The 115,584-nt window shown below is 37.4% G+C and overlaps 2 protein-coding genes and 2 pseudogenes across 4 annotated transcripts in view; 2 read left to right on the top strand and 2 right to left on the bottom strand.

The window, feature by feature from the left end:
• Positions 1–4,095: 4,095 nt before the first annotated feature.
• On the bottom strand, positions 4,096–57,122 carry LOC129236121 (uncharacterized). Of its 3 annotated transcripts, none has more exons than XM_054870337.1 (5): positions 56,269–57,122; positions 31,232–31,522; positions 30,801–31,146; positions 17,851–18,051; positions 4,096–4,444 (listed from the first exon to the last, which is right to left on the bottom strand). In XM_054870337.1, the coding sequence occupies exons 1-5, from the start codon at positions 56,272–56,274 to the stop codon at positions 4,428–4,430; spliced, it is 861 nt and encodes a 286-aa protein (XP_054726312.1). In that variant the 5' UTR covers positions 56,275–57,122; the 3' UTR covers positions 4,096–4,427. The 3 variants fall into 3 exon arrangements, with proteins under 3 accessions (XP_054726312.1, XP_054726311.1, XP_054726313.1); XM_054870336.1 differs by lacking the exon at positions 4,096–4,444 and adding an exon at positions 4,887–6,029; XM_054870338.1 differs by lacking the exon at positions 4,096–4,444 and adding an exon at positions 12,036–12,101.
• A 9,977-nt stretch (positions 57,123–67,099) lies between these two features.
• LOC129236537 (U2 spliceosomal RNA) lies at positions 67,100–67,283 on the top strand (annotated as a pseudogene).
• Positions 67,284–67,521: 238 nt separating this feature from the next.
• LOC129236667 (U2 spliceosomal RNA) lies at positions 67,522–67,707 on the top strand (annotated as a pseudogene).
• A 36,421-nt stretch (positions 67,708–104,128) lies between these two features.
• LOC129250355 (protein Skeletor, isoforms B/C) overlaps positions 104,129–115,584 on the bottom strand; it is a 20,976-nt gene continuing 9,520 nt past the window's right edge. The window contains exons 4-9 of the mRNA XM_054889987.1: positions 115,285–115,584; positions 112,514–112,931; positions 112,309–112,444; positions 108,107–108,329; positions 105,134–105,290; positions 104,129–104,934 (exon numbers count right to left, since the gene is read on the bottom strand). The exon at positions 115,285–115,584 is cut by the window's right edge and continues 48 nt beyond it. Of these exons, the coding sequence (XP_054745962.1) occupies positions 104,431–104,934; positions 105,134–105,290; positions 108,107–108,329; positions 112,309–112,444; positions 112,514–112,931; positions 115,285–115,584 (1,738 nt within the window). The 3' untranslated portion in view covers positions 104,129–104,430. The remainder of the gene's footprint in view (positions 104,935–105,133; positions 105,291–108,106; positions 108,330–112,308; positions 112,445–112,513; positions 112,932–115,284) is intronic.

Raw genomic sequence — 115,584 nt, 5'->3', positions numbered from 1 at the left:
ATAATGGCATAGCACCCATGCTCAAAATAGTTGCTATGAAAGCAAGAAATTCTTCTTTGCCGGCATATTTCCTCGTACTCCACAGAGATCTTTTAGATAATACATTCGCACTTATTTTATTATTTGCATAGTCTTTGCTTCCTTTATTATATTGTTTATTAGCTCATCGGTAAAAAATAACTGAAAAAAGAGGTTGTCTGTAAAGTCGGTTTACTGACGATAGTTTAACGTGATAACGTCATAAGAAAATACTGGTTGAATGGTTGCATTTTTCAAAAGAAAATTTTAATTTTATTTGTTTGATAGATATTTTGTATGGATATAGAGAATAACCAGGAATCCAAAAAGTCATTCAATGAATTAAAATTCCTAGCCAGCAATCGGAATATGTGGAAATCTTTTGTAGATAGACTAAGTTCTTAGTACATATACCTATATGTATTGTAACACCTGAACATGTCAATAGAGAATGAGGTAACATTAACATAACATAACATAACATAACATAACATAACATAACATAACATAACATAACATAACATAACATAACATAACATAACATAACATAACATAACATAACATAACATAACATAACATAACATAACATAACATAACATAACATAACATAACATAACATAACATAACATAACATAACATAACATAACATAACATAACATAACATAACATAACATAACATAACATAACATAACATAACATAACATAACATAACATAACATAACATAACATAACATAACATAACATAACATAACATAACATAACATAACATAACATAACATAACATAACATAACATAACATAACATAACATAACATAACATAACATAACATAACATAACATAACATAACATAACATAACATAACATAACATAACATAACATAACATAACATAACATAACATAACATAACATAACATAACATAACATAACATAACATAACATAACATAACATAACATAACATAACATAACATAACATAACATAACATAACATAACATAACATAACATAACATAACATAACATAACATAACATAACATAACATAACATAACATAACATAACATAACATAACATAACATAACATAACATAACATAACATAACATAACATAACATAACATAACATAACATAACATAACATAACATAACATAACATAACATAACATAACATAACATAACTTAACATAACATAACATAACATAACATAACATAACTTAACATAACATGCTGTTCAAGCAAGGTAACGACGCATTTTTTGGTGCGTGCAGCCGGCTACATAGAATTATAAGACGTTATCACGTCAAAAAATAATAATAACATTAAAACAACAGGTATTATTAACAAACTTGGTTTTATTTTAAATTCTTCAAGTAAATCAAATTAATAATAATCAATAAGAAGGCATATGCATATACAAATACGTGAATTTATATATGTATATATGCGCATATACATACATATATACGCTCACTAACGTTGCCGTTCGTTTGCTTTGTTTGCTTTGTCGTTCGTTCCGCGCTTTCGCTTGCAGTTCATTCAAGGTAACGGCAATGAGCAAGGTAACGACAAATGAGCAAGGTAACGGCAATGAGCAAGGTAACACTAATGAGCAAGGTAACGACACATTTTTTCGCGCGTGCAGCCTGTTAAATCGAATTATAAGACGTTATCACGTCAAAATGTAATGGTTCTGTTACCGCTTGGTGAATTTGGAGCCTGGTATCTTAGGATATGTTGCGAAAGGTATTTTAGTTGTGTTGGGGTAATTTTCTGTAACATCCACCCAATCGTTACCATCCTGACTGAGATCTTCATTGGAAATATTTTTGGTTACTTCACTGCTACTTGAAAGGCATCGAACTTTTTTCCTTTTATCTTGCACCACATCACTATCAGAACTGCTATTATCATCGGAGCTGTATTCACATTGAGGAAATTCTTCGCAAACACTTTTCATATCTATATTTCGTAAATCAAACATCCACTCATCTTCACTACTGTTATTTTCATAACCTTCGTCTTTATGTATTTGCTCCATGATATATTATTTGAAATTTTTATTCTGTTTATTTATTTTTAAAATAAAAATAAACTAAACCTTATTATAAAGGGTTTTCCAATAAGAGGTTTTATTTTGATATAATATTAATGGTTTCGTTGCTTGTGTGGCACGTAACGCCGTCTTGTTAAACATTTTCCAATTCTGGCCATAAAAAATCGTTAAGGGGACAGATACCCGTAAAATTTCGAAAATTTGTTTTTTATGAAATGTTAATATAATCCTTTAAGAATATGTGAAAAAATTTGTGGAATGTAGTTTTAAGTGTTTCTTATATTATAGATCGTCAACCGTCACGACTCTATTTTTTGCGTTCGAGCGCTGGGAGAGGTATAGTTACGTTGCCGACTTTAGACGCGTTTTTCTCAAACTATAATATATTATTGACCGATCTCCCTGAAATTTTGCACACATTTTTTCTATGATATTACTATCTAAAATTTTTCGAAAAAATTGTTTTTTCGAAGCTAAAATAGTAGGAAAATTCGCGACAAAATTCATTTTTTTTTAAGCATTTTATTCCGCGATTTTTTTTTACCTTTTTTGTTTAATTCATATGAAATTATAGAAATTATGATATTAATAAACAAAAAAATTTTTGGTCTTTCGAATTGAGGTCACTGACGCCGATGCTACAATGCTCGCCGATTGAGAAGCCCCGCTGCGACCATCTTGGAAGAATTGAGTGTACATCCGCCATTTTAAATTATTAAACTAAAAAAAAAAATGTATATAACATATTTTAATGTATAAATAAACTGTCTGCCAATTTGGAAAAAAATATATTGGCTTCTTCATTTTAAATAATTTGAATGAAAATCAAGGAAAATATGGCCCTTACTCATCTCTCGATAGCGCAATCCATTAACCGTAACTGTTGCTCCAGCTTTATTTTCGAAAAAGTAAGGTCCAATGACTCCTTCGGACCATAAACCGCGCCAAACAGCCACTCGTTGAGAATAGAGAGGCTTTTCAACAATAACTCTTGGATTTTCTGAGCCCCAGATCCGACAATTTTGCTGGACAAACTTGGGTTTTCCTCAACACTTTCGGCTACAACAGCAATATTTTCGATTTTCGGTTGTTCTTGAGCGACGTGCACGGGTTTTATTCTTCACATCACTAAACTCGAATTTTTTCACCAATTACTGTATTGCGGTCCGACAAGGAGCTTCACCAAGCTGACCCAAAAATGTTCAAGTTTTACGAACCATCTCTGCCAAACTTTCACCATTTTTATAGTAAATTTTAATAATTTCATTGCGTTGTTTAAGCGTGTATCGTTCCATTTTTATTAATAGCGTAGTTTCTACTTGTCAAATATCAAAAAATGACAAATCAAAATAACGCCTGTTATTGGAAAACCCTTTAAGAGAAATACTCCAAAGTTGGAACACGCCAAAAAATATTATATTTGCACGCTGTAAGCTTCTAAATCGCAAACTACACTGAATATCAATGCGACAGATCTGTTGTGAATATTCCACAATATTTACGCCTTAAAACGTTATATTAGGGTAAGTATTTCTTTTCAGTGTATGATCAACAAACCAGGGATGTACAAAGTTGCAATATTTGTTAAAGAAAACTGCAGCGATGATAAATAAATAAAATGAAAACTGAATTCTTTTCACCACCCCGTAGCGGGGTTTTTCGACCGTTAAAGGTTAATCTTGATGTTATTAACACGTGAAGTTTCATAGCACCAATTTTTCAGCTCGATTGGGCTAAGCGCTTAGAAGATATTAAAATTTTACCTCATCGCTTTGAAGCCACTGTGCGCCAACGCAAAATCTTGACGTACACCAAATACAAGGCCCTTCAAACTTTTTTGGTTCCTCTTTTCATCAACGCACTGTATGGTGCAGCACCAATACGTTGCCTACTTTTAGGCTGTACAACAATAAGCAAACAAAAAACAGCACACATCTTATGGTATATACAAATCATATCATTTATTGTACAATATTTACGAACAATTAAGCATCAATAAATGTATTCATTCTTTTATACAGAACAGCGCAATATTCAAATAATAAATACTTAACCAATATATTTGCAAACAAAGTAGATGTAGATAACCAGCATTAAAAATCATAGGTGAAAATAGAGTGAAATAGCAGTGAGAGCCACTTGCGATCGGGCGAGCGAGAAGAGCAGAGGAGATTAAACATCAGGCTGCTGCAGTCAAGAGTACATATTTATGTATGTATGTAGGTGTATGTGAGTTAAGAGAAAGTCGCGTGCAATCGTAGGCACGACATCCTTGTGCTACCCTTGGTTCCAGCAACTTTTTTATGTATTTTCAAAAACTGTTCGTAGTATTTGCAGGCGCATGAAATGGAGGTCGCACACAACTACTGATAGTAGAACTCTGGAAAGAAGATGGCATTTTAAATGGTATTGAAAGTATGGTAATAAATGTGTTTGATAATTTGGGAAGAACGATTAAAGCATACTTTGGAGGTTGTGCAGGAGAAGGGAGCAACAACTAAGCCCAGTGCAAGGGAGATGTAAAGAAAATTTAGAAATGTGAGAAAATGTGAGAAAGTGCAGAGTTAACGCAGGTGGGGAGGTGAGTAAAATAAATTCCAACCATTAGATTTAGCAACTTTTGATATTTTTTGCTTTTGTTTTTGTTTTCATATAATTCCTTCCAATTTAACACATACATATATAATTAAATTTTATTAATTTTGTTTTGTGTTTTTAGAAAATGTTTCGTTTGTTTTTTCGCTGTCTCTTCAGACTTACAACTAATGACTGACTTTTCGAATTTACAATAAAATTTTTTTTTTCGATTATTTTCCCGATTTACAATACATAAAAAGTCACGCACTGACTTCGATTACCAGTTGCTAGTTACTAACACAAGTACAGTTAATCGAAAATAAATAAATAGTAGATATATAAATGCAAACTGCAATTCGTTGCACTCCCCCAACCCCTGTGATGGGCCAATCACTTCGCTCAGAACGACAGCATGCGATTGAACATGAGCGGGTCGTGAATCTCATAGTCGAGGTGCTTGAAGTAGGGCCCCGTCTTGGTTTGCACTTTGAGCGCCGTAACCGAACTGCCTGGCACTTGACGGCGCACCTTGTAAGCGTTGGAGGCACCAGCTGGCGGTTGTTGGACGGAGTGCGGCGCTGCCTGTTGAGCAGCATAGGTGACAGAGTGTTGTGTGGCGTACGTGTGTGCCGGTGGTGCTTTCGCTGCTGATGGCACCGATGGTGGCGGTGGCACATACGTTGGCTGATACTCATTGTCCGATTTGCTCTGCGCCGGATCGAAGTAGATGTGCTTTGTTTTTTGCACCGACGGTGGCAAATACTTGAATTGACTGTTCGTCTTCGCAGCCGATTGCGGCGCTACTTTGTAAACACTTTTCTCCACAGCAAAATGTTTACTCACACCATTTTGCGTGGCGCCCCGCCGCTTGGCCACCTCGAGTGCTGCTATGATGGGTGTCAAATCCTTTAGCGCGTTGCTTGTTGTATGATAATTGTTGTATTTGTAACCGCCATTTTGGTCATCGTTGCCAGTTGTTGCCGGTGGACTTGTGGGCCGATAATCATAGCCCTCGTTCGGGTGCTTCTGTATGTAAATCTCCTCCGCCGTTTGTTTCTTAGCCATTTGGCGATAAATATCGGCGGGGTTCTCTGGCACATGACCCGGTCGTTGACCGTAGGCGGCCGTTATGGATTCAGTGTGCGATAGCGATTCTAGCGGCCCCAAATCATTTGGCAGTCCGTAAGTGTGCAAATCGGCGCTCTCACCGGGACCGGTGTGTGGCGCATGGCCGGTGTGTGTATCCAGTACGACTGTTTTCGAGGCTGTGAATTCCGTTTTGCCATCCGGTAGTAGGCTGAGAATTTCTTGCAGTTGAGCGGCAGCTTTACGTGTATCCTTGTCGCTGAGTTTCTGATGGCGTCCGTAGATGTTGAATTCATCGTGTCCTGTAGTTGTGTGCACACAGATGAGAGTAGGTGCGTGGAGCGTGTAAATGAATGCGTTGCCATGCATGGACGTGATGTTGTGGGTGTATTGTTTGTTTGTTTGTTTGTGTGATGATATGGAAAACGAAAATCATTAAATTCAAATTCATATGTATGTAAGTTGGTATGTAAGTTGTATGTTTGTTGGTATGCTATGAATGAGTTTGTATTTGAACTTTTTATATGTATAATGAGGCGCTTACACACAGATGGCTGTCAATGGACAATGGAATATTTGTAATGATGGGAAAGTGAGCAGAGTTTTAGAACATTTTGAATATTTTGTACAATGTTTGTAATGAAAGTTATGATTTTGGGTGGTAGGTGGTGGTTTGTACATGTTTATGCGTGATTTTTTTTTATATTTTTTAAGTTCGAGTTGAATGTGAAATTGCAGTTTATGTACAATACATTACAATTTTTGTGTCGGTCTGATGAAAAGTCACGGTCAGTTACACATTTTTTAAATGTGTTGCTTATTATTGAATTATACATATTTTACACTGTACACAGATTAGTTAAAACGTAAACAGAAATTAGTTCAACTCGCAGTTGTTATTTAAGTACGAGCTAAGTATCTTAATTTGCTATATAATTAAAAATCAGTAAAATTAAGCTAATTTAATACTCTAATAACACAATAAACAATTTAATAGCATATAATACAAAAAAAGTACAAAATTGCTTTCCTTAGCTTATAATTTCTTGTCCTTCGCTTCGAGTGCCAAATGGGACGTTGCAGTAAATATGTAAATAAAATAAAAGGAAAATTGGGATATCACAAATTCTGTGTCAAAAGTCACTATTTATTTACGAAGCTTGATAACCGGAATTTGAAAATCAATAGGGCTGTTTACATAATTATGATCTGGCAAGGCAACAACTAAATGTATATATGCTAGCTCATTTTTCACAAATAAAAACTTTTTTTACCAAAATTTTTCAACACAAAAATAATTTCCAAATTTAAAAAAAAAAAAATTTTTTTAAAGCATATTTTACAAAACAAAAAACAATGTTATGAATTTGTTAAGAAACTGAATATACAGGGTCCGACACTTGAAGGGTAACCAATTAAAATGGTCATAAATTTAGTTTGGAAAATTTGAGAACCATTGTGGTGACGTTATGTCGGTCCGAACGTTGTTTTTTAGACATTCTTGGTTCACTCGAGCTTTGTGAGATGGTGCCGAGTCGATATGTTTGTCTGCCCACGGCTTCAAAGCAACCTACTTTCCCGATAATATTTCGAATTTATCTTGACGCCAGACTCGATGAAAACGATTAGAGAGCGCCCATCTGCGGTTACAGCGGCCAAAACCATTACCTGTGGCGGGTGCTGCCTCCTGGTGGCCAATCGATGACTCAAATGCTCGTATGAACGATCGGTCAAATAAACCCTATCGTTTTGGGAGTTAACGAATTGCTCAATTTGAACAATTTTCTCGTCAGAAAACACAATTTTCAGAAATGGAAGCCTTTCGGCCGAGCGAAGCAACTTCTTCGCTCTCTCAAGTCTGACCTGCTGCTGCTTTGGTATGAGGTCATGCGCCTTTTGGATCTTGTAAGGCTTGACTTTGAGATCATTTTTCAATATGCGACTGATGCTACGGTCAGATATTTTCAGTTCTTTCGCCATTTGATTGGCACTTCGTCCGGGATACGGGCTGAAGTCGCTTCTTCACTTTTTGAACCATTTCACGTGACGTTGCAGTCTTTTAATGATCACCTCCATTCCATTTCGCGATGCTGCCAGTATCATTGTAACGAGTAATGGTGCGATAAACTAAAACTTTATTTTCCAACCAAATATAATGCAATCACACTATTACGTTTGAAATCCATTACAATGTTTCTTTCTTCGCGTTTACTGTCGGCAAAATGCTTCCGCGCGCTTATAAACAATACTCTGGACTGCCATTAAGCCAACTAACAGATGCACCTGTGCGAGCGGTCTGAAGTTGGCTACACTTCAAGAGTAAAGTTTTCAACATCGATTTTTTTTTTCAAACTTATTAAATCTTTTTGGTCACAAAGTGGAGGTTAGGGTTAAAAAATCATGTCGCTTAGTATAATTACTATTTGTAGCGTGAGCGATTCCATGTCAAGTGATCCAAGTATTTTGGTCATAGCTTTAACCTTTTCTGAAAATATATGTACTTAGTCTTGCCATAAATTCTGTGACACATTTTACATGGCCTTCGCCGAGAACGAATTCGCAGAAGAAAGTTACGTTTGCTTTGGCTCGTATGCGTTGTATACTCATAAATTATACTCAGCTTCATGGCAAATTTCGCTTGTTAACAATGGAGTGGGGAGCTAAGGAAGACCGCACTGCGGGGATTGCATTACAAAAGTGTGGTAGAAGTGCACGCGAAATTTACGCATTGCTGAAAAAACTTAGTATTTCGAGACAGTTTGTTCCCCGCACGATTAATCGTTTTTTCCAAACGTCTGAAATGACAGACAGAAAAAGACAGTGCAGCTATAAAAGTCGTTCGAGAAAGAGTTCGCAGAAACCCCCTTAGAAAGCAGAAATTCATGTCCATGGAAATGAATGTATCGGCCGGAGCCATGTCAAGACTAATTAGAGATGATCTCCACACGAAAGCCTTCCGTCACTCAACTAGTTATCTTTTGAAGAAAATTTTTCCGTGGCATGCAGTCAACGGGCATGAAAACATTCTTTTCACAGATGAAAAATGTTTCTCTGTTGAAGAAGTTTTTAATAAGCAAAACCACAAAATCCATGCTAAAACGTCTAAAGACGCAAAAAATGCTGTTCAAAGGGTTCAGCGTGGCCATCATCCAGCCTCCGTAATGGTTTGCTGGAGAGTGTCGTGTAAAGGCGTTACATCTCTTCATTTCAGCGAAAAAGGAGTTAAGACTGGGGCGAAAGTGTGCCAGGAGGATGTCTTCGAAGGCTTGGTGAAGCAGTACTCTCTTCAATGTAGAACATTGTATCTTCCAGCGAGACTCTGCTCCAGCCCTTAAGGCGAAAACCACCCAGCAATGGATAAAAACAATATTCTTTGGTTCATAGTCGCAGAAGTTTGGTCGTCTGGAAGTCCAGATCTGAATCCATTGGACTACAATTTGTGGTCAAAATTGTGGTCAAACATGGCTTGTCGAAAACCTCACAGAAATTTGGAAAATCTTAAACAATCTTTGGTTCAATCAGCGACGTCAATATGCATGGAAACCATGCGTGTCTCAATAGCTGAATGGCCCCATCGTTTGAAGGCTTCAGTAAAAGCAAATGGTGACCAATTCGAATGAAAGTTTAATTTTTTTTTTTTTACTTTTGACATGATTAAATAAAACTAACTTCATTACAAAAGCATTATAATTTTATATATCAGACTTAGCTTGTAACAGAACTTATGGCAGGCATAAGTACATAAGCTCGCAATTTAACCTGCAGGAGGCGCGCTGCGAGCAGACTGGCTCACGAAATTTTAAAATGGTCTGATTTTCAATGTTTACTGTTAACTGTAGAATAACGGCTCTGAGTGCCTTTAAATATGATACATGCTTTTTCTGTGTGGCAACAAACATTCTAAGCTGATAGTGTGCGAGTAGATATTAAATAAAGTGGTTTATCTTATCTAACATATCTGGCATTTTTCTTATTAGTTTATATATTATTTTATATATTTATTACTATTTATATTTATTTTTTCATATTATAATAGAAGTCGCCCTCTTCATAATTTACGTGATGGCGGAAATTTCGAATGACGAGGGCGAGGTGGAAGAAGATTTTGATGAAAGCGTGCCAGTGTGTACAAAAATTAGAGGACAAGTTGCGCTTATTCTCTCTTCATACAGACGACGAGGTAGATGATGAAACGGGTGACGGTTCAAGTCAAACCCGAATCGACGACTTGATGGAAACATACTCGGTCTGAAGCACTACTCGCAGGTGGCCCATGCGATTTTTTTTTAATTATTAGTATTTTATAGTTTATTATAGTTAAATATAGTTTATTTATAAATCTAATACCCAATGCAATTGGGAGCTCATAAAACCTCAACCAAATTACAATGGAGCTTATAAAACCTCATATTTTACGTGGCTGGACCATTAAAACCGTGCGAAATAATAGTCTCGAAAATTGCCAAAAAAGGAACCATTAGCATCCTTTAACACGCTCTCGCCGGCATGTACCACTAGTGGTGCATTGAGACCTGTCCCATTGGACGGCGTGTACCATTTATGGTATCGGTCAGTCCATAAGTTCGAGCGCATTTTACCCATAATTTCACTTTTGTACGATTTTTGCATACAAAAAATTATTCCCGAAATATAACGGAACTATTTATATTTTCTTTGATATATTGTGTATTCAACAAGTGATTTTAATTGCGGATAGAAGCACGTGTTGTTAAAAAATAAAATGGAATCTTCGAACGCGTATAAGAGGCATATTTTGTATTTTTTTTATAAAAGTGGTAAAAATGCAACAACTGCTGCTGCAGAAATAAACACTGTTCACGGAGAGGATACCGTGAGTGTAAGGACTGCGCAAAAGTGGTTTTAAAAATTCAGAGGTGGTAACTGCGACGTGGAGGATGCCTCGCGCGCTGGTCGCCCAGAAGTCTTTAACTCCGACGCTTTGCTCGAACTCGTGGAAGCTGAGCCAAATTTGATAGTCGATATGACAGCTCAGAGGTTAAATTCATCGTATGGAACAGTTCACAGGTGATTTCCATCAGCTATCAAACCTGAATGACGCTCTTAAAAGAAATCGACCGTCTTTAGTGAATATACGCAAAGTTTTGTTACACCACGACAACGCAAGACCTCATACCGCAAGGCAAACATTGGGCAAGCTGAACGAGCTCGGATGGGAGCTTATGCCGCATCCACCATACTCTCCGGATATTGCACCTTGTGATTATCACCTTTTCCGTGGACTTCAATCCCATATGAGTGACAAGAACTGCTCCTCAAAAGAAGCTATAAAATGGGATATCAAAGCTTATTTTGGCTCCAAGAACAAAAAAATTGTTGAGCAGGAATTAAAAATTTGGGTAGACATTGTAAATAATGAAGGAAAATATATTACAGATGAATAAATACTTTAAACATCTTTTTTCATTAATTTTAAAACCACCTTTAAAAAAGCACTTAAGGACTGATCTGTTTATACCCAATTGTCTCATCTGAACTTATGGACTGACCTGTCTATACCCAATTGTCTCATCGGGCGGTTTTCTGAAAATGCTAGTAACGGTTTTCTGAGCAAAAAGGAGAGAAATAGTTTACATCTAACGCAGGCAGCTCTCACTGAGCGCTATGCAATTACGGTTACAACAGCGCCGCCCGATGAAAAAATCTTGGAGTTACAGAGCCACCAGATACCGAGAACAACAAATTTGGTCGCCGACGGAAACGTGCTAAACATAAGACAGGAAAATAGACGCACCAAAAAGCATGAGCATGCAAGTAATTTATGTTCAACTTCCACAAGAATCCCGTCCAATACTGTGATATTATTTAATTATTATTACTATTATTTTGTACAACTTGTTTTTTTAATAAATAAATTTATCAAACTTTTTTATGCCATGCCAAAATAAATTATTAAAATTTGAAAGTCCTTAATAAATTAATATTTTAGAAAATTAACCATAGGCAATACTTGACTTATTTTATTTTCTTTAATAGAGGATTCACTTCGAATGATTACAAAAGAAATTAATAAATATATACAATAATAATTTTTTCATTAATGAAATATTTGTACAGTAATATTTGTTTAAAATAATAATTTTTTTTTTCTACAAAAAACTTTCTACATAAATAAATAATTAAATAAATAAAAAATAAATAATAAATAAATAAATAATACTATGAAATATTACATAAAAATTTACACTCGCTATAAAAGCGACGCAGCAATTAATGTTAATGACACTCAAAATGGAAGCTCGAATGTTGTCGCCTTTTTACATTTTTTCTTACAAAACCTTGCGTAATATCAAATTGCAATGCCGTCACCGGAATTATGCGTCATTATTGCAAAGCTGAAGAAAGAAAAGCGCAACGCTCATTTGAATACATAAAATTTACATAGAAATAACGGGCGTAAAGAAAACAAAAGGCAAAGGGATAAGCAAACGCAAAACAAACTGGTACAAATAAAATTGTAATTTAGAAAAAAGTGGACGCGTCAGTTGCGATAAAGCCAAAGAGGCGAGTGTGTATTTGCAATGTATGTATGTATATATGTATGTGTGCATATATAGTTAACTATGTTTGTATACGTCCGAATGGGCATATAAAAAGAATTGATTTTTCTACAATCATTGAAAATTTTATAGATTTCCTCCAATTGACGTCAAAACTTCGGGAAGCTTGCACGCTTAGCATCTTCGCGTTGATATTTGTGCGTAAATATGAATCGATCAACAATTAGAGGTATTACTAAGAATCAACTAAGGAGTGCCGTTAGAGATTTGCAAAGTACTACTAAGATACTTTTCGATTGATTTCAGCTTACCTCGAAACTGAATTGGAGCTAAGAACGTTTAAATTACGTTTAAATTCAAATCAGATGCGTGCATATTAAAAAAAGGTGGATATGTTTGTATGCGGATATATAGAATTGTTGGAACGTTGCACTGAACTAACTATACCACTCGGTGAGTTAAATGACTACAGCAGTAGGACTTTTTGACAACTTTTGAACTTTTTTTATTAAATTTTAGTAGACGTATTTTTATCTTTCACAATTGAGAAAAATTGAAGAATTAAGCCAAAATTGCCTGTACCATTACTTTGTAGTCGTATTTCGTTGGAGCTTTGAGTTATGCAGTTTCTTTTTTTCAATTTGAAAAAAAAAATACAGTTCCGATAAGTTTTTGTAGATCCTTTCAATTCCATGTAGAAATATTCTAATAGGTTTCGTTCACTCCAGCGGCAACAATTTTGAAAGTAAATACATTTTATTGGTATTGGGGTACCAAGCATTATGTTTTTTCTTTCAGATCGACTTGTTGGGAATAAATGTGTATTAGTATAATGTATATATGTATAATTAGCACGTACACCCTTTTTCGGTATTTGGCCAGCTCCTCCTCCTATTTGTGGCGTGCGTCTTGATTTTGTTCCACAAATGGAGGGACCTACAGTTTCAAGCCGACTCCGAACGGCAAATATTTTTTATGAGTAGTTTTTTCATGTCAGAAATGCACCCGGAGATTTGCCATTGCCTGCCGAGGGGCGACCGCTATTTTCTCTGAATTCCGAATGGTACCCGACTACGGTGGTGGCCGTCTTTAAATATATTACATACAAATAATTTTTTTCGTAATAAATGTGAACTAAATCACATTTGAATATTACTTGTTATTTCCCCATCTATGCATGAGATGTGTAGTTGTGTACAGTAAAACATATTGAAGGTGCATTGAGAGCACGTACATTTACACACATAACAATACATTAATAAAGGTATGCAAAGTTGCGAGTGTGAAATACTCAGCTCTCATTGCTCTACAGATTTGTCACTCAGATACTTTCACTTTTATTTTGAATATCAGCACGACTTTTGAATGATTTGTTTTTGCGTATTCTGTTTGCGTAGTAGTAATTATGTTGTAGTTGCATTTTTATTTAACAATTCATTAATCTTCAGCGCGGTTATGCCGAAAGGGTGAAGATTTTGTTGAAGTAATTGTATAATATTAAAGGGTGGTTAAATTTCAAGGGTCGATGTTGAGTGTAAATCACATCTATACATCAAGTTTTTTTTCCAGTTTTTTTCTACATTTTATTTGACATTTTTCAATTTCAGATTAACTCAATTCGAACCATGGAAAGATACACAATCGAGCAATGCGTTAAAGTTATTCAGGCTTATTATGAAAACCACCCTTTATTTTCGCTAAACAGCAATTTCGTTTTCTGTTAAAAATAAATGTTAACACATTAGTGAATTAGTGTTTTGTGCTAAGTGTCTTCGTGAATTTACGCTCGACCAAAGATGATTTTTTATTTTATTTTTAATGATTTGATGCCGATGACCGGCCTAGCAGTGGAAGATAGAAAATTATCAGAAACTCAGAGTTCAGGGTATTACTTGATGAGGAATCAAAGAGAACCGACAGAATTATTATGAATAGTTCAACTCATCAATTCATTTTGAAATATCTCACAGCTTTGAAAATGGTTCAGAAACAAGAACAATTAATACCGCGTAAATTGAAGCCGAGAGTGGTTAAAATGAGATTATTTACTTTAACGTTAACAAAAACAAAATATTTTTACTCGTCGTATAGTAACTGACGACGAGAAATGGGTTCACTACGATAATTCTCAATCCTGAAAAAAAGGGGAAAGCTTAATCGTGCCTCCGATGGTTAATCCAATTGCTCACAAAGACTCTGTCTTTTCCTGGAATGAACTACACAACCAACCCGTTGTGATATATTATGAACTATTAAAATCGAGGGAAACCCTTACGAGTGACGAGGACTGAACTACAAACGACTTCAGTATAAAAAGAGATACAAAGAGAGATAAGCTTGACAATGTCTGGCTTCATGTACACAGCTACACTGATATGGGCGGCTTTATCTCACCCGGCGTACTCTCTAGACGTTGTTTTTTTATCATTCGTTTCGATCATTGTCACGTGCTCTGGCTATATTTTTGCTCTTATGAAGAGAATTGTTTGATGGAGGCTAGAAAATCTTCCATTGTAAAATTCGTGGGGACGGATGGGGAAATTTAGTGACAAAGCAGGGACAGTATTTTGAAACGTAAATATGCAGTCACATTTTCAAATCAAATTTTATGAAAATGGAGTGTGGGGCAAATTTACATGTCTTATATTATGCATTAATTCCGAAACGAAAAAGATCTACTGTATACAAAAATGAGAGTACATATCTGTTTTTCTCTAACGCAAGTAGCGTATGTTTTTAGGTTTGTAATTCTTTAATTTTTAATTTGATATTATATTATTTAAAATTTTAGGTTTCTAATTCTAGTGCGCGAAGCAAATTGTTTTTGCTTTTAATTTTTAGTTATTAGTTTCGGCCGGCCGCCATACCTGGATGGGTTTATGCGTGACTACCATTCATAACTCAGAGAAAACGTAGGTTCGAATCTCGGTGAAACACCAAAATGCAGAAAAACATTTTTCTAATAGCGGTCACCCCTCGGCAGGCAATGGTAAACCTCCGAGTATATTTCTGCCATGAAAAAGCTGCTCATAAAAAATGTCTGCCATTCCGAATCGGCTTGACTCGGTATGATCCTCCATTTGGGAAACAACATCAAGACGCACGCCACAAATAGGAGGAGGAGCTCGACCAAATACACAAAAATGGTATAAGCGCGAATTATATATATAAATAGGTACTAATATATAGATCTACTGTATATAAATATATATAATTTTTGGACCAAAATATGATGCATCTGAACAATAATGAAGCGGGAAGCTTAATTTACGTTTTTCGTTCGCCACATGAACTATCCCGTGTTTAAACAAATTATGCTGCCTCTGCGAGAATATCGTTTGATATTTATTTTAATTGAAAGCAAATATAAAAAAGTTCCATGATTTCCTTATTTTCCACACTCTGCACATTTCAAAAAATTTCCGTAATGAGGTCAGACGAAAATGTATTCATTTGAGGAACAACATTAAGACGGACACCACAAATAGGGGGAGGAGCTCGGCTAAATACCTAACGGAAGTGTACGCACCAAATATTTATTTTATTTTTAAAGAGATAAACTATGCAACTGGAAGATAAAGGAGAAGATTGGAGTACACCACGCGACAAAATGATAGCACATCAATACTTCGACTTTAGATTAGATTCCCTATGAGGTTTGCGATTCGATCGCATGGGCTTTTGTGCCCTCATACTTCGATTTATTTTTTTCTAAATATTTTTCTTGTTTTTTTCTTGCTTGAAATTTTAATTTATATGGAAACGTAGTTCATTGTATAACAAAAGCTACATATATCAATTCACTTTTCTAACTTTATATCGTGCGTTTTTTTAGCTGCATGCGAACTATCGATATCGATAACTATGGTTTGACAGCTGAGAGTGGCAAACTGTATTAATATTTCTGTTCTGGTTTGTCAAGTCATCATGAATCGTTAAATGCCAGAAAAAATAAAAATAAATAACAAAAACAAAAAAATGTATGCATAAAAAAAATATTTAAAAAAATCTGTTCGCGAAGTCCACACAGCGAAGTGTTGAAGAAGACGCCGAGATTTCAATTCGCCACCATTTTCGACGTTTTACATGGATAATTTTATGCAATGATCTTGGCTTGCGCCACTATAAAATAAAACTCGTGCATGAATTGAAGCCAAAATACCATCATTCAGATTTATTGGAAAAATTAGTCAATATTCGAATGGATCAAGTAATTCTTAGCCGCTGTGGTAGCATATGGAAAAAATAAAAGTCATGAAATTATCTACCAGATTTATAATAGAAAAAAATCATTCCAATATTTCTTTTTTGTTTTGTGATTTTAAGTTCTCATGCTCGTAAAACAACACTCATTAGAAATATTCCACAAATTTTTCATCTCAATTCCCGGTTTTTAATTATAATTTCTAGAAATATTTTAGATATGCAATTTTATATTTTTATATTTTATTTATTTCATTAAAATGTAAGTTTTAAATTGCTAAAAAATACCGTTGATTTTTTATAATTCTTCTTCCTCCAATTTATTTTGCTTTGAACTAATTAACTGAATCGAAAATATTACCTGCTGTTAATTGATAAAACGAAAAATATTTACATGCTTATATGTAGGATACATGCATATATATATATGAGTGAACAAGGAGAAAAAACATGCTTTTCAAGTGTTTGACCGAGCACCTACTCCAACTTGTGGTGCGCGTCTTGATGTTGTTCCACAAATGGAAGGACGTACAGTTTTAAGCCGACTCCGAACGGCAGATATTTTTGTTTTTGTATACATATCTATACATATGCAAATAATTTTAACATTCATTACATCCCAAACTAAAGTGCTCACTACGTTGACCGGTCATTGAATCAAAATCATCGTAATCGAAAATCACTTCCTTCCGCACGGGAGTGCCAGATTGAGTATTCGTTATATTATTTGTTGTACGCCGGCAATTTACTCGTGCTTACACACGGCTGACAAGTTAAATATTAAAAAATAAAAACAAAATACTAACAAATTGTAAAGGTGGAACGAGATGTGAGCATGTCCAAACAACAACTACTTACTAACTATTACCACCACAAAAAGTTAAAAACTCTTTTTCCCCAATTGCGCTGGGGCGTATGATGAACATTTGCATGTGTGCCTAACATTTTTTCTCTTATTACATATCAACAACAATGCACTCCACTTTGTGCATAGATTATTGGAGTGCGTTAGTAGGAGCGGAGAAATAAATATAAAAATAAGTGTAGTAAAAAAAAATAAAACTATAAAGCGAGTTAGTAGTTTGATACTTGTTTATAAAGATTTCCGTTTTGTGGAAAAACCCAAAATCCGCATATTAACCAACACCAACAAATAAGCAATGCAATGTGTACGTAAGCTTTGACTACCGTATTTGCTGGAAGTGCATCACCAAGCAACAAGCGCTAGCCAGAGACGACTCATGCAACTACTCATGCAAATGTGGCAGCGTATCTTATGCGCTTAGATTTTGCATTTGCCATTTATATACACCTACATACGAGTATAGTATTTAATATATATATTTAAATGTATTGCTTGTTTGCAACTACGGGTACGCACCGTCATGGGCATAGGCGGTTGGCAGGTAATTGCTGGCGGGTGCTTCAAATGCCGCATGTCCGCTGCTAAACGGTGCTCCGCCGCCACTGTAGCCGCCCGTCGCTGGTGGCAAGTATTGATGCGTTGCTGAGCTGTAAGTTGGTGGCTTAGAGGGAGGGCCATAGTTGCTGTGGCCGGGTGGTATTTCGTATGTTGTGATGCCTGCAAAAACACAAAAACAAAAATGAAAAATAAAATAAATGAAAAAATATTGAAATAGGAAAGGAAAATAAAATGTGAAATAAATATAAAAATATTATAATTAAATTGTCAGCCGGTCAATTTGACATGTTTCTGCACAAAAAACCTTTGACAACTAGTAAGAAATGCGTATGTGTGTGTATGCAAAAGACTTTGAGCGATTGTTATGCAATTTTCATCTGCGGCTTTGGTGGCGCCACTGCATAATACGGCAACTAACCTAAAATGTATAATTTGCTGCCATCGAATCAGCATTAGTTATGGTTTTTTGAACTATTGCAACTGAACAACGAAGATTGAATTGAAGTTAATAAGAAAATGTATTGCATTTTTATTGCATTTTTTTGCGTTTCATTTTTTTATTTTGCTGAATTACTCCGTATTAATAATTGTTGCTGTGTAATGGTGCGTTTAACTGTTTTTAACTTAGAAATACCGTACGCTAACTATTATCATGCAATTTTCGATCTTTTCCAATGTAAAGTCTTCTGTGGCAGCCATGGCATCCGCTCCTTTATGCGCATAATTTGAATTTTTTTTAATGTTATATTTTCCCATATTTATGAGTACTAACACTAATTGCGCGCGGTTAATTGCTTGCATTATTTCCCATAAAATGTTTCAGGTGCCAAAGTAAGTGCCGATATTTATCGTAAAACTTTGATTGGCCTTTAAGTGCTTATCGTCAATAGCTACACTTTTTCGGTTTCCACTGATATATCACTAAATGCCAAATAACTTTCGCAACTACGCGGCTGGACACTTTCAACTATTTTCCATATTATTTCCTGTACTATTTGTTTTTAAGTGAGAGACAGGGTTGCCAGTTTGGGTATTTTACTGATACTGAAATTTTCAGGATTCTATTTTTTAAGTCCGGGATACCGGGGTAGTCCCGAAATTTAAGAAGCGTATTATGTATTACGTTTAAAATATAACAAAGATTTTTTTAATTGAATTACTATTTGTTTTGATAAAAGTGAGGCCCTCCCTCACCTCATTTGAAATGCTATTTTGTTTGGTGTTTCTTTAAAACCGTATAAAACGGAAACGAATAAAGATTTTTTATTTTTGTTTTAAATGTTCTATTGGAGGTTGAATTAGTTTTAAAGGTTTTTTTCGAAGGTTTGGGGCTTTATTGTGAAAAAACGGTACAAAATATTTTATTCGAAGTATTGGCCATCGCTAGCTACAACTTTCGCCCATCTTTCGGGCAATTTCCGGATGCCGTTTCTCCAAAATTCTGGCCGCTGCTTGGCTATCCATGACTCAACCCATATTTTGGTAGCCTCGTACGAGGAGAACCGCTGGTCCGCCAAATCGAGACTCATATGCCGGAACAAATGATAATCGGAGGGAGCTATGTCTGAACTATACGGCGGGTGGGGTAACACTTCCCAGCCAAGCGTTCCAAGGTATTTTTTGACAGGTTGAGCAACATGCGGCCGAGCGTTGTCATGTTGCAAAATAACCTTGTCGTGCCTTTTTACCGTTTCCGGCCGTTTTTCTTTCAATGCCCGGCTTAAACGCATCGATTGCAGTCGGTAACGATCCTCCGTGATTGTTTCGCCCGGTTGGAGCAGCTCAAAATATACGACGCCGACCTGATCCCACCAAATGCAGAGCATGATTTTCTTGCCGTGAATATTCTGCTTGGCCGTCGACGTTGATGCGTGGCCGGGCAAACCCCATGATTTTTTGCGTTTTGGTTATCGTAGTGGATCCATTTTTCGTCGCCAGTCACCACCCGATGCAAAAAACCCTTCCGATTTTGTGCTCGATCAGCAATTCGCACGTAAAAAATCGCCGTTCGACGTCGCGCAGCTTCAACTCGTACGGGACCCAATGTCCTTGCTTTTGGATCATTCCCATCGCTTTTAGACGCTTGCAAACGGTTGATTTATCAACGCCCAATGATTCAGCAAGCTCTTCTTGGGTTTGGCACGAGTCCTCGTTTACCAATTCCCCTAATTCCGCGTCCTCGAACTTTTTGGGCTGGCCAAGACGCTCCTTGTCTTCAGTGTGAAAATCACCACTTTTGAATCGTCGAAACCAGTACTCACATGTTGAAATCGACGGAGTATGGTCTGGGTAGGCCTCCTGCAGCAATTCACGGGCTTGGGCTGTATTTTTTTTCAAATTGAAGCAGAAAAGCAAAGCTTCCCGCAAATTGCGTTTCGACGGCACGAAAGTTGACATACTCGGAGCACGAAAACACTGCGTTGTTTATACTTCAGCGAAATGACAGATACTGATAAACAAAGCCTAGGGATGAGGCTTTGTCATGAATATATATTCAGTATTGCCAACGCGATAAAGTGATAAATAGAGCCATCTGTGTGTCACCTTTAAAACTAATTCAACCTCCATTGATCCATTATTACAAAATGAAAATTTTTTTTTAGCTATACGAGGTGCGGTCAAAAAATTGTTAGCCTTCAAAAATGGTCTTCACATGGACAATGGACACAGATGTAGCCGGTTCTACTGAACCGGTTTTGTTGAACTAAAATTTAAAAGGCGTAGAATTGATGGGGTTACCGTTCGAAGTACCATAATTTGAAAAACAAATTTTTAAGTATTTTTTTCGGACCTTGAAAAGGGGGGACCTTAAAAAGGGGTAAAAAACGGAGTTTCATCTTTGAACGTCCGCCATTCTATCAAATCGTAGTTCACACGATAACGACAAGAACTATTTTGTCTTCTTTATTTCAGATACCCGTGAGTTCCGGAATATGTGTCGCCAGCAACATACCTTTTTTTGGAAGACCGGCCGTAACGAAGAAAAGCCGTTTGGTGTTTCACCGAGATTTAAACCTATGTTCTCTCAGTGAATTCGGAATTGTAGTCACGCCCCAACCCATTCGGCTACGGTGGCCGCCGTATAGTTTTTTTTTCTACGTCTCTATACTTTTTTTTACATTTATTTTAAGGTCTACGCCTTATGGCTGTAGAGTAATAAGTTGCCAGATATATTGGGAGGGCCTGAAATAATTTCGCCATTAAGTACTTCAAATATGTCTTTCTAATAAGTGAACACAAAACAAAAAAAAGATGGGTAAGCGACAATTCGCTGGTATACGGAACAAAGTTACGCGCTCATCAGTCCTTTCCTTCTTTTCTTTTCTGTGTAAATGTTGACCTCATCTATTCGCCACTGCTCTGCTCGCTATCTCTCTGCTCGGCTCACTTGATGAAAAATTTGCACGTGAAAGCAACGAGTATTTTTATAAGTCTATTCTATTCGCCATCTACACCGCTCGCTATCTTTATGCTCGATTAGTTCAACGAAAAATTTGCATGCGAAAGCAATAACAAAGTTATCGAGCAAAGTTAGTCGATAGCGAGTGTGGTTATTCCTCATAAAACTGGTATAACTCAACTTATACAAACAAATGTAATTTTCAGCAGCTCTATGGAACAAAAAAATACATTCAAGTGTGACTTTCTCAGTAATGTTTAGAGACTTTTCGAAAAGATAAAGTGGATTTTGTGCATCAATTCATCACTATGGGTGAGACTTGGGTCTATCACCATGATCCTAATTAAAAAAAAGGAAGGCTAAAGAGTGGTGTGAACATGGTTCTTCGGCTCCGAAACGCGTTCGTGACCAGAAATCGGCCAAGAAGGTGTTAGCATCAGATTTTTGAGATGCAAAAGGACTTTAGTTTGTGAATTACTTGGAAACAATAGATTTTGAATATTATTGTAACTCTTTACCAGGAAAAAATTCGTGAAGAAATTCCTGAGGAAAAAGAACTCTGTCCGTTTTTTCGTTTGCAAACAAAAATCTTTTTTAATCAGGACAATGCACCGTGTCACTAAAGCATTTTGACAATAGCTAAAATCCATGAATTAAAGTTCGAATTGTTGGAGCATAAACCGTATTCACCAGATGTGGCACGTAATTACTTCCATATGTTTCTAGACCTAAAAAAATCAAGCGTCAAATGCTGAGGTGATAACAGCTGCGGAAGTGTATTTCGCAGCTTTTCTAGATTCTCACTTCAGGGATGGAGACTATACTGAATAAAAAAAAAAAAAAGAGGTTGTCTGTAAAGTCGGTTTACTGACGATAGTTTAACGTGATAACGTCATAAGAAAATACTGATTGAACGGTAGCATTTTTCAAAAGAAAATTTTAATTTTATTTGTTTGATAGATATTTTGAATGGATATAGAGAATGAGTTAACATTAACATAACATAATATACTTTAACATAACATAACATAACATAACATAACATAACATAACATAACATAACATAACATAACATAACATAACATAACATAACATAACATAACATAACATAACATAACATAACATAACATAACATAACATAACATAACATAACATAACATAACATAACATAACATAACATAACATAACATAACATAACATAACATAACATAACATAACATAACATAACATAACATAACATAACATAACATAACATAACATAACATAACATAACATAACATAACATAACATAACATAACATAACATAACATAACATAACATAACATAACATAACATAACATAACATAACATAACATAACATAACATAACATAACATAACATAACATAACATAACATAACATAACATAACATAACATAACATAACATAACATAACATAACATAACATAACATAACATAACATAACATAACATAACATAACATAACATAACATAACATAACATAACATAACATAACATAACATAACATAACATAACATAACATAACATAACATAACATAACATAACATAACATAACATAACATAACATAACATAACATAACATAACATAACATAACATAACATAACATAACATAACATAACATAACATAACATAACATAACATAACATAACATAACATAACATAACATAACATAACATAACATAACATAACATAACATAACATAACATAACATAACATAACATAACATAACATATCATTAAGCACTCACCAACAGCTTTCATTTGATACCCATATTGTACATACACGTCCGAAGGTTACCCGGGTCCACGTTTTGACCTATATCTCGAGACCCTATCTACCAATAGGTATTCAAACTATACGGAAATCATCTTCAATACCTACTTAACAATGTGTGTAAGTTTGGTTTAATTCGGTTCAAAGACACGGCGGGTCCACGTTTTGGCATATATTTCGAGACCCTAGTCATCAATAGGTATGAAAATTACCCCGTATTAAAGCACTTATCAACAGCTTTCATTTGATATCCATATTGTACAAACACATTCTAGGGTCCACGTTTTGGTCTCTATCTCGAGACCCTAGTCACGGAGCAGATGGAAATACTCTGAACTAAAGCATTCACCAACAGCTTCCATTTGATACCCATATTGTACATACACATCCGAAGGTTACCCGGGTCCACGTTTTGACCTATATCTCGAGACCCTATCTACCAATAGGTATTCAAACTATACGGAAATCATCTTCAATACCTACTTAACAATGTGTGTAAGTTTGGTTTAATTCGGTGCAAAGACACGGCGGGTCCACGTTTTGGCATATATTTCCAGACCCTAGTCATCAATAGGTATGAAAATTACCCCGTATTAAAGCACTTATCAACAGCTTTCATTTGATACCCATATTGTACATACACATCCGAAGGTTACCCGGGTCCACGTTTTGACCTATATCTCGAGGCCTATTTCCAAAATAAAATATAATCCATGTTACTCGTTATGTAGCTTTCGAATGGTGAAAGAATTTTTAAAATCGGTCCAGTAGTTTTTGAGCCTATTCATTACAACCAAACAAACAAAGTTTTCCTCTTTATAATATTAGTATAGATATGGTAAATATTACCATACATTTTTTCCTTCAGATATAATAAAAAAATAATAATATATTAATAACATTAAAACAACAGGTATTATTAACAAACTTGTTTTTATTTGAAATTCTTCAAGTAAATCAAAATAATAATAATCAATAAGAAGGCATATGCCAATACAAATACGTGAATTTATATATGTACATATGCGCATATACATACATACATATATACGCTCACTTAAGTAGGGGAGAGCAAGATGTCGAACGTTGCCGTTCGTTTGCTTTGTTTGCTTTGTCGTTCCTTCCGCTCTTTCGCTTGCAGTTCATTCAATGCAATGAGCAAGGTAACTACATATGAGCAAGGTAACACTAATATGAGCAAGGTAACACTAATATGAGCAAGGTAACTACATATGAGCAAGGTAACACTAATATGAGCAAGGTAACTACATATGAGCAAGGTAACTACATATGAGCAAGGTAACTACATATGAGCAAGGTAACTACATATGAGCAAGGTAACACTAATATGAGCAAGGTAACACTAATATGAGCAAGGTAACACTAATATGAGCAAGGTAACTACATATGAGCAAGGTAACACTAATATGAGCAAGGTAACTACATATGAGCAAGGTAACTACATATGAGCAAGGTAACACTAATATGAGCAAGGTAACTACATATGAGCAAGGTAACTACATATGAGCAAGGTAACTACATATGAGCAAGGTAACTACATATGAACAGTAATGAGCAAGGTAACACTAATATGAGCAAGGTAACTACATATGAGCAAGGTAACTACATATGAGCAAGGTAACTACATATGAGCAAGATAACACTAATATGAGCAAGGTAACTACATATGAGCAAGGTAACTACATATGAGCAAGGTAACTACATATGAGCAAGGTAACTACATATGAGCAAGGTAACTACATATGAACAGTAATGAGCAAGGTAACACTAATATGAGCAAGGTAACGGCAATGAGCAAGGTAACTACATATGAACAGTAATGAGCAAGGTAACTACATATGAACAGTAATGAGCAAGGTAACGACACATTTTTTCGTGCGTGCAGCCTGTTAAATCGAATTATAAGACGTTATCACGTCAAAAATGTATTTCAAACCATAAAAACTTTTTGAACAACCAGTAGAATGGGAGACAAAGGCCTTTTAAAATCGCTTGATCTACATAGTTTTGACCTTTAGATCATATTTGCTCTATTTCTGAGAAAAGCAGCAAACTACTAACACTTTCTACTGCATTGTGGTGTAAAATTAACTACTTGCTTGTATGGATGAGAGAAGGACCGCGGATTAGGTTAGTTTGAGTTCCAATGGTTTCCACTCCCCATAAGGGGGTAGAGAGTACCACTTAGGCCTGGAGACCCATTTTAATACCACTGGTTTGGGTTCAAGTTCTCCCTTTAATTCCCAGTGTTGTGAAACCACTTCGTCTCTCTAGCAAGCGGACCAGACATGGTTCAAAATTCACTAGACGCGCACACCAGTTCGGTTCTAGCATATTTCTCTGCAGGGTATATGTATGCGTGTTTAATTACTTTAGTATGCGTGCGTGCTTGAAATCCGTATGATGCTGCAAAATGCGTAACCACAAATGGGCACAGCTGGGCGACATGCAATGTAAAGGGGTCTATGGCCATGCGACAGCGATGGCATAAAAACTAATTAGGAAACTAGTTGCTCTCGCTCCAATTGAATGCAATACAAGAGTTTTTAAGTTTACAAATTTTTGTTTTTTCTGTGTTTTTGTAATGTGCTAACAACATATTCAACAACTGTGCAGTATACATACATACATACATATGTATGTCTGTATGGACTTGCTTGAGTTTTATGGCACCTTAACAACTGCGAGCAATCCACATGAAAATGAAAGTTGACGCCAAAGGAAAGCATTCAAAAAACAAGAGTGAATGAAGCAGAGCAACTAAAAAACATAACAATAACAACAATAATAACAATAACCAAAGAAAATATTAACCATTTTGCACAATCATCCAAGCGAACAGATCACTTGTCGTTAGTTGGCCTGTCCGTAGCGGCCCTGTGACGCTGCCGCTCTCGTTTAGTATCAAACTGTGTTGGGTCAATACTCGACTAAGAGTTCGAAGTTTGTATGCAACTCGTGTTCGTTGGATATGTTCAAGTATTCAGCTACACACACACATGTATATAAGGACTTGTTGTACAAATAAACACACAAATGACGCTATAGGTTATGAAGTGAATGCAGTGCAGCTGTGGTGAAGCGCCGGTCTCTTGAAGTAGAAGAAGATGATGATGAAAAACATACAAAGATTATCGCAATGACAAAACATATTCATAAATGTCAAAACGCAGTCAAGCAGAGAGGCACTAGAAGGCAGCGAATGCAGATCGTTTAAAGTGGGCGGCCAGATGGAAGAGCGGCTGGAACGAACAGACCGTCACAGCAGGTGGGGCCGGTGCTGATGGTTCAATTATTAGTTTGTCTTTTATTGTTGTTATTTCTCATTGTTTTTTTTTTTCATTTTTTCATTTGTCTTATCATTATTTATTAAAATGCACTTTTCCGTGCTTGTGGTCATGGTTGGTGCCGGCAGCGCTGATTTATTGCCGAAATTTGTTTGCTAATAAAAAATGTTTTTATGTTACAATCTTCTGAGATTTTTCTGTTCATTTTTATTGACTGCATTTGTTCAATCGGTTTGTAGCACAATTGGTTTTGCGTTATGAAAAAGTAATTTGTGTAAAATGGATGCATATAGCCAATAATTTCAAGAAATCACCGATTATCCGTTTCAGATAATTCCAACTTGCAGCAGATAAAAATTAAAACCAGGTGAAGCTTCAGGTCTCGTGATGCAGTAAACTTTTATGTGCCGAATATTTTAAATGCTTGCCAAACTCAATTTAATTGTAAAGTATTTTTTGGCTAATAAATGCAGATATACGGTTCTTTTCAGCCAACTTTAGGTAGAAGAATAATCCTCAGATTTTATACCTACTGTGAAGAGCTTAACAGAGTGCATAAGGTTTTGTTTTTAATATTTATAATATTTTTCTAATATTTTTTTTTAATATTCTTCATTCTTTAACCAAAACCACAAAAGTCAAACCTTCAAAAAATTTACATTTAAATTTTTAACTTTTAGTTCAGAAATTAGTTGTGAGCAGTTTTATATCCCATTGAATTTTGGTATAATAAAGTGCAAGTTTTGAGATAATTTTTTTTAAATAATTTTTCGTATTAGTTGTGTGCAGTTTTATATCCCATTGAATTTTGGTATAATAAAGTGCAAGTTTTAAGATAATTTTTTTTTTTAATTTTTTTTAAATAATTTTTCGTCTGGTGACGGCTCTTGTGGGCCTTTTTATATATAGCAAAATTGTTTGGCCTTGCGCATTTTATTCAACAAGAAAGACATGTCTACATGGCATTAGGCTCAAGAAGCCGCCATAAAAAAAAATTATTAAGAATTGAAGAGATTTTTCAGACGTTTGAATCTTGCATTTATTTAACTGGAATTCTCTGAGCCGAAAATTTTGTAAAAATTCAAATTAAAAGTTCCAAATTTAGAAGATAATTTTTGGCATTTTTCTATATTAAATTTTCCCTAGTTTTTTACAATTTTTAAAACGAGTTTGTATTAAATTGTGCGTCAAAAACTCAATGGTACGAAAATTTTAGAAATGTTGGAAAACCGTTCCGGTAATAATACTCTAAATCGGAATCTAGGATCGGAAGTTTATCGAGGATGACGAATGTAGTGGCAGGACATTCACATCGAAAACTGATGAAAACATGAAAAGTAGAGAAGGAACAGTTAACAGTTAATAAATAACCGAATTAGTCCAAACGATCATTCATCAAACACATCATTACTAGAGACGCGACCTGATTTTATGAGTACGACAGGCAATCCAGGCATCAGGCGAGTGAGTGGAAAACTCCGAATGAACTAAGCACAAAAAAATGGTATTGTTTACCACGAATTTTCGGCAGAAGATCAGATATTTAATAGGAGACTAATATTTGGGAGTTATGAGACTTGACGTTAAGCAATTCAACTAAGAAGTAAGGATTTGTGGGAAAATAACTCGTGAATTTCGCACTATGAATTCGTGACCAAGAACGATATGAATACTAGTCATTTAACAGCCATCAAATTCACTTGATATGGCTCCCTGCAATTTTTTTCTGTTTGATTGAGTCCAAGAACCAGCACGGGGATCGCATTTTAATACCCGAGTAAAGTAATGAAAAAATCGCAGACGGCTCTGCGGGCTATACCGAAAAGAGAGCACAAATGCTTCGAGAGCTGGATAAAACGCTCGCTTAAGTGTGTTGCAGTTGAAGGGGAGCACTTTGAAGGGGATAATATCACAGGCTCTCAAATTTCCGTCCTAACATATCCTAACTCAGAAGCTTGGACGATGGCAATATCCGATGAGGCGTGACTTGGAGTGTTTGAGAGAAAGAGTCTGCTAAAGATTTTTGGACCTTGGCGAAAGAACAATGAGCTTAATTAGCTTTAGGACATTAGCTGGGTCATATCATCCGAATGGATGCAAATGATCCGGCTTTGAAAATATTCCATGCGGTAACAACTGGTGGGAGCAGAGGAAGAGGAAGGCCTCCTCTGCGTTGGAAAGATCAGGTGGAGAATGACTTGGCTTCACTTGGTGTGTCCAACTGGCGTCGGTTAGCACGAGAACACGAGAAAGAAACGAATGGGTGCACTTTGTTGAACTCGTCCAGAATCGCGTTAATTAAGAAGAAGAATATCATTTTGTGGAATGAACTTTTATTTAGAATTTTCTGAATAAATTCCGGGAACTTTGTGATCAAGATCATATGCACCACAATTCACATACAATACTTGTAGGTGAGAGGCTAAAATGCATTATTCTTTGAGCATTCTCTCTATATAACAAATGTCGTGCATGTGTTATGTGGAGAAAATGCACAACACCGTCAGTGGAAAAAATTATAAAAAAACAACGGAATTAACTTGCAATTTCAAATTTGTCTTTTATTATGCTAAAATTTAATGAGTTGTAAAATTGAATACGAACATTTCTTTTAGAAATTGTAATTAATAACTGAGGAATTTTGAAACTTCCTCTACGTGCTACCTTTACAGAGTTTTAAAACAGTTTCGAGTCCTGGTCATAATTGAGGCTCTGATATTCATTAAATAAACAATTCTAACTGCCATGAAAAAGCTCCTCATAAAAAATATTTGCCGTTCGGAGTTGGCTTGAAACTGTAGGTCCCTCCATTTGTGGAACAACATCAAGACGCACACCACAAATAGGAGGAGGAGCTCGGCCAAACACCCAAAAAGGGTATACGCGCCAATTATATATATATTATTGTATATATATAACGTGCAGGTGAAATAGAACAGCATGAAAAGTACTGTATGTATGCACTTTTTTTTTAGTTTCACATTAGGTGTTGCGCGACAAACTCGCTTGCCTGGGTTTTCATTCTATTTTTCTGTGGAAGGCAGTAGGTTGTCAACTTGGATGATGTTCAATTTGAATCTTTTTCACCACCTCTGGGTCTACCACGAGGTAGCATTCTGGGTCGACTGGTTCTTGATTTTCGTTTGCCAACGTTCTATTGTACGCCGCCGATCTGAAGATTTATTCAGTCGCTTAGAATGCTGCATAACTCTAATCCGAACTAGATGAATTGCTTATACATATATTCATGATGCCTGAGATCACATCTTTCTTTAATTATTAAATATTTCTTTTTCAAAATTACGTAGTTTATTAAAAACCCAGTACAGTTTGTCTGGAGGAATTTAAGGATCGTCGCGTTATCTTTGAAATTAAATTTTCATTCATAAGTCATATTCATTTTGTCATTTCAAAGGCTTACGCTATGCTTGGTTTTGTGCCAGTATGCTGCAATACTCTGGCGTCCTTTCTACCAGTTCCATATTTTTATAGGTTAGAACGACTTACGTTCATTGGGTTTCTCGGATCCTATACCTTTGTATATTGCACGTTTGGTGCTGCTCAATTTTAAATCACTCGGCAAAAGAAGGTCAATATTATCTTCAACTTTTATTTTTTGCATCATGCAAGGAGTTTATGACAGTCAGTCACTTTTAGAAAGAATACATTTTAATGTTTCGTGGAGGTATCTTCGTGCTTTATTGTCTTTCTACGCAAATAATGCTAGAACGAATTAAGCAGGTAATGCACCTATTCGGAGGGCTATTTGTGGATTTTACCCACATCTCAATAGCCTAAAACAATTTTTGTTATTATTCTGATGCACTAATTCAAGTATAATTGTTCATTAGCCGGTAAGAAATTATTGTTTCATAGACTAAATATGCAAATAAATAAATAAAATTATAATTGATTTCAATTTGCCACTAAACACAGTAATTTGTTTACATTTTTGTGTTCACTAGCAGCTTTTTTCTTTCGATCCTCTGTTCCTTTGTCTCCTTTGTTTATATTAAACTAACGTAACTTTTAATTTTTGCTTACAAACAAGGTGGATTTATTATAGGTAACAGCATTCACCCAGCTGAATTTTTCGCCGTAGGTATGGCTTACGTCTAAATGATATGCTTTGTTTGTATGTATTGGTATGTTTACATTCGTATGTTTACATTTGCGATTGTACGTTGACGTGATGCTTGGACCAAACGCAACAACAAATACATGTAGGGTTTTACTTATATGTGGTTGCTGTCACCTATAATAAATTCGCCTTGCTTACAAATCTTCACGATATTTACATTCTCTTATACTTTCACATATCTCAACTACATTCACGTCGCGGCAAATTTACAGTCCTTCTAAATTTTTTCATACTCAAAAATAGAAAATTATAGTAATATTTACTCACTTTCTGTGTGCACAACTGGACTCGCTGCTGTGTGCTTAGTACCGCTGCTACCACCCGACGAAGCACCCGAGAATGAACTGAATTTGGCGAATGGATGCACAGCTCCGCCAGTCGAATAGCCATGTGAATTGATCTGTGCCGAATTGATGATCGCTTTGCCAACATCGGTGACCTTATCGCCAGATGAAGCAACTAAATTGCCGCTGGCACTCAACGCATAGCCGCTGCCCTTAATCAGTTGGCCCTTGAGCGCTGTCACACCACCGGTGATTGCCTTTACCGCCTGGAAAATGGTGTTGAGCACTGATTTCTTAAACGACCACGGATTATATTCAACTGAATTGCCCTGAAAATTTGAATGTTGAAAGACAGAAAAAAATGTTAGGGGAATATTTTTTTTTGGAAATAGTAGCTGAATTTGTGGCAAATACATGAACAGTTTCGTATGACTTGTAGCCATCGCCACCACTGGCGCTACTGCCGCCCGAACTGCCTGAAGCTATGGAAGCCGAAGCCTGACCGATGCTCGAAAGCAGACCAGATTTCAGATGTGTGACATAATCGAAACTGCCGGAGCGTTTTTGTATTTGTGATTCCCCATCAGAGGCGGCGTGATCACTGTCGGGCAATTCGACGTCTTCCAGTGATATGGATTTGTCGTCACTCTGTGCGGGATAGCTGTGAGCGAGTAGGGGAAGTGTGAGCAGCAAAATGTAGAAGAGCTGGAAAGAGAGAGAAATCATGTGAGGTAAATCAGTGTTGCAGCATTGCATAAATTTAATGTTTGTTTTGTAATATACAGTTATTCTACTTGCAGGAAAATACATCAGTAAAAAATATTGACAAGTGGCACAAAGCTGCTACTTAATGGCATTTTTAAGAGTGCGCTTGTTTATGTCACCATTTTAAGCTAAACGCGACGCATGCGCAACTTTTTTTGCTGTTTTTTGCGTATATGAAGTGGAAATGTGAATTACATCACTGCCGGTAAACTGCAAGAAGGCGGTGCGCGAAGAGACTGGGCGTATCTCCAGCGTGTAACCAACGAATTGCAATTGTCAATAGCTTTTTTATAGCTGCAGTTATATGCAAGTGAATTATTTATGCCGTGGCATGCCACGTACCAGCGCTGCATTCCTAATGGCTTTCTTTAGAGACATTTAAAAAACATAATAATAATCATAAAAACAAGCCAAAATTATTGCATGCATTCCTAATAAGTAGCAATTAAGATGCCGTGTCCCCAATTGAATTTTCCATTTTAATGCCTTTTTTTAGTTTTTATTGCTTTATTAGGTTTTTTAAAATATTTCATAGCTACTTGATGATATTTAATTTTGGTAATCGCTGGTTACACTTGAGTACTTGCCTCAAACTTTTACTACTTTTTGCTACTTTTTTTGTTTTATCTACAAAGTCGATCGTACGACCCAATTTCACGCTCGATTTAACCAAAAATTTGCAATGCACTTAACAACCTAACGAATTTAACCTCGGTTTTGTTTTTGTTCCATCGCTAAAATATGTGATCACTATAACCGTATCTTGCAAGATTTTCTAATTACTGCAGATGCTTTAATTTCAGTATTTTTGGTTAGTAAATTGAAAGCTGCATAAAATTTCGTGGATGCTTGAGTGCAAAAATCGAAATACTTATGCTTTAACACTCCGTTGGACACCTTTTTTAAAACCTTCTGTTGGGCATCTGGATCTGGCCATTTGTATGCAAAAAAAATCGTTGAAAATATTTTGATTTGTAAAAAAAGGGATTTTCTTTTTTGTGCTCTTCTTTATTTTGACTCATTTCGAAGAAGGTTTAGGAAAAACAATGGATTTCAAGGAAATTTATGGTAAAAGATGAAACGATATTTATTTGTGGATTCAGCGCCTCCGACAATCTCTCTTCGCTGTGTGTGTATCGGCTCCGGTTGGTTGGTGGACTAGAATATTCCCAGGGATAGTAATTGGTTTGTTGAAAAATGATTTCATAGCCAAAGGAGTAGGGAATTAAGAAATGACGGCTGGATAAGTCGTAAGATTTTTGATGTTTGCAAGGACCAATGTGTTTGGTAAAGGGCTCAAAAAATTTCTGAGCCCTTGCAAAAATAAACAAAGGACCATCAACTTGTTGACCATTTTAATGTGAAATGTGTGACCATTTGATCTATACAATTCACAGACCGAGGTACCTTAGCGAAGGTGTAACTTTTTAAATCCTTTTTTTTCGTCCTGTTTGAGGATCCTTTTTCAAATAATATCTCCGTAAATCGATAGAAAATGCAATTTTAGGAAGCTACCTGGAAGCTCAAGTCGTTAACTATAATAGAAATATGTTAAATTTACGTCCAAAGTCGCAAAGAGTCTGGCCAGACTTGGGTGCTCATCGAAGTGGTAAAAACACGTAAAAAAAGAAAAACCTGCTTAAGAAAACAGAATAAATATTTTAGATTCTAGCGTTTTTATTGCTGCTTGACTGTCCGAGTATATGAAGACTTCATTTGTGGATAATACTCTCGTTTTTATGGTTAAAAAGTAAGAAAGAAAAAATAAAATAATTTAAAATTTTAAATGAAATTATTTTTTTATTCAACATAATCCCTCTCCCACTTCTATACACTTATTTCAAAGGTCCTCCAATATTTTATACTGTAACGAATTCTCCCTAAAACTCTTCCACATCTCTTTGCTGAATTGTTGCCGAGTGCGGCTTTTGCCAAACAGTTTCTTCATATGTTATTCTTCGTACGTGTAAAATATGGAGTACTCATTCATCTAAAAAGCCTGAGGAATTAGCAATTTCATTAATTTCGCGCTTGGTTCTCAAAAAATATCATACATTTCCTTAGTAATTTCTGGTATTTCTGCAGCTTTTGGATGTTTACTATATGGTTTATTTTCCATGCTTATACAAGGCAGTACAATATCAATCATCCTATCGGAAGATTTATAATTTTCGCAATTGGCGTCATACGGCAATAATATTATATTTGCCACTTGTGAGCTGGACAGCTGCAGCATACAAACAGAGAAGCTAAGGAGCGCGTAAATGTCAAACTGAAGATTTCCATCATTCATCAACCAACATTTTTATATTTACTAAAAAAGTTATTCACAAACAAAATTGGATGATTAACCTTCTAAAAGAAAGAAGCCATTCAACGAATCCATGTGAAGTGATCAAATTATTTTTGACATTGTCGTAAATTGTTTTGAAAATTAGTTTTTAGTTTGAGTATAATAAAAAATAAACTGAAACAATTTTGAGACAAAAATTTATAATTTTTAGATTTATTCAATTTTGAAAATTTTAGTATAAAGTTTTTTAAAATGAAATATCTTCTATTCTTTCTAACACTGCAGAATTTTTTTTTTGTTTGTTTTTTAATATTATACCACAAGTCAAAATTTTTGAAACAGTCAGGGAGAACTGAGCAGAATCCCATAATAAAAAACTATTATCCGAATTAATAAAAACTATTACAAATTAATAAATTTTTTCAAAAAATTAATCCCAATTAATAAAAAAATATGACAAAAAAAAATTGTTTCCAAAATTTCAAATTTTTTCACATATTTTGAAACTTTCAGGGAGTACTGAGTATAATCCCAATTAATAAAAGACTATTACAAAAAAATATTTTTTTTATTAATTGGGATTAATTTTTTGAAAAAAAATTATTTTTTTGTAATAGTTTTTTATTAATTCGGATTATACTCAGTTTTTTTTTTTGAAAAATGTTTCTTTAAAAAAAAAAAATTTTTTGTCATAGTTTTTTATTAATTGGGATTCTGCTCAGTACTCCCTGACAGTTTCAAATATTTTGACTTGTGGTATGTTGCGAGCACATTGCTAGCAGAAATAAAATTTTGTGCTACACCTGTTAGCAACAAAATATCAAAATTTGTACTCAACATTCACATAATTTTTTCATATATGCTTAGGTCTGGTTTGTCCTCTGATGTGTAACCTGATCGTCTATTGATATTGAAAAAACGCCCATATTTTTATTTTTGTTATTAATTTCTCTTCATAGTGCTAAAAATATCGCAGAAGCTCGATCAACTGCAAGTACAATTTTAAATTCTTAGCTTAAAAAAAAATTATAAAACGAAATTTCGTTTTACTTGTGCATAGTATAGCAGCATATAGGATGTTGTGTGTAAATCAATTCTCGGAAATGGTAAAAAAGTTTTAAATTTAAATACAAAAAATTATCCAACATTTTTTTATAAAAAAATTATTAAATATATCCAGGGATCCTTATCCATACCTCCATGCAGGATATGTGAATATAAATTTTCAAGTCAATCGGAGAAGATTTCTTCGATAGATAATAATAAAAGTTAAAAATTAAGCAATTTTTTTTTAATTTAATTAGTTTTAAATTAGCTTGAAAAATTCATTAAAAAATTAATTTGCTTAGCTTGAAAAAAATTATTGAAATCCAAGCAATTTTTTAGATAACGAATGAACAATATAAAAAAAGCAAAATAATAACAAAGAAATTTTAACTCGAAAACGTTGTAAATTAAAAGAAAAAAAATCGTCATGTACTCAATTATGACCGAAACTGTAAATCCAATATTATTAATATTACAGATGCCATTATTTTTCTCCCAGCATAAATTAACATACATGAGTAATGCATTAATGAGCGAAATATGCGAAATAAAAAGACGTAAAGTAGCGAATAGGAATCAAAACACATTTAGAAAAAGTCAATGAGTATCCACTTATAATTCGTGCCAGTGTAACAATTTACTAAAAATTCCCAAATTCCACAGCATGTACGAATGCATAAAATCTTTACGGAAATGTACGAAATTTGCTATGCAGTTGTGTCAAATGCCGCTTTGTACCGGCAAAGCAATCGCTAATAATCGAAACGACCTACGCCACTAAGCCAACGTAGTAACGAATACGCAGTGTTGCGGCTACTTGGTAAAGTCACTTAGGCTTGATGTTGTTATGGGAAGGAAACGAAAGTATTGCAACATGGGTGTGTTAACTACCCAAAATAAATAAGTGAAAGTGACACGACGAATGGGCCAACAGACAGAGCAGACACAAAAGTGCGAATACGAAATGAGCGCCTGAATGGATAAACATGTAAATAGACAGACAAATGGAAGAGTAAGCGAGCAGATATACTGCGATTCACTTTATATTATTCAGTTTACTTTTAATATTAAAAAAATATATATATACACATACATTTACGTGCATAAAAAAAGTATAAAGCTAAATCTGATCGCTTTGCATTAGTTTTTGTGTTAATGTCTTAAAATGCAAATAATCAATTAACATTTTCTGTAGGTATTTGCACTTTACATGAGCGTGAAGCCTTGAAAATTGCGAATTGCATTTGTTGAACTCGTTTTAATTGTTAAGATCTGTAACACTTTTTAAAGGCATTGATCTAGTATTCAAATGATTATAGTTAACAGAAAAAAAAAAAAACAAAAAAAAATTAGTTTATTTTAAAAGCATTTTTGGAGCTTATACTCAAATTAACAATTTAGTGACCAATTTGAAGCGCTTCTTTGGGTTCGAAAACATCAAATTAAAAAAAAACTGTTTTTGTACAAACAACTTTTTTTAAATTCTTAATTTTTTTACTTTCTTACTTTTTTAATTATTTTCTTTCCAAAAATTTATTTTGAACTCTATATTTTATCTTAAAAAAATATAAAAAAAATATTTTAATTCTTCAAATTTTTAATTTTTTTTCCCGCAAAAAATTTATTTAAAAAAATATATTCTATCTTAAAAAATGTATAACAGTTTAAAAAAAAACAAAGGTATTTCACTTTAAAAAACTTACTACCAAAATTTCAACATAGAATTTATCAAAATTATCATATTTTTATCAAAAATTTTCAGTCTACTTCTTATTCTCAAGCCTTCAAATAAACTACTGTTTAGAAATTTTTAAGAGAGCGCCAAAAATACTAAAGGGTGATTTTTTTAAGAGCTATGGGAAAGTTTTTCAAAAACACACGTAACATTCAGAAAAATGCATGAAATTTTTATTTAAATCGATAGTACAGCCCATACAATTTAATGTTTGAAGATTATTTCATGCAAATGTTGACCGCGACTGCGCTCCAAATGGTCCATCCGCTTAGTCCAATTTTGGCATACTCTTTCCAATGTTTCGGCCGGTATCTCACATATAGATGATTCAATGTTGTCTTCCAATGCGTTAATTGAAGGAGGCTTGTCTGAATAGACATGAGCTTTAACATAGCCCCACAAAAATAATCTAAGGGCGTTATATCGCACGATCTGGGTGGCCAATTGACAGGTCCCGAACGTGAAATAAAATGTTCACCGAACTCGCCTCCCAACAAGTCCACTGTTACGCGTGCAGTGTGGCATGTGGCACCGTCTTGCTGAAACCACATGTCATGCAAGTCAAGCTCTTGCATTTTGGGCAAAAAGAAGTTGGATATCATTTCACGGTAGAGCTCACCATTCACAGTTACGTCACAATTCGCAGCATCTTTGAAGAAGTACGGTCCAATGATACCTCCAGCCCATAAGCCGCACCAAACTGTGACCTTCTCTGGATACATCTGGCTGATCTTCACTCCAAAATCCACAATTCTGCTTATTTACGTACCCATTGATCCAAAAATGAGCTTCGTCACTGAACACAATTTTTCGATAAAAAAGTGGATCTTAAACTTTCTTAACAGAACACGCATTTTTATAATAAAATTCAATGATTTGCAAGCGTTGTTCGTTTGTAAACCGATTCATGGTTAAATTGTAGACCAAACTGAAGATGCTTGACAGTGAAACAAAACACGAAACGAGCGTCAGCTGTTTAAACCAACTGTTTAAAAAGATAATAGCTAAAAAATCGTGCACTTTTAAATATACCTATGAACTATTTCTGGAATGTCGGCACAGCTTTGCATAGCATAAATCCGCTCTTTGACGGTACCTTACAAAAAAGAAACAAAATTAACGATTGGTTGAATTTTCGGGAATCATCAAAAAAACCGATTACAGGATTATTGTATCTTGCTGAGTATACAAAAACCGCTTGTAGAATGAATAGCGTACACCGCTGCCGCTTGCTGCTGGAATTAGAGCCCGCTGACATCAAGTTTTTCATTTACAGTTGTAAGAAAAACATACTCGTATTTTTATGCCACTATAGTGCTTTCCGATGGCAATATTATCCTTGCCTTCTTCATTGTTGTAGCAAAATGGGCGAATAATATCGGCGCTCCAAAACTTTCTCGCCACGCAGTGTAAACATGAACTAAAAAGTTTTTTCCCGTTTTCATGTCAAATATTTTCGCATGCAAATTTTCTTTTCATTGACAATTTGTATGTAAAAAAACAAAGAAGGAGGTCCATGGCAAGCGTGCCAGTGCGAGTATAGAAGGCGTGGCTACAAAACTCTATATACCCAAACAGTTTCTAAAGAGGTTTTTTTTCTAAATTTGCACAACGTTTTAAACTAAGATGTATATGGTTTTTGTTGTAGAATAAACTCTACTTTTATAAAAGTCAATATCAGCTCAATATTCAGTCGAGTCCTTGATCTACTTGTGTTTGCCACTTGTTCCTTAAGTTGTTAAAATAAAATGCCTTTTTTAATTTTTCAACTCATATTTTATTCTAGCTTTTTGTTCATTTAAATTAGTTTTCTGTATTTATTTGAAAAACTGTCGTAAGCTCCATGATATTTTCAAAAACAGTTTATCAGGTTTTTATATTGGGTTGGCAACTAAGTAATTGCGGACTTTTTTTTAGAAAATCAAAGACAATTTTTTCATGGAACTAAATAACTTTATTCTGTAATGTACAGGTATTGCACATTTTGATCAATGACCTTTCGCCATCTTTCAGGCACCATCATAATCCCACGTTCATAAAAATTCTGGGTTTTTTTAGCAAAAAACTGGATCAGCTACGATTTGACATCATCATCATTATTCAAATGTTTACCATTCCAGGAGTTTTGTAAAGATCGAAACAAAAAGTAATCAAATGGTGCAAGGTCAGGGCTATATGGTGGATGTGGTAGAACATCCCAGCCAAGCTCCAATAATTTTTGCCGACTGGCCAAAGATATGTGTGGCCTTGCATTGTAATGATGGAATACAATACTATTTCGATTTGCCAATTCGGGCCGCTTTTCTTCAACTGCATTGTTTAATTTCGTTACTTGTTCAATGTAGGCATCAGAGTTGATCGTTCGGTTGGGTGGTAAGAGTTCAAAGTAGACAATTCCTTGGTAATCCCACCAAATTGATAACAAAACCTTCTTTTGATGCATATCAGCTTTTGATGTGGTTTCAGTTGGTTCCCCTGGTCTGCTCCACGATCTTTGCTGCTTGATATTGTTGTAAACAACCCGTTTTTCATCGCCAGTTATCAGTCGTTTTAAAAATGGATAATTTTCATTACGTTTCTTTAGCAAATTGCAACTCTAATGCGTTTCTTTCAGTTCGTGAGGAACCCTTGTAACGAGTTTTTGAACATAGCCAAGTTGTTTTAAGTGATTTTCAATGCATTTATGTGATACAATCTCACGTGTTGTACTGTGACGATCCAAATCGACTGTTGCTTTGATAAGGGCGTCATCAACTTAAACTGGACGACCAGAACGTTTTTCATCTTTAAGTGAAAAATCACCAATTTAGACTCTGCCGTTCCTTTAAGGCTTCGTCACCAAAACAGCACATAACTTTTTATGAGCATGCAATGCGGTTTTCCCTTTGCAGAAATAAAAAGGCAAAATATCACGCAAATGTTCCTTTTGATTTCCCATTTTTCAACGAACTTCAAACGAAAACTACGCAACCGTTCAAAAAACTTTTTTACTGATTGACAGCTGAATTGTCAACTATCAAATAACAAAATGTGCTTTACATTTGTACTACCTCTGCAAATCTAAAAATTCAACTAAAGCCATCTATGAGTGAAATCCGCAATTACTTAGTTGCCAACCCAATAGTTACAAAATCACTATCAAAGCTTACTTTTTTACGAACAGTTTTTCGAGTTGTGTTGTAGCTTTGAAGTGGAAAGTGGAAGTGGAAAGTAGTTTGTGGGTGTGTGCGCATGTTGTTGGTAGTTTATTAAGTGGGTGTTAATTAAAATATTAACTTAAACAATTAACGAAAAAACAATTGCACACGAAAAATGTAGTAAATCTTGTAAAAGCGCACACTGGACCACTTTGTCTGGGAGAACCAAAGAAAAAGAGTTTATTTGAAGTATTTTTATTTCAAGATTCAATATTGGGGTACAATTGAATTACCTTTAAACAAAAGTTTTAAACAAATGTCGTTTATGAACAATGGTTTTTTTTTTTTTTGTAAAAACGAATGGAAAAAAATTGGTTAATATAAGTAAATTTTATATATTAATTGAATATTATTGGTAAAACATTTTCAATTATTTGCAAAAGTTGTATTTTTGCAGTTTTCAGATTGTCACGACTTGAAATATTTGCAGGGTTTCTCAATGTTCTGTAAATAAACCTTATCGTTGGTGGATTTTGTCCATCATAAAGTGAGCGTGCCAAGTATAAAAAAGAGCTTGAAGATTTTTTTATAAAAAAGTTATTTAATATATCCAAGGATCCTTATCCATACCTCCATGCAGAATATGTGAATATAAAATTTCAAGTCAATCGGAGAAGATTTATTCGATAATTAATAATTAAGTTTAAAAATTAAGCAATTTTTTTAATTAAATTAATTTTAAATGAATTAAAAACTTCTCTCGAAATTCAGATTAAAAAGTTTCAAATTTAGTTGAATGCTATAAAGGTTGACCTTAGTTTGTCTAAATTTGGTATAAAGTTTCCATCATGAAGTGAGCGTCTCAACAAATTCCTTTAAATTTTAAATTAATTCCAAAATAGGTCTAAATTTACCAAAAATCGTCATCACGAGCTCTAAGTATTTGCTTCAAATTTACCAATAGCTTCAATTCAAATGTCATTTGATATTTAAATGTCACACTTGCAAAAATTCCATGGCAACAGTGGAAACGCCACACTCTTATCATGGCACAAACGAGAATCGCAAAACAATCGTTTGGAAAAGACAGAGTGAAATGTGTCTGTGAAAACGAAAATGAAAACTCTTTTTTCACTTCAGGTTTACACAGCACTAGAATTAACCCAAGGCCAACTTACATAATTATTTCATGCGGCTTGAGCTATGGACATGTGCCTCTTCTACGAATTATTCCAAAAACTAGTATGTCTTTTTAGCTATCCACGAAGGTGTAATATTCGAAGAGTAATGGAATTTAATAAACTCTACCTGCGCTACTCATAATGAAACATGAATCCAGGCCCCTACCTATTCAGTATCTGGCATAGTTAAAATAATCGAGTCGAAGGTCAAGTGAAGTTTTTTGCGGCCGTCTTTAGTAAAGGTACCTCTGCACGTGTTTTCGACTTTTTACAGTTTTAAAAAGGGATTTAACTTTGTAACAACAAGTTTGTATTAAATTTTGCGTTTAAAATGCGGCGCGAATTCAATGGTGTGAAAACCTAGAAATGTTGGGAAACTGTTTCCGTAATGGTAGTCTAAAAAAACAACTGTTTACGATTGGCTCGAATGCCATATAGCTGTGAGTCCTGGTCACTTACATCAGTGCTTTTCCGAAGGCCGCATACCTATATTCATCAACGCCTGCTTGCAAAAAATTTTTTTAAATCTGGTGGCCTTGTGTTATTTCAAATCAGGAGTTGCTGTATTCGACCAACAAACTCTCAATCGAGCTCATCATCAAACACAGACTATTTGACTGAAAACCACCACACTTAGCGCAAAGATACCGGCGAAGTATGCAGGGCTGCTCTATGATGGTCCAAAAGCAGCAGCATTTCATGAAAAAAGGGGACCGCGTTAATATCGCCAAAGCCATGATCTTCAAGGCTGAATCCAATCCCACATTCATCAAACCTACATCAAAACTGGAGACGCGGCGGCGATTTATGAGCACAACACGCAATCCACACATCAGACAAGTGAGTGGAGAACTCCGAATGAACTAAAAACCAAAAAAAGCACGTCGTTTTTAGTCAAAAAAGAAAGCGATGCTCACGGTTTTCATGGATTAAAACGGTATTGTACACCACGAATTCTCGCCAGAAGGGCAGACTGTTAATAAGGACTATTATTTCTGCTTTATGATACGTCTACTTGCAATAATTCGACAAAAGAGAAAGAGTTTGTGGAAAAACAACTGAAAACGCACAGCCGCGCAATGCCATCATTCTGCGTGAATTTTTGATAAAAAACGAGACGAATACCATACAACCATCGAATTCAGCTGATATGGTTCCCTGCGATTTTTTTTTTGTTTGTTGCAGTCAAATAACCATTACGGAAAACGCATGTTAACGGCCGAGAGGAAGTAGGGAAGAAATCGAAGACCGTTCTGATGGCTATACCGAAAATAGCGTTATGGAAATATTGCGTCTGAATATAGGTAGGTAGGTAGGCAAGTAGGTGAAATGGTTGAAGTATTACTCTGGCACTCCCCAAGAAGCACAAAAGCGAGGTTTTGACGCCTCCAGCAGGCAGATATCTACAGCTAGCCAGATATAATGGAGAAGATTGATGGGACTTAGGTTGGGACAGCCACTGGCTGCCGAAGAGAGCAGCACCCAGTGACCTTAATCCTCTACCTGCCAAACCCGGACATTCACAGAGAAAGTGCTCAACAGTCTTCATCTCTGAAAGATCTCCACAGCTTCTGGAATGGGAGTCAAATTGCAAACCTAGCTTCTTCGTGTGTATGCTGATGTCTGCATATAGTCCGGGAACTTTTTAATCAGGTGGTATGTGTATAGGCTTCATTGATTTGTAAATATGCTGCATGTAAAATAAAAAAATGTATCCGAAAAGGGAGCTGCACTTAATTAGCTTATTATCATTATTAAAAAGTTGTTTAAAAACACTATTTTTATGTATCTTAAGTTACATAGCATACCCCCTTAGGGTGATGGAAGGTCGCTGAACTTTCTTCAGAAGAGAAATTTGAATCAAATACATACACCAACAAAGCAGACGCTTTCAGGTATTCGAAACTAGTACTGATGACGTCATGGCTGACCTTCCAATCATCTGGATATGTGACAAGGTCTTAGTCATTAAAAGTCAGTTAATATTTTCGTGTAGGAGACCTACAGTAAATGATGCAGCATTCCTTGATTAATAGCTTAATAGTACCCTCCAGTAAAGTATAGATTAGTTTGTATTTTTAATCTATTTATTATTGTAGGTTAATTACTTTTTGTACGTTGTTATGAAAATTATATTAAATGGAGCGTCTTCTGCGCTTCAAACGCAGAGTATCGGAGCTGATAAACTGAGTTCAAAATTAATTTAAAAAAAGTCCAATATATGAATGTCCATTTGTATGTCAATAACTTCAGCCAGACCTATTACAACATAACGAATTTGATTAAAACATAATCGCCGAATTCATTAGACATTTTGTGCATGTAAGTGTGTATGTGTGTGTGCTTGTAGCTTCAGCAGACGATCAATTCACTCCAACGACAATGGATAGCACATAATTCGAATGCTATAAAAATTATATAATAGCAGAAACTATCGTTAACATGCAACAATACAACAACAACAACAACAACAGAAGCCAACGACAACAAACAACTTTCGAATACTCGCAGTCGCATAAGCAAAAGCCGATATAAAAAAATGAAAAAGGCGGTTAAGCTAATAAAAATGTTGAAGAGAAAAAAAAAATGTTCAAATACGAGGAACGATAAACAAACAAAAACCAAACAATGGTGAGCAGATTAAAAAAAATAACAACAAATACAAATACAAAACCAAGAAAACAAGTTTGCGTGGACAGCAATTTACCATCGGGCATTCAACAAAGTGCGAGTATGCAAACTTTTCTCTTTCACTCGTGGCGGGAGGTGCAGAAAATCGTAAGAAACAAAAAACAAAATGTCATAAAAAATTAAAGAAATTTTGCTTACATTTATTTCGCCATAAAAAGTAGTGGCATATACAGAAAATACAAAAACAGCGCAAGAAAAGTGTAAGTAATGGAAAAATAATAAATGGTGTGAAAGAGAAAATGAAAACGGAATACTCGGCATGCACTTGAACTTGTTGTAGCTGCGCGCTGCACTTGAATGGCTCCGCATGCGCGAATATTTGTGCAAGCTTTACCATGTCCATTTGCTGGCATCTAAGCGAGCTTTTTATTGCATTTATTGTTTGGTATTCGGCTTTTATTGGTTATTACCCTAATTCAAACAAATTGGGAAAATTTATGACTGCGGTTACTTCATAGCAGCAACAGCGACGCTATGACCAAGCGGCGAACCATGCAGACGCGGTACAAAGGAATATTTAAATTGACAGACGGCACTGCGAACTTTTCAACCGGGAACCCTGACCGAAAAAGCTGAAAAGGGGGTAGATATCATGAACTAAATATCAAACGCGCCCATGGACTACCAACCAGTTTCTGCGCAAATCAGTCTCCTTAAATCTGGGAGCGTATTTCTGTTATGAAAAACGGCTTCTCAAAAATCATTTACCACTCGGAGGTAGGGCAAAAAGGATGATCGCTCTATTTAAGAGACAACATACGAGGAGGGTACAATACGTACCTGTGTTAGAAATGAAGACATGATTTTTTCAAACATTTTTTTTTTTCCAACATAGTCTCTCTTTAGAAAGATACACTTCTCCCAACACTCCGGCCATTTTTTAACCCCTCCGGCCATTTTTTAACCCGTGTTAGAAATGAAAGCATTATTTTTTCAAAATTTTTTTCCAACATAATCTCTCTTTAGAAAGATACACTTCTCCCAACACTCCGACCATTTATTTAACTCCTCCAAAAAATGGGATTTGTCGAACTCTCCAAAATACGACTCTGTCTCGGCTATGACTTCCTAGTTTGAACTAAATTTTTTTTCGCGAGCCATTTCTTCATGTTAGGGAAGAAGAATAAGTCGCAGGGAGCAAGATCGTGAATACGGGGGGTGCGGCAGCAATTCGTAACGCAATTCAAGCAGTTTGGTGGCGAACATTTCGGATGAATGTGCCTTCTTTTGCGGCTCTGTCTCCTTCAAGTTCTTGTGAAAGCGGTCTAATAACTCACTGTTGCATTGTCCAGTGATCGTTCTTCCTTTTTCTAAAAAATCCATGAGGATGACGCCGTGCGCATGCCAAAAATCGTCGCTTTGACCTTTCCGCTTTCTTTGGAGCAGATTTACCGGGAGAAATCCATTGTGTCGATTATTGCTTAGTTTTTGGTGTGTGCTGATGAATTCAGGTTTCATCGACGGTGGCAACTCGATGCAAAAACTCCTTCGGATCTGGCTTAAATTGCTCCAAACACTGCTTCGAAGTTAACAGCCTCATCCGCTTGTTGTGTCTTGTGAGCAATCGCGGCACCCATCGGACCGACAATTTTTTCATCGCCAGCTTATCATGTAAAATATTAATTGCCATTCCGGTCAACACACCTATGGTCTCTGCTACTTCGCGCGCTTTCGTACGTCGATCAGCGAGAATCATGTCGTGGACTTTTTGAGTGATTTCCCCGGATGTTTGCTCACTTTTAAATTCGTTGCACCAAAATCTAACTCTGGTCATGGATCGGGAAGTGTCCCCATAGACTCGCATTTTTTCCCATCTAAAAACAAAAAGCGAATTATCGAACGGTACTGCTCTTTTTCCACCTTAGCGAAAACCACGAAACACGTCTTATTCGAATAGCTGCCAAATCGAGACTAACCAGTCAATCCATCTGAAATTTGTTTCGCCGTCCTCGTAATCCGGGCAGAAGCCGGCTTTTTCGAAGAAGTATACCAGCCTGCTTTATTATTATTATTAAATACGCCAATTATATTTGACTCTTGTGAACTAGACAGCTGCAGTAGACAAACATCCAAGAAATGGAGGTCAAAGTCAAAATGAAGATTTCTCTCACTCACAATTTGTTTTTTATTTCGTAAAATGATTACTTAAAAGCAAAATGATTAATTCAACTACTTTCTTTTAATTTATTTCGTCATTTCGTACCTTAGGAAAATTTTTATTCTTACTTCCTTCATAGGCGTCGTCTAGGTAACTTCAGAAATACCAGTCAGCTTTCTTTTCGCGCCCTTTTCCTTAATCCCTAGCGGCTAGTGGGATAAATGGAGTTCATTCTGAGAACATGACCCAGCCAGCTGCAGCCGCTGTAACTAAATTTGTGCAAATAAATACATAAATTTTCATTGTGGTGAGGTTCCAGCAACACTTCATTTTAACGCTTCCGGTATTCGGCATTAGGCTAGGCACTCCGTTCTCTTCTTCGAGCACTAGGGGCAACTCAACCTCTTTAGCCGTGTCCCAATATAAAGTGTTACTGTAACAAAAACTTAGTTATAGCCTTTTGAAAGATCTGAAGCTAACTGCATAGTGCCTTTTCATAACCAGTTTTGCGGGACCATTTTATGGGATATACAAATCTAATTTTAATTTTGTTTTAATTTGACTGAGACTTAAAGATTTGTTTATTTTCACCTTAATCTTTAGTTTATTTAAGTTTTAAAAGATTCGAAACCAATTGTAGAATAGAAAAGTATGCAACTACCATAAAATTGTCCCAAAAGAGTTTAGGTACGAACTAGTTCGGAAAAAACTTGCTAGAAACTAATTTCTCATAACACGACCTGAAGTCACTTCATGCAGCATGCAGAGGAAAGCCATGAAATGAAGTGGTTCCTAACTAAGTTTTAACCAAATAGTACAAAATACTATTTTAGCGAAGTGCTAGCATAGGCTCTGGTATATTACGTCCGTTTGCAAATCGATTGGAGATTCGCTATGCAGATCCTTCGTATTTTTGATTCGTTTGCTGTAAGTATTTAAATGTTATTTGAAAAGTTATGAAAATCACACAATGAAACTTTTAATCTGCTAAGCAAAGTGTCGGGTATTAATAAAAAGTATAATATAAGAAAAAATAAAAGTAAAAATCTAAAGGGTGGTTTTTAAAAATCACAAGAAAAAATGTGTGTCCTCAAAATTATTATACAAATATAAGAAAATTACAATAGATAAAAAAAGAAAATTATAAATAAATATGCTGAAAAGAGTGATGTTGAAAAACTGTATTAAAATTAAAACGGAATCTATTAATTTTTTTTTTTAATTTTAAAAAATTTAAGAAAAAAATAAAAAAAATTCTGAGAGCGAGATGACAAAAAAGATTTGATTTCCTAAAAATTTGAACAAAAATATTTAATAAACAAAAATTAAGTATTTTTTAAAATTATATTTCATCGTAAAAACTTAAAAAAGAAAATTAAAAATAAAAATGCTGAAAAGAGTGATGTTGAAAAACTATATTAAAATATTCTATATTAAAAATCTAAATCTCTCAAAATTATAATTTTTTTATAATATTCTTCATAATATACTCAAATTTACAAATGAGCCAATTTTCCGAAAAATGGAGGACCATGTCAAAAATACTAGAATCGCTTGACAAAGAACCGCTCTATAAAAACAAACGAGCAAGTCTCAATAATATAGCTTTCAGTTAATATTTATAGCTACCACCACTTGATGCTTTCATGGCTTCAGGCTGAAACACAATGGGAACTGGTACGGCCCCTGCCCGACATTGGAAAACAGAGAAATCATGGACGTCGATCCAACGATTCTCTCCATGCCACTTGACTCCATGCCATCAAGAGTCGTACTTGAAAAGAGATACAGTGTGGTGCTACCAGAGGCTCAGTTGTGGGGAGACTCAGAAAATGAGTCCGGCAAACACTGTTTTCGCATTTTTACGGATGGCTCCAGGACCGAGCATGGCTCCGGCTCTGGGGTCTACGTGGAATCCAGCGAGACAAAACTGCACTTTGCTTTTGGAATGCATGCATCTGTGTTTCAAGCGGAGGTGTATGCAGTTCAAGAAGCGATGAACTTTGTTGTGGAAAAACGATGGAGAGGCAGATCTATACCTATGTGTCTGCAGCGACAACCAAGCTGCGTTTATGGCCTTAGACAGTAGACCGGAGTGAAATACGTAAATTTTTTCAAATCATATCGTAATAGCAGGGAAAAGTTGCTACATATCAATACAAATTCAGGAAAAAAAAGAAATTTCAAATCGGTTAATATCTTCCGTTCGCGCATTGCATTTAAAATTTACAAATTTTATAATAAATTGAACAAATATTCGAAAAATTGTAAGAGGTGGAAATGATGTTAGATAAAGTTAATTTTTTGTAGACTATTACAACATCAGGTATAGTTTGAAAAGAAAAACGTCTACCGCTCTATCAAAGCCCCTACAGCCCCTGAAAAGAAGTGGAAAATGTCATTTTTTGTATAAATTTACGTAATTGCGGGTGGTTAGTTTCTCTATTTTAATTTTTGTATAAGTCTTCTTGAGTATATAAGTAGAATAAATTATTCCCCTCTTAGCGCGCCCACTAACCACACTATCTTAAAGAAGTTTTGTACAGCTCTTGGCCCGCCCTTTTTGGACGACTCAGAACTCACCGCGTGAAGGTGACTGTACTACGAGTTCCACCCACTCCCTTCCCAACCAACCAACCAAAGATGAAAAATTATTTATTCGGGAGTGGCAAAGTCTGCTTTAGTGTCAAATTGAGGCATAACTGTACGAGAAGTGAGTGCTGCTCTTATAAACCCATCACGTCTCTCGTTCCCATACACTTTTGAGGACGCTTGAGTTACTAGTTTTACGCAACGCTCCACAGCTTGCGTATGGCATGGAATATTTGTTAAATCTATGGTTAATTTAGGTTTTTCTTTATCAGAAATTAATTGCAAGATATCTTCAGAAGAAAGGCTGTCTAAAATTGGGGGGCAGGTAAGTTTCATTTCAGACCAATTAATTAACTCAAAATATTCATTTGCTTCAAAGTTCAGTTTAGGAACCAAAAAGTTTCTAATATTTCTGTCTTTTGAAGGGATTTCTTTTATTTTCAGAACTCGCCTCAATCCAAGATCGCGGACATGCTCTCTGTCATCTACCACCATCGAGAGAAGAATGTTTTCTGGATGGGCAAAAAAGGAATTTGTTTGAATAACCTTATGAACTACTGCCTGGACTTCTGAAGATAAGATTCTACATTTTTTAATACATTCTAAAATATGTTTAGGTCCGTCAACTATTGACGAATTTGTTTTGATTTCGAACCATAGAGGTGCGTATACAGTCAAAATGTATTTTACAATTTGAATGAGATTTTTATATGGCTCCTGCAAAGAAATGTATAATCGTAGGAACCTGTTTGCAATTGTCAACCAACGAGAGTGTGATATTGGTCCCGGATCTCGATTTGCTAGATCTGGGGAGCAAAAACCAGCATCAATAGCAATGGCAATGTCATGTAAGTATTTCTGATCTTTACTTAAGCTTATTGCGTCAAGCGTTCGTGGAAGAGAGCATTCGATCCTCTGAAAAGCAACGATGGACAAAGATTCACATTTAGCCAGCTGTTTACCAAGAAGCCCACTGAAAGACTGAGGACCTGTTGTTTTACCATCAAGTATTTCAACTAGATGCCTCAGAGGTAATTCATTAAAATGGAGGAGACAGATAGCCCATTGTACTGGTCTTTTTAAACGCGCTTCAATGAATTTTATTGCACCATTCTTCCACCCAGTATTTGTTGACGTACCATCACATCCAATCGCTACAACATTAGATTGATTTATACCATTTTCTTCAAAATAATTTACAATGCTGTATGCTGTGTCCTTTCCACTTTTTGAAGTAGGTACTAAATGACAAAGGTACTTTGAGCCTGGTTCTGCTATTACTGAAATGTGCTCTTCTTTTTTTATAGATTGATAACGTTTGTTTCCTTTTTCAACTATAACTAAAGTGTCATCCATCCTGCCATCAAAATACACACACATCGGATCGTTTAATTGCTCTATTGCATTCCCCGCTTCGATAAGTTTTAGTCTACATTTTTCTTTTTCTCTTCTCATTTTGCTTCGATCAACAACAAAAGAAGTATCTTTGTCCGTTATAAGACCAACGTCTTTAAATGCACTAGACACAATAGCTGCTGCTGCTTTATCAGATACTCCAAAACGATCACTTGTTAAGGCCGTTGCTGGAAGTGATAAGCGCATCTGTGCATTTTTTGAACTTGCTGACTGAGAGGAAATAGAGCGTGGGGTCTGAAAACCGGGATCATTCTTATCATTGTCCACTTCAGGAGTTATCTCTGTTTCAGAATCAATACTACTACAAGAAGGTCCAGGTAAGTTGGTCTGACTTAAGTGACGAGCTTTTCTCTGCAATTTTAATGTAAGCTTTTGAGTTTCTTTGGTATCTACTGTCCCAATCTTTCCTTGTCCGAGATATCTTTGAGCATATAGAAATTTGATTTCTAATGGCGGTATCTTTCTATCTTTAGGGCATGTGCAGTTGATAGTTACCGGCCTGGGACAAATACACTTGTCAAAGCTTCTTTGACAAAAGCAATTGAGTGTCATCTCGCACTTGCAGGACGAAATGTCAAATAATGTACTTGAAGATTGTTCAATAAAATCATTGTACTTCTTTTGTTTCTCAGGTGTGTCTTTGTCCCTTGAATAAGATTTACGAAGAGTGTAGTATCGATCATGTAGATGTTTAATCTTTTGTACAACTCTTGTGTGGGAAACTATTGGAATCGAAGCCTTGGAATAAAGGGACTCAGTCTGATGAGCTACAGTATCTGCTACAACTGTGAAGCTTAACTTCTGACCAGAACTGGCAGCAGAAGATTCTACTGACATTTTGTACCTCACTTCTTGCCAACATTGTATAATGTCGGTATTAGTGGGAAGGACCGATGACAGCAGTGGTTTAGGTGCACCAAAAAATGGGCAGTGTACGTCCTTACGAGTAAGAGACATGAATAAAATGTTTCAAGAGATTTAATGTTAAGTAATTGTGTAAACTATGTAATTCAAAAGAACATCGAATAGAATTTTTTTTGACCAAACAGCGCTGTTCGACAAGAGTGAAAGCAGAACTGGTAATGACCAGAGAGTACTAGCTCTTCCGTGCACTTCGTTTATCGGTATGCCAGAATCAAAAGCAAAATGAAAAGAAAGACGATGGAATACAAGTAACCATATGGAAGACGATCTAAAGCACAGACGTGTTGTAGTAGCCGTAAGCCGCTTTCACGCAAGCCTCATTTGGCATAGGCTTCCTTAGTAGATTTGGTGTAAAATTGGTAAAAGTTAATCGCTCAGAACCACAGAAATGGATAGATTAGTAAATTAAAAATCTACTACTCAATGCTGAAAGTGCTATGTATAAAAAGGGAGCTCGATCTTTAATCATTTACAACTTCTACAAGTTTTCGTAAATCAGCTAGATTTGGGATAAAATTTGTAAATTTTAAATGCAATGCGCGAACGGAAGATATTAACCGATTTGAAATTTCTTTTTTTTCCTAAATTTGTATTGATATGTAGCAACTTTTCCCTGCTATTACGATATGATTTGAAAAAATTTACGTATTTCACTCCGGTCTATTAGACAGCCCTCCAAACACATCAGGGGTAGTAAAGTCTTGTAAATCCAGGCTGAACTATGTCGGTAGACATAATAGCCTGATGCTAATATGGGTCCCGGGACACGTGGGTATCGCGGGTAACGAGACCTCGGCTCCTTAGCTAAGATGGGCTCTAAGGCCAACTTCTTTGGCCCAGAGCATGTTTTGCCACTCCCTTCTGCGGCCATCACAGCCACGGTAAGCAAATGGGTAACTATCACCCACAAGCGAGCTTGGCAGGCTGAGAGAGGCTGCAGATGGACTAAACTGATGTTACCTGTCATGTCCGATCGACTGTCGCAAACCCTTCTGTCATTAAGAAGAAGGGAGTGCAGACGGCTGGTTGGACTGATTTGACTGACGGGCCACTTTCTGTGGACGAAGCACATGGAAAGGTTGGGCATCTCAGACAGTGTATGTACTCTGCCCAGCTTGTGAAGAGGAGGATGAGACGGCGGACCCCTCCCTGTGAGTCTGCCCCGCCTTCGCTCGAATCAGGTTTGAGGTCTTTGGCACTGATGTGTTAAGAAGCGACCATCTTGGCTCCTTGGCACCACAAGATCTACTCAGATTTCTTCGGAGATCGGGTAGATTTAAAGAAAATTAAAAGGGAATCCTAGTGGAGTACAATGGACTTAATTAATGCCTGAGTGCTGCACTTGCTAGTTGTCCCGACAAAAAACAAAAACAAAAAAAACAAAAACGAAAAAAAACCAAAAAAAATATTTCGCAAATATTTTGTTGATTCTTACAGTTCTAAAGATATAAAAATAAACAAATAAATAAATTCATTAAGAACTAGTAGTGCTAGAGCTACTCCAAATAAATCGAAGAATTTGGATTTCCAATTGATTCAAATAATTTTGAAGAGGTTTTTTAATTATTTTAAATTGATTGGCTTCGAATGGATTTTGAACTAGTTTGGAGCTAGTCTAGAACTTTTATGGAACTGGGTTCGACCTGCATGAAAACCGACTTTTAATTGTTTCTAAATTAGTTTTGAACTGTTTTTACAACTGGGTTTTTTTTTTCAAAGAACTAGTTTTGAAACTACTCTGAATAAGACTTTTTTTGCATTGAGTGAATTAGTCGTTGCTAAAACTTGGTGTCACTCATTTTTTTTCGTTTCTGTACATCTTAGTATTTAATTAAAAATCTACTATAAAATATGGATTATGCTGATATGCAGTAATTTATACCAGTATCAACTCACTGAATTTGCGATATAATGTTAGAGACTATTTTTGTAACTTGGGACAATTGGGGTATTCGATCAATTAACAAAAAATTCACCAAATTAGGTGGGGAAAGCCAATATATACACTCAAAGAGTCTCATTAATTTTTGCATTAATTATTTAGCGAACTATGTCCAACCCAGGAAGGCAACAATCGCCTTGTATGGATGCAAGGGCGCAATTGGCAATTGGGGCCTCTCGCCTAGAGTTGTATTTTGGCTCTATAACACCATAATAAAGCCAATCTTGTTATATGGAGGCGTTGTCTAGTGGAAGAGGACGACATCAGTTGAAAAGCTAGAAAGATTTCAGAAGTCTGCACTCATTGGAGTCAGTGGGGCACTTAGAACTACTCCTACTCTGACGCTTAATGTAATGTTAAATGTGGTACCTATAGACATCGCACGCAGAATTGCCGCTGCATGTACCGCAATCAGACTGAGGGGCTTGGGCTATAAGCTCAATCTCATATATGGGCACTCAAGCATCCTCAGAAACTTTGAGTTCATCCCCTCGACGACGGATCAGTGTGTGCCCTCGCTTAGTCTAAGCGGAACTTTCTCCACCCATATTCCACCAAGGGAGGAGTGGATCGGGGACAACACTTGGGGACAGGGCCTATTTAACCTGTTCACGGATGGCTCGAAGCTCGACGGTAGGGTTGGAGGAGGAGTATTCTGCAAAGAGCACCCCATCAAACTCAAATTCAGGCTACTGGATCACTGCAGTGTGTTCCAAGCAAAGGTGGCCGCAATTAAAGAAGCAGCTGACTGGCTACTTACTTGCGTAATAACTGTTAAGAAGGTAAATATTTACTCCAATAGCCAAGCGGCAATTATGATGCATTCGAAACTGGTCAGATAATGCCTGATATCTCTCTCGATTGCATCAGAATTCTTCGATATAAAGAAAAATTGGGTACCTGGTCACAGTGACATTGCTGGAAACTGCGAAGCCGATGAGCTGCCCAGACAAGGGACCTGTGAGGTAGTGTGCCCGCGAAAGGAGAGGATCGGGATTCCCTTGACAACCTGCGCTCTACTCCTGAAAGGATGGGCTTTGCACCAACTCAGCGAGCGCTGGGCAAGTACACGAACGTGTAAGGTCGCGAAGTTCTTCTGGCCACGTTTGGATAGGAGGCGTTCGGAGGATATTCTGAGGATGACAAAATCTCATCTTTTAAATTTCGTGGGCATCCTCACGGGGCACTGTCCGCGGAGTATACATGCCGTGAGACTCGGAATTACTTCGAGTCCTTTTTGCGTCAACTGTATGGAGGATGAGGTGGAATCATCTCAGCAACTGCTTCTCAGCTGTCCAGCTCTCGCGGGACTAAGATTCAAGCATCTTGGTTCTCACTTCTTTTCTGCGCCTGCTGATATAGCAGGTGTTGATAACAAAAATCTGATGAACTTCAACAGCAGCATAAAGAGGTTAACATAACCGCAGACCAGTCACCGTTCATAGTCCACAAATATTCAACCCTCCCCATCCCTTTCCCTTTCGTCCTTTTTTCCTTCACATCTTTTTCCTCTCTGCATCTGGTATCACAGAGGATGAACCAAACTTCTTTCGTCCGAGTGGGCCCACTCTTTGGGCTACCATCACTACCCTACCTAACCAAACCTAACCTATGTCCAACCCAGTTGGCCAACTCATATAATGACTGCTGTTTTATTTGAATCAATTTTTACAGTTATGGAAAGTATATAGAAAAGTAAGCAATTGTTATTATTCTCGGTTCATGTACTCATGAGATACTCCGGCTGAAGACACCGGAACAACTATGGTATTAAGGGGGTTGTCAAATGTGCTTAATTCTCTATTAAAACCAAATTTGTTATGAAAACTGAAAAGGTTGTGCTACTCGAACACTCGAACACCAAAAAGATAGAAACAATTTTTTTCTAACAGCTGTCGCCTCTCGGCAGGCAAAGACAAACCTTGGAGTTCATTTCTGCCATGAAAAAGCAGCTCTTAAAAAAACCCCATTTGCCGTTCGTAGTCGGCTTCAAACAAGACGCACATCTTAAATAAAAGAAGGAGCGCGGCCAAATACCCAACAGGGTATGCTTCAATACTTACTTGCAAATATAACCAATATATTAAAAATGCTAAGTGGCTGGATTTAAATAACTAAAACGGCAGAAATATTTAGTGATGTGTGTCTTTCTGTGTAAGAATATTTTACTAACTCGAAGTTCAAATGGTATTCTAGAATTTCAATTTTTGTAAAAAGTTTCGGCATAGTGATTGCAGAAATAAAAAAAAATGGTGAAAGTATTTTATCCAAAAATAGGTCACTTGCACTTCGTAAAGTGGCCAGAATTCTCCTTTGGGTAATTCCGTAAAACAAACAAATTTTTTTTTATTCATATGTATTAAATATTGTATTCACGAAAACATTGCTTCGCTTCATTTTTATATATTAAAAAAACAAAACTTAAAAATTAAAATAGAATAAAAAATATATAAAATAAAATAAAAAAGTGTCTCCCCATGCAACCTACTAAAATTTCGCTGGCGAAACAGAGACTGTGTTTTGAGACTAAAGCCTAGAGGCTAATGACTGCTTGCCGATTAGCAACTGATCAAAACAGAAATTTTTCATTGCTCATATTTCTCTATTTGCGACTAGGGACTGCTTACTGAATATTGATACGTAGTGGAGGTAGTAATATTCAGCAAGGTACCTGCACTCTCAGAGTAGCTCCTTCAAACAGAACAGTATCTGAAACAGCGGTTTTAGCTATCAGCGGCACCAGCGGCTAGGTCTTCTAGCACAAGAGCGCAAACGGAGATGGGAGGCAAAAATGTCAGGAGTTCCGGGCTCATGCTTCTCCGACATTACAATTCAAACGCTCACGTTTTGGCAAACAATATGGAACTCTAAATTGTGCGGTAGATGGAAAAGTGGCTAGAAAGAAAGTACGGTGAATTTAATTATTACTCGACACAGTTTTTGCCCGGCATGGGTTCTTTCGTAAGTATTTGTGGGGAGTGGGAAAGGTGAACCTACTAAATTGAATTTATGGAGATACTTGGGAAAAAAATTCAAGAGAAGAGAAGGGAGGATTTTAGTGGCAAAAAAAAAACAAAAAAAAACAAATATTGATAACAATTTCTCAATAAGAATGTTAACCAAAAGACGAGCATGGGAATGTGTAGATTTCCAGAGTGAAAACACTTTTTACAAATAACTCACATGCTGTCATTTCATATGATTGCTGTTTTTACGCCTTTATGTTTTGTTTTAATATTTTTTACCTTACCCAAAGCCTAATAGCTGAGTCCACTACTCAATAAGGCTCACTTGAACAAATGGACAGATGGCGAATGCCAATTTTCATTCGATTCATTACGCTCGATAGGCGACTCATTTGTTGAACACTTTCACTGCTTTAGCACTGAAGATGCAGATTTTTTTAGTTTTATAAATTAACTTTTTGTCATCTTTTTCTTGCTTATCTCTTTCGTGAACGCTACGAATGTGCAATTTCAGTGCGAGTTTCAAGTATATGGCCATGCATTTTTGACGGGATTTTTTTGAATATGGAATTTCTGCATCGCGCATTCCCCAACACTCATTCATTAGAGGCAACTTACGCACTTACAATCGATCACTCACTCACTCAGTCACTTATGAACTCACCTTCATTTTGATGATTTGCTGTTTGTTGTATTTCAGCTTTAAGGTAGGAAAATTTGTCTTTGACTAGCGGCCACTTTAAAATATTTTATCCTAAAAAGGGAACTCTTTGCCAGCGACTTGCCGTTTACAGTTATGCGTTGTACGCGCGCGCCAACCACAAAATGAATATCGAAACAAAACGTATTGCGAAACTCTGCAGCACCGACGACGACGACGTGCGTTGCGTCCAGTAAGAAAATCACTTTTACTTGCAGCCGTTCGTATGGATTAAATGTCGACCGAAACCGCCGACAAAAAAAAAAACAAAAAACCACAAAAACAACGTTTCAATAAGAGAATACAATTTTTGTAATAACTGATCGGTTGTTGTTGTGAATTAGTGGCTTGCTGTTGTTATTGTTATCCACTGGAAGTACCCTTGTTTTAATATTCGTTTTACGTTTCTTCCGCTGTTTTGCTTTGACTTTTGCGTGTATGTGTTACGTTTCACTCAACTTTCTTTCCACACATAAATTTCAAGATATTTTTTTTTTTGTTTTGTAATTTTTGTTTCGTACCAAGCGCTATTCCAACACTTTGCAATGGCAACACTTTTTAACAAAAAAAAATTATTATTGGTATTTCATTGATGTGCGCGCTTTACACTTTTCCTCTATGCCTTCTCCCATTCACTGGACACTCAACAATGCGCATGCGGGTATATTTTTAAATTGCTGCTTCTTTCCTACTGTTGCCGCTTTCTTTAAGCTGTTGCTGCCTCGGCGTATTCAACTAATCTGTCGTTTGCTTTTGCCGCGTCTGTGACTTTTAAAGTAAATGTTGCCGCTTTAGCCGGCAATGGCTGCCTTCAGCTCACTCTCTTTAAGCGACTTGATGATTTGTGTCTCTGCGCCACCAAGCAAGTGCATCCGAATGTATATTTTGATGGTGGCAAATTGTACGCGCGTTTTTTTTTTACTCTCGGCAGTGTGCGCTCACTCATCGTGCCGCCACGAGTTTGTGCTCAACTAATTTGCTCTTAATTTTGATGTTGTTATTATTTAACTTTTTGTTTGTTTATTTCTTTATTTTGTTTTTCATAAAATGAATTGTTTTGCGTTAGAAAATTTTGTGTTGACTTTATTTCCTTGACGCACCACAAGTGCGCCGATTGTGTTAGGCGTACATTTGATATCAGAATTTTGCAATAGTTTAATGGTGTGGATTTGTGTTACTGTAATTGCAATTGACTGCTACTATTATAATATTAGTTTATTGTTTTTTTTTTACAATTATTACTATTTTGCTTCTGCAAATGATATTTAAGCGCTTTTGGGTTTAGTGCTACTCATTTAAGTCGTCAAAGACATATCAAAAGACTTAAGGCACATACTCGTTGTTGTCGCTACAACAACAGGAGGGACATATTTGATTTATGCAGCTGATTTTTATGACCGTAGCAATGCTAATTATGGCAAGCATAGGTGATTGGAAATAAATTTCCAGCAGTCAAAATGGCACAGTTTTATAGGGGTAAGAGAGGGTTCATTAATTGATGAGAGATTACTTTGAAATTAAGGAAGTATTTTGCTGTTGCTGTCTGAATGCACAACATGTGGTTAAACTTGTATGAACAAAAGTTCACAATCAACTGATTTTTTATAACCCTATTACGTCTTATTAGTAATGTATTACTACCTGCTTAGCCACCGTTTGCTCTCAGCTAGGTGCAGACAAAACTCGGCCGGCGGATACCCTGTTTTTTAAAGCTGATTATAGGCATTCAGGAAGGTGGTTGGTAGATGCGACTTCGAAATCTGCACTGACGGCTCTAAGATGAGCTGTGGTGTGGTAGCCGCTCAAATTATCCAAATCTATTCGACTTACTGACTATGCCAGCGTGTTTCAAGCAGAGCTTTCAGCAATGAGAGCAGTTATAGAGGCCTTAGATTCCAATTCCATTTCATCCAAACTAGTTTTAAAGAGTAGAGAGATTAACTAGAATTGCTTGGTCATTGACTTCAAATTACTCTGGTATGGGTTCACGGCCTTAGGAGGATAGTGCGTAATAAGATAGCGGATGAGTTAGCAAGAAAAGATTCGGCACTATACATTACAGGGGAGGTGGGAGTTAATACCCCATTCAAGACAATAAAAACTACCATGTTTTAGCCGAAAGAAGGTGAAAGTAATTAACTACATGCGCCCCAATATGAAAAACATGGCCATCGTACAACATCCAGAGGAGGAGTTACCTGTTAGGATGCCCAAACATCTTATGTATCACTGTGAGCACCCCTTGGAAGGTAGAGTATCATGCAGCGAGACTTAACTTTCCTGTTAGTCCCATCTGCAGAAGCTGTTAGACGGAGGGGATGAAAGAAAGTATTTTCCACTACTTGTGCGAATGTCCAGGCTTAGTCAGAACAAGACTTCCCTCTTTCGGTAAGCCTTTCTTACAGCAAGTTCATGAAATCTCAGATATAGAGATACAAATTTACTGCTATACGAGGATCTTACGAAATGGGTCTGATTATTATAAAAAAATAATAAATACATCGCACAAGAACAGTGGCAGTAAAATGGCGCTAGTCGCTAATTAGGTATTTGTATTTCTGCTGTAATACTCAACCACTTTAACGACAACAACATAGGTATTCCACCTAGGTGCTTATAGGCGACCCCGAAAACCGAACGGGTTTGTGCATGACGCCATGCGGAAGTGCACAGCTTATTATTCAAGTTATTTTCTAATAGCGGTCGCCCCTCCGTAAGCAATGTCAATCCTCCGAGTGTATTTCTCCCATGAAGAAACTCCTCATACAAATCAACTGTCGTTCCGAGGCGGCATGAAACTGTAGATTCCTGCTTTTTTGTAGAGCTACAGTAAGACGCACACCACAAATATGTATCGGGTGCTGTTTAGCTGCATGAGAACGATCGATATCGATAACTAATAGTTTGACAGCTGAAAATTGCAAACTTTATTAACATTTCTGTTCGGTAAGGTGTGGCAAGTTGCCATGAAACCCTTCCAAATTGTAGGAAATTTACTTTGATAAAAAAACAATAACAAAAAATTAATGAAATAAAATTTGTTTGAGAAATTTATAGAGCAAAATGATTCAGAAGAATCTCCAATGTCGATTCTCCGTAGTTTTCAACTTCTTGGCCTTGTTCTTCGACTACGTGGAATATTTTACACAAGGCTCTTGGCTCTAAGGACTATGATTTGAGGGCATGCACCTGGAATGTCCGGTCCCTTAATGGGGAAGGTGCCTCTGCCCGGCTGGTTGATGTCCTCGTGAGAGTAAAGGCTGACATCACGGCCATCCAAGAGATGCGATGGACGAGGCAAGGCAAGACGTCTACTACAGCTGCCATGTAAAGGAATGAAAATTCGGTGTCCGATTTGTTGTGGGAGAGAGACTTCTTCGCCAAGTACTGTCGTTCACTCCGCTGTACGAGCGTCTCGCAATACTCCGCATTAAAGAGCGATTTTTTAACATTTGCTAATTTGCGTCCACGTTCCGACGGAAGAGAAGGACAATGCGACCAAAGATTTCTTCTATGAGCGCTTGGAACAACATAAAAATCGTGCTTGGCGACTTCAACGCCAGGGTGGGCAAGGAGGGACTTTTTGGTCCCACAGTCGGAAAATTCAGCCCGCACAACAAAACATCCGGTAACGGACAGAGGCTGATCGAATTCGCCGGTGCCCGAAACATGGTAGTCTGCAGCACCCAATTCCAGCATAAGAAAATACACCAAGCCACGTGGCTGTCTCCTGATCGGAAAACGCGAAACCAAATCGATCATCTTGTGATAGATGGAAGACACTCTGAAGCCCACCGTCAACCAACTGATTGGATCTTATCAGTGTTGCTTTAGACCTGGAAAGTCTACCATTGACCAAATATTCACAATACGCCAAATCTTGGATAAGACCCATGAAAGGAGAATCGACACACACCATCTTTTCGTCGATTTCAAAGCTGTATTCGACAGTACGAAAAGGAGTTTATATGCCGCGATGTCTGAATTTGGTATCCCCGCAAAAAAAAATAAGGCTATTCAAGATGACGTCGCTCAACACCAGCAGTGCCGTCAGAATTGGGAAGGACCTCTCCGAGCCGTTTGATACCAAACGAAGTTTCAGACAGGGTGACTCGCTGTCGTGTGACTTCTTTAACCTGATGTTGGAGAGAATCGTACGAGCCGCAGAACTTAATCGCTCAGGCACAATATTTTATAAGAGCGTACAATTAGCGTATGCCGATGATATTGACATCATCGGCCTGAACAACCGCGCTGTTAGTTCTGCCTTCTCCAAACTGGATAAAGAGGCAAAGCGAATGGGTCTGGTGGTGAACGAGGACAAAACGAAATACCTCCTGTCTTCAAAGAAACAGTCGGCGAACTCGCGTATCGGCACCCACGTCACTGTTGACAGTTATAATTTTGAGGTTGTAAAGGACTTCGTATACTTAGGAACCAGCATTAACACCTGCATATAACAATGTCAGCCTTGAAATCCAACGTAGAATCTCTCTTGCCAACAAGTGCTACTTTGGACTAAAAAAGCAACTGAGCAGTAAAGTCCTCTCTCGACGAACAAAACTAGCACTCTCCAAGACTCTCATCATGCCCGTCCTAACGTATGGCGCAGAAACATGGACAATGACAACATCCGATGAAGCGACGCTTGCTGTGTTTGAGAGAAAGACTCTGCTGAAGATTTTTGGACCTTTGCACGTTGGCAACGGCAAATATCGCAAGCGATGGAACAATGAGCCGTATGAGCTTTACGACGACATAGACATAGCGCCGTCCGAATGGGTACAAACGCTCCGGCTCTGAAAGTATTCGATGCGGTACCAGCTGGTGGTAGCAGATGAAGAGAAAATCCTCCTCTGCGTTGGAAAGACCAGGCTTCACTTGTGGTGTCCAATTGGCGCCGGTTAGCACGAGAAACAAACGACTGGCGTGCTTTGTTAAACTTGGCCAAAATCGCGTAAGCGGTTATCGCGCCAATTAAGAAGAAGAATAAAAAAAGGTTTACGCTGTGAAATATTTGTCGTACTTTGTTACACGAGGTAGAAATAATTAATAATAAGACTCACCCTGTAAAATATTGAACAAAACGTAGTAAAAACAAAATTATTATTTTTTGAATAGATGTCTTTGTTTACCTATATCTCCTATTTATAATCGCGTTAAGTTCACGCTTAATTCCAATAGAAACTGAAGATTTATTACTAAAAACACTGCTTAGACAGCTTAGACAGCGTTTAAGATGGACACAAACAAGGTGCGGATATGCCATATTTTACAGTTTTTCTGTATTAAAAGCGCAAAACGCAAGTCAGCCAGTTCAAAATTTAAAAGGAGTCTATGCGTCCATTACTGTGATACCCAGTCATGCGCATTTCTGTTTCGTCGGTTCTGTTCCGATACTTTTGGTGTCAAAGAAGCACCCCACCTGGAAGAAGAAATAATAGAAATAATAGAGTAAGTTCTTTTTCAAATGCAAAGAAGACAACAATTGCGCAAAAATCTATTTGCAGTCACTTGAATAAATCGGGATACATAAAGAAGCTTGATGTGACAGCGCAGGGAAAACCTTATAAGCGGAGTTTTCATACAAAAATCGTTGCTGAATTCGAATAAGGTCAATCAATTTCTTCAGTAAATGGTGACCGATGATGTACAATGGGTAACTTGCTACAAAGTCATACGAAAATTCGAGGTCTAAGTGCATTGACTAGGTGCAAATCATGGTCAAGCCGGAATCTCCGATCGGGAAGGTGTTGAAGTGGGATTGGCAGGAAATTATCTACTACGTCTATCTCACCTACATCCTAACTCTTAATTCGGACATGTACTTTCCCTTTGAAAGAACGAATCGCCTAGAGGTTGTTAATTTTTGCTAAAAGGATTGGATTTGTATTTAAACAGGACAATGCCAGGCCTTATACATCGACAGTGACATCGACGAGGGCTTGATGGATTAGATTTTATAGTTCAAACGGGGCAGATGTTGAGATGCTTCTGATTGTGTTAAAATTATCCTCAAGAGGACCTTGTCAAAATCCGCAGTATCAATATTTTACTAATAGGGACAAGAGTTTCTAAGAAAAAGGTTTACATGGAATTATCTTAAAGATGACAAAAAAATTATGGAATAATACGATGCATATTTTTGGTTGAAATCAAGGATTATATATTTATAATTGGCGCTTATACCTTTTATGGGTATTGGACCGAGTTCCTTCTTTAATTCGTGGTGAGCGTCTTGTGTTTTTTCCACAAAAGAAGACAACTACAGCTGGTTTGTTTGTGAGGAAATTTATCATAGCAGAAATACTTTTGGACTTGTGTCTTGCAGAGGGGCGACCACTATTAGAAAGCACTTTTGCTAAAGGGTGATTTTTTAAGAGCTATAGGAAAGTTTTTAAAAAAAACACAAGTAAAATTCAAAAAAAAGTATGCAATTTTTATTATTTCATGCAAATGTTGACCGCGACTGTGCTCCAAATCGTCCATCCGCTTAGTCAATTTTGGCATACTCCTTTCAATATTTTGGCCGGTATCTCACATATAAATGCTTTAATGTTGTCTTCCAATGCGTTAATTGAAGCAAGCTTGTCTGAATAGGCATGAGCTTTAACATAGCCCCACAAAAAATAATCTAAAGGCGTTATATCGCACGATCTGGGTGGCCAATTGACAGGCCCCGAACGTGAAAAAAAATGTTCACCGAACTTGCCTTTCAACAAGTCCATTGTTACGCGTGCTGTGTGGCATGTGGCACCGTCTTGCTGAAACCACATGTCATGCAAGTCAAGCTCTTGCGTTTTGGGGGAAAAAAGTTGGATATCATTTCACGGTAGCGTTCACCATTCACAGTTACGTTACGATTCGCAGCATCTTTGAAGAAGTACGGTCCAATGATACCTCCAGCCCATAAACCGCACCAAACTGTGACCTTTTCTAGATACATTGGTAGCTCTTGCAATTCTTCTGGCTGATCTTCACTCCAAAATCGACAATTCTGTTTATTTACATACCCATTGATCCAAAAATGAGCTTCGTCGCTGAACACAATTTTTCGATAAAAAAGTGGATCTTCGACCAACTTTCCAATAGCCCATTCACCAAAAATTCTGCGTTGCGGTAGGTCGTTCGGCTTCGATTCTTGCACCAGCTGTATTTTGAAAGGCTTCACACATAAATCCTTTCGCAAAATTTTCCACGCTGTTGAGTAATAGAGGCCCAATTGCTGCAAACGGCGAACGGCGACGAATCGATAATTGTTGGTCATCATTAACACTGCGCGACAGCTGGGATATTTTCTTCAGTTCGCACTCTACGTAAGGGTGTTGGTGGTTTGATGTCCAATAATGTAAATTTGGTTCTAAATTTAGTCACAATAGCTCGAATAGCCGCTTCAGTGGGTCGATTAAACTGACCATAAAATGGAAGTAGCACGCGATAAACTTTCTTAACAGAACACGCATTTTTATAATAAAATTCAATGATTTGCAAGCGTAGTTCATTTGTAAGACGATTCATGGTTAAATTATAGAGCAAACTGAAGATGTTTGACAGTGAAACAAAAAACGAAGCGTGTGTCAGCTGTTTAAACCAACTTTTTAAAAAGATAATAGCTAAGAAATCATCCGTTATTATATGGTGTTTCATGCCGGAAGTTTTGAACCCATCAATTCATTCGGCTACGGCGGCCGTTAAGGCTACTCAGATTACTCTGACAAAATAAAACCTTCAAAAATAATGGATTTCGCAACACATTTTGATTTCCTTTCAATATACGCCTCTCCCCATTTCCAACAACATTTCAGCTTAGGCTTCAGTGATCCAAATCCAATGCAAAGCTCCGCCTGAGAAATTTCGAAATTCTTTTTCCATTCTTGCATTTAACAAGACAATGCAACTATATTCCGTACGAGTGCAGAGATTTTACTGATCGGTTAACAGAAGTGGAAGTTATTGCATTCGAAAGAGGAGGCTTTACGCTAAACACCCGCTGGTTATTGGGAATTAGCACATTCGAATTTCTTCTAGAGTAGCATTACTATCGTTATTTGATAGTCAAACTTCATAGAAGATGGCAACTGCGATATTAAAAAATACTTTCCATATTTTTTTTGATTGGGACAAACTAGCAGGTACAGCACTCAGACAACATTAAGTCCCAAGTACTACACACGGGTTCCCTTTTTAATTTTCTTTAAATCTACTCCACCTCCGAAGAAATCTGAGTAGATCTTGTAATGCCCAAGAGCCAAGGTGGTCGCTTCTTGGCACATCAATGCCGAAGACCTCAAGCCTGACTCGAGCGAAGGCCGGGCTGACGCACAGAAAGTGGCCCGCCATCTCATCGTCCTCTCCACATGTTGGGCAGAGTGCACTGTCTGAGATGCTTACCTTTTCCATGTGCTTTGCCCATAGAAAGTGGCCCATCATCAGTCCAACCAGCTGCATACAGTCGCTTTTCCTTAATGACAGGAGTATCAGCGACAGTCGCTCGAACGTGACAGGTAACATCCATTTTTTGTAAACATTTTGTTGGAAGTGAAGTCGAATCTTCGTTTATGTACCACTGAGACTCATAAATGCATTTAGTTTAGCTTGATTAATTGACCGTTCATGTTGCGCTGCGATGCCCACTGGACGCGCTGAAGGAAGCCTTGTGTGTAGAGTCAATGGTGCTTCCATGAAGCTCATCAGAAAATATTTGGTTACTGGTTATGTATGCTGCAATTTTGAGTTGGTCGAAATCACAAGTGAAGCTTAGGCAAATAACAATTTTTCAAACTTATTGCGAAATATGGACTACTGAGATTATAAACTGTAAGTGCATTGAAATACTTTAAAATAAGTTTGGGGCAAAATACAATAATAAACATTTTGTATGCTAAGCAAGGAAAATGAGTGGTGGCAGTACTTTGATAATAATTTTCGAACATTAAGGTGGAATACCTGACGGAGTGTATCTAACTCCATACCATTTTTATTATTTAATATTAATAATATTGTTGTTTTTTTGCGAACATTTCATTACTCATATACTTTGAATGTTGCATAATTAAACAAATCATGTGAAGTGACAGCTGGCAGCATACAAATATAGGTGTGCAATGCATTTTTAAGACACACACGTGCACACATACATACACATATTTACAATATGTCTTGTGTAGTTAACTGCAAAAATACATAAATAAAAGCAAGCCACCAGTGTATATAATTGCGGCAGTGCTGCTTGTCGGCTAAGACGGGCGTGCTTTTGGCTAAAAGTGCATCCACCAAATCGGAAAAATTGCATGAAATACTTCCACACACACACATACACGCCAAAATGCAAACTCATAGTTTTGGTCGAGTTAACACTCGAGTTTTGTCAAAAAATAGTTCAAGCCGTTGTTACTGCCGTTTTTCATTCATTTTGTTTTTTGTGTGGATATTACATAATCCGACGCTATGCCACAAATTTAGCTGGTTTCTTTTTATGGTGCCAGCTGCAGATTTATTTTTAACTAGCGACGCCAGCTGCTGCCAGTAATAACAATAAACTCGAATGCAGATGAACGCATGTAACATGCATAAACACTTGCACATAGAGCAACACGCACGGGTCGGCCGTCCATCCCATTTCCATTTGCATATGGGACATTATTTTACAACTCGGCTCGGGCGGATGTGAAAGAAAATTTACCTACACATTTTTTATTGGGCTGCAATTTTTTCGTATTTTCTGCTTTTATCGGAAAAATACATAGTTGAATCTTTTATAATAAAGTACTTTGGAAAATCGAGCGTTACGGAATTTTGGGCATTTTGTAACTTTTAGCTTTTTCTTCTGGTTTTTAGCACCAAAGTCCTTGGTGAATCATTGCTGCATTCCCAACCTTGCGCCAGCTGCCTTTATCTAAAGCTACCTCCTTCCACCGTCGCACGTTTAGCTTTTCAGGGTCAACTTCCACGTCTTCAGGCCATATCTTTGTGGGGCGCCATCTTCTTTGACCACCAAAAGGGCATAATTCAACCGCCTTTCGATTTGTCTCTCTTTGGACATTCTAACCACGTGTCCCAGCCATCGTTTTTTGTTAATAGCGTCTCGCCATTTTGCAGGTCCATATATTTTTCGCAATATTTTTCTTTCAAATAGCATTAGCTGATTAATGTCAGTAATTTTTCGCGTCCATAGTTCGCAGCCATGGTGGGCACAGGGTGAATCAAACTTTTGTATGAATATCCTTAACTTTTGGTCGCGAGATAATAATTTAAACTTAAGCAGCAGAAAAGTAAGACTTATTTGCTGCTAAAACTTTATCATTTATTGTCAGTGATCTATTCTTATTGGCTGATAATTTGATACCCTGATAGGTAAATTCTTGTCCACTCTCGAATGCATAGCCTCTGATCAGCAGGTCATCATACCTTAAACCGGAGCTGGATCGACCATAAACTTCGTTTTCTCTACGTTAATTCTTAGCCCAGTATTTCGTATTATTGAAGTGAAAACTTCTTTAGAATCGTTGGGAGTGATTTGAGGAAAAGTGAAACGAAAAAAGCGACCAAATTGGCTACGAAGCGTTATATTATATGTTCATATAAAAGTAGCGACGAAATAAATAAAAATAACTTTTATTTTTTCTTGTGATTTGAACCAAGGATTTTGGATCGGAAGCTCACATTGCTAGTCGCTCGGCTACCGCGCCATGCTGTCGTCGCTGGCCTAAAAGTTATTTAGTTACGAAGCGTTATATTATATGTTGATATAAATAATTTTTGTGAGCGTGTAATTCTCAAAAGTTTTATTAGGTTTATTATTTAAAATGTATTGACTAGGTAGTGTGGTTATCAGCTTAACATCTGATAGATCCTCCATTGGAGGACAATAAATGTTAAACTGATTTTTGGAAATGGGCGGAGTGTTTTATGGGCTTGCTCCTTCTCTGCCACAGGTTGACCCGGTATTGCAGTACCGCCGGGATTTCGGCTTTGAATAAATACAAGAAAAAATATACTAATACATTTAGCTTTGGTGGGAAGAGCCATACATTTTTATATGAATACATGTAGACGAAAATGGAATTTTTTTTTTTGAAATTTGCATTGTAGGACATTTCTGATTATTTATTGAACAGTTTTTTGGTTTAGATACTGAAAGTCAGTTTAAGTGAATCGGTATAAATATTTCGTACATTAATTTTTGTGAGCGTGTAAATTCTCAAAAGGTTTATTAGAAAATCTATTGAAGTAGGTAGTGTGGTATCTGTTCCTATCAGCTTAACATCTGATAGATCCTCCATCGGAGGACAACAAATGTTAAACTAATTTTTGGAAATGCGCGGAGCGTTTTAGGGGCTTGCTCCGCCTCTGCCACGGGTTGACCCGGTATTGCAGTACCGCCGGGATTTCAGCCTTGAATAAATACAAGAAAAAATATACTAATACATTTAGCTTTGGTGGGAAGAGCCATAAATTTTTATATGAATACATGTAGACGAAAATAGAATTTTTTTTTTTGGAATTTGCATTGTAGGACATTTCTGATTATTTATTGAAAACAGTTTTTTGGCTTTTCTATTTTTGGTTTAGATACTGAAAGTCAGTTTAAGTGAATCGGTATAAATATTTCGTACATTAATTTTTGAAGTGAAAACTTCTTTAGAACCGTTGGGAGTGATTTGGGAAAAAGTGAAACGAATTACATATAAACGTAGCGACGAACTAAATAACTTTTAGGCCAACACCGACAGTATGGCGCGATTGCCGAGCGGCTAGCAATGTGAGCTTCCGATTCAAAATTCTTGGTTCGAATCACAAGAAATAAAATTTTTTTTTTTTTGAAATTTGCATTGTAGGACATTTCTGATTATTTATTGAAAACAGTTTTTTGGATTTCAGCCTTGAATAAATACAAGAAAAAATATACTAATACATTTAGCTTTGGTGGGAAGAGACATAAATTTTTATATGAATACAAGTAGACGAAAATGGAAGAAATTTGTAAGTCTGTTTCTTCGGTCCGTTTGGGTATTTTTTTTGACAACATCGAAACCAAAGCATTTGTATCATATTTTATCTATCATAAGCCACTCGTATCATTTGTTGAAATTGAAAACATTGAGGATGAATAATGATAAAATGAAGAAAATAAAATATGAACTTTATAGCAATATTATAATGAACCTATAATTATCCCGCTCCTAATGCTGCTTTCGTCTTATTATCTCTCAGTTTGTTTTACGGAAGGTTTCACTTCTATCAAGTCTAACCGTTAGACTGGTATTTTTTTTTTAATTATTCTAAGTTACAACCTCGTGAATCTGAACGGTTCACTTTTTATAAATATTTGCATAGTTTGCTGGAATTAATTTTTTTTCTGGTTTTATAAACGCACTCTTTAATTCACTTCTGCCCTTCGCCATAATAAGCACTTCATAAAAAGTAACTTTTAGCTAAAAGACTATTTTCGAAAATTCATATCTCCGGTTCTATTGGGGCTTGCACTTTTCATAGATAAAAAATTAAACATAAGAATGGGTTATAATAAAGTTTAAAGAATTTTTTCAGAGTCAAGTAACTTATAATATTTTAGTGGTAAATAGCAATTATATATTTCTTTCTGTAGTCAAATTCAAGCTGGTCGTACAGGTACTTAACAGCAGTTGAAGTATTTGCTGTGTTTTGCCACGCTAGATATTTTATTTTACCACTACTAGTAATAATAATTTCATTATTAATTTATTATTCTTAGTATTAGCCTTATTTATTGAACGGATTTTCAGTGTAGCAGTGCAACAAAGAAGACAATCTTGATCACGCAGCTTTAGCTACGAAGGCCTTCGGATGAGAAATATGATGGAAAATCGATATAAATAAATACTTACTTTGTTAACTATAGGGCCCGCCATCTATCGATAGGGATTTGAACTAGGTATTATTTGAAGAATGGTAACACTTAGCTGTCATCTGATTTGACAGAAAATTAGTTTTATTCTTCCGCTGAACGAAAATGGTTGTGTATACGCTCAAAGAACTCAGGGAAATATTGCGACATTACTTTGAAAATCATGGTAATGTTGCAGAATGTGTACGAAAATTACGTACAGCAATGGGAAGAAGAAAAGCACCGAATGAAGCGTGTGTGCGTTACTTTGCGAAAAAAGTAAGAGAAACTGGGTTGCTTATTGACAAACCAACGCGTGACCGACCAAAAACCGTGCGTACACCCGAAAATATTGCTGCTGTGGCCGAGAGTGTTCGTGAATCACCAGGAACATCAGTTCACCGTCGTTCTCAACAATTGGACATTTCGGAAACATCATTGAGACGAATTTTGGTAAAGACCTTGGTATGACGCCGTACAAAGTCCAATGAATGAAGTTGTGTTCCATCATTAACCGGAAAGATTGTACTTCAAAATAAAAAAAACAGTTTGGAAAAATATTGAGTAGTTTCTTTTTTATAGCATTTTTAACTCCGTAAAGTTATATGGCGGGCCCTGTATAATAGAAACTTGTTAAATTTTTATTATTATATATTTTGTTTTTTTTTTAATATATATTAAAATCAATCTTTAAGCTTCGAAATGAATTAAATTATAAGTTTATGGCTGAAAATTATAGTTGTGAATTATCGAAAATTAGTCTTCAAGTAAAAAACGCAACGTTCTCAAAATTGTAAAACACAAAATTCTCAAAATTATAAAAATTCTTTTTTGGAATAGTTTTTTAGCTAATAATATTAATAATAATAACTTTTTATTACCTTTAAAATTATACAAAAATTAATAAAAGACAAAATTCTTAAAATTATATTTTTTTAATAAATAATAACAAAAAATTTTTTTATTCGATTCAAATTTAAAAAAAGTTCCTAGCTCCAGTCGCACAGAGTAAAATTCTTTAAAATGCATCCTTGGCTAAAAGCACAAAATTCTGAAAATCATAAAAATTTGGTTTTAATATTTTTTAGTTAATAATGGCAATGTTTTTGATTAGCTTCAAAATTATAATAAATATTTTGGAATATTTTTGAACTACTAATAATAATAATAATAAATAAGGCGCCTCAAAATTATACAATAAAAAAAAGTTATTTATTTTATCTCCAGTTAACTAATTTTTTCATTAGCTTCAAATTGAAAAAAAAATCCTAGCTCTCATAGCACAGAAATAATGGGGTTTTAGAAACGAGTATTCGAGCCAGAATTTTAAAAATTATAAAAAAAATTGTTTAATGACATTTTTACTTGCTTCAAAATTATACAAAAAAATGTTAATACTCTTTTAGCTAAATTTTTTTATTAGTCTAAAAATTTTAATAATTTCTAATATTTGTTTTAGCTAATACTGATCATAATAATATTTTTTATTAGCTTCAAAGTGAAAGGAGTCATTCATTTCAATAGCACAAAAATAATGGATTTTTGGAAATGAGTCTCTAGGCCAAAAAACAAAAAATTCAGAATTTTTTTTTTAATATTTTTTAGCTAAAAATGGCAATAATAATATTTTTATTAGCCTATTTAATAATTATACTTAATTTTTTTTTAACAATTTTTAGCTAATAATATTAATAATAATATTTTTTCATTATCCTCAAAATTAAAACCAAAAAAGTTTAGTAAAACACAGAATTCTCAAAATTATAAAAAATTCGTTTTTGAATATTTTTTAGCTTATAATAATAAAGATTATATTTTTATTAGCCCCGAAATTGCAGAACAATTTTCTTAAATATTTTTTTCGTTAATAATTGTAAATTTGTAATAATATTCAAAATTAAAATTCTTTTATTAGCTTTGCCATTATATAAATAAAAAATTTTTAAATTATTGTATAAAATTATAACAATAATTTTTTATTAGCTTCAAAATGAATGAAGTCCTTAGCTAGAAGAGCTAGCTACATTTTTCGAAATGAAACTCCAGACCAAAAACCACACAATTCTCAAAATTTTGCTCCACACTATTGCCAAAGTATAAAACAAAATCCTCTTTTTTCTATATGGCGCCTTTAAAAAAATGTGTATCCAAAACAAAAATGTGCCCATCAGAAAAATTTTCGGTTTGTAAAAGAATGTCCCATATGCTTAAGTAACTAAACATGAGTACGTATGTATGTAAATACGAGTGTCTGAACGCCAACTCAACTAATTCACGCAATCCGCACGCTGTTGTTCAACTACTCACTTTGGTGAATGCAACAGACAGACAGCCAGCTGACTTTCGTTTGTGTAATGCATTTTTGGGCATATGCAGTCTGACTTGTTGCAGCTAAAGCTCCCGATGTGCCACAGCGTTTGCAACGCAGGAAGTATCGTCAATTCACTACGTGACATCACCAATTGACTTTTAACTTTTTCGCTCGTCAATGGGGAACCTTTCCATTGTACTGCTGATGATTTCATGCATACGCACGTACAATCTCTTACCTACAAATTGTGTGTATGTGACTATTTGGTGACTTTAGCATCTCTTGACACAGTGATAATGAACTTTTGTTGCCGTTGAACTCCCGAACCATTCGTTTAGTTAATTGTTTTATCGCATATTTAATTATATTTGGTTTTGCCTTTGTCAGGCATATTACACAATCCATGCACATGAATTGTACTTAGTTAAGCTTAGTTGTAAGATTTGAAATGGGTCACTTAATCTGTGGTGTATTAATGAGGTGAAGTTTGCTGGGGTGCTGGTTGGGCCAATGTGGAATCTCAATTTTAATGATTGCCGCCAAATGAAACTCATTTAGTAACAAACTCAGTGGATGTAGCAATAAAATCATGCAAATACATGTTTACATACATACACCACTTGTTTATGTGCTTTTACATACAAAACTATATGACTTTCGGTGCCTATTTTGCGTGCCATTTGATAGAAGTAAATGGAGCAAAGTACTTGTGGCAGAGTTCAAGACTGCAACCGACGTCTTAAGTCACACCACAGCTCTGTGGATAACACAGAAATTGTATTTATTGCGAACAATATGTAGTAGGGTGGGCCAATAAATCACCGAAAGTTTGAGAAGAATACTCTATAATCGGCAAAAAACGTTTAATTTTTCAACTTACGCTCCTTTCAGTTCGATAGACCTCAGCCAAGACGTCTGCATATTTTTTAAACTTTAAGAAGCGTTCTTGAGCACTTTAAAGAGGACGTTTGTTCAGTTGATCACATTTTTCAATTCGCGCAACTTCTATCGCTTATCGGCGAATATCAAATTTCTCATTGAATCGACCATTTCTGGAGTGGTGAATTAAATAAAGAGCTCGGGGGCAAATACCAAACACTCAGTTCACTCAGTAATCCTTCTTGTTGAAAATTCTAGATCGAGTGGTAGGGAAACATATTCGAGTCAGGGTATTGCCGAGAAGTCCACTTAGTAGAAATCATGCCAAAGTTGGGCCGGAAGCTAACGAGTACATAATGGGTGTGTTCACGGGCATTGAATGAGCTTTTCATAATACCTCTTTTGACTCTATCTGTTACTCTGGCGAACGGCACGGATATAATCAAGCGATTGTAAAATGGACATATTCCATACTCTCTGAGAGGCTGCTAAACGCTGGAGAGAACATTGACGAACTACAGTCTGTGTCAGAAAAACGAAACCGTGATTTTTCATGAAAAATAAACGATATATTTACATTTGTTTACATGAAAGTACGTACAAAACCAGGAGCCGCAATTACTCAATAAGCCGTGTAGTCTTCATCGACTATAGCCTGACATCTTCTTCATGCTTTAAACCAGGGTTTTTGCGTAGCTCGTCTACAAACAGAACTAGATTTTGCGAACTTAACGCACGAGTTGCTTTAAATCATGGACTGGCCTTCCGGCAAGATGCGATTTCATAGTTCCCCACACATTTTCAATGGGGTAAGCGTCTGAGGACTGTCCATTACTGTGACTCCATTTTCTTGTTTTGATTCTCAATGTGTTTCTCTGAGAGCAGTGGTTTTGACGATGAGAGGCGGTAGAATATGGTCGCCTCCTTCAGTCGACGTTCGATGGCCTTGATACTCACATCTATTCCCTTTTTATCAAGAATTGTGCGTACTTAGTGTAGTCGCAAAGAAGATTCCCACTTAAAAAGTTGGATGATCACTTTATCTTGCTTTTTTGTCGTCACTCACTTCAAGCCGCGCTCGGAAAAATCATGAACATTTTTGTACACCTTATACAGCTGATTCCACATCACAACAAACTTTTTCGATTTTTTAATTACTTTTGCAGCCACGGCGTAAGATAACTTCGCCCCTTTCGAATGCGGGCATAAAAATACCGCCTGAAAACGCTTCGCATACTTCTCACTCATTTTTGTTTGGTTGCGTTTACGGGAGAGTTTCGAACGACACTAACCTGAATTAGCACTCGCGTTGTAGTCCTTCAGCAAAAAGCAGAATGAAATATATCTTGAAGTTATAAGAAAAAACCGGTTCTTTTCTTCTGACACAGACAGTAATTAGCGTTAGGACTAAGTAAAAATACCCCCTAGGGGGTGTTCTTTCTCCGCTTTTGTAGTGCCTCGTCGTAGATTTTTTGCTAATGGCGATGCAGGAACTCAGATTTCATGAAAAAGCATATTCGGACGATTTCTGTGCGCTAACATCGGATAAATCCCTATGAAAGGTTAGTATGGAAGTTCAGAGAATTCTGAATACAATCGATGACTGATGCATGAGGCAAGGTCTTTCCGTCAATCTGAACGAAACTACCTTAATCTTGTTCACGAGAAAACGGATATTAAATGGACTAAGTCTTGCTGACGGAGTTAAATATCTACGAGTAATCTTTGATAAGAAACTGACTTGAAAGAAAGAAACTAGTTTCAACAATGCCGTTAAGTCTTTGACAAAACTTGGGGTCAGAAACTGGATGTGGTCTGGTTGTTTTTATTGTTGGAGCAGCAATACTAAACCCTGTCAATGTAGTGTGAATCATCGGTCGTCTTCGTCTAACTCATCTAAAGGTAGGCCTAGAAAACTTGCTGTTTCGACAGGTTCGGACCAGAGTGAGAGGGGTGTTTGATAAGTGGGTTTGGTGGGGTATGTTAAACGATGATTATTGTCGTGCGGGCTGCCTTCACATGCAGGTATGGTGGATATGCACGTCACTTATCACACCAATCATCACTTATGCCTCTGTGGTTGGGTGGCGATGGACTATGGTTAAGTCCACATTTCAGGAACTATACAGACTATTTATGCATTTGGCGCTATGAGTACCCCCTCCGGCAATGGCCCAAATGCTATGCTTAAGACACAGCAGGAAGCAATAAAAGCAATGTGTAGAATCTATAAATATGGTTTCTGGCACGAAGATGGAACTTCGTGACACAGACAAATCTTTAAAATGCTATCTGAACAGTTTCCACTGTTTTTGGCGTCTGAGGACGATTTTATGCCCATAGTTTCATTTGGAAGAATATTTGATGTCGTAATTAATCTAGAGTGCATTCAAAAAAAATTTACGGATATTTTCTTTACCGATGGATCTAAACAGAAATGTTTGCTATTCTGAAAGTAGTAGAATGGCTAATTGAGAGGAGTGGAGCGGAGTCTTTAGTGACACTCAGACTGCAATGAATGCCCTGGAGAACGCAAAGCAATCCTCAAAGATTGTTCAGGAATGTAAGAAGCAGCTTAGATCTATTGCCAGACAGAAAAGGCTTGTACTTATATGGGTTCCAGGACACTCCGGTGTTCAAGGAAAAGAAATTGCCGATGAATTGGCCAACCTCAACCCAAAAGTGACAGAGTCAATAATCGGAAGCAGTTCTACAGGAATAATGAGTTGAATCAGCGATTATATATTCAATTTACATAAAAAATGATGGTCCAGTCCAGAACGCTGCAGAACTCAAAGTGTTTTCTGACAAGCCCGAACAGAAAATTGTCGAACTCTCGTGTAAAACTTGGTAGAAAAGACGTTGATGGTCGGTTTTATTACCGCATACAACCCATGGGGTCAGCACATCGCCCCCTGTTTATTTGCAAGTCTTGCTTGGAGAAGACAGTTAGCACTAAGCATTTTCTCTGTGAATGTCCTGCATTTGCTAGAACAAAGTAAAAAGAGTAAAATTCGTTCTATTGAACTGGAGGATATTTTAAGATTTACCAAGTGATCCGGGAAATTCTCACAGATCTAACTACCTCTTATTCTCTGTTCCATCCTATCTTTAGTAAGTTGACCTTTAGTATTTTCTTCTTATTAGTGAAAGTTAGAGTTAAGTAAACACACTTTGACGCACAAGTTCTTCTTTGTTTCCTATACTTTTTTAAGATGTCATAATGTTAAATACCAAACTTTCCTCGACTGAGTGTCATTTTATCGTACCGCTTATCGTTTATCTACTCATCAATTTATTTTGCCTTTTTTCTCATCAATAGAAAGGGCATGATAAGAGACTTAGAGCGCGGAGCTTCCACAATGAAAATATATATTTTTAGATATGTGATAACGTTATGCTACGTTATGTGGCTCTCATCGAATTTGACAGAATCAGCTGAAGGGCTTGCGTCACTTGAGGGATTTTACAAAAAAACTGAGATTGCTGATGTACGAAAAAAGCCAATAAGACAACTGATCCGACGAGTGTGTGAATATGACTTTGGACGTGTGTATGCACATGTGTGAAATGATTGTGCAAATTTCGGTTGGCGGCTGAATCCTCTCATGTTGCTTTGGTTCCGTCTGAACAACGACTGATTAGACGAGTGTGTGCATACCTGCAGAATCTCCTGTGACGTGGCAGGTAAAGTTTCCTCACAATTTTCTGCATAATTAAAGAGCAAATCACAGTAAGTAGTAATTCTTTCTTTATTTATAAATATTGCACCTTACATTTCAATAATTTATACAATAATTAATTTAAATATATAAATACATAAATACATAAATACATAAAGATAGAAATAATAAATTTGTGGCAATAAGAATGTTGTCTGTCACAACTCAAGGAATAATCAAAAATTTAACTATGCAATAGGAAATTCTCTATAGCGCAAGGCTGAGTATATAAAGCAAGTTAGTCTTTTCCAGTTGTGGCCATTAAGTCTATCTATTACTTCTGCCTCATTTAGGTATCTTGTTCTGATCTCCTTCAGTACCGGACATCTTCCTAAGAAGTGCTGCTTGACTGTGATTTTAGCCTTGCCATGTTGAGGTCTTTTATTTTCATTTTTTTTATTATTTTATTGAAATGAATGGCTTCGCTGAAAAATCGCTCCATGTGCAATTAATACTAACTTTTGTTGAAGTATTTCTGGCTTCTAAGTGCTTGCCGAGTGCCATTTGGGGTGTGAGAATGACACCAAGATATTTATATTTGGCCACCAATTTAATTTCTTCACCTTGGTATCACCATTTTTCTGCCTGGGAAAGCAAACCATAGTTATCGTAGCAATCGCAATCCCAATCACATGCCAAAATTTACGAGTTATTTGCAGTAATTTTAAGGCACCTTTCTGGTCTAGAGACGTGAAAATTGAAGTCGTTGAAAATTGAAGAAAAACAATTGGTATCAATTGAAAATCATTTTTATTCATTAGATCAATTCTTTATTTACAAAAAAAAAAAAAATTGTTTCAATGGCAATAACAAAAAAATGCTTCCCCTGCCGTAACACATGCCACTGGCGTAACTGATTGAGCTGCTCAGATACGTCTAAAAAAAATTCGTTAGATTATTCATCAAGAGATATGTCGCTATGTTGGGTAGCAGCTTCACAAAAACAAAAATGTTTCTAGATATTTTACCTGTTTTTTGGAAACACAAAAAAAAACTTTTTTTCACGTTCTCGCTCTTAAAAAAAATATACAAATTGAATATAAAATTAAAATTCTGCCACCCGCGAGAGCCACAAGTCTATTCAGTACCATATTAATCAATTCACAACAATCGGTTCAGTACTTTTTGAAAAATTACCTACGCCCACTCGGAACAAATAGTTTCGAGAGAAACACGGTGAGGCTATGGCTATGGGTATTCCAAAGGTATTTTTATCGCTGAGCAGCTGAAGAGCAGTACCTTTTCTGGCTAGCTCATCAGCCTTACAGTTTCCCTCAATATCTCTGTGCCCCGCAACATAAATGAGGCTGACCTTGAATACGTCACTAATATCATTTAGAGCATTCCTGTGCAACCTTCGATCTTAGTATAACAGCATTCATTGATTTGATGGCCGCTTGGCTAGCCGAGAATATATTTATAGTCGTTTTTGTTATGGCATGCGTATTTAGATATGTAGCCACTTCTTTTATAGCTAGAACCTCTGCCTGATAGACGCGGCAGTGGTCTGGTAGTCAAACGGATAGTTCCAGTCCTAATTTCCTACATAACCAACCTTGTCGTCTAGCTTGGACCCATATGTAAAAAAAATTTAATTCTCCCTCTTCTCCATGGCCTTGGTGTCTGCCACTCCTTTTTGACGGTAACTCGTCTTGAAGAGCCTTTCGAAGGTGAGTCTAGGAGTAGAGTAGTCTATTTCTTGTTTGTGACTATTCAGAGAGTGGAAAATAGAAGCCAGGCCAAGCCACCGGTCTTTCCCTCGTGCCATACTTTTGAGGTTGAGCGCCGAGGCGGCGACCACGTGTTTCCCTACCAGATTTAGGGCAAGTAAATTGATTAGCACTTCCAGCGCTTTGTTTGGGGTAGTCCTTAAAGCGCCAGAGATGCATAAAAAAGCTGTTCTTTGGACCTTACTCATGATTTTAGCGTAACTCGCCTTTTGAGCAGATGGCCACCATACAAGCATACCATATATTAAAATTGGCCTAACTACAGAAGTGTAGAGCCAATGTGTAACACGAGGTGTTAGTCCCCATTTAATACCGACCGCTTTTTTGCAAGCATATAATGCAACGTTTGCCTTCTTCCTTCCTTTCTCAATAATAGGTTTCCACGTGAGTTTCCTGTCTAATATGAGTTCTAGGTACTTGACATTCTCTTTCAGAGGAATCTCCACACCTTTAAAAATTAGCGGGGAGATTATAGAGAGCTTATAGTATGTTTCTTTGTAAAGAGGATTATTTCAGTTTTTGAGGGGTTTATACCTAGTCCCCTGCTTTCAGTCCAGCTTCTAAGTGTGGCCATGTTACAGCGCAGAATATCCATTAGAGTGTTAGGATATTTGTCTTTAACGGCAATTACTAAGTCATCTGCGTATGCGGGGTCAGCAATAGTGAGGTTACTGCCAAAATCCAAAGAAGAGGAAAGAGGACTCCGCCTTGCGGTGTGCCTTTGCAGACCTGTCTGCTTAGAGTAGTACTGCCTAATTTAACCGTTACCTTTCTTTTGACGAGTATAGCTCCTATCATGGCAACAAAGTGTGGTTCAACTCCAAAATCTTCTAATGAATCTACTATAGCGTTTGCATTTATGTTGTTGAAGGCGCCTTCTATATCAACGAAAGCAATGAATGCAAACTCTTTGTCTAATAAACTCTTTTCCACCAACCCGACGAGTGAGTGTAAGGCGGTTTCTGTAAACTTCCCTTTAGTATAGGCAGGTTGCACCGAGGAGAGCCTTTTTGAAGGCACAGCGCCCCTAAATATTCATCCATTTTTCTCTACAGGATCTTGAACAGACAAAACGTTAAACTAATGGGTCTGAAGTATTTGGGTGAGGACTTACCTGCCTTGGGTATAAAGGAGACTTTTGTCTCCCTCCAGCCTAGCGGGATGTGGCCCTTGCTAAAACAACTTCCGTGATTGTTGCAGTTCAGCAGGGTAGATACCGTCTAGTCCTGGTGATTTATAAGGAGCAAAATGTTAATAGCCCATTCGATCTTTGCGTTTGTAATTAAAAGACTTCCTAGGTCGGATTGTCTTTTATTATTGGCGGAATCGTTTTGTTTTACCGGCTTGTTTCTGGGAAGTGTGTATCTAGGAGAAGACTTAAAGATTCCTCACTTGATGTAGTCCATGTATTCCCATGACCTTGTAGATTGTTTAGGTTGCATGGCCAGTTTAAAAAATGTTCTATGGGATTCTCGGAGCGAGGTTAGATGCTTGATCCAGCAAGGTGGTTTAGATTTCCTTCTGAGTTGGACAACCCGACAGCTAGCTGTTAAGGAGCTGTTCATTGCTTTAGTTACCTGATTAACGAGTTTATCCAGCTCCCCACATGTAGTGACTCACCTCTAGCATTAGTGTCGCTGCTCCCCCGCAGGATGTTGTGAGCATTTGCATCGCAGGAGACAACCAAGTCTTTGTTTTTCTGGGCTACCTCTTGCACCAGCGTTCGAACTTCATCCGGCGGGACATCTCTATCGTAGGCCAAGGCTAGCCAAAAACCGGTTTTCCCGAGCTCGATGCTTACCGCCAATATGTCGCCGCTACTAAGCTGTGGAAGCAAGAAAATGTTTATATTATTTTTTGCAAGGATGCAGCAACGAATCTTGCCTGTGTGTTGTACGGCAATCAGTTTAAAGCCCTTCACTCCGAGACCGCAGATTTTATTGCCGTATATCCACGGCTCTTGGATGAGAGCTATGTCAAGTCCACCGGAAGCCAAGCGGACGGAAAGGTGCGCGGGCGCCAGTTTAGAGTGATGGAGATTAATTTGTATTAGCTTCATGCGAATCCGTCCGTTTCATCTCTACCATCGTGACCTCGACGTCCTCCTCCGAGATTTCCCCACCTTCGGTGACAGCGAGGAGATCCCTTTCGTTAAAAAGCGGGCCCATACCGGTCAACCTCTCCGAGTCGATTGAGCATTGGCTGCTGGGCAACCCCTCCGCAGTATCGCTGCGCAAGCTGGCCTTGTCACTCTCCTCACCTGAGTTCAAAGCTGGCCCGTCGCTGCGATAGATTCGAATGGTTCCGTCAACAAACCCGAACCTCACGACGTTGTTTTTCTGCGCCAGTGGGGCGAGCGATTCTCCATTGAGGATGAGCATCACCTATCGCCTACCTTCTACGGGATCTTCTATTCTACCTACCTTCCAATTATGGGTTGACAGGTCTCTATTGCAAGATTTGAACATCTCCCCAATTTTATTTGGCTCTGCCGGCTTGGCCAGAATCCAAACTCGAGTTCGAGGCCTGTTAGGAATTTCATCCTTGCTGATCGCTTCGAGTTTAGCTTCCGGCCAAACCTCTCCTACCTTACTTACGGCCAAGCTGTAGAGCGTGCAGACAGCCAGCTGACTTTCGTTTGTGTAATGCATTTTTGGGCATATGCAGTCTGACTTGTTGCAGCTAAAACTCCCGATGTGCCACAGCGTTTGCAACGCAAGAAATATCGTGAATTCACTACGTGACATCACCAATTGACTTTTAACTTTTTCGCTCGTCAATGGGGAACCTTTCCATTGAACTGCTGATGATTTCATGCATACGCACGTACAACCTCTTACCTACAAATTATGTTTATGTGACTATTTGGTGACTTTAGCATCTCTTGGCACAGTGATAATGAACTTTTGTTGCCGTTGAACTCACCGACCATTCGTTTAGTTAATTGTTTTATCGCATATTTAAATATATTTGGTTTTGCCTTTGTCAGGCATATTACACAATCCATGCACATGAATTGTACTTAGTTAAGCTTAGTTGTAAGATTTGAAATGGGTCACTTAATCTGTGGTGTATTAATGAGGTGAAGTTTGCTGAGCTACTGGTTGGGCCAATGTGGAATCTCAATTTTAATGAATGCCGCCTAATGAAACTAATTTAGCAGCAAACTCAGTTGATGCAGCAATAAAATCATGCAAATACATGTTTATATACATACACCACTTGTTTATGAGTTTTTACATACAAAAATATATGACTTTCGATGCCTATTTTGCGTGCCATTTGATAGAAGTAAATGGAGCAAAGTACTTGTGGCAGAGTTCAAGACTGCAACCGACGTCTTAAGTCACACCACAGCTCTGTGGATAACAGAGAAATTATATTTATTGCGAACAATATGTAGTAGGGTGGGCCAATAAATCACCGAAAGTTTGAGAAGAATACTCTCCAATCGACAAAAAACGGTTAATTTTTCAACTTACGCTCCTTTCATTTCGATAGACCTCAGCCAAGACGTCTGCATATTTTTTAAACTTTAAGAAGCGTTCTTGAGCACTTTAAAGAGGACGTTTGTTCAGTTGATCACATTTTTCAATTCGCGCAACTTCTATCGCTTATCGGCGAATATCAAATTTCTCATTGAATCGACCATTTCTGGAGTGGTGAATTAAAGAAAGAGCTCGGGGGCAAATACCAAACACTCAGTTCACTCAGTAATCGTTCTTGTTGAAAAGTCTAGATCGAGTGGTAGGGAAACATATTCGAGTCAGGGTATTGCCGAGAAGTCCACTTAGTAGAAATCATGTCAAAGTTGGGCCGGAAGCTAACGAGTACATAATGGGTGTGTTCTCGGGCATTGAATGAGCTTTTCATAATACCTCTTTTGACTCTATCTGTTACTCTGGCGAACGGCACGGATATAATCAAGCGATTGTAAAATGGACATATTCCATACTCTCTGAGAGGCTGCTAAACGCTGGAGAGAACATTGACGAACTACAGTCTGTGTCAGAAAAACGAAACCGTGATTTTTCATGAAAAATAAACGATATATTTACATTTGTTTACATGAAAGTACGTACAAAATCAGGAGTCGCAATTACTCAATAAGCCGTGTAGTCTTCATCGTTGTCGACTACAGCCTGACATCTTCTTCATGCTTTGAACCAGCTTTTCTGCGTAGCTCATCGACAAACAAGACTAGATTTTGCGAACTTAACGCTTGTGTTACTTTAAATCATGGAGTGGCCTTCCGGCAAGATGCGTTTTCATAGTTCCCCACACATTTTCAATGGGGTTAGCGTCTGAGGACTGGGAAGGCCATTCCATTACTGTCACGCCATTTTCTTGTTTAGTTTCTCAATGTGTTTTTCTGAGAGCAGTGGTTTTGACGATGAGGGACGGTAACATATGTTCGCCTCCTTCAGTGGACGTTAGATGGTGTTGATATTCACATCTATTCCCTTTTTAACAAGAATTGTGCCTGCTTAGTGTAGTCACAATGAAGTGTCCCACTTTAAAAGTTGGACGATCACCGCTGATTCCATATCACAACAAACTTTTTTGATTTTTTAATTACTTTTGCAGCGGCGTAAGATAACTTCGCCCCTTTCGAATGCGTGCATAAAAATACCGCCTCAAAACGCTACGCATACTTCTCACTCAATTTTGTTTGGTTGCGTTTACGGGAAAGTTTCGAACGACACTAACCTGAATTAGCACTCGCGTCGTAGCCCTTGAGTGGGACTATTATGCACCAAAAAACAGAACGAAATATATTTTGAAGTTACAAGAAAATACGGATTATTTTCTTTTCTTTTCTTAGCGTAAGGGCTAAGTAAAAATGCCCCCAAGGGGGTGTTCTTTCTCCGCTGTTGTGGTGCTTCGTCGTAGATTTTCTGCTAATGGCGATGCAGGAACTCCGATATCATGCCAAAGCATGGGCGATATCTGTGCGCTAACATCGGATAAATCCCTAAAAAAGCTTAGTATGAAAGTTCAAATAATTCTGGATAAAATCGATGACTGATGCACGAGGCAAGGTCTTTCCGCCAATCTGAACGAAACTACCTTAGTCTTGTTCACGAGAAAACGGATATTACCTAAATGGTCTAAGTCGTGCTGACGAAGTTAAATATCTATGTAATCTTAGACAAGAAACTGATTTGAAAGACACATATTTTGCTGAAGGTGCATCGCGCATTAAGGATTTTTCAACAATGCCGTAAAGTCTTCTGGGGTCAGAAACCGGATCTGATCTGGTTGTTTTTATTGTTGTAGCAGCAATACTGAACCCTGTCAGTATAGTTTAAATCACCGTCTAACTCATCTAAGGTAAGCGTAGGAAACTTGCTGTTTCGACAGGTTGGGTCCAGAGGGAAAGGGGTGTTTAATGGGTGGGTTTGGTGGGGCATGTGAAAAGGTGGTTAGTGTCGTGCGGGGTGCATTCACATGCTGGTCTGGTGGATATACATACACATCACTTATCAGACCAATCATCACTTATGCCTATGTGGGTAGGTGGCGACGGACTACGGTTAAGTCCACATTCCAAGAACTCTACAAACTATTTATGCATTACGGGTGCTATGAGTACAACCCCCGGCAATGGCCCAAATGCTATGCTTAAGACACAGCAGGAAGCAATAAAAGCAAGGTGTAGAATCCATAAATATGGTTTCTGGCACGAAGATGGAACTTCGTGACACAGACAAATCTTTAAAATGCTATCTGAACAGTTTCCACTGTTTTTGGCGTCTGAGGACGATTTTATGCCCATAGTTTCATTTGGAAGGATATTTGATGTCGTAAGAAATGGATTAATCTAGAGTGCATTCAAAAAAAAATTTACGGATATTTTCTTTACCGATGGATCCAAACAGAATTGTTTGCTATTCTGAAAGTAGTAGAATGGCTAATTGAGAGGAGTGGAGCGGAGTCTTTAGTGACAGTCAGACTGCACTGAAGGCCGTGGAGAACGCAAAGCAATCCTCAAAGATTGTTCATGAATGTAAGAAACAGCTTAGATCTGTTGCCAGACAGAAAAAGCTTGTACTACCCAAAAGTGACAAAGTCAATAATCGGAATCAGTTCTACAGTTCATATATTAAATTTTCAGAAAAGCGATGGTCCAGTCCAGAACGCTGCAGAACAGCAGAATGGCAAAGTGTTTTGTGACAAGCCCGAACAGAAAATGGTCGAACTTTCTTGTTAAGCTTGGTAGAAAAGACGTTAATGGTCGGTAGTATTACCGTACGCAACCCATGGGGTCAGCATATGGCCACCTGCCTATTTGCCTGTCTTGCTTGGAGGAGATAGTTAGCACTAAGCATTTTCTCTGTGAGTGTCCTGCATTTGCTAGAGCAAGGTTGCGAATTTTGGGTTCCGTTGTCTATGAGAATAAGTAAAATTCGTTCTCTCAAACTGGAGGATATTTTCACAGGAAAATTCTCACAGGTCTAACTACCTCGATTTCTCTATTCCATCCTATCTTTAATAAGAGGATTTTTGGTATTTTTTTCTTATTTGCGAAAGTTAGAGTTAAGTAAAGACGTTGCTATACTTTTTTAAGATATCATATTAATAGATATCAAAAATTTTCATCACACCGCTCATCGTGCATCTACTCATCAATTTATTTTCTGCCTTTTTTTCTCTCCACGAGAAAGGGCATGATGAGAGACTTAAAGCGCTTATTCGTCGAGTGTGTGAATATGAGTTTGAACGAGTGTGTGAATACATGTGAAATGATCGTGCAGAATTTAGCTGCAGAATCTCTTAGCCAAAGTTCACCTCACAATTTTCTCCATAGTCAAAGAGCAAACCAGAGTTATCGTAGCAATCGCTACGATATTAGTCACATGTCAAAATTGACAAGCTATTTGCAGTAACTTTAAACTGTAGATGGTTTAACTGTAGACGGATTTTAGCTATGCTTGATCGATATGAAAACATAAAGCTGCACCCCTCGTACTTGACTTATTAGATGGTATAAAATGTGAACAATTAAAAAATCTGAGCTAGCAAGCATTGTTTATTAGTAAATATTTGCAAGTACACATTCAAACTTGTTATGTGCAAGTCAAAGTGAATAATTTGGATGTAAGCATTAAATTAAAAAATTTAATTTCAAACTACCAAACACTTCCGGATATTCACACAGCCACACACCAAACCAACAGCTCACACTTAAGATACAATTTTTTAATCGTCCTCATGTTTACTTTCCTCCTAATTTTTCCACATCTTTTGTCAACAACTTTTCTGCCAGCCGATCGCATGTTACGTAATGGATGTGAATCCATGTGACTGTTGTCATGAATTTTCCAACTTGAACTTCATCCAGGCGACTGTTGTGACAGTGAAACAGCATTCGGCAGTGGAAATTCGGTAGACCACAATAACTGAGCAGCAGCGCACTTTAAGTGTGTGTGTGTGTGTGTGTTAGTATGTGCACATGTGTATGTATGGGAAGTTGGAAACACAGTTAACCACCGATTGGATGGCTGGGTACCTCATGCATTTTATGTCGTACAGTAATGGCAAGTTGTACTTGCAGGTACTTCCTTCCTGCCTTATTCTTCGGTCCAAAAGCTTTTAACATTTCTATTAAAAATTTAGAAAATTTCGGCGAAAGCGCATCACTAAAAAACTGCTGACGAAATTTAAAAAATTTTGTTAAATGATTTGTGCTAATTGTTTTTTTACACCTGTTTGTAATTCAAAGAACGTAATTTATTAGAAAATACAAATAAATATTACAAAATGGGTATTAAAGCAAAATTAATTCCAAAAATATTGTTTATGGTGCTGCCCCATAATTTTTATTTTTTATTTGTTTTTTAATTAGAAACCTACTAAATATTATAGTATGATTAGATATTAAGTTACAAGTATTAGACTTTTGTTAACCAAATATGTTTGAGTAGTGTTGCCACCCTTTCTACGAAAGGGCATCACTCAAAAACTGTTGATGGGTTTTCAATATTTTAGAAATAGGTTGAGCTTAATATTTTTTTGCAAAGTGTTGCCACCTGTTTCTAATTCAAAGAACGTAATTTACCTTAAAGCCTAAATAAATATTACAATATGAGTATTAGAGTAAAATTAATTCCATTAATTCTTAGTTTTTATTTTTTTTAATTAGAAACTTACTACTCAACAGGATTAGATTAATTAGGTTAATTCAAAAAATAGTTTTTATGGTGCTGCCACATAGTTTTTATATTTTATTTTTTTATTAGAAACGTACTACACAACAGGATTCGATTAATTAGATTAGTTCCAAAAATATTTTTTATGGTGCTGCCAACTAGTTTTTATATTTTATTTTTTTGTTATTAGAGACGTACTACACAACAGAATTAGATACTAAGTCATGAATATTAGACTTTTAATAACCAAATATTTTTGAGTGGTGTTGCCACCTAGTTTCCAATGAAAAAATAGAAATTAAGCACTAAACATTCAGTTTGTATTAGAGCATGGGCAAGAAATGAAAGATGTTTCAAAAAGTGTTGCGTTAAACATATTTTTAAACTGCTGTCATTTAATATTTCGTGAAAAAGGAGATCTTATTTAAAGTTGATATTGCTTAAAATATTATTACCAAAGAATAAATACAATACTTCCCGCTTGAACGGAGTTCCATGGATCGAGAAATTCTGTTGGTTTTAAGCGTAGTTCACTAAAGTCGAATATATTCGAAACAAGGCATTTATATATTTTTTCCTTCTTCACACCACTCGGCAAGACCCCTTCATCGTACACGGTTCTGTGCAGTTGTTTTTGTGCCGTCCCATGTGATGCCTGAATTTGCTATTCGCACAACATCGACTTCCTCCAAGCATTCTTTGGCCGACCACGATCTCTGCTCCTCTGCGAGTTTCAGTTAAGTGCCATTCTCGTGATGCTATCAGGTGGTTTTCTAAGCATGTGACCGAGTGAGTATTTATTTTTATTAGTTTTATAGATCATCAAAAACCGACGTATTTACTTTTTGCACATTTGAACTATTTTTCCCAAAATTCTTTATCACAATATTCCAAATCCGAGAGAAAGTTGACACATTTCATACCCTGTTATAACCATTTAATAATGCCGTACTTTGCTTTTAACGTAAATCGCTTTTCTCGCAAAAGTCGATCATCCTTTTTGACTTTTAATAGTGTTAATTTTTAAACACAAATATATTAATAATAATAAATAATAAATAATAAATAATAATAGCAAAATAAAAAAATGAGAGCTTCCAGTTCTATGACAAATAAGACTCTCAGAAAAAACTAACTAAAGTTATGTCACATATTTTTTATTAGCAAAATCAACATTTTCGGTTCGTCTCTACCATCGATTTTGCATCTAAGCTTAGTTCGTATTAACTGTAGGTTCGCCTTAAGCGAGATTGTCTTAAGCGACGAAATAAAACTGTACTTTCCTGAGAATTGGTCGGTACTTTTTGATTTGGTTCGTCTTAACCCAAGTACGGCTTAAGTGGAAAGTACTTTGTAATTTTAGATGAAAAGAACCTTAATACCTAAACATATTTGACCTTTGCTTTCGCCTAATTTGATTGGAAAATAGATACTACAAAGTTTAATTAAATTCCATAATATTAGTCCATTTTGAAATTTTTCCGGTAAATATTCTACAATATTTGACCTTAAACTGACCTTCATAGACAATGATCGGATTCAACAACCACAAAAATGTATAAATCAACTTTTTTTGTCGAAAACTGGATCCTGTAGCCATTTTTGAAAAAAATTAGTCGAAAAATACCCACTGTACTGTGAAATAGTCAGGTCCAAGAGCGTAGCCAGCTATTCACACAGGATAAGTGAGGGTAATTTTTTTTAAATACTCCAACTTATTTACAGCATTATAAGGTAAACATAACTGTAATGCTATACGTGACAAGATTTGAGGTGATCGAGGCTTCAAGCACAAGGGCCTCTCAGCGAAAACCCCAAATCGTTCGATCAACACGCAACTCATTAGAATCAACCGCTGTGCGAACTTCGTCGTGCGGAGCGATGCAGTCGGGGGAACGGAACCAAAACAAAGTTTCGCATAAAAAGCGAGAAATTGAATCTCCAATTGTTCGATTAATTCAAAATATTGAAATTCCAGATATCGCTTTCAAAGCATTTCCGCAAGTGAGGCACCATTCCTGAAAAAGATTTCTTTACCTTTTTCACCGGGATTAAATAAATTAGAAATAAATCCAAACCGTCGCTTTAGTTGTGTGTAATCTCAAATACTGCATGGCGCTTTAATTTTGACAGCGAAATTTCGCTCTGTGATTTGATTCTGTCTATACTACGAAATTAAAAGTATGTAATCAATAGGCCAACAACTCATAGTATTGTAGACTTGAACTTCCACAAACTCTGGTACCGGCAAGTGTGCTGTGGAAGGGAGTGTTTCAGAGCGAAAATTGCGCAATAAATGCGAGTATCAAACCGATTTTAATTACAGTAAAGTGAAGCGAATGCAAAGGACTCGTGGGTAAGGTAGACCCATTTTATTCGTATTGCAAATGGTTATCCAAAATTTCCAGCTTTTCTTGCGGAAAAGTTAATTTGAAGTCACTAAAATTGATGATAAACTTAAGATCTCCTAGGCTGAGCAATGACATACATTAAAGGCTATCCACGGATCAAGCCATTTTTTGATGTCTTCATATGAATGGAACTGCTGGTCAGCTAGACCATGTGCCATCGATCGGAACAAATGATAATCGGACGGCGCCATATCTGGAGAATATGGAGGGTGGGGTAGGATATCTCATTTCAGTGTTTCCAGGTAGGTTTTAACGAGTTTGGCAACGTGGGGCCGAGCGTAGAATCACTTTTTCATGCCTCTCCGCGTATTGCGGTCGCTTCTCGCGCAGTGCTCGGCTCAGTCGCATCAATTGAATTCAATACCGATCCCAAGTGATGGTTTCGCTTGGTTTTAACAGTTCATAATAAATAACACCAACTTGGTCCCACCAAATACATAGCATAACATTCGCAGCGTGAATATTTGGCCGAGGCGACGACGTAGAAGCATGACCGGGCAGACTTGACCCATGACTTTCTTTCCTTTGGATTGCTGTAATGAATCCATTTTTCATCACCCGTCACGCTACGATGAAGGAAACCCTTACTTTTTTGGCGCTGGAGCAGTGTTCACAAGCGAAAAAACGACGTTCAACATCCCTTGGTTTTAACTTATAAGGAACACAAGTCCCCTGTTTCTGAATTGTTCCCAAAGCATGAAATCGCTTGGAAATGGATTGGTGGGTAACTCCTAATACTGAAGCAAGCTCTTCTTGTGTTTGACACGGATCCTCATTGAGCAATGCCCCCATTTCAGCGTATTCGAAGGTTTTTGGCCTTCCTTCACGCGGACGGTCGTCAACATAAAAATCACCGTCTTTGAAGCGACTGAACCAATCTCGGCACGTTGTTTCACTCAAAGGAGCATCTCCATAATCTTTTTGTAGCTCTCTATGCGCGTCAGCCACCGTTTTTTCGAATGAAAGAGGAAAATCAACACTTCCTGCAGTTGATGATTATTCGGCACTAAATCAGAAATTTTCACAAAACCAAAAGTATATGATACCAAAACAAAATCACTAATGTGTCGAAGCAGTTTGTTTACCATATGTCTAAGCTTGGTTTATGACGTTTAGGTTATGTTAGAATCGACTAGCACACACTGCTGGCGGCATCTATTCACAAACAACGGGAACTTAGTTGCGCACCTAATAAAAAAATCCTGGAAAAGGGCGCGCAATCTATGTCTAACAGACGCTGACTGCCTTTTGGGACTTTGCTGATACTATTTTCTTTACACAGCTCATAAATATTTTACATGTCTAGAATACATTTTTTTATGGTCCTGCCCCTTAACAGTATAGGTATTGGCTAAGTTACGATACGTTTTTATTGATCAATCCACAATTTCTTTCCCTAATTTCGCATTAGCTTTGCTACTTTGCTGAGGAGGAATTGCCTTGTTAGTACAAGTTTTCTTCCACACGAATCCCTAGACTTGCAAGTATAGTCATTTTTTTAATGCCATCTGACTTTGGTGCAGAACAAATTTCGTAAAGAGCGTCCAAAATCGATGCTGATACATGGTATCTTGAGATTAAAGCAAGCTTTGTCATTAATTTCACTTTTATAGGATATAAATATAAAAGGCGCTAGTTATCATCGGGAGCTAGGTGGTGTGTATGTGTGTGGGTTTTGCCTGTACATAAAACGTCCGCTCAATTCGAATGCAAAAACAGAAGTGATTTTTTATTTCAGTGTTATTTCAGTGTTTTTTTTTTATTTCAGTTTCTTACATTTATATGTGCTTGTGTGTTGTTGAGTCCTGTTCCAGGGAACTAGTGGTGTTGGGTTGGTAGCACGCTTTCATACTTTTGTTGGCCTCTGGCAGCACCACACTGTATCTGTTTTCAAGTACGACTCTTGATGGCATAGCGTCAAGGGGCATAGAGAGATTCGTTGGATCGAAGTCTATGCTTTCTCTGTTTTCCAATGCCGGACAGGGGCCGTACCAGTTCCCATTGTATTTCAGTCAGCATATGGCCTTCAAAGCCTCTCCAGAGCATCTAAGGCCGGGCCTGAAGTAATCCGGTGCAACAGATGGCGACAGTGCGTTTTAGTCTTGATAAGGTCCTCCTGACTCCCACGAGAGAGAGTCAGCTCATTCAGACCACTGATGCATAAGTGATGATAAGTCTTATCATAGTCGAGTAGATCCATATGATTTTGCTCGTTTTCCCAAAGACGGCTTTGGAGTGCCAGAAAGCTGTTAGTGCTTTGGATGTCTTTGTTTCAACGTGTGACTTCTAAAGAACTTTACTATTGACTATATTTGATTTCTCTGGTTAGCTGAATTGTGGCTCCAATTAGAATTAATTTAATGTTACATGAACATTTGGTCGTTAAAAGGTTTTGTCCACATTCGAAAGCCGGATAATCGCTCAAAAAGGGTTCCTATCGAGTCCATCGACAATTTGTTCAAACGCTTGTAAAATTGTATTGATCTTCATGAACAATATAAAATCATTTTCAATGAAAATATATTTTTTTTACTATTCCATTGCTAGCTTAGAGTGGAAAACAGAAATCATTCCATTTTTTTTTATATTATACTGGTAGCTTAAATAGCTATCCATGTGAAAGCCCACTTATACAAAGAATTAAATTCGTCCAATGTGATATCATACAGAGAAAAATAGAGGTGAATGACTGAACAGAAGCGCAAAAAAAAGGGATGGCATTGGCTTAGAAGAGGTTGAAAACCAAAAGGTAACTAATTACAACCGCTTCATGCTACTGCTGAAACTCACCAAGCATGCGATATCTAAACCTGCTATACTCGTATCCGCAGGTGTAGCAAGAAAGTGAGAGTCATGATAACTGAATCTTCGCTTAGCGAGAGCCAAACAGCTAAGGGGAGGTGCTAAGATAATTGCACTTCAACCTCCACACAGCTGCTTCAAAAAAGGCTTGAAGCAATCCCAAGACTCCCCGCAGAAATACCTAACGGACAATGTCCGTTAAGAATATGCTAAAAATTCGAGAGCTGTGGCTTTGTTAGCCTTAGAAGTTTTCTCGAGCACCTTCGCTCTTCCCTTGGCCAGAAAGATCTCACGACTTTGCACGTTTGAGTAGTAACTCAGCGCTCTCTGAGTTTATGCGAATCCCATCTTTCCAAGAGGGCAACACAGGTTTTGAAGGGCATCCCAATTCTCTAACTTCGCGAGGAAACCGTCTACAGGGCCCTCTGCCTAGCAGCTCATCCGCCCAGCAGTGTTCCGCTATGCCACTGTGACCAGGAATCGAAATGGGGTTAACACCAATTTTACTGGAAATAATAAAACTCTTTCAGAATCAGTTTCCTCGAGCACCTCAACCCAGTAGAATGTGTTTACCTCGCAATGACTTCTGCAGGAGTTGTGGAGATGAAGAAGAAACTTACTCGGTGAATGTCCTTGCCAAATATCTGAGCGATTATTTCTTTGAAGATCTGCGTAATTTATAAAATGTCTCACTGGAGGTATTAGTTACTTTCTTAAGCAAATCTAAATGGTTTAAGAAACTTAGTTAGAGGATAGATATCAAATGCGAGTATCACAATTGGCCTTAGAGCCACCGAGTGTCTTGCCTTAGACAAGCAACCTGGCTAACCTAACCTAACCTTCTTCCAGCAATTATTTTACAATATCTCTAATAAAATATTTTGCTTATTTCAACCAAGAACAACTTCAAACCGAATCCATATCCACAACGTTGAAGGACTTTTTTATTCTTTGAGACTTAACACGTTTTTGATGAGTATTTTGGATATAGCAAAGTTGCTCATCACTGAATAGAAGCAATAAGAAATAGGGCAGACAGTTTGATAGGACATTAAAATAGGTGCTTTTAGAAAACGTGGACTTAGCTAGTTTTTGCTCTAAGCAGGTGTTGTTTGTGTGGCGTAAAAAAGAACAATTAAAATAAAATATTTTTCTTTTTTTCATTTGAAAAATGTAGTGCTAGTATTTTAGTTAATTCTATATATTAGGAAAAAAATACAAAAATTATTAATGTTCACAAAATTTCCGCTTCCAGCCAAATTATTTTCGCCTTCAAGAAAGAGTTTGAAGCCTCAAAACAATTAAAAAGTACCTCGTCGCCCCGACAACGGTTAAAGCTGATTGCGAATATTGCAAGCTGGTTATTCCATCTCAAGTGCAAGTCCATGTGGCAAGCAGCATTAAAGAGACAGTAAGCCAGCCAGAGTCATCTAGTCAACAAGTTAGGCAGCCTAATTTTCATTGCTCATATTTTGTTAGTGACATTGGGTGTTGTTGTGGTTTTGTATATATTTTGTCGTTGTATTTCCCCAATTCAGAAACCAACTTCACAAGTTTTTGATTTTTTTTTTTGTTGCCGCTATGGATTTAATGACATTGCGCAAAAAGTTGTACATTGCGCGCCGCGGCGTTGCCTGTCGCCTGCAGAATGGCTGCGGCTGTGGATGTAACGGAAACCTCTTGACATGCTCCTGTTAATCGCGGCGCGGCAATCGGAAGTATTGCGGAAGTGACGAAAATATGCAAGACTGTACTCGTATTTTCAGGTGCAATTTTTACTATTCATTTACTAGTTTTGATGCATTTATTTGAATTAGTTTTTTTGCATCAAATTATTCGGTATTATTTTTGAATAAAGTGCACAGAGACTTTGAAGTTTTTTTTGTTGTTGCATGAAGTAATGGAGTCAAAAGTGAAAGTATTTGTTTGTATCGCACATTTTCGAAGAGATTGGATGTTATTTCTATTTGTGGAGTTGGGTACAATAAAATAGCCAATATGAAAAAGAAAGGCATGTTTTTGGGACAATGGTAGAGGACTCAGCTGCATGTTGTTTAATGTGTGGGCTGTTTGAAGAAAGCACTTAAGACTGGGCCAGCTGAAAGTATGTAAGCAATATTTGCACTGGAGTTGGGAGGTGGTGTATGAATTCAGGAATAAACGAGTATGGAAGCGTATAAGTTTGGGGGAAATGGACATTTACATGAATAACTGTATATGTTTGCTGACCGGACGAAAATAAAAAATTTAGTTGTATTAAAGACACGGTTGGTTTCTGTCAAATTTCAATAAAACTCAAAATCAAGCCTAATGAGATCAAAGAAAATGGCTGTAGAAAGTTTGGTATATTTTGATCGACAAGTTTTATAGATATAAACAATAATTAACAGCAGGCAGTGTCATGCCCATTTACCAACTTAAAAATGTTTGTTTTGCATTTCGTGAGATTTTTTCTCTGGTGTCATTTGGTATGATGTTCGCATTCGTACTCACTAAAGCATCCTAGTTTTTTTTTATTGTGTATGAAAAGTACCTGATTTCGTTAGTTTTAAATACCGATTGGGCCAAATAAGACCTACTAATGACTAAAGACTACTGCCTAGCAGTATGCGCAGTTGCTCCATCTTGTTGAAACCACAAATTAGGATACTGCTCCGCCATTGGTCGCAAAAAGTTTTCAATCAATGTTCTGTAAGAAGCTCCTGAAATCGATTTCGGCGTTTCATCCTCATTATCGAAGATATATGGACCGATAACTCTAGTGGCCATAACACCGCACTAAACAGTACATTTAGGTGGGTGCAACTGATGTTGGTGTATTGCCCTTGGATTTTCAGAGCCTCGCAATCTACAGTTTTGTTTGTTGACATAACCATTTAAATGGAAATGCGCTTCATCCGACATCAAAACATTATTTAAAAAATCAATTTGTGTGGCTATTTGGGTTGTATTGTAGGGTCCCACAATAAATTTCCAACAATTCAATTATAACCTACAAAAAGAGAAAAATAAATACGTCAAAAAATAAAAATACTGGATATTAATAACAGTAAAAATACATCGGTCTACGTTTATCACATGTCGGCCTCGGTGGTCTCGCGTAAGTGCACTAGCCTGCCATCTCAGAGGTTGTGGGTTCGAATATCCCACGTAAAGCACGGTCCTCGCACTTTTACAAATTTATCCACTTTCCCTGTTTATACAAAAAAAAAAATTCTGTCCTTTCTATCCTTACTCCCGCATAATAATCTGCGCATTATTTGCATTGTGGCTACTAAAACAAGCAAAAACAAAGAAAAACACACAGTTTCACATTGCATCAGTGGCCCCAGCAGGAGGAAGCGGGCAGCCACGGTAATAGCGTAGACATACCACTTTAGCGAAGTCCTCAACCATTTGGGCGATCATTCAGCCAGAAAAATATGAAACACAGAAGGCGCTCCAAGCAGTAAGAAGGCGTTGTTCCTACGCAACGACAGGTGGGCTTTCGCACTATTTAGGGCTGGCAGCGGCAGGCTAATCACCTACCCCGTCAGAAATCAAATACATTAACGAAACCAACGCAAGACTGAGTCTTGCCTAGGCCACATGCTCCGAAGTGGAGTGAACAAGGAACAAAAATGCTTATCACAAGCTGTGAGCAAATTTGTGATACAGTCAAGCTTTTGTAACTCGAAACATCAAGGGATTTCTAAAGGAGTAATCGGTAATTAAGTTGTTTAGCCTTTTTGTTGAATAGTATCCCGCCGGCGGATACACATTGGCATGTCGACACTTTCATGGCGCTTACCTTTTGCTGCTTGAAGAGTATTACAAATACAAATAAGCTTATTTGGTGACTGTCCACACTGACCACAGATGACGATCCCTATTTTTTCTCTAACTTTAGTAGTAAGAATAATTTCACTGCGTGGAAGATGATTTATATCAGTGACTTTTGTTCATGAGAAAAATAAGTCCATCTTAAGACAAAACTGTGGTAAATTTGTCTGTTAAATAAATTAAAAAAAAAATGTTCCTTCAATTTTATCTCTTTATTTCCTTTTTATGTCTTCTATAAGAAGTGGCAGTTTAAAGTGGCTCAACGCTTGATGTACGAAATGTCTTTAACAGCCTACGATGGATAGACACTATAAAGGCACTACGAGAAAAGTTTCGAATACCTGCATACCTGCTAAGTATTCTCCAGAGCTACCTGAGTGCGAAAATGAAAGCGATAACGTCTGGCGCAGCTTAAGGATCTATTCTCGGCCCCGATCTCTGGAATCTGAGCTACTATGAGATATTGAGCATAAAAATGCCAGAATACACATGTCTAGTGGGATACGCGGACGATATAGCGTCGGTTATACCAGCTCGGGACACTAAGGACGCTAGAAGAAAGCTGAACCAAGTCATGATAAGGACGCAAATATGGCTTGAGGACCACGGCCTGGAACTCGCCAAACATAAAACCAAAGTCATTCTTATGACACGAGGTCACACGCCACTCGAAGTCAGCACGCAAATAGGCGATACGTCTTTAGTGACCCAAATAGTAGTGAAATACTTAGGTATTCAACTTGGCTACAGGCTTACTTTCTGGGCCCAGATACGGCATGTGGCATACGGCTACCAAAGCAGGGGTATTCTAAGTAGATTAATGGAAAACATCGATGGGCCAACATAGAGCAAAGAAAGCTAATTATGGCGGCCACAAACTCAATTCTCCTATAAGCCAGCGAAGTATGGGGAATTGTGCTAAACTGCAAAGCCAAGCGCAAAGCACTGGAGGCTGTGCAACGAACAGCGGCACTCAGCGAGTTGCCTCAGCCTATCACACTACCTCAGGTGCAGCAATTTTCGTGAGAAGCGGGCAGATACCCGTCTACCTCATAGTTCGGGAACGAATGGATGCGTGGGACTCCAAGAAGAAAGACGTAATCCCTAGCTTCTCAGAACGGAGATGCCAAACCATGCTGCTGTGGCAAAGCCGATGGGACACTGAACCGAGTGGCAGATGGACGGCGACACTTATTCCATCAATTGACAAATGAGTCCAAAGGAACTGCGGGAAATTGAACTACTTCTTAACTCATTTCGTTTCGGGACACGGATTCTTCCGGAGATACCTATACCGCATGGGCAAGATAACCGATTCCAAGTGCATATACTGCGAAACGCTGAACGATGACGCTGCACACACGTTTTTTAGTTGTATTAAATAGCTCGTGGAAAGAAATGCTCTGAGGGAGCAGATTGGCGACATCGACAGCAAAAGGTTCGAACTCGAGGACAGTTGGAACGCGGTAAAGAAATACATCGGGAACGTACTACGGAATAAAGATCGACACAGTGCAACAATGCGAAGCCGCACAAATACAGGCAAAAAGAAGACGAGCCTCTAGCATGAAAGCTGGCTACAAATATGGTGAACCCAGACGAGGCCCTCCCGAAGTAATATAGAAAGCAGTTCCGGAGGTGTCTACCCAGAAAGAGAGAGGGATTGTTTTAGTGGACATACCACACGACGCAGTAGACGATGGTTGCTGTAAGTGCGAAGGCATTTTGAACCCTACTTCATCCACCAAGCAATCAAAATAACAGTGGCTTAAGTGCGTTGGTTTTTGATAATTTGTTTTTGGGTGAAGAAAATGGCAAAAAGCAATGCGCCCTTTAAGTTTGTTTAAATATTTAAAAATATCCCAATGGAAGACAGAAAAGGCTCCGCAATAATATAAATTTTGAAGGAATTTTTTAAAATTTAAGTAACAACTTAATTCAGTAAACCAAAATTTAATGCTCTATAAAACTACATACCCATACTTTGAAATTTCGATGAAAATTTGTTGAATTATTTCCCATTTTGTACAAAGTTTGAAACTTTAAGTCATATATAGATTTTGTTGTAATTTCAACTATATTTTTATAAAAATTAGACAAAAAAAGAAGTGCTTAAAACCTTGTAATATGTCACGCTGCTATTATTGTGAACACAGGTATGCATGTGTATGTGTATGAGTTAATTGTAGTGCTCGCATAATTGGCTACTGCACCCTTGTTGGGTGTTTGGCTGCTGTATATAGGCAATCAGTAAAATGTTGTGCACTGCGTATGAGTGATCTAAATTCCACATAAATTTTGTTCTTTACATGTATGGGGTAGTAAGCATTTTTAAGACTTTTAAACTTTGCTTTTCATTGCATAAGCTGAAATTGGATATACGTTTGCCGCATAACGTAAAGGGCCACACTACCGGTTGGAGGAGAAAACGGCCATAGAGGGCTGATAAAGGCTGATGAAGGCTTCAAGAGCTATATATAGAGTTACCGGGAAACTTGTCATATATACATACTTAAGGATTTTATTATTTACGTAATTTTTTGATTGATTTGGTTATTTACCGTGATGCCCACATATTAGTCGTTTTCGAGATATTCGATTTTAAAAATATTTCTTGAAAAATATTATGTTTTTGCTTGTAATAAATAAATAAATAATTGGCGCGTATACTTCTGTTATGTGTTTTGTCGATCTCCTTCTTCTATTTGTGGTGTGCGTCCTGATGCTGTTCCACAAATGGAGGGACCTACAGTTTTAAGCCGACTCCGAACGGCAAATAATTTTTTATGAGAAGATTTTTCATGGCAGAAATGCACTCGGAGGCTTGCCGTTGTCTGTCGTGGGTCGACCGGTGTTGGAAAAAAGTTGCGGGCTGAAAGAGTGGAAGGATAAATTTCATAAGAAGAAGGAAATTGAAATAATGTGACTAAAATAAAAAAACCCTAAGAACTTAAACTTTTTTATTCATTATAATTTGTTCTCGACATGACCGGTCCTATATCTGATACAAATTCTCATTCTTCTTTTTAAGGAGTTACATACGTCCAGCAGTCCCAAAAATGCACTAAAAGAAAAACTGTTTTAGAAGGGATAACAATAGAAATAAATATGAAAAAATGTATACATTTTTAATTAGTACTTTGACTTTATTAAAAAATGTATTTTAATTTTTCTTTAAAATAATTAGTATATAAAAATCACGTGACCCAAAGTACAATGAAAAAACAGTTGCTCCACGATCTACGTCATTTCTCCTTGAAATTTTGGTAGATCTGTAAAAAGTAAAAGAATTTTTGTAAAATAAAGTTGTAGTCATAGTCTGTCGAGCCGGATTTTTGAATTTCCAAAAATTTTGCAATTTAGGGCATTTTAAAAAAAGTATCCGTTTTACGTCAAAAATATCACACTTTAATTGTTTTTGTAAAATTCAATTTTTTAATACAAATATCAAAAATCCGGCTCGACAAACTATAGAGAAAACACTTTCGAATATTAAAAAAACAAAACTGTATCAAAAAATATTGAAAACGGTATGAGTTATCATGCAGACCATGCCGGACTACTTTGTTTCGAGAAAAACGAGTTTAAACGGCCAATGTAAGTGTAAGGACTGCGCAAAATTTCAAAATACCGAAATGGTAACTGCGACGTGGAGGATACCCAGCGCGCTGGTCGTCCTGAAATCTTTAACTCCGACGCCTTGCTCGAACTCGTGGAAGCTGAGCCAAATTTTACAGTCGATATCATAGCTCAGAGGTTAATTCATCGCATGGAACAGTTCACAGCCACCTGGTTCAGTTGGAAAAGGTTTCAAAACTGGGAAAATGGGTTCCGCATAGACTTTCCGTCGCAAACCTTCAGCAGAGTCGACCAACCATGTCGTTATTGGTGATGAAGAATGGGTCCTTTACAATAGTCCTGTTCGCAAACGGCAATGGTGAGATAAAAATGAAACACATGAACTGACCCCTAGAGATGGCCTTCACCCCAAGAAGATTCTCCTGTCTATTTAGTGGGATATGGCCGGTATTGTTTATTATGAACTTCTGGAACCAAACCAGACGATAACTGCTGATTATTATTCCCATCAGCTATCAAACCTGAATTAGGCACTTAACAAAAATCGACCGTCTTTAGTGAATAGACGCAAAGTTTTGTTTCACCATGACAACGCAAGACCTCATACCGCAAGGCAAACATTAGGCAAGTTGAACGAGCTCGGATGGGAGCTAATGCCGCATCCACCATACTCTCGGGATATTGTACCTTGTGATTACCACCTTTTCCGTGGACTTCAATCCCATATGAGTAACATGAACTACTCCTCAAAAGAAGCTATAAAAAAGGAATATCGAAGCTTATTTTGGCTCCAAGAACAAAATATTTTTTGAATAGGGAATTAAAAATTTGCCTAAACGTTGGGAAGACATTGTAAATAATGAAGGAAAATATGTTATTGATTAATAAATACTTTAAGCATCTTTTTTATTAATTGTAGTTGACAATACAACTTTGACGTTTTAATAAGGTTAAATTATAATAACAAACTTCTTTTGTTAATCAATGTACAGTGTGAACTTTGGTACACTTGGGAGCTTTTCCATATTTCCATTGAAAAAAATGTCAGATATTTTCGTAAGTTCTAACCAGTTCTGTTGTATGCAGTACAGTGTACTCTTATGTATACATATATACTCCAATAAATATTACGGATCTATAATAATAACGCATCAAAACACGTCCTTATTCCCATTTAGCGTAAGTTATACCTACATACCAAATTAGTAAAAAAAATAAAATAAAATCTTAAAACTCACACAACTCTATTAATTTTAATTCAATTACAGTCAAATATAGCTCATTCGACGCAAAATTAAATTTACTATAACAGTAGTGTACTAAAAAAAATCCTCAATATCGGATAATATCGCAAAAATTATGTCAAAGTTGAAAAAATAGAGAAAAAATAAAAAAATTCCAAATACTTCCGTCTACAGTCTCGTCAGTTGTCATTTCAGAAAAAATGTCAACACACTGTCAAAAAGGCTTTTTTTGTTCTTTCGAACTAAAAAAAAAAAATCGAAATCGGATGGAAATTGGCGAAGTTAGGAGCGATTCTTCACATCAATCTACTGAAAAACGGTTTTATGGCCATAAAGCGAGATTTTGGGGGTGTATTAGAAATTTCTCCTATTCCATTTTGTTTAGTTTTTCTATCGCCATAAGTTGGGCTAGGTCTCCATAAAAGTAATATATATTTAATTTTTTTTTTGTCACACAGTGTAATTTACTCAAAAATGCAGTGCTTTTCAATTCATAATGTATGTTTATAATATTAAAACGTTAACAAAAGAATGCCGTACTACGCAAAGTAAAAAAAAAATATAACATTAAGCAAAATAAAGGTGATGAATAGATGAATGCATATAAATTTCTGCATCTGCGTTTAAGCTAAAAGCGCACAGCAAATAAAGAAGGCTAAGTTAGCACCAAACCGTTTAAAGCGCTAAACAGCAGCCAACATTATTACATACCATTACTTATACACAAGTATGTACAGGGTGGGCCATATAACGTTTGCTTTTTGAACCACCTATTTTTTTGAGAATGGTAATGCAAATGACATGTCAAATGTGTTCATAATTTACTTAAAGGCTTGACATTTACGAAATGGGACGCTATATGCTTGAACATAATTGGGAAATATTGAAAACCTATTTCCAAAGTGGTGAGTCTTCTTCTTCCGCGGTTACAGTAAATGGCGAGCGTTACCGTGACATGCTCAACCATTTTTTGTTTCCAAAAATTGAAGCTGGACGACATTTGGTTTCAACAGGACGGTGCAACTTGTCACACTGCCAAAATTACACTCGAACTTTTGGCTACCGTTTTTGACTTCCGATATCAATTGGCCGCCTCGGAGCTGTGATTTAAGCCCGTTGGACTATTTTTTGTGCGGAGCCGTTAAGGACAAATGCTATGCGAACCATCCAGAGACGATTGATGCTTTAAAACACGAAATCGAAGTGGCCATTCATGAAATTGGAGCCCAAACAATCGAAAATGTGCTTCAAAATTGGGTTGATCGAATGGCCTACTGTAAAGCCAGCCGTGGCAGTCATTTGAACGATATTATTTTTCCTTCATAAATGACAATGTTCAATCTTTTTAGATTAGTTTTTTTTATAACCGATTCAAAAAGCAAATTTTACATAGCCCACCCTATATTTAGGAAGCAAGAAAAAAAAAACAACGAAAACAGAAATTTACATACATTATGATCCATAAAATGTTACGAGGCTGAAAATCACAATAAAGTGCGAATGTTGTTGACATTAATTTCGTTAGAATTCTAAAATTTCAAATGAGGGCATTGTATTAAAAACGGCCAAGATCAGCCTGACGCTATGAAAATTACACGGAAGATTTTATTTTATTTTTTATTATTATTATTTTTTTTTGTTGTTTTTGACGAAGCTACTTGCAGTAGAACTCTTCCAGAATGAACTTCACACACAAACAGACCGGTTTACTTGATTAGAGTCAATAATTTTTATGAAAGAAAATGGTTATTTAAGCAACTCTATTTGATCAAAAAACTCAAGGTTTTCTGAAGACTGTACTTTGCTCGAAGTGAAGACTGTACTTCAACCAGCCGGGCAGAGGCACCTTCCCCATTAAGGGACCGGACATTCCAGGTGCATACCCTCAAATCGTATTCCTTATTTCGTTTGCAGGGGTCGTCATCAGTATAGGACGTTCTCATCCGAGGCTTTATACATCTTTTCATTGGGGGGAATTTTTTAGTGGCGGGTTCCAAACCCAGCGCACAACCAGCCATCCTGGGATGTTTCGCCTTCTCACGTTAGCTCACTCCCGAAGTAATTCCAGGACGTCAACATAGAACTGCCTAGGCAGTCTCTATCTAACAGGAATATATTCAAGAACATCGCCATCAGTCGCGACTTGGACATCCTCGCTTTCTGTGGCCTTTCTCCACCCATTTCTGACAATGTTTACGGGTCTCATGGTCATGGTCATACTCAAATTTCCAAGTTTCATCTCCAGTAACTAACAGACCCATCTAACCTCTTTAGTCGCTCTGAGCGCGAGGCGACTAGTCCTCACAAATCGCTTGTATTGTAAGTCACTCAGTTTTATTACAACACAAATTAAGTTAATTTTGAGAAACACAAATCAAACGTGCTGTGATTTCAGACTTTGATTGGAACGAAGGAAATTTCCTCTTTTCAGAAATATGTAAGAATTAAACCAGTTGCCATGTTGCCAATTCCCGAATTATTACGAAGCTATTGCAATTTAATTGCCACACTTTGTACTTAAAAGTTGTTGTTTTCCTTGTTGTTGTAGAAGTGGGACAAAACAAAAAAGCTCTTAATGGAACTACTTACTTCTCAAGCATTACTTCGTTGCCTATTTCGTTTCTATGAAATCCGGCAGAGCTGTTGCACGTGACGCAGTTAGTTAATATATTGTTTGGCATGGAGCAAATAGCTGACCAATGTTTATTGACTTAAATATAATATCCGAAAAATGTTCTACCTTTAGTGGCCTCCCCATATTCAAGTCTTCCTTTTCGGCTGCAAACTGCGGATGAAAAAAAAACAATGTTCGGCATCTTCATTGACGTTTTCTGCATAAGGAGTGACAGTTCTTGGACGTATATTGTATAACTCCGGTTCGTTCCGGTAACGTAGAATCGACTGTCGAGATAATGGGTCGTTCTGTCACCTGTTACCCGACTGAACATCACCCTGAAATTGGTACGCTTATCAGAGCCGAAACCCGTTTTGTTGTAAGTGACTTCAATCAGCATTCAAGCCTGCCAAAAGATCGTAAGGAACAACTTTTGGCAGAGCACAAAGACAATTCGAAATTCAGCACAGAAAGCGACGATACGCCCACCATGATAGTGGGTAACTGCAGCAGCTCGCCTGACCTAACGATTAATAGCGCTGACCTGACCAATAGCATAACCTGGCGACCTATGCTATCTATTCCAACAGAGGATTTACCCTTTATCGTCTCGATTAAAAACCTGCCGAATGACCGTTCCTACATTAACTTTAACATAGTTAATTGGGCCGGCTTCGCAGAACTCCACGAAGACACCTTCGTCGCTCTTCCCATCACCACCGATGTGCACATAGGCGAACACGCATTCCGTAAGGAGATCATCGCTACTACGGCTCGCTTCATCCCACATGGAAGGATCCAGGATTTACGTCCCAATTTTCCAGCCGAAACAGCAGTTTTAGCACACGAGCGTGACCACCTACGCATCGGCGGAGCACCTGAAGACCTGCAACTTCACCTCTGACATGAGTAAGCTCTGGTCCATTGTAAAGTCCCGACGATACACAACGGCAGAGTGGCAAACACCTTCAGCGGTTGTATTTCATCGGAGCCAAAGAGATACGCGAGCTTTTTTAGCCAGCTATTCATTTTGCGTCCTCCAGTCGACAGGTCTAAGCGTCGTGCCACCAGACGACTGCACAAAGTGCCAAACAACTGTGCGCCGCAGTGGATCTCTGTGCGGAAGCATCTCTTTGACTACACCGACGAGATTCAGGATCTAGTACGACTGCAATTACTGGATCGGACAGTACATATATGCAGACACTGAACAGCATTCATCGAGAGACACTCACCACCTTCTTAAGTTTCCGACCCCGGAATACTGTTATCGGAGTCCAACCACCATCCATTACAAAGGAAGAGCTTCAGCTGCCTCGTGAGACCCGCGTAACTTTAGCTCAATTGCGATCTGGATATTGTAGCAGGTTAAACTCCAGCTTATCCAGAATCGACCCCGACATACTCAATACGTCTCCAACATGTGAAGGTACCCCGCACTATACTAAACATCTAACTTACCTAACACGCCTCTCCCTCTGGACCCAACCTGTCGAAACAGCAGGGCCAACCAACCGTTGGATGATTTAGACCATGACCTTCGGTGACTACAACGCACTGGCAAGGCCTAGTGAACTGTTGCAAGAACAAAACAAAAATTATTTTTCCATTTCTATTTGCCATTAAAGTATGCATATATGGACATATCTACAATTATCAAACATTTTCTTTATTTACACAGAAATGCGCTAAACTACAATACATTGTGACTTTTACAACTAGTGTACCTCTGCGATATGGGTAAATATGTACGTATACGAGTATGCGTAGGTGTGACTTTATGCGAAATGCTCTTGGTCGTCGCATATTTGTATATTCTTATTCACGCGAGTATTTTTTACTGTTTTTATTAATGCATAATGAATGAAATAGTTTCGAAATCAGTCAATCATTAAATATGAAAAAAAGAGCGGCAACTTGTTGCTTTATAGTCCTTGCCCCTGCAAAGGACTGGCGCTGTGAAAATGGTGTCGCAGGTCTCATATCCCTGTACATTATTGACCACCAAGTATTATGTTTGAACTGAATCTAAAACACCACAACAACAACACTAATTTCATCGGCACCATGAGGACGGCCTGATGAAGTGCTCCATTGCGCAAATTTGAAAAACTGTCGACGATATGTATTTTCCAGCCCATATTGGCGTGTGTGAAGCTGTTATAGTACACAGTATCGGGCCAGGTGATATTTGGTGTAATCTCCAATGTGGCGGGCTCTTCATTGGGGCAAATGTTGATTAGCGAACGATTAAATTTCTTGAAGCTGGGAAAGTTATCATCCAAACGACGATCATAATTAATGGGATATTTGGAGAGGCACAACGGACCGGCAGCAGTAGGTTTGGGTCTTCCACGTCGTGTAAATTCAACACCCGCCAGCACTCGGATTTCGCTTTGTTTTGCATCGCTGAGACGATCGTAGCCGCCATGTGGCTCATCCGTTATCACCATGGGATGGTAATGCTCCGGCGAATGTGGGTTATTGCCACCGCGAACCTAAATGGATGAAAGAATTCGTAGCTGTTAATGTGGTTTTATGATGAAAATGGGGGAGATGAGGTCCTTGGCCTATATCCTTATAATATCAAATTAAATCAACTTGAAGCGACCAAAGCTTTCGGATTGGGCTCTGCAAAAGTTCTATTACAATGTGTGTGTGCCCTTTTCATGAGGCCCTATAGAACAACATATGTACCTTAAAGGTGTATGTAAGTCCACGTTTCAAATACAGCTCAGGTGTCATGTAACCGTTTATGTACCAAGCCAAACCACTGGAAACGTGCCCGGTAATGCCTTGATAGCCGCGTAAGCCGCCGGAAGGTCCCAGATAGGCTCTGAAAGTCCGTTGAGTACTGAAAGCATATAAAATAATGATACGATAAGTGGAAAATTCATGATGTGAAACCAAGTATACCGACGCTTAAACTGCCGAAAAACATTTTGAAAAAAAAAAATTGAAAAATAAGCTTTATAAAGGGTCTTTCAAAAGACGCGCCTAGATATTGTTTTAAAATATACACTCGCCAGAAAAAGTATCCGTACACAAAGAAATGAAAGTAGGTAGGTAATTTGGGGTAGCTGGCGCAATGACACACTTAGACCTTTCATAGGTTCATTGTGATACAACTGGAACTTATACTTACCGTGTGGGTTCCTTTTCAAACCATCCGGTAGCTTTGATAAACGAGCAAAGCTTCGTTAGTTTTAGATGCGGTATGTCCGCTACATTAGTTAAAAATGCCATATCAAGAGTGCGGAGCCTCCTCATAGCTAAGCTTTCACACTCACATAAAAGGTGTCTGAGTATTTCCTCTTTTTCTGTATTTAGACAGCTTCTACAGTAATCGAAGTACGGGAGTTCGAACCTTCTAGCGTGGCTGCCTATCAGACTATGACCAGTTAATTTTTTTTTTCTTGTTCACTCCGACTCGGAAGCATAGAGCCTCGTTAGTCTTGCGTTGGTTTCGTTAATGTGTTTTGATTTCCGGCAGGGTACGTGATTAGCCTGCCGCTACCAGTCCTAATCACGCCTTCTTACTAATTAAAGCGCCATCTGTGTGTAAAATTTTTCTGGCAGAAGGATCACACAGATGGTTGAGGACTTCGCTAAATTTGGTGTGTCTATGCTATTACCGCGATTGCCCGCTTCCTCTTGCTGGCGCCATTGATGCAATGTGTAACTGTGTATTTTTTCTTTATTTTTTTTTACTTGTTTTAGCAGCCACGCTGACTTTTTTGTGCGGGCTTGAGGAATTATAATTTCTTTTTTTTTATAGAAACTAGGAAAGTAGGTAAATTTGGATAAGTGCGAGGACCGTGCTTTACGTGGGACAACGTAAGCCTCTGAGATGGCAGGCTAATGCACTTACGCTAGACTACCGAGGCCGCTCAATGACCAATTAATACGCCTATCATTTTTCTTATAGCTTTTTGATCGACAGCTGTTCCATTTCGGCCATGTCTGTCTGCTTAGTTCGCATGTTGAGAGGTTTTGCCAACTTGTATTTACCTCATTAATGGTTTCCCTATCTATCTGTAGTTTACAAGTGGCTATAGGCATGGGCATCAGCGTCTTATCCACTTGGAGGTCGAGCAAGTTCATCTGCCTTGCAGTTCCCTGCTATATTCCTGTGCCCTGGCACCCAAATAAGGTCTACTTTGTAGGATTTAGATACGTCATCTAGAAGTTTAAAACATTCTATGATTGTTTTTGACGAGTGTGTTCTAGATTCTAGCGCTTTTATTGCTGCTTGACTGGCCGAGTATATGAAGACTTCATTTGTGGATAATTCTCTCGTTTTTATTACCGTAAGTCCCTCTTTTATGGCAGTGATTTCCGACTGAAATGCACTGCAATGATCAGGTAGGCGAAAAGATTGGCTAACTCCGAGTTTATCGGAGTTAACACCTCCTTCTACTCTATTGTCTAGTTTTGAGCCATCTATATAGATGTTTATATCATTCTCTCTAATTAACCCTATATCCCATTCCTCTTTGGATTGAAATACTGCGACGAAGGATTTATCTAAGTTGATATCCTTGGTCTTACAGAAATCCGTTATAACAGGAATGCGGGCAAATTTTTCTAAAATTGAAGAGTGTCCTCTCTGGTTTGTTCTGAGTATACCGATTTCTCTCAATCTGAGAGTTGCCTCGGCAGCTGTTTGCTTGCCGAAATGCTCTATTGGTAATAGGTTAAGCATAATGTTTAGTGCCTCTGTGGGTGTGGTCCTCAGGGCCCCGCAGATGCAAAGATGGCCAGTCTTTGTATATTTACCATGGTTTTTTTATATATAACTTATCCAAAGCCGGCCACCATACTAGTATAGTGTATGTTAGGATTGGTCTTACAATTGCTGTGTAAAGCCAATATACAGTAGATGAGGAAAGAACCCAACTTAATTCTATTATCTGTTTACATGAAAGTAATTAAGAAATTCATTGTAAAAAAAAAATTCTACATTGCGTTGGATTTCATTCGGGCGAATATATCTATATAATTGGCGCGTACCGCCTCTTTTTTATATACACTCGGGCGATTATTTCCACCAAAAAAGTTATGAATTTGTTGTTCTTAAAGATCGACCATTTTCAGAATAGTTTCAATAATTTGAACGCAATTTTCTATCGTATAAATTGTGCATCTGTCTACTTGACAAATGTCAAAGATGCCATAAAAAAGGCGCTGTCTAGGAATTATTCCCTACTGACATCTAGGCGTAACTTTTGAAAGACCCTTTGGTATATTTGCGTTCAATCTCTTCTATGTTGGCTGCTCTCGGCCTCGCTTTAAAGAAATAATTTTACCGGACCAGCTCCAGCTACGCCGTATGGAATATTTTTGCGTCCAACTTGTTTATTCATTGTTTCACTTGAGTTTCAACTTTTCCACGATATTCTATCCTTTTTAGCATTTTTGTCGACTAAAAATGTTCTCGGCTTTATGAGGCTTTTAAAAGTTTAACATTTTTGTGAATTTTTGTACCGATTGCAAAGGAATATATAAAATTTCGTTTGTAATGTTTGTAGTGTTGAATTAGTCTCACACTTTCAAATGAAATACTCTCGGAAAATATATAGCCATTGTTTTTTGCCGAAAATTGGCGAATTCAAGTTTTTTTTGCCGAAAATTGCGAAATAGAGTTTAATACATTTATACAATACTTACGGGTCATACAAGCGTACTCGTTCCCATATTTGTACGGGTGTTTCGGGACGTTTTGTAAAGCTAAAGCAATCATTTACAGGCTCCGTTGTATTAAAATCGATGAGGATATCACCTTTTGGATATACAAAATGGAATGCCGGCTCTGAGTTAGAATCCAACTGGCCCAAAGCCCAGACTATGTAATTACTTCTGTCGAGCCGGATCTCCTTGTCACCGGGATCCGCTGTTGGGGGACACCACAAAATAGTTATTAATTTTGGTATGTTCTTAAAATGAGTAAAATTTTAGAATGAATGAAGCCAAGAAAAACTCAACCAATAAATTTGGCTTACTTTTTGAAGCATTTAAGGTGCTTACTATGGCGATACGTTTATTTACTACTTACTAAAACAGTTAATTTTTTTTTATTTGTCTATACAGTAATCGCTTCAGTGATTCGAATGCGACAGCCGTTAGCCTTAGCCCTTTCCCACTTAGTTCTCTTAAATACTATTAAGTACGCAAATAAGTTCCCGCTGTTTGTCAATAGATGCCGCCAGCAGAGTGTCCTAGTTGATTTTAACATAACCTAAACGCCACAAAACCCAGCTTCGACATATGGTAAACAAACTGCCTCGACGCATTAGTGATTTTGTTTTGGTATCATATAATTTTGGTGTTGTGAAAATGTCTGATTGTGTGCCGACTAATCGTCATTAAAAAAACGAAAAAAACGGCGGCTGAAGCGCAACGAGAGCTACAAGTATGTCCATATATGCATACTTTAAGTGAAACAACGTGCCGAGATTGGTACCGTCGCTTCAAAGACGGTGATTTTAATGTTGACGACCGTCCGCGTGAAGGAAGGCCAAAAACCTTTGAAAACGCTGAACGCAAGAAGATCTTGCTTCAGTACTAGGAGTTACACGCCAATCCATTTCCAAGCGATTGCATGCTTTGGGAATGATTCAGAAACAGGGGACTTGGGTTCCTTATGAGTTAAAACCAAGGGATGTTGAACGTCGTTTTTTCGCCTGTGAACAACTGCTCCAGCGGCAAAAAAAGTAAGGGTTTTCTTCATAGCATCGTGGCAGGTGAAGAAAAATAGATTAATTACAGCAATCCAAAGAAAAGAAAGTCATGGGTCAAGTCTGCCCGGTCATGCTTCTACGTCGTCGCCTCGGCTGAATATTCATGCTCCGAAGGTTATGCTATGTATTTGGTGGGACCAAGTTGGTGTTATTTATTATGAACTGCTAAAACCAAGCGAAACCATCACTGGGGATCGGTATCGACGGTATCGAAGCGACCGTGGAGAAGCATGAAAAAGTGATTCTACAGCATGACAACGCTCGGCCCCACGTTGCCAAACTCGTTAAAACCTACCTGGAAACACTGAAATGGCAAATCCTACCCCACCCGCCATATTCTCCAGATATGGCGCCGTCCGATTATCACCTTGGCACATGGTATAGCTGACCAGCAGTTCCATTCATATGAAGTCATCAAAAATGCCATTTGGCTTGATCCGTGGATAGCCTCAAAAGATGAACAGTTTTACCGCGACGGTGTAGCAGATCTACCAGAAGGATGGGAAAAAATAATAGCCAGCGATGGGTAATACTTTCAATGATGAGAAATGACGAAAAGCCGTTCGATTCGCTGCATCGGCGTATGCTTCTAGCTCCAACTTCATGTCGGCTGTGCAACATAGTTAGTGCTTTTCTATTTCTTTTCTAGTTTCTTTTGTCGTAATATTCCAATATACGAAACGTTGTTGTTGGTCTAGTGCCACCACCTTTAATGAATGCCCCTTGGTGGTCAATGGTATTCTTAGTTCTGATCCACAACATATTCCGTTGGATTTAAGGCTGACAGTAATAGCGGTGTTAACGCTGGTTCCCAAATAAACAAAATTCTCTAATACTTCAAAATTATAACTTTCAACAGTGGCGTGGGTGCCGACATGCGAGTGCGTTGCCTACGAAATCTATTTGCTTTTTGGTATAACCGAAAATGTGCCAAGTAAGTCTGAGAAATGTAAGCATACTTTTTGGAAACAAATTTTTACTTTACTTAACAATTGGAAAAAGCTACTGATCGCCACTCACTTGGGAGTGGCGAGGTCGATTCTTCTTCTTCTATTCAAACATGGCGGCGAGGAGCTGGTAAGGTACATGCAGCAGCTTCTATGCAAAATATGGTTAGATGAAAGCATGCCTGCCGATTGGAATTTAAGTGTGCTCTGCCCAGTTCATAAGAAGGGTCATCCTGCAATTTGTGCGAATTACCGCGGGATTAGTCTTTTAAATATCGCCTATAAGGTTCTAGTGAGCGTTAGACCTGGAAAGTCTACCATCGACCAAATATTTACAATAAGCCAAATCTTGGAAAAGACGTTTCGTTGACTTCAAAACTGCATTCGACAGTACAAAAAGGAGTTCCCTATATGCCGCGATGTCTGAATTTGGTATCCCCGCAAAACTTATACGGCTATGCAAGATGACGTTGCTCAATACCAGCTGCGCCGTCAGAATTAGGAAGGACCTCTCCGAGCCGTTTGATACCAAAAGAGGTTTCAGACAGGGTGACTCGCTATCGTGTGACTTCTTTAACACTGATGTTGGAGAGGATCGTACGAGCCGCAGAAATTAATCGCTCAGGTACAATTTCTTATAAGAGCGTACAATTGTTGGCGTATGTTAGTTCAAGCACTCTCCGCGCTGTTAGTTCTGCCTTCTCCAAACTGGATAAAGAGGCAAAGCGCATGGGGCCGGTGGTGAACGAGGACAAAACGAAATACCTCCTGCCTTCAAATAAACAGTCCGCGCACTCGCGTATCGGCACCCACGTCACTGTTGACAGTTATAATATCGAGGTTGTAAAAGACTTCGTATGCTTAGGAGCCAGCATCAACACCTACATATAACAATGTCAGCCTTGAAATCCAACAACAAGTGCTACTTTGGACTAAGTAGGCAATTGAATAGTAAAGTCTTCTCTCGGCGAATAAAACTAACACTCTACAAGGTTCTCATCATGCCCGTCCTATTGTATGGCGCAGAATCTAGGACGATGACAATGTCTGATGAGGCTTCCATTGTAGTATTATATTTGAGAGAAAGATTCTGCTGAACGTGGACGATGGAACAATGAGCTGTATGAGCTTTACGACGCCATAGACATAGCGCTGCGAATAAAGATCCAGCGGCTTCGTTGGTTGGGGCATGTCATCCGAATGGCTACAGGCGCTCCGGCTCGGAAAACATTCGATGCTATGCCAACTGGTGATAGCAAAAGAAGAGGAAGGCCTTGTTAAACTTGGCCAAAATCGCTTGAGCGGTTGTCGCGCCAATCAAGAAGATGAAGAAAACAAAGTAAAATTGCTCAGATTTGATGTAAATAACGAAACCAAAAAATAAATACGACGAGCGGTACCACCTGTTGGGTGCAGAGGAAGAATATAGCCTTCTTAGGGTGCCTAACACTGCGATTGAACGCTTCATATAAATAGTAGTCATAGGGAAAATAATTCTGAAGGTGTCGACAAAATCAGACCGATAACCGGCTCTCAGCGAATTTGATAGAAGCAGCTGATGGGCGAACGTATTCGGGACCATGACAGCGGATTGCTTACGAAAAAACTAAGATTGTGTTGGTGAGACACGAAAAATTCAAAGCAGTCTTCACTCATGTGAGTGCGTGTGAAATGAGCAGGCGGAACTCTGCTGCAGAGCCCCCGGTGACGTCGCAGCCGAAATATTCGCGCATGTTCATTTTTCACCATAGCTGAAAGCCAAGCCTTAGAAAATCTCATCCTTGGTTATGAGTAATTAAAAGGGAGATGGAACAGCATCGTGAAAAGATTTTTACAGGTGTGACCCAAGTGACGTCAGCGCATCAGCTGATTCTGTCAAAACCCTCTGGAGCCGAATAACGGTCTGTTAAAGAGCACACCTCTAAAAATCTTTTCACCATGGGTGTGGCCAATATCAGACTATTAACCGGCTTTCAGCGAATTTGACCGAATCAGCTGATGAGCTGACGTAGCAACGGTTATGAATCAGTTTGTGTATATATACTCGTAAGCACCTTGGTAGTTCTCTAACTATTGCATGTGTATGTTTTGAATACAGTTTTATAGACTACATACATACATACATATGTGCATAGTTATTATTTTAAATGCATGTGAATATGAATGTTGATTTGTAAATACTCACACGAAATCAAGGTGCGTCGAAAAGTTATGGTGTTGATGCCATCCTTGCGACTGTACGTATTAAGCTGAAAACTGTCCAAACCGCCAACCACATCGTCGCGACATACACCTTTGTTTTGACCCAAAACTTGCACACACTAAAATATCATATAAAATTGAAATTATTTTACCTTTATCGAAAAAAAGTGTGTATGCCTGTCTCTTACCGGCGCTAAGGACGTGATGTTGTAGTCCACTGAATAGCCACGAATATCATCGATATATGCCACAACTACATCCGCGCCAATCATTTGACTCGCCGTGTCCGAGCCTGATATACCAAACGACATATAATCATTCTTTTCCACTTGGCCGGATAGTTGAAGTGTAATTTGTGGACCGAATACTTCCCAGGAGACTTGAAGGTTCTTATGCAACTGCCGGCAATTAGGCAGAGAAAATTCATAGGGTGTTATTTTTACCAATGACGGCGGCACGTTCAGATTGTCGGAAATCAAGACATGTCCAAAATTCTCATTATCAGCCAAATCGTATATACTAATCCAGTCAATGTCAAAAATTGTTTTATCGCCGGGCAATTCTAAAGTTATAGTTTCCCCTTCATATTTCCGAATCGGGTCCAAGCTACGTTGAATAAGCAAATGTGTGAGATGAGAAATATTGGATATTGAGGAGCCCGAATAGGTCATGTTTTAATAGTAAAAATTATATCGCACATAACTCAAAAAATACTCAGAATTTGTCAAAAAAACGAAAAAGGTTCAATTATTTATTGATATTTATTTATTTTGTTGCCTTCAAAGAGATTTCTTTGAACGTTTCCTCCAGTATTTATTCAAAATCCTTTTCATAAGAAGATTTTGGAATCGCTTTCAGAGCTTTCCGCGAATTTCTTTTTAACGCACGAGGTCATATTAGTTAAATTCGGAGCTTACGGAGCATTGTTTTTCGTACAGATGAGAGGTGTAAGTTGGTGCATTGTCGAGAATGGTGACGAAACCAGGAATCGGTTGTCTACCATTCTGGGCTCTTGCTAAAAATGTTCTCCCTAAAACGCTTCGGCACACTTTATTCACTGTTTGGTCTGGTAGAAGGCCTACAACAAGGGAAACAAGGAAATCCGTCTACAAGTGTAAGTAAGTGGCGTTCCATCTTCCTCATTACAAAGTCTATGCTTTTGTGGCTGCGTCCACATCCCACTTTTTCATTCGGAGAATTTTTTCCGCGAAAACAAGGATGTTTTAGCACGTTTGCTCGTTGCTTAGAATCTTGTCGATTATATTTTCTGTGGCTATGTGACCGACTGCATTCTCCAGCCTTCGACGTTCTTGCTCCCAACGCATGCATCGGAAAAAGTTTGTTCAGTGTCATCTTCGGGTGCGTCGCACTATCCTATTTGAAACAGGTATTTCTGGATATAACCGTGCCCCGAAAGCCTTTGGGTTGTATAAAAATAAACTTCACCAAAGTTGCTGCAATACCATGTAGTTATGTTTCTTATTAGTCTGGCCGTCCATATTTCGATTCTACAGCGGTCTTGCCATAACCTCAACGTTTCATCCTTTATTTCGCAAGCTGCAAGTTTGTTTACTCTTTCTTCCATCTTCTCGTTCTTTACTGCCCACAACTTTTTCCTCTCTAAGGCTAGTAAATCTATCGGTATTGAACCAATTATCACAGCTGGCCCTGATCGGTGATTTGCATTTTGCGTATTTGCCTGCTGCGTGTTTTATTTGGGCACAGAAGGTTAGTCTTGGATCCAGTGCCTAGGTATTTTAGAACCTTTTCTGTGGTTAGCGCATTGGAGCAAGTTTGCATGCTAACTTCTAACGGGATGTGCTTCTTGGTTAGAAGTATTACCTCCGTTTTCTCTGTAACTCATTTGAACCACGTGAATCTAGACACGTTTATTTCCGTATCATTACTTGGTGAAGTTTTGTACGAACTTCTTCAAGGTTTCGTGATGTGACGGCTGCGGCGATGTCATCTGTGTTTCCGATTAGAAAGGTACCAGGAATTGGTCCTTGTGCAGGTACTGATGTGACGTCTATATAGAGAACACCCTCTGGGGTTTGATATATGAGTTTGCGACCCCATAAATAGGTATGCCGGAGCTTTGAACCATTGCTCTAAGGGGGCTAATATGTCCGCCTATCTTACGCTGCTGGAAGCATTCCTTATATCTAAGGTGGTAAGGAGCACTATGCTACTTCCCTGTTGCGCTGTTTCAACACTTTTATGACAGTTTCGGTTTGTCCCTATTGTTGACTTTCCGGCTTTAAAGCCGTTCTGTCTTGCCGAAAGTCCTCCGGCATGGTCTATGGATGCGGCCGGCTTCGAGGCTTGATCAGTCTTTCAAATAGCTTTCTTATTGTACTACTTTTCTCCTTGCTTATCAGAATTCGAGCAGCTGCTCTTTCCAGATTTCTGGGAAGTTCCATCTCTTAGATAGGCGTTGAGAAAGACTGATAAGACTAGTGGTCGCATTTTTGCGATCTACTTGAGGAGTTCTGCGGATAGTCTAACCGGTCTTAGAGCCTTGTTGTTTGCGCGCTTGCTCAGGGCTAACTGGAGTTCCTCACTAGTGAATAGTGGAGGTTCTTTTGTCACATTTATTTGACACTAAGTTCCTTCTTGACTTGGAAGGAGTTCATTTGCTATGTTGTTCATCGCGTTCGAGCTTAGTTCCGGTGTAGCTGTCCAAGCTCCCAGTTTCTTCAACACAATCTTGTATTCAAGTCTCCAGGGGTCGGACGCATGTCCCGAAACAAATCAACAATGTTAGCATGGCCCATCTTAAGCTCTTTGCACTACTCGTATGTTACTGGTTTCAACACAGACTATCTAACAGTTTGCTCTCAAGATAACCAACCAAAAAAAATTAATATTTTTCGGAATATTTCAAGCACGACTCGTTTACATAACAAATTGCGGGTACTTTTTGAGCAGAATATATACCAATGTTTTTCATACTTACTATCCCATTTCGTCGGGTATCTTACTACCGCGGCTCGACGGCTGCGCTCCCACGCCAGTCCAAAAGAACGTACGCTTACCCAAGCCATCATAGGTGAAATCTTTGATACTTATCGTTTTCGAGTCAATGAACTCGATGGCGCTGCTGCTGACATTGTGACTACGGCGAGAGAATGTACCGCCCGCCTGTGTCCGTGGTGGTTCGAAGTCTTCCGGTATGTAAACATCACCGAAATTATTCTGATTGTTAAGATCGTAAACAGCCAACCATTTGATTTCAGTTATCTTCTTTCGGTCGGGC

The sequence above is a fragment of the Anastrepha obliqua genome, chromosome 1, assembly GCF_027943255.1.
Source record: "Anastrepha obliqua isolate idAnaObli1 chromosome 1, idAnaObli1_1.0, whole genome shotgun sequence".
In the NCBI taxonomy this organism is placed as follows: Eukaryota; Metazoa; Arthropoda; class Insecta; order Diptera; family Tephritidae; genus Anastrepha; species Anastrepha obliqua.
The sequence above is the reverse complement of the archived record's forward strand: the minus strand, read 5'-3'. Positions and strand labels throughout refer to the sequence as shown.

Coding starts and splice junctions, on each gene's coding strand:
- LOC129236121 (XM_054870336.1), bottom strand. Junction 31,147..31,231: donor AGTCATACGAAACTGTTCAT/GTATTTGCCACA, acceptor TCAAATTTTCAG/GGCAATTCAGTTGAATATAA. Junction 6,030..17,850: donor AACCGCCTATGCCCATGACG/GTGCGTACCCGT, acceptor ACACAACTACAG/GACACGATGAATTCAACATC.